The sequence below is a fragment of the Mchenga conophoros genome, linkage group LG19 (genome assembly GCF_057382185.1).
Source record: "Mchenga conophoros isolate Kocher_MC1m ecotype Shallow Benthic linkage group LG19, M_conophoros_male_GT1.1, whole genome shotgun sequence".
In the NCBI taxonomy this organism is placed as follows: domain Eukaryota; kingdom Metazoa; phylum Chordata; class Actinopteri; order Cichliformes; family Cichlidae; genus Mchenga; species Mchenga conophoros.
Genome location: NC_140544.1, coordinates 3,828,241 through 3,972,419, shown reverse-complemented (window position 1 = coordinate 3,972,419; position 144,179 = coordinate 3,828,241). Strand labels below are relative to the sequence as shown.

The 144,179-nt window shown below is 39.7% G+C and overlaps 2 protein-coding genes across 3 annotated transcripts; one reads left to right on the top strand and one right to left on the bottom strand.

The window, feature by feature from the left end:
• Window positions 1-24,680: 24,680 nt before the first annotated feature.
• On the bottom strand, window positions 24,681-29,617 carry LOC146551496 (uncharacterized). 2 transcript variants are annotated; one of them, XM_085257842.1, is made up of 5 exons: window positions 29,598-29,617; window positions 27,308-27,359; window positions 26,300-26,455; window positions 25,971-26,066; window positions 24,681-25,787 (listed from the first exon to the last, which is right to left on the bottom strand). In XM_085257842.1, exons 3-5 carry the CDS (start codon window positions 26,411-26,413, stop codon window positions 25,548-25,550), a joined length of 450 nt encoding a protein of 149 aa, XP_085113968.1. In that variant the 5' UTR covers window positions 26,414-26,455; window positions 27,308-27,359; window positions 29,598-29,617; the 3' UTR covers window positions 24,681-25,547. The 2 variants fall into 2 exon arrangements, with proteins under 2 accessions (XP_085113968.1, XP_085113967.1); XM_085257841.1 differs by lacking the exon at window positions 29,598-29,617 and adding an exon at window positions 28,201-28,263 and having other exon boundaries at window positions 26,300-27,359.
• Window positions 29,618-47,835: 18,218 nt separating this feature from the next.
• prkd1 (protein kinase D1) lies at window positions 47,836-117,968 on the top strand. The gene is made up of 21 exons (XM_085257047.1): window positions 47,836-48,461; window positions 64,370-64,508; window positions 79,467-79,598; window positions 79,687-79,856; window positions 79,940-79,963; window positions 80,264-80,471; window positions 83,192-83,269; window positions 85,381-85,582; window positions 85,668-85,791; window positions 86,721-86,798; window positions 87,144-87,311; window positions 92,646-92,757; window positions 93,656-93,708; window positions 96,906-96,978; window positions 98,051-98,157; window positions 100,579-100,740; window positions 101,932-102,030; window positions 108,310-108,470; window positions 108,716-108,822; window positions 114,910-114,995; window positions 117,193-117,968. The coding sequence occupies exons 1-21, from the start codon at window positions 48,222-48,224 to the stop codon at window positions 117,421-117,423; spliced, it is 2,754 nt and encodes a 917-aa protein (XP_085113173.1). The 5' UTR covers window positions 47,836-48,221; the 3' UTR covers window positions 117,424-117,968.
• The last annotated feature ends 26,211 nt before the right edge of the window (window positions 117,969-144,179 follow it).

Here is a 144,179-nt window from a genome sequence, read left to right as displayed (position 1 = left end):
TGGCCTTCAGCTGCCAGACAGAAAGATGAGCCATAAATCATCGGTTTGGCCAGAATTAAAACTGATTCAACTAGCAGAAAAAAAGAGAAAAAAATGCCTCATTTGTCCATCCATGGTTGACCCTGACAGAACAGTGGAGTGGCATAATGGTGCATCTTATAACCATGAGTGCTTGACCATGATTAGTCATTACTGTGCTGAATGATTTGGGTGTTTTAGGTGTCACTCTAAGAGACGTTACAGTAACTGGCACAAGAATTCTAAAATATGCAGTCATAATCAAAGATATTCATTGAGTTTGTTGTTGTCAATGACATAATCTAGAGTGGTAACAGCAATATGAATCTTGAATTAGACCATGACTGTATTTGTCAAGGAACAAATACATGACGGACAGAGCAAAATGGCTGAATCAAAACTGAGAAAAACATTTCATGGCATTAAAGGCTTGGTGAGTTGTGGAGTAATCTGCAGTATCTGTCAAGTAATCTTTAGAATACCTGAAAAACGAGGTTCTGTTGGTCCAAAAGAGTTTTGGAAAAGACAAGGATGTTGTCCATGTAGATGAAGATGTAGTGGTTGAAGAAATCCAAATGCATGTGATTAACTAACACCTGGAAGTGGGAAATCACAACAGGAATCGCATCTTGTATTGTAAGGTAGAGAGCTTACAATAATAGAGAAAAAGGATCCAAAAATCAAAGGACCACCACTTGGCAACATAGGGAATGAACAACTCCCTTTTAACAAGAAGAAACCTCCAGCAGAACAAAGCTCAGGGAGTGGCTACCAGTTGGGGTGATGGGAGGAAGACAGGGCAAACTATTTAAAACTTGGATATAGATGGACAGATGAATGATCAGGCAAATGATCTGCAACTCCAATCAGCCAGTTATTAAAATACCACCAAAGATTGTGCTCCATTTCTGCCCTTGAAAGACGTAGGTTTGTCCCAAAGCTGCTGAATTTGCTGCTACATCCTGATAAAAGGTGCTTCATTTAGCTGTGAGTGGCTACAACTATTTAATTTGAAAGTCTTGACATATTTGTTTGCAAGGTCACATGAAGAATCTTCTACAGTTAAATGCTGTTCCAAGCTAACTTACCTTAAGATGAAATGAGTCATAAAGGCCTATAAACTGAGCTTGCAAAGGTGCATGTCTAAGCACACAACATTAAGGAATTAGGATCCTTTTTACAATTATTATTACTGATATTATTATTGTTTTATATATTTGATGTTTTAAATGTTGATGACAAAGAACTAGAAAAAGTTCTCATTTATGCTACTGATAGTAGCATAAATGAGAGAAATTGATGAAAGGTTCCCCTGTGAGAAAGGTGAGGGCATCCCAAAACGTGCTGCTGTGTTTATACCTGAATCCTTAATTAAGACACCCTTCATCAGTCGCAAATGCAACTCCACAGAGGCATACTCATCATAGAGTAGGAGAGTGTATGGACTGGATAAGAACTGTACCTGATGAGAACGAATAAGGTGCAGGTGTGTTGGCTGTTGAATGTCTGGGGATGTGGAAAGGTGGGAAGACAGTAGGGACAACTGCTGGACAATGAAATGGCAAGTCTGAAAGGGAACCACAGGTTAGAACTGACAAGTGTGAATAACTGGAAGAAAAGTACAGAAATATATGGTGAAGGCATCGTGTTGCATGGTGGGTGAATTCATTCAATTAAGTTGATGGAAAGGCTTGTTTGAACAGCACCTCAGGTTTTCAGAGCTGCTGGGAGTACCATAAAAAACAGGTTACACTCTTACAACTATTACAGTTGGTTTCTTCATGCATAAACATTTTAGAGGTTAAATCAGCATCCTGCGTTATAATTAAAACAGGCCTCCAAAACCATCAGTTATTTACTTTCTACTTTTTCATAAACGTTATTATGTAATAAATTAAATTGTGTTTCCATTCAGCATCAGTATCACTGATATTAAACATGTTTGGCTTATACATTGTAGATAATGGACAGTCACCTTATTCACAGCTTCTAATTATCATTGTTGGATGCTCACACACACACACGCACGCACACACACACACACACACACACACACACACACACACACACACACACACACAGAGAGAGAGAGAGAGAGAGAGAGAGAGAGAGAGAGAGAGAGAGCCAATTAAAGTTGTTTGTCAGAGTGGGAAAAAAATTAAATATTTCTTGTTGCTCCTGTTGATGTCGCTGTGTGTTTACAGAACTGTGGCAGTGTGTGAGTAATTCTACCTTCTCTTCATTCATTTTTAAGCTCGGGGGACACACCTGGTCTTTAAAAATCACACATCTGATCTGTTACATGAATAAAACAATAATCCAAATCAGTAAATTTGGTTTATGCTTCTTAGAAGTAAAGATGACAATGAGCTTTCTGCTTTATTTATATTTCTTGTCAAATGCTTTGTGTGCTAGGCACTTCCAAGGTGGCATTGTTCTGTGACTTTACCTAACAAATGTACCAATAAACAAAAACTATTCATAATGTTTTCATAGAAGTGAAGTGACAATGTTGCTTCAGGAAAAGACAACTGCTTCTCATGTGAGCATGTTACCAACAATTTCTTTGATTGATTTATTAAAGTGCTCTCTGAGAATTCTTTCTAGCGAGACACATTCAAATTTGGGACACATTAAGGCAATGCTATAAAACCTTTAGGAAGATTTAATTATTCACAAGTTAAGGTGGTAACCAAAAATACAACAATCCCTCTAAAATAACTTTGTGGATATTACAGAGCCTGCTGGAAGAACAGCTTTATGACTAAAAAGCACCTCTACCTGGAGCAGAACTCCAAGCGCTGTTTCTGCTAAATGTCCTCCCAACAGTGAAGCATGGTGGTAGTATACTAACAATATAATGAAACAATTATCTTAATGTATGAATGCTGTAAAAGCTATAAATAAAAAGCCTACAACAGACTGGTGACCCATCCCCAGCTGAGGTAGCTGTTGCTATCCTCATGGGGACATTTCATTGACATAATGCTTTCCCTAGCTGCTTACCCTAACCATCAAAAACGAATGCCGAACCCTTACCCTAAACCTAACCATAACCCAATTGTAACTCTGACACTAAAACCACATTTTGAGTGTGAAAAATGCATTCAACCCCATGGGGACCTGGATTTTGTTCCCCACTAGGGCTGTTGGTTCCAACCAATATAGTAAATTTCAGATTTAGTCCCCACCAAGATAGGAAGAACCGGAATACTGTTGTATAATATGGATGTAATAGTTCACATCTCACAAAAGAAAAAAAAACGTAAAAACAATACTTAATAACTGTAGTTAAAAAACAGCATATGATGGGGACAAGTCTCTGAATGAGAAGTGCTTGAATGGTCTACCCCAGTGGTTCTCAAACTTTTCACAATGAGTACCACCTCATAAAATATTTGGCTCTTGAAGTACCACCCTTATGACGAACGGACATTTTACATGAGACAATTTTATTTCTTATATGAATGTTATTTATTTTAACTGTAATAAACAGGATGTGACAAGTGATAATAATAACAACTGTACTGCATTAAAACATTCACAACAGGTGGAATATCCAATCTTTAAGTGATGACCTGATGACACCTGCTTTTGGGTACAAAACAAAAATCGTCAGGCAAAAAGAGCCCCAGTCCAAAACATTTCAAAAACCCAGCTGCACTTCCAGCAGCGGGGCACACAATCCCAAAAAGAAAAAACCGACTCACCGCAAGTCCGACGGTGGTACAACAAAGTTCTGGCAGCCGGCCCGATAGATGGTGACAGCAGGAAAACAGCTGGGGCAGCCTGGCACGGGTCCGGCGGCAGCGGCATAGCAGCTCCGGCGGCCTGCCATGGGCCCAACGGCAGCATTGCAGTTCAGGTGGCCTGCCATGGGTCCGGCAGCAGCAGCAAAACAGTTCAGGCGGCCTTCCACGTGTGCGGCAGTGGCAGCGTTGTGGCTCCCGTGGCCTGCCAAGGGTCCAGTGGCAACGTCGTTGCGGGTCGGGTGGCCTGCCACGGGTACAGTGCCGGCAGCGTTGCGGCTCCTTAGTTGATGGCCAGTGTTTATGGGTCTTGGCTGATGGCTGGTGTTTGGTTGCTGGACATGAATGTGCAGGCCGTGCTGGATGTGATCGGTGTGCAGGCCGTGCTGGACGGGGTCGGCGTACAGGTCCCTCTGGCTCGCTAACCTCTTGCTCGGACAGCACGGGCCCCTCCAGCGTGCTGAGCTCCTCCCGGCTCGCTGACCTCCTGCTCGGGCAGCACGGGGCCCTCCGGCTCGCTGAGCTTCTCCGGCTCGCTGACCTCCTGCTCAGACAGCACGGGCCCCTCCAGCGCGCTGAGCTCCTCCGGCTCGCTGACTTCCTGCTCGGACAGCACGGGTAGCATGGGCCCCTCTGGCTCGCTGACCCCCGGCTTGGACAGCACGGGCTACAGCAGGGCGATATGACCAAAAATATTTATCACGATATACATTTGAAAATTTGGGATAACGATATAACTGACGATATAATTGACACTAGACAAAATATTTTACAACTCCACAACTTTATTAGTGCAAAAAAAACCCCATCAATGTATTTTCACTTAAACAAGCAGCTGTTTTTTATGTGCATTAAAGTTATATAAAAATGTAACAGTGCAAAAGCAAATTCCTTGCTGACAGTTTAACCAAAAGGCATTTCCAGTGGAAATTGGCCGACATATCCTCAGCATAACCATGTATAATATCAACAAAACTTAAGAGGTTATACACACACAATACGGTAATATTATGTTGAAGCACAGTACGTATCACTCCGCGAGGCTCCTGCCTACGATAGCCGTAATGCTCCGACAATCCATCAAGCGGTGCGGCTTCGTAACTTAGCGAAGTTGTACTAAAACATTTGACAGATTTTCGAGCGCCGTGTACACATAAAATCGTTTCGAGGTCAGTAAACACAACCAGAATTCCTACATAAGGCACACGGGATTATAAGGGGCACTGTCGATTTTCAGAAAAATCAAAGGATTGATTTCAAGTGTGCCGTATTTTCCAAAAAACATGGTAATAATGACAGCCCGCTAACATGCTCTACCAAAAATAGTGCTTTGTTGTGTATCTGACGGACGCAAGCTAAACCAGTTCCACACCACTGAAGCTGCAGCATTTTTACAAACCAATTCTGGTTCATCCGTTTCATTCAACGATCCGCTTTCGCCCTTCTCATTCTCCGTCGCCGCCATGCTTTTTCCGCCATGTGCTACGGCGGGCTGTGCTGATGATTCTGGGTCCTCTGGCCACAACTCACACACCCTAAACCAGAGCCCACAGTCTCAAAGTCAACCTTTTCAGAGATCAAAAATACCATTACAGGTTCTGCCGGTTTGGGGTTTACAGCTTCAAACCTAATAGTTACTGGGCTCACTGACTCTGGGTTCACCGTTCAGGCTCTGAGCCTACATAAAACACTACCCCTGAGCTGGCAGGCAGACAACACTTATTGGTCGGCAGTTCAGAAATACAATGTCCATCCACCCTTGTGGGTTTAGCCACACCTTTAACAGTAGTCTCAGATGCCGGTAGCGGCACAGGGCGTCAGCAACGTTGTCACAGTCTTCTCTTAGGAGCCAAAACAATAGAGCTGATTGCTCCCTCCTCACATTGTCCTTTAACATTAGCTGAAGCAGTGTCACTACTAGGCTCTGAGACAGAGTAATCAAAACTCTGTCTGCTTAACTGCTCCGGGTCTAAAGGCTCAATAAAACAATCCTTCGACCCCGGAGCCAAACCCCAGTTCTCTGTACTTCTCCGGCTGGCACAAAACATGACTCCTGTTCTGATTACCCGACCAGGCCCACTACACACCTTGTCGGTGGTCTTAGACCCCGAAACACACAACGAAACAGGCCTAGCCAACAACCCGCCTTTCTCAACACTGCCTTGTCCCTCCGCTAATGCGGGTCCAATTACCCTTGAAAACGACTTGGTATTGCCATACGCATAGAAAAAACAGTCTCCATTCCTTGCCTCACAGTGAGCGAATTTTCCGGAGTGACAGAGGCTGTTTTACTCACCGTGGCGAGTACTCCAAGCCGGCGATCCAAGTCAGTGGTCCGACAGCAGCTGCTCCTGTTGCAGCCGCTGAAGTGAGTTTAACTGTGGTGAAACGATGGTCTGAGCGTCGCTTTTCCCAAAAAGGAGGGTCGAATGAGCAAGTGACGGAGAAAACATCGTCCAACGATTTCGGAAATACCAGGAGGCGAGGGTTTCCTGGAGGATGGCGGCACTCACCTTGCCTGGGCTGCCAAAGCCGAACAGCTCAAAGCAAGAACTTGCTCTCAAGTCGGTGGTTATTTGACAGATTTCTCGAATGTCCAGAAATCTCTGGGAAAAAGGGCAGGAACTCATCCAAGAATACCGCATGCCAGTGCCTCTGGTTGCGATCCGTGGCCCAGATTATGCTCCGGCAGTGGTCCCAGAGCCGTGCGACAAACTCCTCCTCCGAGCCAGATCCTGAGTCCATGGTGGCGGGATGATTCTGTCACGGTTTGCAAGGGCAAGCCGTGGGGGGATGTGGAGGAAAATAGGACCCAAAGCACAGGACTCTTCACTGCAAACGGTGCATTTATTTACAGTGCGATAAATGATCATAAATCCCCGTGCTCTCCCTTACTCCCGTGTCGTCTCTTTTTCCCAGCTTCATCGTGCCCTCCCAGTGCTTGCTGCTCTCGGGCTTCCCACACTCCTCATGGAGTCTCACTCAATCATCCCGCGTCAGTGGAGGCTTCACCACACCATTAAAACAGTAGCATCCCCAGGCTTCTACCTTTCTACCTTTAAAACCCGGAGAGCAGCCAAATGGCTGGTAGGCTTTTAGCTAAGCTTTAGCTTCAGCCAAGTGGAAGCTAAATTGGCTAGTCATTCATATGTATATTAGGTTGTTACCTGGGAATTCTGGAGGGAGGGGAGTGGGGGTTTGAGTGGATTGAGGAATTTCCCTGCGAATCTTGTTGACTGTGCAGAGGATGGTGGTTTTCCGTCTAAGAAGTTTTTGCGCAAGTGAAAGTGATGTGAAAAAATTGTCCGTGGTAACATTTCTGCCCTTGTCTAGGAATGGTTCCATCAGCCTCATTGCTACATTTTCAGAAAGTCCTTGCCAAGATATGGGAAGACATTGCAAATGTACTTGGATTTTAGGTCGCAAGCCACCCAAAACTTGATCCCAAACTTGTCAGGTTTACTTGCAATATACTGCAGGAAACAGCACCGAGTCTTTGATGGGAAAAGCTGTTCATCAACAGTGATATGTAGACCAGGGTTGTAGCACGTGATGCAGTTGGTGACAAATGATCCCCACACACTGGAAATTGCAGCGAACTTATCAGTCTTTGCTCGATCACTGCGGGTGGACTTGTCATCAAAGCGTAGGTGTTGCATGATGTCTTGGAAGCGGTTTCATGCCATAGTTCCAATTATCTGTGGGTTTCCCAGGTTTGCTGACCAGCAGTCATTTAGAGATGGAACCCTGTTAACCCCCCGCAAGATGACAATTGCAATAAATGCCATTAGTTCAGGGAGGTCCATGAACCAATGAACATGCTCCATGAACCACTCAGCAGGCCATTTGTAAATATGTGTACAAATGGTTGGTTTTTTGTACTGTTTTTATCAATAAATGTCATGGTCCGCGGCCCGGCGTCCGAGGTGCTGATGGGATGCCCACTCCCGTGGGCGCGGCTGCTAACTCCACACCTGCATCCCATCCCAGGCGATCACCAGGTGGACTATTTAATCCTGCCCAGCCTGCTGCTCCACGCCAGTCCGTAGTCGTCCTTCAGCGGTAACGTACACCTGCGGGAAAGCCCTTATGCAAACCTATCCGTGTGAACTAACACTAACTCTGCCTTGTATACTCAGATCAGAGCTCGGCGTGTTTGAGCCACCAGCCTGTCCACCTGCCTGTCCGGAATTTGGATCACGATCAGCCCCAGCCGCCTCGACCTTTCTGAAGCTTCTCCCCACGGACCCTCACCCCTCCCTCCGGTTCCCTCGGCCCCGCTATCATCGTAAGACGCGTACTCTACTTCCCCTCGTATGCTGCTGTTTTCCCCGCACCCCAATAATCCTTTTTTCCTTTTTCTGTTTCAGCCTCCCACAGTCCCGCTCTCGGCGTTCCTGCGCGATTCACCTCCCGGTCCCTCGGTTTTTCTGGTTCCGTGCGTTTTTTTCCCTTCTACCCTCCCGGGACACCCTCAGTTATAATAAAGTTTATTTTTTGTTCTCTCGTACCGCTGTGTGTGTGTTCTGCTCCTCCGTCCAGCTTGTGCGTGGAACTTCGGTTCATGACAGTATGGACTGGCCAGTATGGACCCAGCAGATCCACTCCGCTCCGCCATTAATAAACAGGGCGCTATTCTTGGTCGCCACGATCAGCAGCTCCAATCGCTCCAGGACCGCTACCAAGAGCTCAGTGACACTCAGGAACAGCTGCGAACCAAGCCGCCCGACCCCGTGCTCTGCAGCGTTTCGCCTCCGCCTTTCGAGCCCTTCCACGGGGAGTTAGACCTGTGTGGGGGGTTCCTCTTTCAATGCTCCCTGTTCTTCAGCCGCACGCCACACGCCTTCCCCACGGATGCAGCTAAAATCTCCTATTTCGTGGGTTTGTTACGGGGACGTGCTTTAGCGTGGGCTGAGGTCTACTTAACTTCTCACTCCATTCGTGATTGCGATTACGATGATTTCCTGGAGGAGTTCTGGGCTACGTTCTCCCCTCCGGTCTCAGAAGATGACGCCACGCAGAAGTTGCTGGGGCTCCGTCAGGGGCGGCGCAGTATTGCGGAGTACCTAGTCGAGTTCCGTACCAGAGCGGTCGCCGTGGGTTGGCCTGATTCGGCCCTCCGTGGGGTTTTTTTACGGTCACTAACCGACCAGATGAAGGACCAACTAGCTTTCCACGAAGAAACTAAATCCTTCAAAGAATTGGCTTCCCTCGCCCGTAGGATCGATAGACGCCTGCGGGAGAGGGATGCCGAGTGGCGGCTTAAGCCTATGGGCTCCGTATTGCGCCCCAGGATCCGTGTTTCTCCGCCCCCGGCTGCGTGTGCGCGCTCTCCGTCACCTCCCCCGCCCGAACCCATGCAGATCGGACGCTCTCGGCTTTCTCCGGAGGAGAGGGAACGCTGATTTCGGGCTGGGGAATGCCTGTACTGTGGAAGGCCCGGTCACCGCATCGCTGTTTGCCCGGTCCGCCCAAACGACCCGGCCCACCGGTAAGTCCGGGGATACGGGTGGGCAGCACTTTAAGCACTACTAGACCCCGATTATTACTGTCCGTTACCCTCGTGACTAATAACCAGACCTTTACATGCTCCGCGCTGGTGGACTCCGGGGCGGAACAGAATCTTATGGATGAGAGACTGGCTAAGAAATTAGCGGTGTCTCTTACTCCACTCGAGCCGCCCATCCCTGCGTCCACATTGAATAATCAAGTGTTTGCTTATATCACCCACCAAACCGCACCAGTACAGTTAGTCGCATCAGGAAATCACCAGGAGCAGCTTTCCTTTTTCACTTTTCCCGCTCCTGACACCCCGCTTATCTTAGGTTACCCCTGGCTACAGAAACATAACCCTCACATTGACTGGGCCGGAAAGAGAATTGCGAGCTGGAGTGTGTTCTGTCTGGCGAACTGTTTGGGGTCTGCCGTTCCCTCCGCCTCAACGAAACGGAACTCAGCCCCGCCACCCGCACCAGACCTCTCTTCCGTGCCCCCCGAATATCATGATCTTCGGCAGGTGTTCAGTAAGGACGAGGCGCTCTCACTACCTCCTCACCGTCCATATGACTGTGCCATTGATTTACTCCCGGGAGCTTCGCTGCCCTCTAGCAGACTGTATAACCTGTCTCGCCCCGAAAGAGAAACCATGGAGAATTACATCCAGGAGTCGCTAGCGGCAGGACGTATCAGGCCGTCGTCCTCCCCCGTCGCTGCGGGTTTTTTCTTTGTGGGAAAAAAGGACGGGACGCTTCGCCCCTGCATCGATTACCGGGGTCTAAACGACATCACCGTCAAGAATAAATATCCCCTCCCGCTAATTAATTCTATTTTTGACTCACTCCAGGAAGCCACAGTCTTCACCAAGCTGGCTCTGCGGAACGCCTATCACCTGGTTCGGATACGCGAGGGTGACGAGTGGAAGACCGCCTTCAACACCCCACTGGGGCATTTCGAATATCTGGTGATGCCGTTTGGGCTAACTAACGCCCCGGCGGTTTTTCAAGCTCTAGTCAACGACGTGTTACGGGACTTCCTAAATGTGTTTGTTTTCGTATACCTAGATGATATTTTGGTCTTTTCCAAAACACCCGAGGAACATCATGTCCATGTGAGGAGCGTGCTACAACGGCTGCTCGAAAACAGGTTGTACGTCAAGGCGGAGAAATGTGAGTTCCACGTTTCATCTATCTCCTTCTTGGGCTACATCCTAGCAGGTGGGCAGGTGAAGACCGACCCGGTGAAAGTCAAGGCAGTGTTGGAATGGCCGGTTCCGGAGTCACGGAAGAAGCTTCAGAGCTTCCTGGGGTTTGCGAACTTTTACCACCGCTTCATTCGGAACTACAGCCAGGTGGCCGCGCCTCTCACCCAGCTCACCTCACCCAAAGTGCCCTTCACCTGGTCCCCTGAGGCCCACGCAGCCTTCGCTAAGTTAAAACGATTATTTACGTCCACACCCATCCTAACCCACCCAGACGCTTCTAAGCAATTTATTGTTGAAGTTGACGCGTCTGATGCAGGAGTGGGAGCGATTCTCTCCCAGCGGTCTGGGCCTCTAAATAAGCTCCGGCCGTGCGCCTTCTTCTCGCGCCGACTCACCCCCGCGGAGAAGAATTATGACATCGGCGACAGGGAACTGCTAGCTGTTAAACTTGCTTTAGAGGAATGGCGCCACTGGCTGGAGGGGGCCGAACAGCCCTTACTCATATGGACAGACCATAAAAACCTCCTGTACCTGAGAACCGCCAAGAGGTTGAATCCACGCCAAGCTCGCTGGTCTCTGTTCTTCGCCCGCTTCAACTTCACGCTCTCCTATCGTCCAGGGTCGCGGAACACCAAGCCCGATGCGCTCTCCCGTCAGTACTCCTCCGACAGTGGCGCGTCTTCCCCCGCCACCATCCTACCCGCCGCCTGCGTGGTGGGCACTCTCACCTGGGAGATTGAGGAGACCATTCGCCGAGCTCTCCCGGGGGACCCCGATCCAGGGACTGGACCACCCGGACGGCGCTTCGTTTCTGCTGCCGCCCGTGGAGCGGTCATCCACTGGATCCACACAGCACGATTCACGTGCCACCAAGGCGTGAGCAGAACGACGCACCTCCTCAAAAGACATTTTTGGTGGAAGACGCTAACAAGGGACGTGAGGGACTATGTGTCCACCTGTGCCGTCTGCGCCCGTAATAAGTCATCCACCAAGCGCCCCGCAGGTCAGCTCCACCCGCTCTCTACACCCCACCGGCCCTGGTCTCACATCTCCCTCGACTTTGTTACCGGTCTCCCTACCTCTTCCGGAAAGTGTGTCATCCTCACCGTTGTAGATCGATTTTCTAAGGCCGCTCACTTCATCCCGCTAGCCAAGCTGCCCTCGGCCGCGGAGACTGCCCAAACGTTGATTACTGATGTGTTCAGGCTCCACGGAATCCCCTTGGAAATTGTCTCTGATCGAGGTCCCCAGTTCACCTCACAGGTGTGGAAGACCTTCTGCTCCACTCTCGGCGCCAAGGTCAACCTAAGCTCCGGCTTCCACCCATAATCCAACGGACAGACTGAACGTCTCAATCAGGAGCTGGAGACTATGCTGAGGTGCGTGGCTAGTCAAAACCCCTCCTCTTGGGTTACCTACCTGCCCTGGGTGGAGTACGCCCATAACACTTTAACCTCGTCCATCACCGGTCTATCTCCTTTCGAAGCGTCCCTCGGATATCAGCCTCCACTCTTCCCTGAAGAGGACTTAACTCTCTCCGTCCCGTCAGCTCCACATCACCTTCGGCGCTGCCAACATGTATGGCGCAGCGTTCGCAGCGCCCTCCTGCGCGCGAAGGAACGACATGCGCACTACGCCGATCGGCGCCGTGCCCCAGCCCCTGACTACCAGCCGGGACAGAAGGTTTGGTTGGCTGCTGGGAATATCCCGCTCCGAGGCACGTCCTGCAAACTGGCTCCCCATTTCATCGGGCCGTACGAGGTGGACCGGGTCATCAACCCGGTGGCGGTCAGGCTCCGGCTTCCAGCCTCCTGGCGAGTGCACCCCACGTTCCATGTGTCTCAGCTTAAACCAGTCCGCCTCAGCCCCCTGTGCCCTCCTTCCGAGCCCCCTCCTCCCGCCCGGCTCATCGGCGGCCATCCGGCCTATGCAGTCCGGTGGATCCTGGATGCGCGCCGGCATGGGCGCGGCTAGCGGTATCTCGTGGATCGGGAGGGGTACGGCCCCGAGGACCGCCTCTGGGTCCCGCGCTCCTTCGTTCTGGACCCTCGTCTCATCTCTGCTTTCCATGCTTCTCTCCGCAGGCGGGGTCCCGGCCAGTCGCCTGGGGGCGATTCTTGAGGGGGGGGTACTGTCATGGTCCGCGGCCCGGCGTCCGAGGTGCTGATGGGATGCCCACTCCCGTGGGCGCGGCTGCTAACTCCACACCTGCATCCCATCCCAGGCGATCACCAGGTGGACTATTTAATCCTGCCCAGCCTGCTGCTCCACGCCAGTCCGTAGTCGTCCTTCAGCGGTAACGTACACCTGCGGGAAAGCCCTTATGCAAACCTATCCGTGTGAACTAACACTAACTCTGCCTTGTATACTCAGATCAGAGCTCGGCGTGTTTGAGCCACCAGCCTGTCCACCTGCCTGTCCGGAATTTGGATCACGATCAGCCCCAGCCGCCTCGACCTTTCTGAAGCTTCTCCCCACGGACCCTCACCCCTCCCTCTGGTTCCCTCGGCCCCGCTATCATCGTAAGACGCGTACTCTACTTCCCCTCGTATGCTGCCGTTTTCCCCGCACCCCAATAATCCTTTTTTCCTTTTTCTGTTTCAGCCTCCCACAGTCCCGCTCTCGGCGTTCCTGCGCGATTCACCTCCCGGTCCCTCGGTTTTTCTGGTTCCGTGCGTTTTTTTCCCTTCTACCCTCCCGGGACACCCTCACACACACTCTCGTGTGTGTGTTCTGCTCCTCCGTCCAGCTTGTGCGTGGAACTTCGGTTCATGACAATAAATCTCAGCAAGGACATACACCCATGTGTGTTGATTTCTCCCTAAGATGGCAAACTGAAACACTCCAAGTTGGTGACTTTTGGAGATTTATTTCCCTGGATGATTGAGAATGCATCAAGATGAAACACAAAAGGAAGTTCACAGCTTTTAGCAGCTCCCCCACCCCCTCAATCACACACCCCCACTCCCCTCCCTCCAGAATTCCCAGGTAACAACCTAATATACATATGAATGACTAGCCAATTTAGCTTCCACTTGGCTGAAGCTAAAGCTTAGCTAAAAGCCTACCAGCCATTTGGCTGCTCTCCGGGTTTTAAAAGTAGAAAAGCCAAATGGCTGCTCTCCGGGAGTTTAATTAAGTAGCTCCCTCCGCCGCCCTACTACTACTCTTTATAGGGGACTCACGCTCGGGGACACGTTTTCTGGTTGACTCCGGCTCCCAGAAGAGCCTCGGGAACTCTCGTGTCATCTTTGCATACCTCCACAATAGTATATTATTTAATCTTAAAAACAATGGAGATTTCCCACGTACCGCCAGAGAGAGCTCTAGACTGGTCTAGCCAAAGCTCAGACATAAACGCCAAAGAGCGTCCGTGAATGGGCCTAGAGATGATTTGGCTGATTAGTCAGGTGAGTGAGATAAACTGTTCAAACTTGGTGAGTAAACTCAAAAAAATAGCACTTTTAACCACTGCCAAAGAAGAAATTTCTGAGAAGCGTTTTGAATATAAATAAAAGAACATGTTTTTTTTGTATAATTACCAACAAAATAAAGTGAAGAATCAATCCACAGTAAGAGTAACAGTAACATTCAAATAAATTCATAAATCTTGCATTGATGAATTGTTTTGATGAATATCAACTGTTGTTTTTCTCCAGATGATTATTTCACATCATGTTTTCCTCGAATGTTTGTCTGTAAACAAGCAAAGTGTGTGTGCATAGTGGTATTGTTCATCTTGTGAGGACACAGATCTGTTTACGTAGTTAAACCGTCAAGTTTGAATTAGCTTGTGAGGTCGCATCCTCAGGGTTAAGGCATTGTTTAAGGTAAAGCAAAGGGGATGTAAGGTTAGGCTTAGGTCAAGTCTTCAGGAAATGAATGTAAGCCTAAGTAATGTCCTCTGGAGTGAGGGAAACACAACGGCGTGTGTGTTTCCAGTGGGAGGTCTGTTTCTTAAACACAACACAATCACTAACAGGCTGATTAAAGCCTCACCTCCACTCTGCCTGCCTTTTCTTCTTTATTGATGTAGCATTTAAATGTTAAATATTCATTATATAGACAAAAAGCTTAATTCAACTTTGCTCTAATCACAGCAGGAAGCATACATTCATCTCACCATATGTCAGATTCTTTTTTCCAGTGCATTATTTAATTTTACTCTGAATAAATGCTTCTTTTTGTTGGATGTTTGTGCCCTTTGGTTTGTGTATATCTGTGACATAAAATGTGTGTTGTCATTTGCAAATTGATAATTGATTCACAGCAGGATGGGTCACAGTCAGAAGCAGCCACAGCAGGATTTTCCACAGACTTGTGGTCGTCAAGTGAAATGCATAAGAAGCAAAGAGCATCTGCAGACCTTTCACAGAAGCCTTGCGGTTCATATGTCAGCACTTTCACAACAAGCTGCAGCGCTGTTGTGATAATATTGACATGTTTACATTGTACAAGTGAAAATTTATGAATTGACACCTGGCTTTCTCCTTACGTACTTTACTATTTTCAGAGTAAATGAGAAAAAGAGTAATGACATGAAATAAAATAAAAATGAATAACATTTTAGTTGCATCAAAGTCAAGAGAGCAGGCTGGATTTGTTATTTTGAGTTCCTTTATAGGTTTTTTGGATGGAATTACATTTAGTAATTATTATCAAATATTATGGATGGATTGTGGATTTAAAAATGTATTTTGGTTAAGTGTAGTATTAGTTATACACTTAACCAAAATAAAAACAGAGTGCTCATTGTGAAACACACATTTTAAAATTGACCTCACAGTTGGCGACAACAAAATTGAAAACATATTTTAAAAAACTGATTAGTATAAAAGTACAACAGCATCCAAATTTGCACCAGACCTGCACCCCCTCTCTTTCATCCACTGTTCACACTGCTCTGCCTCAGTTTGCAGCCCTCAGCTCCTCATGTATCTTGTTTAGGACTGAAACCCATTCGATTTGGCTGCTGTGCTCTAGATTTTACTCTTTATTTCCTAAGTTTAGTTCTACACACTTCTGCATAATTCAGCTATGGTTTCCTCATTGCTCTGCACACCCAGCATCTGAACCTGTTTTTCACCTATCAAAATAATCCCCTTGGCAGTTCTAGTGTACTGAAATCAAATGCCATCATGCCATGTTTTACTAGAATAGGTTCATTCACAATATAGTGGGTTATACTTACTTATAAACACCAAGGATGTAATTTTGACAACAGAAATGAATGAATAAAGGCAAAATGACAACGCCTGTGAACAAGTGAACAAAATTGAGCCACAATGCAGAAGTAGCATATGAAAAATACTACTGGTCAAAAGTTTTAGGACACCCCAATGTTTCTAGATTTTTTTTATTGGAAAAATATGCAGTGTCTCATTGCACTCTGAAATCAAAGCATAATACATATACGCAAATGGAGTTAACATTTTTTTTAAATAAATCATGGAATCAAATGTATTCTAAACCTTTGACTCATTAAAGTAGTCACCTTTGGCAGATATAACAGCTGAACACACCCATGGAATTGTTTTTACAATAGAAGTTATTCCTATATCTTTTGCAGAAGTTCCCATAAATGTGTGGTACTTGCTAGTTGCTTTGCTTTTTGTCATGGTCCTGGGTCATTTGACCCAGTGTTTTGTGTTCTTGTATTTTCACATCATCTTGTATTATGGTTAAGTTCATTTGGTTAGTCTTGAGTTCATTTCTATATAAACTGAGACTTGCGTACTGTGACCACTATGAAGCTTTGTCCCGCCAATCACGCAAGCTTTTAACTTGTCCTCTGATTCACTTGTGGCTTTAGGTCTGTCAGACCTCTTCCTGTCAGTGTTTTCCCCAATTTCTGAGTGCTGTTTGATTGTGCAAGGAAACTGTGTACTGTGCACCTTGACTCTTCTCTGTAGCAAAGACCTACATTTTTAAGTGTTATGATGGTCTGTCTCTTCCATTGTTAATTGCCTTTTTCTCACCATTAATTTTCAAGGCTTGATCAAACGCCACTGTGGCAGAACAGTTTTAAATTGTTAACCCATTTTGTGTTCCTTGAAAAAGGCCTTTTTTGTATAATCCTGAAATGTACATTATTTTCAGTTTGGGGGTAACCTTACCCTTTTTTTTAACCTCTGGCAGATCACCACTAACCTTTGTAGCCATTTCAAGGTATTTGGATTTGAACAACCTCCATCCATCCATCCATCCATCTTCATCCGCTTTGTCCGGGGCCGGGTCGCGGGGGCAGCAGCCTAAGCAAAGAGGCCCAGACCTCCCTCTCCCCAGCCGCCTCCTCCAGCTTATCCGGGGGAATACCAAGGCGTTCCCAGGCCAGCCGAGAGATATAATCTCTCCAGCGTGTCCTGGGTCTGCCCCGGGGCCTCCTCCCGGTGGGACATGCCTGGAACACCTCACCCAGGAGGCGCCCAGGGGGCATCCTTGTCAGATGCCCGAACCACCTCAGCTGGCTCCTTTCGATGTGGAGCAGCAGCTGCTCTACTCTGAGCCCCTCCCGGATGGCCGAACTTCTCACCCTATCTCTAAGGGAGAGGCCAGCCACCCTTCGGAGGAAGCTCATTTCTGCCGCTTGTATCCGCGATCTCGTTCTTTCGGTCACTACCCACAGCTCGTGGCCATAGGTGAGGGTAGGGACGTAGATCGACCGGTAAATTGAGAGCTTCGCTTTTACACTCAGCTCCCTCTTCACCACGACGGACCGGTGCAGCGTCCGCATTACTGCAGCTGCAGCCCCAATCCGTCTGTCGATCTCCGGCTCCCTTCTCCCATCACTCGCGAACAAGACCCCGAGATACTTGAACTCCTCCACTTGGGGCAGGAACTCATCCCCGACCCGGAGTGGGCACTCCACCCTTTTCCGGGTGAGAACCATGGCCTCAGATTTGGAGGTGCTGATCCTCATTCCCGCTGCTTCACACTCGGCTGCGAACCGTTCCAGTGCGAGCTGGAGGCCCTCACCCGATGAAGCCAACCTAAATTGAAATAAATAATTGGGGTGTTCTAAAACTTTTGACCGGTATATAAATAACCAAGAATTCCCCTCTCGCCCCTGCAGGAGGTCTATCCTTAAAGCTTTTGTCATCTACCAGAGGCCTGGGCACTTGAGGGTCCAGTATTTTAGCTGTTCCTAGGACTGTGCTCTTCTGGACAGAGATCTCCAATGTTGTTCCAGGCATCTTCTGGAGCTACTCACCTAGCTTGAGAGTCACCGCACCTAGTGCTCCAATTACCACTGGCGTTCCAGGTGTGCCCTACCTGCTAGCATCTTACACCCTGCTGTTATGTGCTGGGTTGTCTCAGGGGCATCTTTACACAGCCTGCACCTGGGGTCTTGTCTAGTGTGGTAGACCCCAGCCTCTATGGATCTTGTACTCAGAGCTTGTTCTGTGCTGACATGATTAGTGCCCCTGTGCTTTTTTTCAGGCCCGCTTTGTCCAGCCACTGGTAGGATTTCTGTATCCCAGCCACCTCCTCTATTTGCCGGTGGTACATACCGTGCAGGGGCTTGTTCTCCCATGATGGTTCCTCGTCTCCCTCCTCCTTGGGTTTCTGCTGCCTGAGGTATTCACTGAGCACTCGGTCAGTTGGGGCCATCTTCCCAATGTATTCTTGGATGTTCGTTGTCTCATCCTGGACTGTGGTGCTGACACTCACCAGTCCCCGGCCCCCTTCCTTCCGCTTAGCGTACAGCCTCAGGGTGCTGTGCTGGACATGGGGTGAAACCCTCCATGCATGGTAAGGAGCTTTCTTGTCTTTATGTCAGTGGCTTCTATCTCCTCCTTTCGCCAACTTATTATACCAGCTGGGTACCGGATCACGGGCAGGGTGTAGGTGTTGATAGCCCGGATCTTGTTCTTACCGTTCAGCTGACTCCTCAGGACTTGCCTGATCCTCTGCAGGTACTTGGTGGTTGCAGCTTTCCTAGCAGCCTCTTCGTGGTTCCCATTCGCCTGCGGGATCCCCAGGTACTTGTAACTGTCCTCTATGTCTCCAATGTTGCCTTCTGGTAGCTCGATCCCCTCAGTTCTGACTACCTTCCCTCTCTTTGTTATCATCCGACTACATTTCTCCAGCCCGAATGACATCCCGATGTCATTGCTGTATATCCTGATATTGTGGATCAGTGAATCAATGTATCGTTCACTCTTGGCATACAGCTTGATGTCATCCATGTACAGGAGGTGGCAGACAACTGGTCCGTTCCATAGTTGGTATCCGTAGCCAGTCTTGTTAATGATCTCACTGAGCGGGTTAAGGCCTATGCAGAACAGCATTGGGGACAGAGCATCTCCTTGGTAGATCCCGCACTTGATGGTGACTTGTGCTATGGGCTTGGCCTCTAGTGTTGTACGCCACATCCCCATTGAGTTCCTGATGAAGGCTCTTAGGGTCCTGTTGATCTTATATAGTTCAAGGCATTCCAGGATCCAGGTGTGGGGCATTGAATCATAGGCCTTCTTGTAATCAATCCAGGCAGTGCACAGGTTGGTCAGTCTGGTCTGATTCCCTTATCGATTCCAGTCGCCCCGAATGACGTCACCACGTTGCGGAGCGTCATTTACCTGGCAGGAAACATGGCGGCTCAAACGCTCAAAAGTTTGATTATACTTTACGAGAACGGATGACAACAGGGCAACTTGCAATACTTGCAAAGTAGATATTTCATTTAAGGGAGGAAACACTACGAATATGCAAAAGCATTTGCTCACAAAACACACGATGACCTTAAATGAATGTCATGTTTTTAATTCCGCTCCGGACTCGTGAATCTCAACCCAGCAGCAGCGGTAACGTTTGCACGTCCTAATGCGGCAGGTAAATAATCAACTAACAGTGCATATTATGTTAGCGCGATCTGCCTTATTACAAAACCTGCCATTACTGTGCATTTAGGTGACCATGATGAGAGAGACAGACAGAGTCTGGCTGGCTCAGATGCTGGCAGTTCTCGCTGCAGTCTGTCGGTAGTGTCTCCTTTCAGGCCAGGATAGACGAATGTCACCGAGCAGTGACTAAGTTTGTGGTAAAAGGCTTGCACCCATTTGCCACAGCAGATGCCCACGATTTTCGGTAAGTGAATGTGTTTAATTGTAGGCAGGGACATTACTGGATATTCTTGTGTAATTGCTACAGAATACCTTTTCATTACAGTTTTCCAAAGTATTCTGGACTCTTTCAGCTTTCCAAAAGTGTGTGCAGGTTGCTCTGAATTTCTTGGTAGAACATCTGCAATGCTGGAAGAAAGATGTGGATAGATGTCAACAATTAACATAACTGTTTAACATAACTCAAGTCGTGTTTGTGGAGAAAGCTAACTCCATTCTTAGAGGAATATCTTTGATGTATCAAAGAAATACAAAAGAATGTGATTGCCATTAGGAATGTTCGGTTTTACACACACACATGGTGTGATTGCCCCAACATGTATCAGTACATTATAAATGAACAATATAAATAAAATCATTGATCTAACAGGCCATCAATGTGCTTTGAGAAATTGTTTTCCCTATTGTTTCCTACAGTGTCAGGTACCTGCAAGTTGACTATTTTGTTAATGATGCTTGAACCTCAGAGCATATGACACTAGAGCCTCTGGCTTCTCTGAAGTTCACAAACTCCTTAAAGCAGGTAAACAGAAGATAGATAAATCTCATTTTGTATTTTTTCTCAGTAGTAGCACTTTCATAAGCTTTTTTACAACTAATCTTTAGTTATACTGCTATGCACAACCTATGTAGCTCATGGGTTTAGTCCACTGTGTTAAACTAACTAATTTAACCCACATACCATTCCAGCAACATAAGAGCAGTTCAACAATTTCACAATTTTGAAAATAAAGTTGGCCAAATTCACAATCAGTTGTAGCTGGACAATGCTTAAACACTGGGAACACAAGGAGAGGGACGGAACGGGAACTTTGCAGAGCAGTATTGATTAGTCCTCCATGGGGAGGGTGTCCATGGGAGTCCTGTAGGGAGAGAGCACAGTGAGAGGTAAAGGTACTGTTCCAGAGAGTCCAGAGGGGGTACAGGAGAGTCACAATGGGCAGGAGGGCAGGCAGGTAAGCAAGGTGAGTGTGGAACCCTTGGATTGTAGACTGGCTGTAGAAGCGGAAACAAATAGGACCAGCGCTGGAGAGCACAGCAGGGAGAGAATCTGATGGAACTGCAAACTGGAGTAGAGACACAGAAAGGCAACATGGAGGCCTAGTTACCACCAAAAATAGCAGGACGAACTGGCAGAGAGTGGAATGCAGCACTGGTTTTAAAACCCTCCTGCTGATCACTCTGGAATCAGGAGCAGGTGAGATGCAGGAAACTCCTCCCCAGAGGATGAACCCTGGAAGTCCTCCCGCACAAACAGCATAAACCCCAGACACACTATGTCATGGTCCACGGCTCGGTGTCTGAGGAGCGGTGGGGATGCCCACGCCTACGGGTGTGGCTGTCGTCTTCACACCTGCATCCCATTCCAGGTGATCATCAGGAGGACTAACCCCGCACGGCCGGCTGCTCCACGCCAGTCCGTCAGTCACCATTCAGTGGTAACTTGGCCGCTCACGAAGGTTGATGTGGAATTGCTGGTTTCTATGAACTGTGTTAATCCTGTTACCGCATGCTCAGGTTATTGTCCGGCGTGTTCGACCCTTCACCTGCCTGTCCTCCTGCCCGCCTGGAGTTCAGATAAACCACCTGTCATCATCCTCTCCGTCTCCCTGCAATCCTCTCCCGTGGACACTCACCCCTCCCTCCGGTCCCCACGGTCCGGTCCCGAACGTAAGATAAATAGCTCTACCCCTTTGTATGCTGTCATTTCCCTGCTCCCCAGTAACCCTCTCCCTTTTCTGTTGCAGCCTCCCACGGTCCTGATCACGGTGTTCCTGAATCGTTTATCTCCCGGTCTCTTCTGTTCTAACATTTCCCTTTGGTTATTCCAGGTCACCTAGTTAAGAAATAAAGTTTATTCTGTGTGCATTTCCTGCGTATTGTGTTTGCTTCTGGGTCCAGCTTGTGTGTTAGAACTACAGTTCTTGACACACTAGCATGGAGCATGACAAAATGGACATCAGTTTTTACTTTTTTGTGCCTATAAGGATAATTTACTTGTACATGTATATTTCAGGCAGGAATCCTAAAATTACAAACCTTGAAACAGGTTGCAAATGCTAAATTTTAACCTTGATATTTTGGGGTGTTTAAGTCTAACCAAGTAGTTAGACACCTAAAAATAGGTCTCTGACTGTCACGGCTGGCGGAGTGGTGGTGTGGAGGAAAAGGAGGACCCAAAATGCAGCAGTGACTGATGATACGAGTGATGTTTATTTACAAAGTGGTAGTGGCAAAAACAGGCAACGAAGCGTGAGTAATTACAAACGGAAACCTAAACTGGGAGAAACTAACTGACAAACCTGAGACCATACAAAAGGGGTGCGGGGCAGAGAGACGCAGAGACAGGAACACCATAGAACGCAGAGATAAATAGATGAACGCAGATGAACGCAGACGAGCCGACAACGAACATAGACCGACACCCACTAAATATACAAACACAAGGTAATAATAATAATGGATTGGATTTATATAGCGCTTTTCAAGGCACCCAAAGCGCTTTACAATTCCACTATTCATTCACTCTCACATTCACACACTGGTGGAGGCAAACTACAGTTGTAGCCACAGCTGCCCTGGGGCAGACTGACAGAAGCGAGGCTGCCATCGGCCCCTCTGGCCAACACCAGTAGGCAAGTAGGGTAAAGTGTCTTGCCCAAGGACACAACGACCAGGACAGAGAGCCCAGGGATAGAACTGGCGACCTTCCGGTTACAGATGCGATTCCCAACCCCCTGAGCCACGGTCGCCCTAAGGTAACCAGGTAATCACACACAGGAGGGAAGAACAGCTGAACCCAATACACATGAGGACCGGAGGAGACAAGCTGAACACAATGACAACAGACACAGACTTTCAGAACAAAACAGGAACTCTAGGACACGAGCCTTCAAAGTAAAGCAGGAAACACACAGACTGATTTACAACACAACACGGGGACATGAACAGAGCACCAAGGACAGACACAGGTAGAGCTGAATATACACCAAACTTCAGGTTCAACCCTAAACTAATACAAAATCAGAATAAACACAAGGCACAAAAATGAACTTCAAGGAAACACAAAACGCTGGGTCAACAACCCAGGACCATGACACTGACAGCACTGAGCAGCTCCTTCAGTGGCAGGCTGCTGCACCCACGATGTGGGACGGAGAGATTTCGCAGGTCTTTCCATCCAGCTGCTGTCAGACTCCACAACATGGTCACTGCAGATGACCACACACACATCCCATACCCAATGGTAACTTTTCGTCCTGTCTCCCTGATGTGTAATAGTACCAAGTGTGCCAAACCAGGGTTTTAATAGTTTTGCAATTTTCATTAGTTTTTATTTTTATTTAGTTTTGACTTCAGATTTTCAATTTTATATCAGTTTTAATTAGTTTTTACCAATTGTTTGCTAGTTTAGTTTAGTTTTTATTTTTTTTGAAAATCCTTAGTTTCAGTTTAGTTTTGATTAGTTTCCGTTATAGTTTTAGTTGTGTTTGCAATAATTAAGTGTAACAAAATCCCAGTTTCATCATATCAGTCATTCTCTTCTGCATAAGCAGGGTGCAGGGTATGGTAGCTGGAATAGCAACATACCCGGGTATGTTGCTATTCCAGCTACCATACCCTGCACCCTGGACAGGTCGCCTGTCTGTCGCAGGGCTAACACGCAGAGACAGACAACTCACATTCCCACCTATGGGTTCTTTAAATAAATAAATAAATATAGGCAGATGAACAACCATTGATACCAGGCAACTATAAAGTTATATCTTGGCCCCAATGAGACTTTTAACTCTTGCAGCACCGGGTGTTCGTAATTTTGTTTCAAGTGAATTGATAAACTTTTTGAAGGCAATTGACTCACACAGTTATGTAGATATCCCAGTCCTGTTGTCTCGGGATGCATCACGCTGCCTTGCCTGGGGTTAGCGTCTGTTTCTGGGGATGAGGGTTGAGTGTGCTCCCTTCTCAAGATAAGCTAGGTTAGCCTTCTTGTGTGAGCTTTTCAAGTGCACTTTAAGGTTTGTGGGATTTTTTTCCCTTTAGAAATGTCCCTCAGAATTTGTCTCTTTCCACTACAAGACACTTGCTTTAGCCAAAACACAGTCATATTCAAACTAATCCCAAATTGGACTCTGGCGCTTTCTCCCGACTTTTCCTGACATGATTCTGTGCGTGGACGGAGCAGCAACACAGACGACTCGACTAACGTACTGCCACCTGCTGGCATAATGAGACACAGCAAGAAAAAAATCTGGAAACTAAACTTCATTTTCACCCTTGACTATTGTATGACACACACACATCAATGAAAACTAAACACATTTTTGCTATAAATTCAGTTAATTTTAGTTAGTTATGTGAACACTCATTACAGTTTTAGTTAGTTTTCCTTTTTTTTTTATAAATTTTTATTTCCGTTAACGAAAATGTTTTTTCACTTCTAGTTTTCGTTATTTCGTTAGTTTTCGTTAACGATAATAACCTTGTGCCAAGCATTTTGTTCTATTTTGTATAGTATGTTATTCTTTTGTTTTCTTTTATCTTATTTTATTCTATTGGGACTAATAATGATCTAATAAATCTTATCTTAGCCTATGTGAGCTAGCCATATGAACTTCTGACTCTGGTTACTTTGTATTATTTTATGTAACGTAATTTAAAACTGTTACTTGAATGAATTTTGGGCCTTATTTACTTAAAGTCTATTTAACTACACTGAAAAAAATGTTTTGTTCAATTTACTCAATTTTTTTATGACAAGTGGTTGCACGAAATAAATTTGTTTGAATCCAGAAATATTTTTTAAGTACACTGAATTTAATTTAAGCGAGTAAAACCAACATATATTTTTAAGCTACTTTAACTTAACTGTTGTGGATACGTCTTAGTCAAATATTATTAGTAAGTCCAACTAAGGTCGTGTTAAATGTACCAGAATAATTTGTTTCCTTTACACTTATGTCCAAAACTTATATTCAAATCAATCAAATTGTTAATTTCTCTCTATTTCAATTAAGTTAAGTTTACTTAAAAAATATTGCTTACCCTGATTTGTAGTTTTTAAAAACGTCAATAATGAAAACTACAACATTCTTTCACATCATTTATTAATGCAAAATTTGTTGCAAACAGAATAAGAATCCACATCTCTAAGGGAAATTGCTGCAATTTGTATAATACAAATTACAAAACTTTTGCCTATGAACTAGTAGCTTTAAAAAGCTGTATTCAAACAAAACAGAAACAACAGACAAGAGAAATGTTAACCAATGTTTCTCTTCCTCTAAAAAAGAAAAAAAAACTCCTTACATAAAAGAATAAAACACTACCAGCAGTATAATGTATCACAATTAGAAACTGATGCATCCACAAACTAACCAGTTTCAGACTTGCTGTTCTGCGATCCATATTTAGAAATTGCATTTTAATAAGGTAATTAGACTTAAAATTAAACTTGTGTTTTCCTTACTGCTTATTGACCACTGTCTTTCCATTCTAGTTCTTCCTTGAAGATTCTGAATGTTTTACATATTTTCTGACCTAACATACTCGCTTCAAAACAATTAATAGTCTTTAAAGTGTTACCAGTGTGCTGCAGTGTGGTAATCATGAATGTTTTTTTTTTTTTTTTTATCCGGTTGAGTTAACACTGATTATACGCAGGGCAGCAGCTATAACTGAATAATTACAAAGTTGCTCTTCAAGCTACTCAAATGTACCACACGTGAAACATTCATTATTGAAAGTTAAAATGTTCAATCGAAACATAACACAGAACAAATGATGGTTGTACAAGAGTTTCACTCCTATTCACAAGAGCACCAGTCATTGGTAATTTACATAACAGCATTCTCTTGATGTGTTATTTTAGAAATCTTCCTATCCAGTAGCAATTTTGTTCTTCAGCCCAAAGACTTTGGGGGAGAGCTTTTCACCATCGAATCCCATCAACACTTTCTAAATGAATTCATAATAGTCCTTCAATTCCTTGGGGAAGGCTAGGTTTAGTGCATAGATTACTCCAAGCATCAATGCACAAGCTTGGGCCAGAGATCCAATGTTGTCCATGACTATCTCCCCTTCAACAAATATTCCAATGTCATCATAATGTCCATTTTGTCCATCCTCCCTGTTGATGACATAAATGCCCATGGTGTGCTTCTTCAGGTCTCTCTGGATATCATCTCCTTCAATGTCCTAAACATTTAATAAAAAGGTAAAAGAAAAAACAATTAACTCTACAATTAAATTCCAATCTAGTCGTTTGTGTGTGTGTGTGTGTGTGTGTGTGTGTGTGTAATACACACACACACACACACAGATATCTATCTAAAAAGTGTGTGTATAGATGACTTGCTTACAATGACTTAAATGACTTACAAAGAACTCCCGAATAAGGCTTCCGTCCTCTTCACCAAGGTAGAGGCAAAGTGCCCTGAGAACTGCTTCCCTTTTCACTTTAACATCACTTTCAGCCTGTTTAAAGAGAGTTGCTGATTAAACCAATTTGGAAAAAAGAACAATGTCTGACATTCACAATAAGTAAATTTTATCATATGTCAGTTCAAACATAGTAAATAAAATTTATATATGAAATTTCAAAATTTAGATTGCTTGGCTGGTCACCTAAAACGGCTTATTGGACTCACCAGTGACCTGCCACTTAAGACAAAAGAAATCCAAATAGAATTTGCAATATTCAGATTTACCTCTTGCATGATCTGCAAGTGGTGGGCAAGTTTCTGCCCAGAAACACCGCCCTTCTTCTGGAAAACTGTCATCAACTGAGGTGTAATTCTGTCTAACTGTGCCGCGAAGGTCATCTCCAGTTGAAGTGTTGTAATACACTGGAATTCAGCATTTACCTGTATCTCTCTCTCTCTCACACACACACACACACACACACACACACACACACACACACACACACAGAAAAAAAGAAGACTGGTGCTTAATCATTGGTATGATTATTTTGTTATTTCTTCATTAAATGCTACAATGCAATTGCCATCACTTCATAAAGCATGATTATCATATGGGTTAGTATACAGTGCATGAAGGATGTTACTACTGTTAATCAAAGAAGAAATGAATGGCATCAGTCCATTTAACGGGTTTAAAGGGTTTTAAAAAGCAGATATTTGTCTGTTTCAGGTGGTTGGCAACACATTTTCCTGTGCTCTTTGTCCACTGGTGGGAGTGTCTCACCTGTGAGGTCAGCGGGGCAGAACTCTGCCATCAGCAACAGAGAGCAGAGAAAATTTAGATGTGCAACTAAAAACATGCTTGCCATGTAAGCCCCAAACATCTCTGAAATTGCTCTGCAAACTTCAGAGTACTTATACTTCAGGAGTCCTGTGGGTACCGTAAAGACTCATGTATGCAAACAAACCACATTTTTTTTTGCAATCTGATCCTTTTTCTCTTGGCTGTTTCCTTCAGGGATCACCACAGTGAATGATCCACCTCCATCTAACCCTATGCTCTGCATCCTCTTAACTCACAAGAACTAAATTCCTGTTTTTCATTTCACTTTCGCAAGTTTTTTTTTCTTTTGTCCTGGATAAAAGAAATTTAATCATATATATTAATTGATATTAATTAATATCAATATTAATAATCACAAGAACCCTTAAGATGAGATAGATAAACTTGTCCCTGCAATACTGTGACAAATACTGTTGTGATAAATATGTAAGGAATTTGCATGTACTTACCAAAATAACACCATCTTCTTGAATAAACAGTAACACATAAGGGGAAGAAAATCTGCCAGAAAAGGAAGACAAATAAAAATAAAAAAAACTTTAGAAAGACAAACAATTACCGTTTCCAAGCCATTAGTGCATTACTTCATGATACTCCCTTGTAACAAAACAAATCTTACTTGTGCCTCTGTGCAAACTACAGATGGCACGATACCACTTTTTTATGTCCGATACCGATATCATAAATTTGATTATCTGCCGATGCCGATATGAATCCGATATAGTGTATTTTATAATAAATAAAACTGTTTTTATAAATATTTTGCTGCATTTTGTATAAGTTCATACTCAGTTTTAAAAACAAAACATTAAAGCTATTCTGTTATACCTGTATGCAAAAAATACACTGCACCCAAAATATTTTATACTTCAGCAATACTGATCAACCTAAAAAACTTACACCATCCTCCTTATTCAGGTATTCTAAACAGTACATAGAAATATTAAACTAACTAATAGGACTGCCAACTCCCAGCAAAAATATTAGGAAACCACCCCGCACCCTCCACCTGATAATGCTTAATTGACGTAATCTACTTTAATGCACAGAAATCAATTATTTTTCTATAATAATTTGATTCAACATTTTTCTTCAATACAGTTGCAGAGAGCGCAGACAGCGTACCTTCCCAAAGGAAAAAGTGCTATATGTACTACTATTACTAGGGCATATATTAGACTTAATATTTACTACATACAATAATGGATCTCTATACATTTAACCAGATCACCACTTTGGTAGTAAGATTTAGAATAATTATTTATTAAAAGCTAGACATTTTAAATGAGAATAAGAAAGAAAATTATGTCTTTGTGTCTCCCTTTCCCTGTTAATGCCCTACCTGGCCCCTGGCAAAACTTTGCTAGATCCGCCCCTGCACAGTTACCAGCTGTCAGCTACCTAAAAAAGGATCCTGGTGTTATTTGTCTCTCAGAAACAGTTCATAACTTCCCTTCAACTCATTCATGTGACCTAAAATGTAAACCTGTTTCTTCATTACCTGTTCAGCTCTAATGATTCAGTAAAAACTTCTCCTGGTTTCACCTTCATGTTTCCTTCTCACCACATATCCAAACTATCATGACCAGCAGCTATTACGGCTGTGGCTCCAGAAAACATAAGCGGATACTAGAAGTAATATTAAAAAAATTCTAGCAACAGCTTATCAAGCTTAAACGTGCTGCTGTTGTTTATCTGCCGTTTTCCTCTTTCTAGCGCAAACTGGGTGACTAACAAATGAGAGAGACTAGCGACAGAAAAGCCGATCACCTGATAATCGATCAGTTTCATGATTGAAGTAGCAACAGGAGAGGGAGGGGGGAGAATGAGGGAAGAAGTTTTAGCTGTTCAGCATGAAGACACCGAATAACTCCAGCTTTGTGTCTTTTTTCATTCTAGCTGAAGTATAAAACAAATCGCTTCCTTTCCCCCTCAATACAAAACTCCGACAGCCAGTCCAGCTGTGGCTCCATACATCGGTTGTTAAGCTCAACATGGAAATACTATGCAAACATAAAGAGATGAACTTACACACTTGCTTTACTTCTCTGTGTTAGTTTTCTCTGAGATTAAATGCAGCGGTTTGGAAGCACGTAGCGAGGCTTTAAATGCTAAACCAGACCGCTGACAGGTCTTGCACTCAACAGCTCTATCAAGTGAAGCAACTTCTTTTCTGAGTTAATTTCAGTTCTGACAAACATCACTCTCAGTGCCTTTTGATCTCACATTTTTGGCAACCACTGAGTTATTCTCCTCCACAGTTTACAACCATTATTTTTTTCTGCACAAAAGACGTTGTGCAACGCCAATCCTACTTATTTCCTACTGCACCCCTGACTGTGCAGGTGCGTTCAGAAGCCCCCTCCCCCGCCCGACTATTCCTTAATGCCAATGTTGTGGCGGGAGGGACGATTTCTCCACTTAAAACTGCAGGCGACTGTACAGTGAACTTTACAGCTAACTACAGAGAAATTGCCTCGTTCCATAATTTGTTAGTACAAAGTGTGCCACAAGAACTAAGCTAAAAACATATGACATTTTAACGCATCAATACAATTACTCTTTTAATAGAGCAGTAGCTAATAGAGCACATAGCTAGCTTAAGTCAAATTCATGACAAAGTTCAGAGGTGTACAACTACTTAGACTTCTTTCTCCATGTGCACACGTTTTAAAGAGTCAACATGCTTTGACTGAGGTAAAAAAATAAAACAAAAACGACCGTAAAAGGTTTACTTACCGAAGCTAGACCACCTTTATATGAAGTTGTGCGATTAACTTAAGCCCGCTTGCAGCACACAAAGAGTCCGCTTCTTCAGTCCGCGCGCAAAATGGTGGCCTGTCCTAACGCATGCGCAAAATGGCCCAGCAGGAGGCTATGAAAAACATACTTAAGCATTTTGAGCTACATTTAATTAACTAAAATTAATTGGATTAAAACGCAGGGAATGTATTCTGGAGTTACTCGAATTATATATGTAGACAGGAATTACTCATTTGAATTGAAAAGATATACCAAAATATAATATGCTATATTTAAAAGGAGACAATATCACTTTTTTCAGTGTACATCGCTGTAAGACCTGCAGTTTTCCCCCAATTTTCCACAGAATGAAGTATTCTAATGTTTTATTTTCTCTCTCTAATAGTCCCAAACCAAAAAATATTAATAGTGGTTTGTGGTCAAACATGGCTACCAGTTCTTTCTTCCCTTCATGCTAGAAGTATTGGGATTGTGATCTCTTCTAACATTGACATGTGACATCAGGTTGAGGACACTTGCAGGCTCTATAAAAGAGAAACAAGATGAAGAACAGAAATAATGAAAGGCACTTCACTTTCTGTTATCAACAATAACTGAAGATTAGATCAAATAAATTGCAGGCATTGTCACTTTTTGCAGTGCCACGTCTACCCAGTTGTTCATCAACATATGTCAAAGGAAATGAAACATGAAAGCTGACGGCTCCTGCACAGCAGTTCAGCTGCAGGCATAGGCACTCATCAGTATTTACATAAAACTCACAGGGGAAACAGCTAGCATCGAAGAGGGGGTGGCACTGTCACCTTGATATTCACAATGATGAGTGTCTGTGTGTGTTTGCATGCCCCTGTGTTAAGGTTGCAAATTGTGTTTGGTGAAACTTCAGGACTTGCTATTGTTGATGCCTTTAGGGGGAAAAATAATGAAGCTGTTCATGCAAACACGTGATCATGAAAAGGCCTCCGGAACACGATTAATTATCCTTTCATTTTCTGCATATGGATGGATAATTAAAATGACAGGGAATGAAATTAACAGAAGATCATTTCCACTTGCAGACAAAGTAAAGTATGATCATTTATACTATGTGGCTGATTGATTGATTGAAGTTGTGAAAATATAAAAAAATGACGCATTGCAGATATTGCTTGGTTCATTTATAGTGAAAATACTCACCATGGGAAAATGCTTAGCAATAATAAGAACACAAAATCATGAAATATAAAACAAAATTATGCAAGTCTGATCAAGATGTCAGAAGTCCAAATAAAGAAATCTGACTATGGTGAACCAAAAAAGTTATTTATGAGGCTTTTGAACACATTCAAAGGCCTCATAAATATGTTATATTCATGTAATTTATTCATGTATATGAATTTCTTCCTGGTCATTTGCAGTTTTTCATGGTTATTTCTTCTGGTTTTCTTATTCTCTTTGCAGCCATTTTATATGTATTTGTTTTGTGCGTTAAGCACAGCCTTTGGGGGCCTTTTGGGGCCCTTTGTAGTCATCTTGCTTTTCAGTGTGGTAATTTTCACTTTCACTTTAGTCATTTTGCATCTTTTGTTTGTCCTTTTTGTGTGTTTCTTCAGTTGTCACATATTTTATAATAGTTGTCAGATGTCAGTCGATTTGTTTACGTAGCACACTTTTCAGTTACATAAACACGTGCAAGTTTAATCTGTTCATCTTGGAAACTGTCTTCATCATTCTGTTAAACATTTCTTAATTAGACCAGATATTATTATCATTTACATTTTCATTGCCTTTTAAAGTTTGTGATATAATTGATGATTATAGTCATTCACAGAACACCTTGCAATCCTGCATCAGTCATTCCCAGGAAGCACTGTGGCTTACTATCCGATATACTTTTGCACACATGCATCTTTTGCAAAACGATGAGTTTCCCCACATCTCTCCTGGGCCCCTGAAATGTGACAGTTCTTGTCTTGCAACAAGAACTTATGTCTCGTTACATGTTGCCATATAGCTATTGTGTATCAGTCATTGTGATCCACTCCACATAAGTGAAGTCATTCAAAATAAGTATTATAATCTTCTATTACTCATTTCCAGCAAGCATTGCAATCTTCTGTCAGTCATTCACAGGATACCTTGTCTCTCGCATCATGCCCAATCGGTCATAGCAGATGGCCACCCCTTCCCGAGCCTGGTTCTGCCGGAGGTTTCTTCCTGTTAAAAGGGATTTTTTCCCTTCTATTGTCACCAGGTGTGTGCTCAAAGGGGCTTGTTTGATTGTTGGGGTTTTCTCTGTATTATTGTAAGGTTTCTACGTGATAATATAGCTGATATATCTGATATCATATCTCACAGTACAATAATATTGAATGGGTTGCATTGTTGTATTTTGTCATGTTTCTCAGGTCTTTGTCTGAATTTCTACGAACATTATTGCTAAGGATTGTCTTATTGCATTGGAGTCACACTGGGTTAAATATGTACACTTGGGTTTTAAGGGGTATTTATTATTTTCTTCTTTTTTTGGGGTTGTATGGAAGCCCCAAACGCAATTTCATTGTTCTTGACAATGACAATAAATAAATAAATAAATAATAAATAAATAAATATAATGAGCCTTGAGGTGACTGCTGTTGCAATTTGGTGCGACATAAATAAAACTGAAAATCTACTGAAAACACATGTGATCTACTGATAGGTTTGTAGCTTGAACCTATTCGCTGGAACGTTGAAGACAGTATAATTACACAGCAAGCAAGACACGAAGTAGGCAAAGTTCTTCATGTTTCTCGTGCACGGGAGAGAACCGGACAAATGCCGTTCCTTCGCTTGACCCCAGTTGCTCTCGTCCGCTCCCCCATAACACTGCTCTTCTATTGAGGTTACATGAATATACATAGGTTCATTAACATATGACGTCTACATACAAACAAAGAGTACCTTGCAACTAATTATAAAACACTAAGCATATATAAGTAGATATTTCTAAGCATAAATGACAATCAACAATACAAAACCTAACATCTACTGTCAGTCATTCACAGGATGTGTCTCCCAAGTGCTTTATAAGAACAAGTCTATTTGCCATTTACCATGTATTAACATAGTACACACTTGTTTTGATCTTATATTTGGCATTCCTACCATGGATTGCGATTTACTGTCAGTCCTTCACAGAAATGATCTAGAATATAAACAAGGAAGAAACACCTACTTCACAGCAAATATCTAATGTATAAATAAAGAATAATCACCTGTTGTGATCTGCTAAGAGTCATTAAAGTAAAATGTCCATAAACAGTCATAGAAATACACCCGTTGAGATCTACTATCAGTTATTCACTGCATACATTGTGATTTACTGTGAACCATTTACAGAAAGCTTCCAGCACCTACGTAGAGACTAGACAGTTCTAATCTACTGTTAGGCATTCAAAGCACACACAGACATCTTCTATCAGTCAACAAAATCTGATTTCATTGTAATACGTAGCTCATAATCTCATGCTCGTGTCATCATTCCTTTTTAAAACATTCTAAGGGCATTTAATGACACAGTTGCTAGGCAACAGTTGCATGGTAACAGTAAACATCTTTTTTCTCTGATGTGGTTCCTTGATTGCCCATCTGTAGCAGAAACCTGATTTGTTTTAAACATGCAAAAATGGGCCTACTTCCATCCCTGTAACCGTTTAAAATGAGTCTTTTTCTTGCTGCTGTTGAATGGACTTTGTAAGATGAATGTTATGTTCATATCAATATCAATTTTGCCATGAAATACATGTGACATGGTTTTGAATTTTTCTTCTTATAGGACCATTAATAGCTGATTTTTTTTCTATTGCGGTACACTTTGGTTTTTCTTTGTTTGTATGTGGATGCGTGTCTGGGTGGTTATGCTTTTAAATATAGAAATGTATAAAGGATACTTGACTCAAAGTATACGTTTATTGATTAATTATAATTAATAAATATAATACATATAATTAATTATACAAATAATTAATTTAATTATTTGTATAAGTTTATTGTCACTTTTACTGTACCTCTGAAATGACTGGTTGGCAATAGTTCCTGGAAGGTGTTGTTTGGTGAAAAAAACTGAAAACACTAGAAACTTAAAAAAGGTGCTCTTACCATTACTTCCATTCAAGCCTGCAGTAATATGGCAGTGGCCAAAGCAATCACAATATTTGGTTTGGAAATACACATTTTCCATAGCGACTAGTGGTTGCTGGGGGGTCACTGACCAGTATGTAGGTCTGTGGAACTGGGGATTTTGCAGTCATTTTCCCCAACCACTGGCAGGTTGTCAGGAATACTTATTTCTCCCAGATTACTAGCAGACACATGATTGTTCAGCAGTCTCTAGCTCTGTGTCACTGGGGCCTCCTTCAATTGTTACACATCCAAAATGGTGGACACGATAATGCTGCATGTTTATTGGTCAAGTGGAAAGGACCAGACAATCGCTTGCATTGAAATAAAGCATTTTGTGATTTAACAATGAAATATGCCGTAAAATACAAATTAGCGTCTCCATTTAGCATTTCCATGACTCTTTTGGTCCTTGTAGAAAAAAAAAAGCAATGCAAATTAGTTATAGACACAAAGGCTAGCAGCCTGGATTTTTTTGCTTTTTTTAAAATCTGAACTGAACGGAATCGCCATTTTAATATGTTGGGGAAAAAAATCTGTATTCCTAATTTAGTTTTTGAATTCATTTACTTATTTCTCTTTAAAATATGTTGAAAATCTATTTTTTTAAATCTGCATCTGAAAGTGGATTTTTTTTAGGTTTTTACTGAGAGTGTCTGTAAATCTTTTTTCATGTTTAATAGCTCATTAATTAATTAACAGTTGTTAGTTGATTAATAAGGTTAATTGTTATTTCAAAATATTTATTTATAATCCCTTTGTTTACATCTAAAAAATGAATTATTTTACTAATTTCTAAATAAATAAGCACAATTAAACATTAATTTGTAAATGAATCACTAATGCATTAAAAGGTACACTGATGCCACAGTATAATATCGTTGCCATTTGTATAGATTCAAAAAAAGGGAAATTGGAACAAAAATATTTGTTTTTGCAACAGGCTGCTAGTAACAAAGTGCCTCAACATGTATTTTCAAACCTCAGTTTTCTGCAGTGTTGGGGAGTAACGGAGTACATGCACCGTATTTAAAATACAAAATATGAGTAACAGTATTCCGTCACAGTTACAGTTTAAATAGATGATAATTAGAATACAGTTACTTTGTTGAAATAAATGGATTACACGGCGATCTTTTCCTGTGTCATATTTTAGGCTATCCCCTCTCTAACTCTCGTGATTCCACTCACTGAAACCCAAACAAAACACACAATAAGAGGCTCTAATGTAAGCGTCTTGTTAATATTGATGATGTCAGTTACACAATGGACCCGAAGCCAGCACAACAGAGCCAGCAGTGCATGGGCAGGAATGCATTTCTTACTTGGAAATTCCAACACCACTTCATAATCATAGAAGAAAGAGATGGGTGAAATCTCACCGTGCAATGCAACTTCTGTTTGCCAGAAACCAAGCTGCTCTCAGCATCAAAAGACTCCAACCTAAAGAAACATCTGGAAGTAAGTTCTTTTTTAAAAACTAATGTCAGCCTTCTGCAACTACCTTGTTTTAGTTGAGGTAGCTACCTGGGTTATGTGCCACTTCAGTATCTTTGAAGTACTATTGCTGTGGGATTTATTACTATTACTGAAGGCTATTCGCCACCGAGCTAACACTGTTAGCTGGTGTTAGTTGAGGTTAGTTCATAGACTTGATGGTTAGCATCAACAACCTGCTAGCTGCAAATAATCATGTGCAGTTCTGAAAGCAGACAAAAAGAAAACATATTACTGATACAGAAATATTTTTACGAGTCCACTGCAAAAAGTGTAGCCTTACCTAATGTCCACCTTACTGTTACTCATTTTATATTAAGATTTAAAAATCTAGTTGGTATTGGTATGGCGATTAGCAAGTAAAAGAATAAAGCAAAAAAAATAAAATAATTATATAATAAATAAGTAAAGCAACACAAATAAACACATTCCCCTCGTATTCCTCTCGAAAACAGCAGCCTAAGTGCATTTATTCAACATTAAGTGATATTATTGCTTTAGGATAGAAACTCTTTGCTAACGTCACCTCAGCCTTTAATTTCACATCATCAGCTTCTCTTTACATGTTGCTGCCTCTTGCTCACTGGCATGAAAGAAAGAAACTCAGCTTTAACTTGTCCTTTGACAGTCCTCAAGCTATAGATGTCATGGATGTTAGTTGCTATTCAGAGGATGATAGAAGATGAAAACACACAAAAAAACACCTGAGCCATAAATCACTGTTCAAACAGTTTTCTGGTTTTTTCAATGGTTTTCTTTTTTTTCTTTTTTGCAGGGAGGGGGGTGTTAGGTTTAGGTGCAGGGGTTAGGCTTAGAGGGTTAGCAGCCTCACTTATTGGAGCGTTCTTTTGATGAATCAACATTCAGTACGAGTTTGGAATTGACACTAGTTTAATCATTTTTCTACTCACAGATCATCTACACTTTTCTACACATTTTTGCAAATGTGGCTTTGCACTTAGCAAATTTGATTCCTAATGTTTAATATTTAGGTTAATTTAGTAATTAGCATTCAGCAGGTTACTGGATGGAAATATAAGCATCACATAAATATGACTCCCCTCTCCCAGCAACATATATCAGAATTTCAAAATCATAGAGGTCATGTCCAAAATAAAAAGGAATAATGTTGCAAAAATAAACAATTATACTACCAAAAGGAAACAAAAGAAAACAAGAAAATGGGTGATGTTCCCTTACAAAAGGGATAAGTAAGCATTTTAAGGTAATAACCACCCCATTCCTAACTTTAAACAGGTCAGCAGTTATGGCAGATATTAAATGTTAACTGTGGTATAGGACTGAGGTATATAAAATCTAATATTGAAGGATGCATGCACAAAAACATTTGGGACATTGTGGCTTAAGTTTTGCACAATGCTGAAGAAAGAATGCGAGTACTTTGGGAGGAACAGAATATTACTGGGTGTAAGAAAACACACACGCACACACAAACAGGGTGTCTTATGTTTGTGTCTTTGTTTTGAATGTTTTGTGAAAGTGAAGTATGATTTCAGAAAATGTGAAAATAATTAAGACAAACTGTAACATTCAGGAGGCGTGCCCTGTGACCTGCACACTGACACGTGTGGACTTCCTGCGGAGTACTCCAATCCCCTCCTACTGCTGCCCTTTGACTACTGTTGTGCCTCGCCATGCGTCGGCATCAGCAAACTTCCTCTCAAAACATTTGCACAACAACATACAACAACGGCACCAAGTTTACTGGGAAAAGACGACAGCTTTTTAGCACTTTTTCCGCATCTCACACACCCCATGGTGACGGGAATAGCACCCATGGAGGGAGGAGGGGGCTGCAAAAATGTAACGACGGGTGGTGGGTGTCAAATCTGCCGAAGTGGAGTGTGTTCATTCTGACACAAGTGTATATGTGTGTACGCGTGTGAATAAGCGGTTTGTGTTCATTTTGCCACAATGGTGTGTGAATAACTGAGAGTAACCAAGTGTTGCGTGAGTGTGTTTTGAGGTGTTGCAGGAAGTCCAATCATCCTGAGGTTGCTCAGTGGAGCGAGGCAGACATCTACAACTTTGAAGGAGAGAGAGGGACAGGAAGGAGTCCCTGTCATGTAAAAGCAAAGACATTTACATTTCATTTTATTTGTTCAACAACTTGTGCACCCTGTTACCTTTTGTTTTTGACAATTTCTTTTTGTCGGCACCTCCTGCTGAGTATTTGTTTGGGGTTTCACACATTGATGTACATCCTTAGTCTTTTGTTTTTCCAGGATGATTGCTTGTAGAGTCAGAGGGACTTAAAAAACAAGCAACTGCTGTTTGTGATGATGCAACACGGTTGTCTTATTCGTTTTGTCCATATTCTGTACATTTTTACACATCAGACTCAACTTAGTTTTGTTTGTTTCAGCCTCTTGGTCAGTTCATGGACTTCTGAACCATACTGCGGACTCACTTTAAGCCAACTACTCAGTGGTTGCCCCCTCTCGAAAAGAAAAGAAAAAAATATATATAACAAATAGGAGAGGTTTCACTGCTCACAGCCAGAGGTACATAACTGAGAATAATGTTTTCACTGACATTATAAAAATTACTTTCATGTATGCTGACCTCATAACGTAAAACTTTGTCCACGTTTAATATGAGCTTCCATTATTTTAGCAGTGAAATAAGAAAGTGCACAGTTGCAATAGTATGACAACTTTTGCCAAGTAATTGTTTGTTTTCATCTGTGCATCCCTTCCATGATAGAAAGGGTACCTTATTTTCAACTATAACTATATGCAATTTTGTGTGTTATATAATGGGATATAATTAGCTTAGCACGAGCCTTACTTGAAGAAAAAAGGTGAGTGTGAGCAATGGTGTTTACATCAGGCAGTGCCCCTGAAATAAAATCCCTAGTGTAGTTAGCAAATGTCCAATCCAAGTCAAGTTCCATGTTTATTTTTCTAAATTATAACAAACATTCAAAATGGTTCATTTAAAAATCACATCACTTTTTTGGGATGTAACTGAATGCAAAGCTAGTTCCAAAGAAAGTGCACCAACTAAACCAGAATTCTCCCATAACAGGCTTTATTTGGTTCTCTGTGCGGAATCAGGGAAATTCCCACCCCCTGCTGCTCTTCTTGTCCTCTTTCCAGCCTTTTGTTCAGTTTGTTTGATGCACTATAAAAACACCTTCAGAAACACATTTCGCTCAAACATGCACATCTCTCTGGTTTTTCATTCAATAAGGTAAGACCCCCTTGTGTCACATTCAGCTCCACACTAAATGAAACTTGCAGTGGGATTCTTGTATCACTCCATGTGGTCCAGTTTCACCCTGGTGGCTCTAAGTTGTGACTCTCAGCCGACATGTTTTCACACCGTGGGCCTCAGCTGCTGATTTCAGGTCCTGTCAACTTTTTGGGCCCCCAGATGGACCGAGAGAACTCAAACAAACATATCTGCTCCGAGTTGTTAATGTCACAGTGTGCTTCACACATTATATGATAGTGACCATGGAGGAGACAGTTCAGTGTCCAGAGCTGCTACAGTGTTGATCTCACTTTACTATGGAAACAGTGGACAAATCTGAGATACTAGTGTAACTGATTTGTTGGTTGATTGGTTTTAATTGACTGACTGAGTTTTTCTTTAGCAGTTTTGTATATGAAACTGATTTATAAGCTGTTGAGGAAATGGCAAACAAATTATTAGCATATAAAGGTAACTGGAAGTAGATAGCTTTGCTGATGGGGAAGACACATTCTGTTGTGGGCATGCATGTATTAAGCTATTTTTATAACGCACGCAAAAAGTGAGTGGGTCACTGAAGGCAAGTATTCAGGAAGAGCTGTCAGGCTTGGAGTGGGAGGATTTCCTAAAAGCAGACTGTCGAGCTGCTGACTCACCTCGTATTATGATTCAGTTAGAAAGATTCTTTCATTTGTCTCTAACTCAGAAAACAAATGTGTTGTCGAGTTCAGGGAATAAATCTATGGCTTTACAGTTAAAGACAGTTGGTAGGGCTTAGGAGATGGAAATTATGGAACAAATTTGGATCATATGGTTTATTTTCTGTGAATATCTAATTTCGAGTTGACCCTTGGTAAAATGCAAAATGTATATTTGTGCTGCTGGACATAAATGAACTGTCTCAAGAGAGAGCTGGATGGTCCAAGACAGAACCTCACATTATTAATGAACCGATTTCACATCATTCATGGACAGAGGTTACCCGCTCTGTCCATGAGTCTTCTCCTCATTACCCTTTGAGGAGTTGGTAGATCAGTACCATAAAACATTAAGAAATAACTTTATATTAACAGAAAATCACCATAGAAATGTTCAGAGAGGCCATAAAGAAACAATGTTTCTAACTTTTATATAAGTAATCTACATTTTTGAATGCACAACTTGTAATTAGCTATTTTCATATTGTAATCAGCTTATTGCATATACCTTTTATTTATATACTGACCAAAATATAGAAAATGATCCAATCGTTGTCTGAAATACTGAATATTACCTTTAAAGGTAAAACTCTGGGAGTGGGGGCAGACAGAAAGGCAAGCACAAAGCACACAGAGAGGAATTTTAATGAAACGAACACAGAGAAGGGAAGCTACAGTTACACCATTTCTACCACCTTATAACAAATGTGAGAGACAAGTAATTTCAGCAGCCAACTTAAATAGAACATGGAAAATAGGAAATCCAGAGGTCAAACAAAAAATTATATTAATATTTTTAAACTAATCACAGTTTATTTGGGGGAGATTTTAAACCAAAATGAATTCTTAAAAGTGAGTCAATGCTTTTTCTTATATTCTGTCAAATATAAACACATTGGTTAACGCTCATAATTAATAAGGCTGAAGTTTAAAATAATGAAATCAATGTGGATATAAGTACACCCTGAAGCCACACTGCTTCACAAACAAGGGTAACCACTGCAAACAAAGTATGCATATTTCACTGATAAAAGCTACTTTAGGCTTTCCCCTATTTATAAAGTATCACCTGATATGTAAAGAGGAAAATTGCTCCAGGATGTTTAAAAGTCTGGGATTTTTTGGCATCAGAATTATTGTCTAAAGGCAAAGAAAGATGCCCAACGGATTTACTTTACCAAATCGACCAACCCAGCCTTGCAGTATTCGTCTATTTGATTCACCTTTTATTGTTTATTTTATTTTAACCTGCTAAATACGGGACAGACTTGACTGGGGAAAAGAAAGGGGAGAAAGAAATGGGGAAAGAAAACCAGCGGGGAAGAGGAATGGTGATAAAGAACAAAAACCAACAAAATAAGCAGACAAAAAATACATATATCAATCACCTGGATCACCTATTGAGAAAGAAAAAAGAGAAAAAAAAACAAATGATCTCAGTTCCTTTGATCTCAGCTGTCAGGCAAGTCAGCGTCAAGTCAGTTTAAATTCTAATTATGTAAGTTAGGCATAGTCTCTTCCTCTAGCACAGTGAAAACTCAGAGCAGCTCCTCGGGTAACGAGGTGACCAGGCTCCTGGGGTGGTTAGCCACCTGCTTCGTCATTGAGAATCGCAAAGCAATGCCACGACAAAGGAAGACGCCTTTAAATCTGGTCACCTCCTTACTGTGAGGAGCTGCTCTGAGTTTTCATTGTGCTGGACAAGGAGACCATCCCTGCTTTGTTCATTTCAGCTGAGTTTAATCCAGGAGCACTTTGGAACTAAACCAGACTGAACACTGACTTGTTTGACTAAAGCCAGCTATAATAAGTCGTTATAAAACCTCCACTAACACACTCACAAAAAAATAGGTATAAATGTGCATCTAAAGACATTGTTGAACCATTAACAGCTCATAAATAAAGTTTTTTGCAATTTATATAATATTTTATTAAGAAATTGCTAAAGTATAAAAATACTGACATTAAAATGTAATATAAAAAGCAACACCAAACTATGTTTATATCCATTTATATCCATGTTTTTAACTGACATACTGAGAAGGAGTCATGCTTTATAAATGATGAAGTATTACTAATACCTTATTAATGATTGTAGTTATCATAAAATGTTACCAACTTCTCCCATCGTGAAGTTTTCTGCCAAAGCATCATCTGCTACGAGTCATCAACATTGTCCTGCTTTAGCAAATGTTTCTAAAAATACAGATTCTTGCAAACTGTGCATTTTCAGCCTGGATGGATCCACGGGGAGATGAACTCTGGCACAGTGAATCGCTTGCAAGTAAACGCAGAGTGGAAAACAACATGCCAGAGCTGAGTATGATTTTAGAGATTTGTATTTATGACTGTTAAAGATGAAATGTTGTTGGATGTCACAAGCATTCTTAGCAGAACTTGTGATGTAGTCATAGCTGGACAGCACGTCCTCTCTGCCAGACTGAAAATGTAATCTAATCATTCCCTCTTAGTTCATTTGTCCTTCATAAGGGACACAGTGTACCTGGATCCATTTACTTTTAAAAATGATTTATAACAAATACCCAATTCTGAAACAAACTGTTTGCTTCTGTGAATTTGAATATGCTGTGTGAGTGTCATTGTTCTTTACTGTGCAGAGCAAAGTTTGGCTGAAATTCCAAAACTGTCTGGGAAGTTGCTCCTGTATGGGCACGTTTCTCAGTGAGCCTGAGCCCTTGTCATGCCAGCTCACCAAAACATTGACCTGCTCGGGGATGTTCTTGGAAACTCAGAGTGTGTTGGAGTTTCCCACAAACTCCAACACCCCCTTGCTCTAAGAACTTACTTAATACTTTCCTGTTTTTATAGGCTCCGACACTAGTTTTTAGTGCTACGGGATGCAACATGATACCTATTTTTTTAAATTGTGGTCCTTTTTAGGACAAACAATGATTGTAAAATTTACTTTGTGATTGAGAAAAAATCAGTAACTGTGCTGTGACTTTCAGTTTAGATCCAAGCTTGTCTTTTTACATCATTTAAAAACCTTTAAATGGTTTTCATGGCAGAGATGAAAACGCTCAGTTTAAGGATCACAATGGAACATTTCAGCAGGTTACATCACTGAGTCTTTCTCCATCTTTTGGTATTGCTTACAGTGAGTGTATTTTTTCTCTTAACCCCTTACATACATTTAGACTTCTGGTTGTAGCTGTCATACACAACTGCTGCCAATTATCAATTCAGGCCTACTGAATTCATAAATGACACTTGCCTCAGTTTTGTTTGACTTATTTTGTCTCCTATTGTTGTTTTCCTTGTGTTGTCATGTTCCTAGTGGTTGCTGTTTTCTTTCTGCCTGCCTCTAAGCCTGAATTTAGCATAGCATGACTTTTCCTGCCTCCCGGCTGTGCATACATTAGACCATACTTTCAGCTCTCAAAACATGACAGTTTTTAGCTTGATTTTATAATTGGGTTATAAAACACTGTTAGAGACTGCAAACATGCTCAGTAAAAATATTGGGTGTGTAACAGACTCTTATTACTGCACACGTTCTGACACGTCAGAGCAGAAAAAGGATAATCAACAAAATGAAACTAAAATTATGCAATTTAAGACTGCTGGCTACTTGTGGTTCCAAAGGCATTTAAAAATAGAATGGGAGGCAGGGCCTTCAGGCTAAAGGTTTTTCAGCAAGAAACACACCCTTCCTGATTTTGTTTGTTTTTTGCATATTTGTCACATTTAAATCACCAGAAATTGCATATCAGACAAAGATAATCTGAATAAATACAAAATAAAGGGAATAATTTACAAAGGGAAAGGCTGTACAAACCATCCTGGCTCTATCTGAAAAAGTAATGGTAATGGACTGATTCTTAAATAGCGCTTTTCTACTCTCCCGGAGTACTCAACGCGCTCTATAGAACATGCCAAATTCACCCAGTCTAACTTTCTTAGTGCTTCCTAACTACCATTCATACTTCGATGAATGCATCGGAGAGCAATTTGGGGTTAGTATCTTCCCCAAGGATACTTGGCATGCAGAGGAGCCAGGGATTGAACCACTAACCTTCTAATCCGTAGATGACCTGCTCTACCTTCTAAACTACAGCCACCTCAATTGCCCACTCTTTCTAACTAATGAATTAACTCTGATTAACCTCTGTTTTTTTTTAAAAGTTGAGTTAATTTTAATTGCCACAGCAAGGCCTCATTACTCCCAGAACTGTTGAAGACATCGCTTAAATAAAGCGTGTCTGGAAAAATTCTGGAAAGGGTTAATCAAAGTATTTCAAAGGCTAAAACCTGGAACAGAAGTGAACCTTTCCAGGAACCTACCAAATTAGTTCAGACCAGGAGGTCACAAAAAACCCTTGTAGATGACGCTAAAGAGCTGCAGGCCTCACGTTCCACAGTCAAGCTCAGAGTTTATGATTCAAGAATAAGAAAGTGACTGTGCAAACATGCGATCCATAGGAATCTATGGATGCCTGGATATAAAGTTCCAAACACTTCTAACCAAAAAGAACACAAAGGCTCTTGACATCTTGATGATCCCCAAGGAAGGTTTTCACAAAGGCCAAGATAGAATTGAAAAGCTTTTTTCCCCTTTAATAAATGAAATGATAATTTAAAGAACTACATTTTGCATTTACATGAATATCTTGTCTAATATGAACATTTGCTTGATGATCTGAAAACATGTAAATGTGACAAATATCCAAATAAATAAATCAGGAAGGGGGCAAATACTTTTCAAAATCACTTTGACTGCATTGGCACAGGGTCATAAAACTAACACCAATCCAAATTTTACAATCAGTTTTAGGAAATCCTTCTGACATCTCTTGTCTGATTATATTATTACAATTAAAATGATATTTTATAATAATAAGCTAATGTTCAGTGCTACTGCACAGACCCTAATGGCTCTACAGGCTCACTACATAAAGAGGGAATTTTCATTTACCTTTATTTCTTACAGAAAGGCTTACGGTGTGTAATTATGTGCTTCCTGATAATTTAGAGGATGTTATCCATAACCAAACCAAAAGTAAAGGAAACATATGTCAGCAAAACCTGGAAAAAAATACACAAAAAATACAGGGAAGTCCTGACGTTTTTGCAAGAGTAACAGTAATCCAATCATATGCGTTCACACATCTACAGTATGGATTCATTACATGTAACATTCATTACATTGAAGTTGCTAAAAATAAAATGTTGTACTTTTAACAACAATATGACATCAGAAGGGCTCAAATATAGGGCTCAGGAAAAACAGCAGTACCTGCCTAAAGATACACGAACAGCATGTTAACATGGATTTATTGTCTTTCCAGTTTCATATATATATATATATATATATATATATATATATATATATATATATATATATATATATATATATATATATATATATATATGTTTTGTATATGTTTTTGTTAAAATGTCTGCATCTAACACATAAATGTACTGAATTTCACACTTTGCTGATAAAGTGCATGGAAAGAGAGGTAGAACCTTCACAGATGAAGATGAATAGGTAGATTTATTATTGTTGCTCAGGGGATTCAGAATCATTGAGCAGGGTTGGTAAACTTGAAATCACACCACATAATCCCCTATAGCCAAATTTCTTGCATGAATGTGGTCTCGCTATTTTATTTAATTACATTTCTGTATCCACTGAATCTTTTACAAGTTAATATTAATTATATTTAGTTGCTTTGACCCTGTTGGTTGTTTGCTACGACTCTTCCTCTCTCTGGAGTCACACATTTGCACTTCCCTTTTTGGCACAATGCCTCTTATGCAAAGCTCAACTTTAAAACTCTAGCCTTAACCTACACCTGATCCTTAGACTCAATTTGAACTCTCACCCAGCTTTTTGAACCTCTGTCCGCAAGCGAGGACCGGGATGTTCTCGTTTTCCAAAAATATCCTCCGCCTCATGCTCAGAAACTCAAATCGGTCCTCACAAAGATGGACACACAAGTACACACATACCATATGCCACAATTCTGGCATCATCCTTGGTAATAAACGGGACTAAATGGAGGCAAGGTTGAAGCGTAGGAGGGCTGGCTGAAGTGTGTCTTTGTGTATATATATGTGCATGTCTCCTAGCAACCAGTACCCTTCACTCTCAGTCTGCAGTGAGCCGACAGAACATTATCAAGCTGCAGATGCAACAGGTGCACTGTAAAACATGCTGCTGGAATGAGGTAGAGAAGACTTTATTTATTGTCATGATTAATTTCAAGTTAAAACAAATAGAATCCTTTAGTTTTAAAATTAAAATGAGCATATCTGCCTATTTTCTTTGAACCAGTCAGTCTCTGTCATCTATTTTCAAAATGTCACAAAAGAATTCCTACTGGATCAATTACTGAATGTCATTCGGTAATTGAGCTGTTAAGAGCATCATTACCTGGATTTGCTACAAATTCAAGTAAAATTCCCGACGATATCTGGCAGCGTTAAGGTGTCATGCTGCATCACATCCTCTGCCCACCAGTCCAACACAGTGCTTTACTGTAAAGTGACCCCAGTCCAACAAGCTCACCTGTTTGTTCTGCACTAATATGTTGAGAGCTTGAATAACACAAAGTTAGTATACTTAACTTTGTTTTGCAGTGAGCAGTACTGAGCTGAACATTATGCTCACTTCTCTTCTGTAATGCTAGCTAGATGCTGAAGCACCGCAACCACAGCCTATGGACATCTTCACCAAAAATACTGTTCCAGCTCATTCCAGCCCAGTTAAACCCCCGAGCATAGAGCTATGAATGATGTATAAATTATATGGTTTTGCCTCTTTCATCACTTTACATGTGATAAGCCACCATGATGGATATGCCATCCCACCATTTAGGCTCAGTTTGATGTTCAAAGACATGCAGCGCTCTGAAATCGTCCTTCAAATGTATTAAACCTGAAATAAAGAGCCTGTTTGGGAAATGTAAGGAGTTGAAAGTACTGATATTTAAAAATAAAGATAAATACTGGAGTAAAGTGCAGATATCTGAAAATATTATTTCAGTACAGTACTAAAGTATTTCTACTTCCTTAATTCCCACCTCTGTATTCCAGCATGTGCATATTTAGTAGACCAGCTACTACTCACCACCTGATCCTGTTGTAATTTACCTCGAACTGTAATGTTTGTTTAACCCCGAACAAGTGATTTTGATGCCTAAGTAAGACTCACACACTACTCTACAACTCCGACCTCTCTGTAACTCCACAGTAGGACATTTACAATATTATTCATAGTCTAACAAGCATAGACACTACTGTGGTTCTGTCCCCAGTCTGTTCTCAGATCTATAGTTTATTCAACTACTGGAAGTCCTACTTTCTATAGTTCATAAAATAAAAACAGGGGGAAAAGGTGACTAAAATGATCAAATTCATTTTTCACCTCATTTTCTTAGGTTCTGTTAACATTTTTCAAATTCCTATTAAATACCATGTTTTTATGTTAATATTTTAGGTTTTTAAGCAGGAGGGTATCTCGCATTTTTATTAAATAGAGAAGTAAGAGTCTGTCAAAATTCAATAAAAAAAATATTATTTAGTCAGTCCATCCATCCATTATCCCATTCTCTTCCACTTATCCTATTTTTTTTTTTTTGGGGGGGGGGGGTTTGTCTTAAGGCGAGAGAAGGGTACACCCTGGACAGGTCGCCAGTCCGTCACAGGGCTTTTAGTCATTTAAATTCAGTCTTATTTATATAGCATGAAATCACACTAACCATCACACTTTATATTGTAAGGTAAAGACCCCACGATAATACAAAGAAAATGAATGCATCCTTACTTTGTTCTTCACCAAGTCTATTTTTCTATTTATTCCCTTCTGTCTGCGGAGACTGCAATCCATTAGATTTAGGTGGACAAAATTAAATTGTTTCCAGTGGCAATAATCTCTGTCTTGATTAAAGAAAATCACAGACAAAATTATGTTACATGAAAACAGATTAACTTTATTACAAATTCCATTTCTGGTACAGTCTATGCTTTTCTGCACTGCAAACCAAAAAAGAGGCTGCATACAAGAAGAAAGCAAAATTACCTTTAAAAAAAGATTAAACATCCTACATAATTAATCTAATCGTAAAAAGCCATCTCAACATTACTGGGAATTAATGGGTCTATGGCAAAATGGCAAGCCCAGACAGTAACCTGACTGCCCGACACTTACCCGAATCAAACCAGTGAGGAGAGTTTCAACCTGTGTTTTGCCTCCTCTGCACTTTACTAAAGTCACCCTAACCCCCCACCCCCCACCCCATACATCCATATTAGGGTAACAAATGCCTTGTCAGCAAAAGACAAACTCAAGAGGTAATATTTCACTAGTTTTAGATTAGTATATCCAAAAATCAATTTCTCAACCATAACTGCATATATTGTTAAGAAATTAGTAGTTGAATACAGTAATAATTACTGGGACAGTAGATGAAGAGAGGATAGACGGAGTAGAGACAGAATTTGGGATTTTGAAAATCTGCAAATATCTGGATTTACATAAGTGAACAGAACGCACAGTCTCATCAGCTTCTGAATTCTAAACCTCTCCATTCATCCATCATTCATCCACCATCCCTCAGTCCAGGACATTTCCCTCTCTCCTCTCCTTTCCTTTACTCCCCTCCTCCTCCTCTCCAGCCACTGTTGACGTCCATGGCTCTGTCACCCGCATCACCGGTTTCCACGCTGCTCTCTGGTCCAGTCATGTAGTCATTATGGCTCTTCTAATTGCCTCTGTGTTCACACCCGCGCTGTTTGTCTTCTCGCGGCTCCCTTTCTTTTTTCAGTTAGTTTTATTTTAGTTAATCAGTCGTCTTTTTTGTCGGAAACTCTTTTTATCCTCTTGCACTTTTCTGACGCTTTGGGGAGTTCCGTGCGTCCGAGCCTCTCGCACCTCTCCACGGTGTAAATCCCTGCTCTGGCTGCTCCACCTGGACGTGTCGCTAATTTCCCTATTCATTCACCCGTGCGGTCGTTTCACGTCGTCGTGACTCCTAATTGTTTCTTGGCAGAGTTAGAAACCGGTGGTGAAAAGGCTCATATGAGTGCGCCTCCGCTGATCCGTGCGCCCAGCCCTCTCCCGTTCTCAGGGGGCACAAACAACACCAACACCGGCGCCGGGGGAGGGGGTGGTGGTGGTGTAGGAGGAGGAGGAGGAGGTGGTGGTGTGATCTCCTTCCACATCCAGATCGGTCTGAGCCGGGAGCCCGTGCTGCTGGATGCCGCGGAGTTCAGCCTCAGTCAGGTCCGGGAGGTGGCGTGCTCCATCGTGGACCAAAAGGTAACTAAAGAGTTTAAACCAAGTTCTAAAATCAAGTTCTAAAATCCTCTAAGTCCTGACAGAGTAATCATAATGTAAAGAAGTTACATTGGTGACATAAATCTTTCACGGGTTTAAAATTCATTAAATATAGACCATAAACACAGATAATTTCATTTCACGCTTTTCGTCTCTCTGATCTACTTTAAACTTGCCAAGTGTTTTGTTGAGGACCAAAGGAAGTGCAATAAGGAGTTTGGATTTTTCAGTGGGTTTCTTATTTGGGGGTTTCGTGACCTCACAGATGATGTCACAGTCCTCTCTGACCCAGTATATATTTTAGTTTTTTTTTAAAAAAAAGGGAAGTGGACACTGCACTACAGTATTTAAAACGAATATGATCTACAGATCATAATTTTTTTCTTGAATTTTTAAACAATTTCTGGTTTGGTTTTCTTCCTTCAATAAAACAAACAAACAAAAACATTTGAAGGTTAATGTTGTAGGTTATTGTTTGTTTTAGTTTATTTTTTAATTGGGGGTGTCAGACATATATTAATCAAATTGACCCGCAACTGGGTACAAACCAGCCACTGGATTACTTTGCAAATTAGGAAGTCATCAATAATGAGTAGTCAGCCATCAATAGTGGGAAGACATCCATTTCTTAAATAAAATGCATTGCTATTCTTGGCACAGTGGTGCCAGCTTTCAGAACTACAGGTCAGACTCCAAAGAGAGATTTATCTCACATGTGTCAGATTTAAAAGGATTATTGAACAAGTTGTTGGATAGTTCTGGGAACTGGAGAGTAGTTCAGAAAGGGATACTGGTTATCAGAAAACAAGTGGATAATCTGTACAAGAGGAAAGAGAGTGTTATTTCTGGCCAATCTTAATATCGGAAGAATCTTGTGAAGCAATGGAATTGCCTTACTTGTGGATTATCCGGACATGAATCATAGAGGAGGTTATACGTTACAGGCAAGTATCCAGCAAGAAGAGACAAGTGGTGGTGGAGAGTGGGAAGGCAGGTCAGTGGGGTTGGAGGCTTGAGTGGAACTCACTGGGAATACAGGTAAGTCAGAAATCACATCCACAGAGTGAGACTGTGGGTGGTGTAACAATCTGTTGTCCTTCCTGGATGATAAGGAAATTCAGAACAGGTGTAGAAGGCAGAGAGAGTCATGCCCAAGGGTAGACCAAGGGAAACATTTACTCATCAATCCTGTATCAAGAAAAAGGATTAAAAAGTGAGTGAGATGAGCAGGGAAGGGCATTAATAAGAATTTACCAATTCCGATTCCGTTACGGATATCACTTATTGATTTAATTCTTTTACTGATTCTCATTAGGTTCTCTTTGGCTTTTAGACTCACCACCATCGCTAAGCAGCATCTCAAAGGCATTACAGTCATGCAGATTAATTGCGTGCTGTGTAGTCAAATGTTTGTGCATGTTGGAGGTATTTCTCATCTTTGTTGTGATCAGTGTTGGGCTCATCATTCAACAAAGTAATGTGTTGCACATTACACAGACAGAGCATTCACATTCCCAACGCGTAACATACCGACGATTTGTCGCGGTCCAAGCCGTGTCATAGTAACGCGAAAGCTACCCCTCCGTGTCCTTATTAAACGCTCCAGATTCCTAATTGAAGTGAATAGAAAGCTGCTTCGTGGCTTTCTATTTGCTTCCTTTTTATTCTCTTGCCAGCTTTCTATTGCAACCCTAACCATAATCTTAAATTTATAGATTTATTCCAACCTGCTCTCATGCCTCAGAACGCGCAACATGCTGATGATTTGTCACATAGTGTCTGCATGTTACGTGTTGGGATGAAAACATGTTGACACAGAACAGTTTTCTTAAAAAGTAATTCAAAATATTAATTAATTCCAGGAGAAAGTTTTTACACTACTGGTTACATTGAAATTAACTAAAACACATTGTCTCATAATTACAATTAAACACAGTCTACAGTACCACATATCAGCACAAATCTCTATCCTAACAAGGACACACATACATGATTTTTCTCTTAGTATTTAGGTATGAAAACAAAACCAACAGAACAAAGCAAACATGAAAACCAGCACAAAGATACTTTAAAACAATCGCCATGGTGATTCTATATTAGAAACAAGAACAGGTAGAAATGGAGGCAGCAGTCTGACTGCTCATCACTTCTTGTTCTTTCTTTTTTTCCTGTAGAAGTTCAGGGTCTGGCTGCTGAGTTGGCTTTTACTCAGCTTCAACATAGCTCTTGGCTAGTTTAACAATACAGTAGCACGTTGTTTATGCTTGCAAAGAGCCAAAGTTATGTTAGCAGCATAATGCAATTGTTTCCGTCCTGGATGTTAAAATAAAAGTAATGTTCATATGCAGGTGTTTCACCTCACTGTTTTTGCACTTTTTGTAAAATAACTTTTTGAAACTGAGAACTCAGTTTTACCCTTTGAGAATACCTTCAAAACTTATAGATGATGGTGCAACTGTGAAGGGCTTGAGAGAGTCAGAAAAAAATACTATGTCATCATAAAAAAACTTACTCTGGACCAGTTATTCAGCAGCATAGACCAGAACCTTAAATCTGAGCCACAACCCTTACCTAATGAGACTGAATCAAGCAAATACCAAAAGACTGAATATTGAAAAGGCAATCTCTAAATGATGAAATGGGGATTTTAATTTGAGAATAGAAGCTGGAATTCTTGAACTGAGGATCAATGAGAAGAAATCATCCAAGAGGTGACACACAGCTGGAAGCTTAACTTTATTCAACACAATCCATCAGAGAGTTTCAAAGACTAGGTTGAAAATGACGTCTTTTACACCTGAACATTAAAATAACAGCAAAGTAACATTTTGAATTCCAGAAGGATGCCACTGAGCCCAAGGAGCAAAACTGGCTGAGTGGAAGAGATCAAAGGTGAGTGTACGCAGTTTGGGTTCTCCATCACTTGAAGGTGAAAGTCGACGGCATTTAGAAAAGGCATAACTGCGTCACATCCATGTTGCTGGTAGATGGCCAAGGATCCGAGCTTCACGGAATTTTATGCTTTTCCTGTGGAAGGGGAGGTGATGCAGCAGACTTCCTGGTTCTATTTTCCTTGCACGTAATTGTTTTAGAAGGAGCAGAAACAGCAGGAATGGGGGTTTGTTGAGGAGGTGGACTGACTTGCAGTCCAGACTGAGTCATGTCTAATGCAACAGCAAGCTCTCATATTTTCTCATGCACTATGATCGGGCAAGAAGATGCAGAGAAGAGTACTTCTGATGGGACACAATACAGGAGCTCCCTCTACTAGAATTTCACACAGATGAGGATTCAAATGGCTCTGGCTGATCTTGATCAGGAATAGGTTCGAGGATGTCACTAAGAGGGGGACACATGATTAAAAATGTGATAGCATGACAAAAGAAACATCATAAACACCACTGCATGTATGAAAGGCAGAATGACAGAAGTGGTTTGTGATTTAAACCACACAGAAGTGAGTCTGATTGGCTCAGTTGAGGAAGAAGATGATTGGACTGGAACAACGATGCCAGTGTTGAGTTTGACAGTGTGGGAGAGCGGTAGTGATGTAAAGAAGCTGAACACCTAGGGAAGTGGGCAGATGATTGCAGAGCTTAATACTGAACTAACACATAGGCTTAGAATAGTAGAAAGGGGAATACTGTTGCTATGTCACTTTCCACACCTTTACAAATCAGTTTTTATACACTATACAGGTTTGTTTCCAGTACAGCAACTTTACCTCAGGAATGCTGACTAGTTGTGACAAAGCTTATATTAAGCTTTGTTATATACGTCAACAATAATAAGGATGGTGGTTTCCATTCGATTCTTTCACCAGCAGATGAAACAAAATTTGGCACAAAAGAATTTAGTATATCACCGAGGGTAATTTGTTTAAGTTAATTGCTGTTAAAAAAGATTTATTGTTGACAAACAGTTTCATGAATTGTTTGTTTTAAAATAACTGTATTGACAATGTATCAGATGCTCAAATAAGGCATTCGAATGTATCCATCCTCGCAAACATGGCTGCATTTTTAGACTTTTGATACAGTGTTTTTTATTTGTTACATGCAGCAGGAGATTTGAGGTGCAGCAGCAAGCCTTTGCTGCTGAACAGACTAACACATGAACACACAACATTTCTCTGATGGCATGCAGTGTGTTTAGCAGTTTTTCGCTCTATGTGTAAAGCCTACAGTATGTGAGTCTGGAAAGGAGTGTTAGTCAGTTGGTGACTCACTCTGAGGCTTGTTTCTCATTGGAAACATGATTAATTCTGCCTTTGTTCACTCGCTCTGCAGGGGTTTTTCTGTTTTTCTGGCTTTTGCTTTATGAACTGAATTGAACTGCAAAGCTGTTACCGAGCACTCATAATTAAACCACGCTGACACACACACAGACAGTGTCGATGTCCTTATGAATGTGATAGATGTCCTATTTCTCACATAGGCAAGCAGAGAGAAATCTCAGAGGAGTTTATGAATGCAGGCGTGTTTTTATTCTCTTATTTCCACAAATAACAATAATGTTGTTGCAAATTACTTTTTCTCTTTCTCCAACACCTAATCAAACCAACGTCCACTCCAAAAGCTACAATGTAAAACATCAAGCCCTTCAGTATCAATATAATTGCAATTAATGTCTATTATTTTATCTTAATTTTAATTTTATAAATGGGACTGGGTAATATATACCAGTGGCCCCTTAGCTGTTGTGCGTGTAGTGCATTCCAAAGTGTCGTGTATTGTAATCACATCACATTTTTTCAGTAATGCAGCACGAAGTTAAGTAATTACATTACAGTTAATTGTAACTGTTGACAAAAAAATTGTAACTGTTGACAGAAAGTTACAAAGTTTTTTCTTCCTGTGCACTGGGTTGTATGAGCTGAGCTACAGTTTTTGGGGAGTAGAGATACAGACAGTACTTTTATTTTTATTGCACAAAAGAACAAGAATGCAATGGTAAAGTGCAAACTGCCTCTAGGACAAAAACAATTGCATTGTGTTCCTAACACAATTCTTTGCAAACATCTGCGCAGATAGCATGCTAACAAAAAGCTAGTGAAAAACCTACAGGGATGTTATAGCTAAATGTATGCTGGCCCCAGCAGCCAGGAACTAAGGCAAATTCGAGTAATAAACACAGTGATGAGCAGTCAGGCTTGCAGCATTGTAGCCTCCATTTCTACCAGTAGAATCCCTGTGGGATGATTTTTAACTGTGCATTTTGTTGTCAGTTTTGTGTTCATAGATAACAAAAACTAAAAGAAAGATCATAAATATGTCCTCATTATTAATTATGTGACAATGGGTTGCAGGTCATTTTATGGAGTACTGTGGAAGTAATGTAACAGTAATAGACTTACTTTCACCAGTGAGACCCCAACACTCTGATCATTAGTAATAAACGTCCATAATATGAGAGTAATATGCCATGCACAATGACATTCTGTTGTGATAAAAATATGACTTGTGATAGAGGAACCAGTTGAATTTTGTGTTTTATTTCTATAGTGCATTTCATCATTTCAGCAGCAGAGTCACTTTATCAATTCAGTATTTACCAGGAATAATGTTAAAGTGGGAATACAATAATGGTCTTTTTATGTCTTAGGTTGATGTTAGAGTAAATAATATTTGTGGTGACTCAGGTCAAACGATTGCTTTTCTCTATTTTTAAGCTTGTTGAATGCGTGTTTTTAAGCACTCAGTTTATTTCAACTGACTAACAAAATGTTTAAGATGCTTAAGATGTGTAAGAAAAGTTAGGTTGCATTTTGCCATAGTTTTGGAGTGTAGTAGATGTTACCTTCCAGGTATCTTAGAATGTACTTATGCCTTACAATTACATTACATTATATGTTCTGGCTATGTTAAATAGTACAAATTCCGTAATAATTGACAGTGAAGATCTGATTTGTCTGCAAGCGCTTATTCAGATGAGTTCAGAAAGGGAAAGAGAATGTTGCTAGAACTAGGATCGGGTTAGAAGACCCAAATGCCATGTTGCAATACTATACAGCTATGGTAGCCAACGTTTCAAATGCAGATTTGACAGGTTTGTGAGTGTACACTTTATCCAAAACCTAGTGACGGTTTACCCATCTCTGCCAGTGGGTGGCTGTAACTCAGGAGGTAGAGCAGGTCACCTACTGATCAGAAGGTTAGTGGTTTGATCCCTGGCTCCTCCAGTCTGCATGTGTATGAATGTAGTTAGGAAGCACTCAGTTTAGAGAGATTGGGTGAATGTGGCATGTTGTATAGAGCACGTTGAGTAATCCAAGAGAGCAGAAAAGCGCTATAAAAGAATCAGTCCATTCACTGTCTGAACAGTGTTTTGTCATGTTACTTTTGCACTGTTATGTTCCGGTACATTGTTATTACATGGCTTGATTAAGGTACACATTAGGCTGACATCTGGGCCAGCACAGGGCCAGCAGTGTGTCTGCAACTGGCCTGTGGCTGCACACAACTTACACATGGCCCACATACCGCAAAGAATGACGGCCCTTTGGTGGCCCAAATCAGGGTCTGCCAGAGGTAGTCCACACATGGGCCGGCACAGGACCACCAGTGTGTCTGCAACTGGCCTTGTGCTGGCCCATGTGTAGGCCACCTCTGGTAAACCAGATCTGGGCCACCAAAGGGCCCTCATTATTTGCGGTATGTGTATCAGCTATACTGTATAGTCTCAACTATACAAAATCTGTGTAGTTTGTGGCTTTTTGTTTCTGGCAAATTTCTTCACTGTCCAAAGCACTGGTAGCAAAAGGCGGATTAACCAGTAGTTGACTTCCACTAGATAAAAGCCAGATTTAAAGACAATCTGTCCCCTGCAAAAATGTGGCATATCATCCCAATATATTGGAAGGTACCAAATGAAATGTGACACCTGAGTGTGACGGCTAAGATGAAACATTCCTAAATTGGAAAGTCTGTTGATGACATAACCCACATAGCAAAATTGGTATGGTCCGGATCTGGCACACAATGTGCTTACACATGGCCCACATACCACAAAGAATGAGGGCCCTTTGGGGGCCCAGATCTGGTTTGCGAAAGGTGGCCCACACAAGGCCAGTTGCAGACACACTGCTGGCCCTGTGCTGGCCCAGAGCAGTTTCAGCTCTGGCCCTAAATGTCAGCCTAATGTGTACCTTAATTAAGCCATGTAATAACAACGTGCGTAATAGTGCAAAAGTAACACGACGAAACTCTGTTCAGACAGTGAATGGACTGATTCTTATATAGCATTTTTCGAGTCTCCCAGATTACTCAAAGTGCTCTATACAACATGCCACATTCACCCAACCACACACTTTCTCTTAACTGAGTGCCTCCTAACTACATTCACACTCACGACATGCAGACTGGAGAAGCCAGGGATCAAACCACTAACCTTCCGATCAGTAGGTGACCTGCTCTACCTCCTGAGTTACAGCCACCCACTGGCAAAGATGAGTAAACCGTCACTAGGTTTTGGATAAAGTGTACACTCACAAACCTGTCAAATCTGCATTTGAAACGTAGGCTACCATAGCAGTATAGTATTGCAACATGGCATTTGGGTCTTCTAACTAAAATAGGAACATAAATAGTGCATCATTGCCAGACCTGGCCCACATCTGGGCATACACCCTGCCATGACACTAGTCAGTCAGAGGTGACAGCTTGATGCCGGATCCCAGCCAGAGCTGTTTTCTATGGGCCTGGGCCACATAAACCAAACCATAATCGGGCCAGATATGGCATGCCATCGCATAAACAGTGGCATCATTGCCAGACCTGGCCCACATCTGGCTGACATACACTCTGCCATGACACCAGTCAGTCAGAAGTGCCAGCTTGATGCCAGAGGCCTGTTTTCTATGAGACTGGGCCACATAACCCAAACCACAATCGAGCCAGATGTGGCATGCCATCACATAGACAGTGCCATCTATGCCAGGCCTGGCCCATATCTGGATGACATACGTCTTATCATGCCAGAAGTCAGCCAGCAGTGCCAGCTTGATACCAGATTCGGGCCAGACCTACTTGCTATGTGGGAAGTTGTTATATTAGCATCAGCATAGCACCACAGTCTGCACAGTTTAAAAGTGATGTTGGTATGAACGTTTTTTTCAGTCTTGTTCAAAAACATACCATGCACTGTGGTCAATGGTAATGTAATGAACAGCTCTATGAACATTATGATATAGCATGCCAGAAAAGACTTTGGGTTTCACCAAGGATTGGTTTTCTTACCATATACCACAGACACACACACATGCACACACACACACACAATGGACGCACACACACGCGCCTCTGCCACTCTGTAACAATAATAATGAAGCCGAGTGTGCTGTGTTTCTGTCGGTAGTGGTTTCTCCTTGTTGCCTGGCAACTGATGATGATTGCAGCTGTGAAGTGTCCTTCTGAGGGCCATTATGAGACACACACACTTTGAATGAGACAGAAGATGAACAGATGTATGTGTGTTTTCTGTCCATGTCATTGTCCTCGCTCTTGCTCTCTTTCATCTCCTTACTTTTTATTTATCCATTCATGCCTCTTTATTCTTCCGTCTTCTCTTCATCTCATTTTGTCTTCCATTATTTTAAAAAATTTATTATTTTTTCACATTTGTAACCGATCATTCTTGTGTTTTGTAAAATTTAATTTTCACTATCAAGTAGAAAATTTTTAAAAAGCTGTTGGACAAAGTTTAACCTGATAATGTGCATATGCACACTGCCATGGGTCTGGTCTGATGCCCTTTTATAAAAAATAAATATTTTGTTTTTTGTTTTGTTTTGTTTTTTAAATGAAAATCATGCAGTGGTGCATAATCTGATTAACATATATTATTCATATTATTTATAGGCACGTAAGCAACCAAATTACACGTTAGACTATTTAGATGTCTCATACTTATTTGCTATTAAGTTTTAACTTTAAATTGTTTACAAAATTTACAAATAGTAATGCATTTAGACTGAGACTTTAAATCATTTTTGATAGCAGTCTTGTTGTGTTGTTAAGGAGCTAATTGTAGATTTTACTCACCTTTGCAGGAACATAAATTTTTATAAATACCACACATGTAGTTTTCTGCATTGGGTTGACTTTGAAGTCGAGTTCCACATATGGATTCAAGTTCCTACAAGTAAAACAAGTGCATGCACATTTGAAGATTATTTCATGTTCTGTTTTTATAGTGACAGCCTACTCTTGTCCTCATTATGTTATAAGGATGGATTGCTGTGTTTATGTTCAAATGTAACAGCATCCATGGGCTCTTTTAACACCCCCGTGTTCCTTAGCAGCACCATCACAAATAAAATAACTAAATAATATCAGTGATGGCTCAGTGACAGCAGGTCCTTAGAATTAGCTAACCTAACAGGATTCAGTTGATATTAATGTCACTGATCATTCTTGTGCTTTTTTCTTGTGCTGAGATAAAAATAGATACGTATTTCTATATTTAATTAAGTACATGCTGGACTAAAGGGTTTGCCCCTTTCTGGTACGGCTTTTTAAGCCCATCTGCCTAATCATAAAATCTTTACAGCACAGAGGCACGGTGGTTAGCACTGTTGCCTCACAGCAAGTAAGTTCTGAGTTTGACTTCACCGTGTGACTGGGATCTTTCTCTGTGGAGTGTGCATGTTCTTCCCATACTCTGACGTCCTCCCAAGTGGGGATAGGTAATTGTTGATTCTACATTGTCCATAGGTGTGATTGTGAGTGTGAATGGTTGTCTGTGTTATCCCTGGGTCACACTGGCTACCTGTTTATGATATACCCTGCCTCTTGTCTTATGGGCTTATGTCAATAACCCTGATGAGGATAACCTGAAGAGAATGGATGGGTTAACTGACCTCAGTTAAAATATATAACTGTTATTTTTAAGTAGACATTATATATTGATATATTGATTAGACAAGATGGACACAGTTTCCATTAAAAAAAAGATCTATCCATGAGTCCATGGATCGGATCCATGAGTTATTGTTTTTTAACCACTTATCCAATTTAGTCATGAGGGTCCTGGGCCCTTTTTCTGCTGTCATAGGGAAAAAGGTGGGGTACATCCTGGATAGGTAACCAGCTTATTATGGGGCATAGCTGAACCTAACTTACTAAAGTACTACATTCAGTATTTGTGACAAATTTTGGCCTATTGATTGATAAAACTTTTTGGTTTGGTTTTATTTTTGCTTTTTTGTTTAAACAGTTGAACCTACAACGGCTGTGAAAAACATGTCAGTTGCTGAAAAAGAACAGGTAGCACACTGCAGTGTTTGTTCCTCAAACACATCCAGCCTTTGTTTATAAAGTTATGAATGCAGTTGGGTTATTCAGGGTTACTGCTGCCAATGTGGACCAAGCTATGGGGTTGTATAGGGACTGAATGGATTGTAACAACAACCAAGACATCTGATTGTCCTGAAGTATCTCTCACAGGATCCCCTGAGAGATGCAGTCATATGTCCGCAAAACACATGCGGATTGGTTGGGCAAACGCCCACAAACACTCGAGAGGACACTGAGCTGGATCAGCATTTGACAGCCAGGATAAAAGTTGTATTGCTCTTCCTGAGTTCAAGGTTCAGCTAAGAGATGGACTCTCCTTTCCAGTACTATGACATACACCTTGAGGCTGAGTAGTGTGGTTTGGCAGAGCACACCCTCCAGTCCCTCTTCTTAAAAATGGGAACTATGACCTCAGTCTGCCAATACAGAGGCACTGCCCCAGATCTCCATGTGATATCACAAAGGGGTATCAACCAGGAAAACCCTAAAACATCCAGGACCTTTATGAACTCTTTAGAGTGAGCCTTATCCACCCAAGGGGTTCTGCTACCAAGGAGCAGTGTTGGTCAAGTTACTTGAAAAAAGTAATCAGTAACTAATTACCGATTACTCCCCCCAAAAAGTAATCCCGTTACTTTACTGATTACTTATTTTAAAAAGTAATTAATTACTTAGTTACTTAGTTACTTTTTAAAAACACGATTTACAACCTGAATAGGTGATAAAGCGATAGATCTTTCAGCCCAATTCTACTTTTTCTACATAATCCATCATACAAAATGTAATCAAATGGAAAAGTCCCTTTTTAAAACTTGTTTTATTAGTTTTAACTCGATATATATGATCCACTGTTGATCTGCACACAGCTGTTGTCACGAACGTCGCACTCGCTTACGTCACTGTCATGAGACATTCTTGCAAAAAAATCATGGTTTTAGTAACGCAGTAACGCAGCGTTTCTACGGGAAAGTAACGGTAATCTAATTACTGTTTTTGCAATAGTAATCCCTTACTTTACTCGTTACCTGAAAAAGGTAATCAGATTACAGTAACGCATTACAAGTAACGCGTTACTGCCCATCTCTGCCAAGGAGTTAACGATTTCAGTGACCTCACCTCCAGTGATGGGCAAATCACCCACCTCATCTCCAGACTCCGCCTCTGCTACAGAAGAACTGAGGAGATCCTCAAAGTATCCCTTTGACCTTCCTGAGTTGAAGTTAACAGCACCCTGCACACATTATATACTGTGTGATTAGAGAACTGTATTCCCCTTCGGAATAACCTGATAATTTCCCTGAATTGCTTGGAGACCAGGGGAACACGCTGCTGTGGTGGTTAGCACTGTTGCCTCACACAAAGAAGGCCCTAGTTTTGAATCTATCATCTTGCTGGGCTTTTCTGTTTCCTCTTGGTACTCTGATTTCATCATATGGGCGTAGGTTAATTGGTGATTCTAAATACCCCATAGGTGTGAATGTGAGTGAAAATGGTTGTCTGTCTCTCTGCGTTAGCCCTGTGACAGACTAGCGACCTGTCCAGGGTGTACCCTGCCTTTCACCCTATGGCATCTGCGATAGGCTCCAGCCCCCACCAACTCTGAATTTGATAAGTAAAAGAGAATGGATGGATGGAAGCTTCAAGATTGACCGAAAGTCTTGTTCCATGGCCTCACTGAACCCCTACTATTTTGATTCGGCATGTGATTCGGCTACTGTAAGAGCTGCACACTGCTTGGTTGAATATCTTTTTGTTGAGTACCACACCAAAGACTCATTTAGCTTGACGGCTACCTTCACTTCTGTTGTCTGCCTACTGGTTTGACAATTACTACACGGGCGCCAGCAAGAATGTCAAGAATTTTCACTGATGGAAAATTCAGACTAGAAGAAAGTCCAGCCCCTCCTCTAGGAGACTGGTTCTAAAACCCATGCTGTGTGTTGAGGTAAATCCAACTCTTAACCTCACACACTACCTAAGACTCCTTCCTTCTCTGCTGGGGATCGTATTGCCAAAGTTTGACCCTCAATGGCTGCAACCAAACACTGCACCCAACCCTTATGATTCCTCCTGCAGGTGGTGAGCCCATATCATGTAAAACCAAAATACTGAATCAGTTTTTCATTCATAAATATATTTTTTTTCTGCTAAGTTTAATTCACTGTCAAATTAGCATTTTTCAGTATATACAAACATTAACTTCTACTTCAGAATCTGATAGTGAGGAGTACTTTAACTCCAATACATCAGTAGTCCTAAAAATTGGAACAATGATTCAGGGCATGGTCTGGAGTAAAGAGATTAGAAAAATGAGAATACATGCCTTAAAAATTTGGGGAAATAAAATAAGCTCATGGCGAAAATTATAGAGGAAGTGACATCAGGACCTTTATCACATGTTCTTAATTTAAGAAATTTTATTTTGCTTTAGAGATATTTGTTGGACAACAAGATGTTAAGAGAACAGTCAGTCAGGCTCCAGCATCCACGATGCTGTAGTTCAACATATTCAGCACAGGAAGTCTTGAACTGAGCTGAATTGGATAAAGAGAGCTGGAGGAGATGGAAAGGAATCGGCCCTGAATTCCTGTTGCCATGACAACAACGGCGACACCGCTGCTATGGTGACACCACACACACATAATGATGCAAGCGTGCTGATCGAAAGGAAGGTTCAGGGCAGTATGATAAAGCGTCTCCACTTTTTTGTTCTATTATGTTCTTGCTCTTATGTACCTCATTTTCAACTTCTTTCCTCTCTGTTTCCTCTCCTCACCCTTCTCTCTCCTACTGCTGTCCTTGAAATTCATCATTTAGGGTGACAGAAACTGCTAATTCTTGCATGTCAGCTTCAAGGAGTGATGCTAATGTGGGCAAAATATCTTGTTGATGGCAGAAGTCAAACAATAATGACTAGAATGTTAACAGTAATTCAGGTACAAGGGACACTAAAGATGGACTGCTGTAGAAGAAGAACACACTCGGCCAAGAAGAAGATACTGAGGGCAGTGGCTCATCAAAACTGGATAATTTGGTGTAAATGATATGAATGCAGGGAATCCTCCCCACCTTTATTCATTCTGACCGCTGCTGCTGCTGTAATGGTGCGCCGATATTGTTTTGACACACTCTGAGTCACTCTATAGACTGAGGCTCATGTTAACAGCAGCGCCTGAGCGCATGACCATGTCCATATCAGAGTGTTTTTCTGGGAATGACAGTAACTTCTCTGTACTCCCATAGCCTCCACCATAGGTGGAAATTTCAGAGTAAAATCAGGGGGACACAACATTCCAGTATTTTTAGAGCTTATTTAGAAAAAATAAAAACTAACATTACTTACCAAGGTAGTAGTGCCGCTGTGTGACTTTATTTTCACTCCCAAAACTTAAATATGGATAAGGAGTTCATACCATTGCCAAATCCTTACTCACTGCTACTCAAAATCTAGTGCACAAAAAACACACAAATATACAGTGTCTGTCCTTCTCTGATATTTGCTCACACAGACAAGTTTCTGATCATGAAGGAGCCAGAAAGAAAAGGCAGAAAAATAGCTGTAGCTGCAGTGACACACTAACTGTAGGTTACTCCAATAAAACTTCCACGTCGTACATCAAATATTCAGTTTTCTGACTACCAGACAGATCCAAGAGTAGAAGAAAATGAATACTACAAGGTGTATGGCACTCGTGGGTAATTCTTATACATATGCTGAATTCATAATTTTATAATTTATAAGGAGAAAGAAAGAAAACAATGACTTCCTAACCACATAACTGGAAAAAATGGATGCTTTCAATCACATTTCAGTGCTGTGGTATCTTAAAAAAATTTGATTTGGTCTGACCACATATATGTAGCAATGGAAGTGACGTATGTAAAAAAAAAATAGAAGTTTGATATAAATCTTTGTTTTCATGTATGCTATTGTATGCTATGGTGTGTGTGTCTTCTTCTACCGTGGAAGAGTGTTTGTGTGTTTTTGTGGTCGATAACAATCTCAGTGGTGTTCTACACTTGGTCAATGTGTTGCTCCTTTCAGCAGTGCCTCATCGATCTTTAACATAACAGCGAACTGCACCTTTAACTTCCTGTGGTTACACTCGGCTGCGTTTGTGCGTTTGCTCACATACACCTGTCTTTGTGGGGACTAGTTTGAGCAATTAATCTTCTGTTTGTGTTTTTAAAGTGACAACTCCATGTAGAGTCGAGGCTTGAAGTCTTACTGATTTTAACACCTTTTAGCACTTTGGCAACTCCAACACTTTTAGCGATTTAAGTGAAACATCTGAAACTTCTCCTGCAGTGTTATCGTCTTCTGTATCCAGTGATTATGAGACAGATAGTCCCTGGGCACAGACCTGTGAATTGCCCCCCACCCACCAGAGAGGAACCAAAGACTGAAATAGAAAGAACAGCTACAGATTCTAGAGTTGGGTTTCATATCTATTCCACTTTGTTGTGTGTTTCTCTGTGGTTACTTTGCATCTCTTACTCATACATTTGTGCCCCTAGTCTCTCGTTGCTTTGGTCCTTTTTATTTATTTTATTATTAATTATTATTATTATTAATTTTTTCAATTTCATGGCCTGCATGGTTTCCAGCAGAACTGGTAGCAGTACAGTTAGTGGGAATAGCACTTTAAGGCAGTTGGAGTTTGATCTGACAATGGAAACAGCCGAATGCCATCCATCACTACCACAACGTCACATGATATGTAAAAGAGACGATAGTTAGCAGAAACTAAACTTTCAAAATAAAAGTAACATTGTTTTCCAGTAATAGATGATGTTGATATAATATAATATATGCAGCTTTAATACAGATTTTGTATTCCTGAAATGGAAGCCTGTAAAAAATGTAGCAGTTTGAATTAAAAGTAGTAGATTTGAATCAAATTTACTGTCAAATAGTAGGAGGACTATCAGGCTGCTGTTTGTTATTATATCATCATAACACAATTAGGAACATGAATATCTTTGATAGAGTTCTGTCTCTGCAAATTTACAACATCATTGTATTTGTGTTAATTTATTTGGTGAGATCGGTCTGTCCATCTCCTTCTGATGATAATCTCAGTCTATTATTAATCTGTTGATAGAGATCAAAGCTCTTCTCTTTCTCTGCGTCACTACTCTTCATTTTTTTTGTCTCTTTTCATCAGCTCTCTCAAATTTGAATTTACTTTGACGTGATCGCAGTAGAAAGACAGGCTCATGCTATTTTAAAAGTCTGTGTGTAAAATGTTTTTATTTTCAGAGCAGTCAACTGATGACATTGTCCTGATTCACAGCTTTGTGCAGGAACCAATTGTGCACAGATAAAAAGCTCGTACAGAGACACAAAATATCCACATGAAATGACCATAAGGAGAAAATAACAGAAAACTGTTATAAAGAGAAAAAGTGGACATACTAGACCAAATGCAGATATGCAATGAGTACAAAGTTACTCAAAACTATGATAAAGAATGGTTATACGATCAACAAATCCCCATATTAGCAATTATGAAAAAGACGTAGTTACAACTAACATAACTTTTTTTGAAATACAGATTTTGCTGAGATAATATGCCTTTCTGTCTCTATTAGTTACCAGAGTGCGGCTTCTATGGGATGTACGAGAAGATCCTCCTATTCCGTCATGATCCTACATCAGACAACGTGCTGCAGCTACTGCGCTCTGCTTCTCAGATCCAGGAGGGTGACTTGGTGGAAGCCATACTGTCAGGTAAAAGCAAGGAGGGGTACCCATGTCAGACCACTGATGTACAAAAAATAAACTGAATCCGTGCTCTGTACTTGTTTCCTTCGTAGCTTTAGTTTTTCTCCAGCCTTAAAGTCTTCTGTTATTGTTCCAGAAAACATGTTTTTTATCATTATAAAATTATAAGTGTGAAGGAGCTTAAGAGTCATGTGAGCACAGTAACAATGAGCTTAGGACAGACAGATAAATGACTGTACCCCTGGGAATTTTGTCCCATGTAACAGTCACTCTGTATTATATGATGGCAATATTTACATCATGAGGTAAGGAACAAGATCACTGGCTGTTTTCTAAGCACATCCAACTAGAAGCTCATGGCCCAAACATTGAAGGGTTACCACAAATAAACACAAATTTTAATCAGCTTTATGCTATAATGAAATGTTCCTAGAATTTATGTAACACAGTGCTTCTACCATCACACCAGAGTTGGAGAATCAAATCGAATGCAGCCAAGTCCACACTAGCCCGGATAAATTTGAAAACAGCGTTTTCGTCTGAAAATGCTCCGCGTCCACATTATCGTTTTAGTCAATTTCACAGAGTTGTGCGTCCACATTGAAACAGCCGAAAACGTTTACATTCCAGTACTGCGCATGCGTGAAGCGCAAGACGATTCGACCTGCCTCATTTCTGTCTGCTGTTTATTTACTTTCTGGCTCTTTGAAACATTGCTGCAAAACTTTGAGGAAAAGCACAGAGTGTTTTAAATGGACTAAGAACGAAGTGGAGTTGTTGCTGCGAGTAACACAAAAGTACAAAGTTGCAAAAGCGAGTGAGAATTAAAGAACTTGAAGAAAAGCTATCTGGAGCATGTACAGACTGATATTAATCTTTAATAGGGCTGCCAAAATTGAGAGCAAACAAACCAACTGCTGTATAATGCCCTCCGCTATCTTAGTTTAATAGGTCTCATGACTGCATCACATGACTAAAATGCATCATCGTTTTCGAAAAGGCTCCGGGGTTGCTGTCCACACTGCGACACGAAAACGGCGTTTTCAAGTGTATCCACTTTGGAGAGCGTTTTCAATGCGCTGCATTTTCCTTGACCAAAAACGCCGTCTGTGTGGACGGAAGGCCAAGACGTAGAGAAAAAGATGCGATTTCAAACAAAAACATATTAGTGTGGACATGCCCTCTTTATTTATATACTACAGAAGAAACTCCAACAATCAGACAACCAATTCTGAGCAAGCACTTGGTGACAGTGGGAAGGAAAAACTCCCCTTTTACAAGAAGAAACCTCTGACAGAACCAGGGAGGGGCAGACATCTACCGGCATGGTGGGGGTGAGGGGAGGAAGATGGGACAAAAGACACACTGTGGAAAAGAGCCAGAGATTAACAATAACTCATGTCATATTAAAGCTGCCTTGGCATCAATCATTCTCTTCTAACCTAGATGTCACCATGCTGTAACTGTAATCTTAACTGAAAGCTATTCTAACCTGCCGATAAGCTAGAGCTACATGTGTTCTTAAGTTTTTCCAACTTCTCTTACTCAGACTGTGTAACTTAGTCTCTCTTTGGGGAAATGTTTGTGTGCCCCACAGGGAAACTGACATCCCATAGTGTACCTGTGGAAACATATGTATTGTACTATGTCTCCAAAATAATCTATCACACACACACACACACACACACACACACACACACACACACACACACACACACACACACACACACACACACACACACACATTTGCCTTATTAAAAAGAACAACAGCAAAAAAAGCAAGCTCCATGTTCAACAACAACAGCATGTACTGTTAATGTAATCTGGTTGCCTGAAATGAATTAAAAAATGTCCAGATGTGTGTAATGATTATCTCATTTTGGAGAATTCTTTATTAGGCTTGTCTTTCTGGCTGTCATCCAGCTCAGGACTCAGGTGTTCACACGATGCTATGCTAATGGCCCGACAGCTGCTTCTCCCTAATTTCCTGCCTTTCTTTCACCATCAACTGTAGTATGTGTGAACATTTGCATATCGTTTGTCTACATTTGTGTGTGTTTGCTTTAATTAATATGTTTACATTTTTCTCTTTGTCTACAATTTTAGCTTCTCTTTAACAATAAATTTTAATGGTGATAACAAATTATATATTGTGTACTATAACACTGTACTTAGCATACTATATGTGCACAAACTTTTGAAGATAAAAAAACCCCCAAAAAGCCAAAGAAGTGCAAAACAGGTGTTAGCAACATTGTAATAGAGGAAATGTATGCACTGAAAAAATGGCATCCAAAGTTAAACAAGACAAACATAGAGAAAGTAACAGAGAAAGAAAAGGAATGAAAAAAAAAATCAAATCTACACTGTAAAAAATGAATGCAAATCCATGACTGGCACCACAATCTGTTAACAGTTGGGAGCAGGTTCAAATAGTTTTTGGTTATCAAGGAAAGATTGGCAACCAGCTCCCTACTGGAAGTGTTTTCCCCCTTTCCCATTTTTCATCCATGGTTGTGATTTATCTTGAAGGAACATCTATAAAAAAAATGTAATAAGTAATTAAATATGCTCTCCACTGTCACATAGGGGGTTTTTTTTTCTTATGTTATCAATCAAAGTCGGAAACTGCTGGTTTTTAGGTGGGAGTCTGCATGTTATTCCTCCAGGGTACATTCTCGTTGAGGGTTTAGGTATCCTACCGGAAGGAAACCCTGAGGTAGACCCAGGATTCACTAGAGAGATTAGATCTCTTAGCTGGGATGGGAATGTGTCACCATTTCCCCAGATAACCTGGAGATGTGTAGGAGGAAGGAAGTCTCAGCTTCTATGATTAGCCTGCTGTTGTCATGACTGGTAAGTGGGGGAAAAAAAGAAATGGATGGGATGGATGGGAATTTTAAAAAAAAAGTTATTCTGTGGAAAAGTATTCCCCATCAGTCTTAGCATCAGTATTCTGAGTATTTTAAGATTAGGTTTTAAGTTTCCTTTTTGATAAAGATACATTACTAAGTTATGTTGCAATAGGTGTAGGCTGCGGAGGCTTCCCAAGAGTGTTTCTCTCTTACCTTTTTCACTCAATATGTGTTTTTACACCACTCTACATTTAATCATTAATTATTATTCATCTCAAGCTCTCTTCCGCACTGTCTTTGTTCTGTCTTCCTCCCATGATCCCCAACTTTTGGCAGTAGATTGCCCCAAATGGCCTGGTTCTGCCGGAGCTTCTTCCTGTTCCCCTGGAGTTTTTCCTTCCTACAGTCACCAAAGCTTGCTTATAGGGTGTCATATGATTGTTGACTGTTTTTGTCTGTATTATTGTAGGGCCTTTACCTTACAGCATAAATCACCTGCAGGCAACAGTTGTGTCATTTAGGGTCAGTCTTTTTAAAGGGGCATGGACAAGAAGGAAATCAAACATGCTTCCAAGGATAATATCCTACCCTGGCAGCAATATGGAAGCAGTTTAAAGGATGGATGCAAAGTGAGAAAATATATTTGTCTGAGAAGCGATCTCTTTATAGTTAGTGGCCAGCTGATTGTGCCACTGGGATCTGTGGTCGGTCTGGTGAACTACAAAAGCATCTGACTTAAACAGGCTCTTCTCCACACAGTACTTGTGGCTAACAGGTAGATTGTGCCATTTCAATGCTGCTAGCCAACAATGAAGAATCACTTACTGTTTAAGGGACAGAGTGAGGGTGGACAGTATGGCATTGTTTTTTAATATAAAACTCATTGCAGCACGGGACTAACGCGTTATTAAGTAATGCGTTACAGTAACTACGTTATTATTGTGGTAACGAGCACGGTAACTAGTTATTATGCCAAAATCAGGAACGTGTTAATCGTTATTGGGATTTAGATATGGTCGTTATTCGTTACTTCGGGTGGTGGCTATCGCGGAGCTTCCACAGATTCAGTAACATTAGCAAGTGGTGGAGGCCAGCAGGTGGATGAGAGACCCGAGGCGGCCATCGGTCCGAGTGTGAACTGAACTTCAGGTAAGAAGTTATGACCTGCAGTCTATCTGGGTCAGATATAAACCAAGTTTAGGTGGAGTTTATTTTCGTTGTGCTGACTTTTTCCGTACTGCGTACTAGCTAGCATGATGGAGTTTCTATACAGCTGGGTGGGTGCTATGAAGTTAATGATGAACCGTTGAACTTTATTTTGTTCATAAGGTTAATTATTAGAGTTGCCAACCGTCCCGTAAAAAACAGAATCGTCTCGTATTCAGAGAAAATATTACGCGTTTCGTATTGAGGTGAAAAGGAACACAGTTTGTCCGGTACTTCAGCTACAATGAAAAAGACACAAAGGTGGAGCTGCACAGCTGCCTCTTCTTCTCTCATTCTCTCCCCTCCCTCTCCTGTTTCTACTTCAATCATGAAAACTGATCAATGATCAGCTGATCGGCTTTTCTCTCTTGTTTGTTTATCGCCCGCTTTGCGCCAGAAAGAGGAAACCAGCCGATGTCGCGTTAAACAACAGCAGCACGTTTAAGCTTGATTAGCTGTTGTTAGAGTTTATTTAATATTAATTTCTATTATCAGCTGATGTTTGCTGGAGCCACAGCTGTAAACCTGCTGGTCATGATGTCGGTTTGGATATTTGGTGAGAGGGAAACATGAAGATGATCTCTGTTTCTGAGAAACAAATACACCAGGATCCTTTTTTATGTAGCTGACAGCTGGTAACTGTGCAGGGCCGGATCTAGCAAAGTTTTGCCAGGGGGGCAATTAGGGCATTAACAGGGAGAGAGGGGCACAAAGAAATACTTTTCTTTCTTATTCTCATTTAAAATGTCTAGCTTTTAAAAAATAATTATCTGAATCTTACAACAAACGATTGATAGATTGATACATATATACCATCAAAACAGTGTAGATCACTGTCACAACAGCGTTTGTTTTCATTCAAAGGCTTTATGATTTTTCCTATAATGGCTAGTCAAAAAGCCCGGGCCAATTTTTTGTCCCAAACCAGCCCTGTATGCAGCCCATCTTCAGTCTGGTGTTACCTACATCTTCCTATTCAGAAGGCAGAATTTCCGAGTTCTGAGTACAATCGAAAGCACCACGACTGCAGTTTTTGTGTTGGATGTAAAAAGCGCACATCATGCTGTGACGTAGGCTAGAATCATGGCAGCGGTCAATGATGGTCCAGGTGTGGGATTTCTCTCGTAGAAATATGCACATTATTTTTTCCTTTCTATTGGTAGGTGGCACAGGGCACTTGTGGCAAGTAAGCAAGCTAGAAGACTGGTAAAGTTATGGAAGCAACACATTAACAAGAGAATTCTGAGTAAAACCAAATTTACTTTCCCTAGTAACTAGTTACTTTGAAAGTAACGAGTAACTTGAAGTAACGGAGTTACTTTTGATAGAAGTAACTAGTAATGTAACTAAGTTACTTATTTAAAGTAACTTACCCAACACTGAGTACCAGTGACCCCCTTAGACTGCTTTTTAGTTTTATTTTCCTTGTTTTGCATTGAATTATCACTTCTGTCACTAGTTAGCTAGCATAAAAGAAAGTAAGTCTATTAGCAGCAACCAGCCAACCAACCAGGGAAATCACACTTTGTACTCACACAACATGCCGCTAGACATGGGCTGAAAAACGGAAACTTTAAACATTTACCTTTTAAATCCAGCTTCACAGACAGTGTTAACTCTGTGACAGTTTTTCAGAGTAGGGCTTGTGTAAATTAGCTTTAATACTTGTAGTGTAGTGTAATATCCATTTCAATGGTAAATTATTGTGTTATAATTGTACCAGATTTAAAGGACTGACACAAAGGAACTGCTTGCTGAAACAGAAGCAATGAAAGAACTTTAGGTGCTGAAAGTGTCAGTTACAACAAAAGCTCTAAAGCTTGGTGACATGCAGTTCAGCTGAAAATAATAAATTGGAACTGGAAAAGGTCCTAAAGTGTAACAAATACATACACGCAACAGATGACATTCAAGCATTTAAAGACACGGAAGCACCGAAAGTTGCCAGCTGAATTAAGCACTAATGATGTGAAATAATCATTTTCTTTTTGTATCTTTTAGCATTCACGCCTGGTATTTTCCATCTTGTTTACAACACCCTACATGTTTGACTAATCCTTCGTACCTTCCCCTTCTCTGACTCAGTCCTCTTTAACTTGTCTCTCTCTCTCTCCTCCTCCGTCAGGATGCTGCCACTCAGTTAAAAACACATTTGTTAACAGCTCCGTGCCAGTCTCAGCAACAGCTGAAAATGTGGTGGAAACAAACAGGAAATTAACACAAAACAGAGATGCAAACTCCAACAGAATGCATGTTCTGTCATATAGTAAGCAGGGGTGGACTAAAACAATAATAAAGGCTCGGGTGGTACACGAAGCGAAGCAAAAAACCTTTAATGACCTCACATCTAACCCAAAATTAGCCCCCAGTCGTGCCATAGTTCAAGCCTAAGGAACTGTGTTTCATACCAGGTCACAGAACAGGGAGTAACTGTTCTTTTAATATAATGGTACCATTATGTTTGTCCATTATATTAATCTACAGTAAACAAAAGCACTAAAGCTTAGTGAGCAAGATCTCCATAGTTGTCCACCCAGACACTTAAGCTTATTGTCCAGCATTTAGCTGCATTTGTGGTAAAGCTGTTTTACATTTTTTTTTATTATTTTCTTAACTTGCCAAGTCATGGTACATTCAAGGACCTATAATACTGTAATTCAATTCAATTCAATTCAATTTTATTTATATAGCGCCAAATCACAACAAAAGTCGCCTCAAGGCGCTTCATAGATACAGAGAAAAACCCAACAATCATATGACCCCCTATGAGCAAGCACTTTGGCGACAGTGGGAAGGAAAAACTCCCTTTTAACAGGAAGAAACCTCCGGCAGAACCAGGCTCAGGGAGGGGCGGCCATCTGCTGCGACCGGTTGGGGTGAGAGAAGGAAGACAGGATAAAGACATGCTGTGGAAGAGAGACAGAGGTTAATAACAGATATGATTCAATGCAGAGAGGTCTATTAATACATAGTGAGTGAGAAAGGTGACTGGAAAGGAAAAACTCAATGCATCATGGGAATCCCCCGGCAGCCTACATCTATTGCAGCATAACTAAGGGAGGATTCAGGGTCACCTGGTCCAGCCCTAACTATATGTAAGTCATTACATTTTTTTCTGATTTCAATCTGGCTCATCTTTCATTCCACATCAGCTTCTCATGGACATCTGGACCATTTTCAGTATAGTTGCTATTAATAGATCACTTCATGGAAATCATGTTATGTCCCCTTGTAATTGCGCATCTGTAATATGTGCTGGATTTTTTCCAGTGTGTGAAAACTGTAATCTTTCCACTTGATTAATTTTTGTTGTTTACAAAGTTGCATGGAGCCAAGTGTGGAAAGAAAATGAATGAAAATGCTCACTGTGCTATCACATGCTGGCACGTACAACAGCTCAGACATTTCTGCTGACCTTTAGGAGCCGGCATTTTCAGTCTCTAATCCTTGAACAGTTGCAACAATCATGAGCCCGGTTTTCTGCCTTACCTGGAGCCTGCCGGCCTTTCAGGTTTTGAAACTGTGAAAAGCAGCTCTTATTGCTACAGATAAGAGCAGTTTTTTAGCTGCTTGCTAATTAATATCTTGTCATGTTGACTCTTAGCAGGCAAAACATCCCTGGGTCAATTTCATGACATATTTCTTCTGTGAGCAGTAACAGCGTCAAAAGTAGAACACAGCACCAGCAAAAGTTATTGAATGAAATGTCTCCACATCTTTTTTTTTTTTATTTATTTGTTTTATTTGCAGGGTGCTGAAATGTTTATTTTACTGTACATACAGCCTATTTTGACATATGAAAGCAAACACATGAAAGTAAACTTAACACACCGCACCTGCTTATGCCACCGCCGCTGGTCTACACTTTCTTCCCCTGCAGTGTTTGTTTTCTAGTTGTAGGATAACAAGTTAGCAACGAGCACTCCTAATTCTACCACACAGCCATAAACACAGGCATTTATATCCAAACAAGGGCTACCTAGGAAACCTCACTCAAACACACAAATACATGCACACACATGCACATAAGTCATTTTCTGAAGCATATAATAACAGTTTGGGAGCTTGTTCACACATCCAGACGTATGTTGGCCCTCCAAACAAAAGCCATAAACAATAATTTGAATAAATGGAGGTAATTTCCTACAGCAGAATGTCTAATCAGAGCTGTATTCTACTGGAGGACCGCGACACAGGCCGAGTGTGTGTGTGTGTGTGTGTGTGTGTGTGTGTGTGTGTGTGTGTGTGTGTGTGCGGGGTTGTGTGTGTGGGTGTGTTAATGTGTGTGTATGTAAACGAAAACGAAAAGGCGATAGAGAATCGGAAATACATGCAGAGAGAGAGAAAAAGAAAGAAAATGACCGAAAACTGTGTACCATAAACTACCCATCCTGCCTTGCCAAGCCTGCTGGCCAACTTAAAAGACATTCAGTCCATCTGTGCCCACTAAGAGCCTCTCCTACCTCCAAAACATTTACAAAATACCCACTAACAACCCATTCATTAGTCTTTGTCTCTGTTGTTCTGTTTATCTCCCTCCCTTCTTCTCTCTTCCTCTATCTCCGGCTAGTTGAATATATTCTGTAGTTTTCCTTTTTTTCCAACAAATCCCATGTGGCGCTCCAAGTATCTACTAACAAATGTGTGTGTGTGTGTATCAGAACCTGATACTGACTATTCCTTTTAGCTCCACTGTTATCCCGAAAAATCTCAGGGAGCCACACAGTTCCTTTAACTAACTCCTACTAGCAAAAGTTTGCATTACAGCAGTTATGATTTTCGTCAAGGTGAAATAATTTGGGAGAAAAGAGTAAGCTCTGACATCCAAGTATTTTTGGCAATTACGCCAAGGAGAAGCAACATTATGGAGACACCATAGTAAGTGGGCCCCCTCCCCCGACACTAAACGTTGGTGGCAGTGTAGCAGAGTAAGCAGATGGTTCATGGAGAGTTTGGATGAGATGTTCTAGACAACATGGATGAGGAGGAGCTGGTGTAAAGGAGCGACAGATCACAATGAATTAGAAACAGCATGGAGTGGAAACCAACTGGCTCTGGGAACCCAGGAAGGTTGATTATTGGACAATTGTAGTGATGCTGAAATGTTGAACGATGTAAATTTAACAGCATGGGGAAAAGGAAGTGATCAGAGAACAGATCTTTGGTGAAATTGTTAATTGACAACTCACTTCTTGATCAGACTGCAGGCAAAGGTGGCTTAACTCAAAATGTGTTAGAAAACCGTGTGAAAACCATGAGTCACCTTTTCCATTTAGATTTGGTTCACTTCCATCCGTAGTCTTAGGTCTGACAGATCTGACTGTCCTGCAGTACAAACAGGTTGAACACTCACATCGGTAATAATGCTACTCCACCTATATCTGTATAATCAGCACCTGTTGCCAGCCATTACAAGCCAGTTCAGTTCCTACACACTTTCTCTGGGAGATGGATCACCTTGGCAGACTGTCTTTACAGGAAAGTCCTTTGAAGAGGTGCTGACAGATGTATGTGGTTAAGTGTCCTGTCATATTTTGGAATTTTGAACAAAATCTGCTTTAGTCAGGCCATTCAAGTCAGGATCCCAACACCCGTGTCTCCAACTCTACATCCACCCACACCCCTATACAGGAGAAGCATCCAATGCTCTACAAAATGTGCCTTCTTCCTCTATGTATTCGTCATCATGTAATCAATTAGGTGTGTTTGATGCACTTCATCTTTACAAGCATCCTCCATGTTTACTCCTTTCTCAAATTCACAACATTTTTAGAAAGAATTCAGGCAGAAAAAAAGCAAATCAATTAATAAACAATAAGTAAGGTTATTACATATAACATATATGTGGCACATTTCAACAATAAATTTCTTACAGAATTACATCTGACTGAATCAGTCTCAGCAGACAGAATACATGATATATCCAAACCCATGCACTGGCAGTATTGAAAATTTATATGCAGTGTGTTAATAATGTAGAAAAAAAAGATAATTTCATAATTGATTCTGATTTGCTGCCAATTTACACTGATAGTATTAAAACTAATAGACAACAGATTAGAAAATAGATTATTGGAGTTTACTATGATAACACCATAATACCTATTATCTCATCAACTTAAAGTAGGAATTTGTTGAATTTGGTTTGTACAAACATTGAGAAAGTCAAGCAAGAAGACACAATTAAGTTGGCTAGGTTTTTTTATCTTTTACCACAGCCCCCTATATATTTACTTATGGCTCCTGTTATATCATGTTTTGCTACACTATCAGGGGTGCATGTTAAACCCAGCGTTTTACATGGATTTCTATCAGGGTCGCATTGACTGCCTCAGTGTTTCTAGGTTTAAATGTATTCTTTTTTTTTCCCAGTCAGTGTGGCAAATGCAACGCTATTATTATCATATTAATTTGACACATCTAGAATAAATAAATATCTATTTTATCAACTACGTTATTTACAGGAAATTTTTATTTTCTTAGTTGGGAATCTGACTTGTATAACAAGTTTCAAAAATATGTGTTAACTTTTTGTAAAATACAATCTAATACGAAAATGTCAAAGTTCCTATACTCTTTGAGCCAACAGGCGTTAACAATCTAAATAACGATAAACATTTTTCCACCCTAACAGGTGTAATGGGAAATGTTAATCAAGCACAGGCTTTACACACCCACTCAATCCTTAAAAAAAGGTTTAATGTGAAGATATGTGAATAAGGTCTAGCATGAAACAAGCTTTAGAAATGTGGCTTGTCTTTTTCTCAAATGTATAAGAACACTAAAAGTAAAACTTTGTACATGCTCCAAAATCAAAAAATATCAGATGTCAAAAGAAATCAAAGAAACAAGAAATTTAATGGAGTCTAAACTATAAGTAACTATTAATCCCAGTTCATGGGTAATCTCAGTTACCCATGAAGCTTTGACAGAAGTACAAAAGTAAAATAAAATAAAATCTGAGTGGTAAATGTTTCTGGTTTATCTGGTTTATCTTTTTTCAGTATTTCTTTTTTCTTTATTTCTGAGACTTTCTTTTCACATTTCTCACCCACATATTTAATCCAATAAATAGGCAAAAACAAGTTGTAAATATTACAATTACATTTTTCTAGTTTTTATGTTGAGCTGATTGGCCAAAGTTGGCTGTTTGTAGACTCAGCAGCTACTGACTAAAGTTTGCATTCCTTAAATTGCGCTCTGTTTTAATTTCTTTTTTTGAATTACTACCAAACTCCTTTGGAGCTACACATGCCAGTTCTAAGTCTGAATCAGTAGTTTGGTGCCAATGACTGTAGTACAAAGTGAGCTTTAATGCTTTCTATTTAAAAACTTTAAATGTAAAGCTGCAGAGTCAGTAGCTGTTTCTACCAGAAATCCCATTCACTTTGCCCCTGTTTTCATTGTCTTTTTTTTTTGTTTGTTTTTGTGATATTATAAAAACAGCAAAAACTGATTCTTTGTTTGACATTACGAGTGTCACAGCAGGGGTTATCGGCACTGCCTGTACACCCAACTGGGTTTTTGTCAAAACAGCTGGAGGATATTTGGGCTCAGATGGCTGGTGTGGCCAAGAGCCCAGTCACCCCAGATAAGCAGCTGCTCATCTCTGAAATAAAATTAAAAGCATGGAGAAACACTGGAAAATGTGGAGGAAAATATGGTGCCACAGATTGGTTTGTCAGCAGTGATTAAAAGTCTAACATTCAGGATTGCTATTATGTTGGAATGTTCTTATTTTTCACTTTCAGTTTTCCTTGATTTGAATATTGTTATCCTTTAAGTGGGAAAATTGCTCATAACTTTATGGAGTGTTCTCAAGTCGGAAAAACTAATGTTTTGGTGACAGTTCAGATGCACTGCAACACCATCAAATAGAAATGCTGTAGAAGGACATTAAAGGAAATGGAAGTTGAATAAAATCATTGGAAATAAGAAAAAAAACACTATGGAAGCTGAATAAAAGAAAAAAAACACCACATAGTTTAAAAAAAAACCTTAAAAAAACACAACAGAAGTGTTTTAGGTGAGACAATAACATGACGAAACAGTTGTGGAAATGACAAGCTAATACTAAACAGCTTCTTACAACACTGATGAAGCTTCTGCTTTTCTTAACCATGTATCAGTGTAATCCTTTCGTCACTTTCTTTAAGTTGTGTTTTGTGAGATTTTGCTGAAAGTTACTTTTATTGATCCAACTTTTTGATTTAACTTTTGTTGTGATTTGTGTGCTTTTGCAGCATTTTTCTATTTGCTGGTGTTTTCCTAAGTTGCAGTGCATTTGAACTCTCAAGTACACCATAGAGCAACGTGTATAAAAAGGGTTTCATCTGTTTATTGAAATGTGGAATGACTCATATGTATAATGTCAGAAATGGAGTTTCAAAATGTACTGTAACTGCTCCCAGTCCTTACACTAAACCACTGAACATAATTTTACTACGTATCATGAGTATTGATAGTTACGGTACAATACAGTAGTAAGTTCATCGCTAAAATTCATCACTAAATACTGCAACGTGTTTGTTAAAGAACAGTACACTTTTTCATTTCATGCAACACTTCAGCTGCTTTCACTGCTGATATGTCTAATGACACTTTGGCAGACAACATCACATTTAGTGTGTGTATAATGTATAATGTCCACTTACACTGACTCAGGTACATCTCAGGTCGTTATCGTAGAAATCCCTTTAAAAAATTATGCTTATCCTTCATTTGAAGTGACACTTTCTCTTCAACTGCAAACTTCATAGCTGACATGTGAAAATGGATTTCAGGTGATGTAACAGCGTACAGTCCAGCTCACATTTCAGCTTCTTATGATTAAACCCCATTAATTTCAGTGCATTCACACACCATTTGTCTTCACTTTTCCACTTCTCCGAGTTTTACATTTTATGTTGTGTTATATGTTTTCAAGTGACTCTTAACCCATGTTTTAATGAATCTCCAGGTTTATCTGCAGTTCTTTTTTTAACTGCCACTTTTACTTCCTTAGTTAATACGCAAAGAAGTAAACAATGTTTAAGAAAGAATATATTTATTCTTTCTTTTAACCTTTATTTTTAACTGAAACAGTTCAACACAAATATGAAAGTACAGTGTGTACTGACATTTCAGTTTCTTAAGCACTTACATTTCACGTAATGTTTTTGTTTTGCAAATATTTGAAAAACTTTTGTAATATGATTTCTGATGCATATGTACAGCCATTCATTAGTGTGTAATGTGTTACCCTCACAAGTGCAATTTGAGGTTCTACTTGCCTGAGGACAATTTGATGTGTGCACTGTAAGTGTCAGGGACTAAAACCACCGATCTTCTGAATAGTGAACAACTTTTGCCACCTCCTGAGCACCAGCTGCCCTAAAGTTTTTGTCATGTTTACACTTTACTGGTGATGGGGAACGAAACGGCTCTTAGAGCCGACACTTTGACATGGACAACACGAGCCGACTCCTTTTTGGGAGCCATGGGTTTTTTTTTCCTTTCTCTCACCCTCTCTCTCACACACACTTTTTTCCCGCTTCACTCCATACACGAGCCTTGTGCTTTGCGCTGGGCAGAGGGGGGAGGGGCGGTAGTTACACTCGCAGTAGCACAGGAACAGAGCGGGAGGGAGAGAGAGAGAAAGAGCCAGGGACAACAACGTCACATTAGAAAGGTATAGTAATCATCCGCAACTATTTTCAGTTGCAGATGATAAAGGATTCAGAAAGTTTATTCATGCAGGCCCATATGACAGAGAATGTGCATGTTCTTTTTGTTTTCATATTTTTTCATATTTATATTTAATTGTGTTGTGGTTTGCAGTGTTTTGTGTTGTTTCACTTTAAACTTGTTTAAAAGGAAAAAGCTGAAAATTTAAATAGTTAAAGTTGAAATGTAAATAGTTGGTTTTTGTATTATACGATTTATTTATTAAATTTTATGTGGAGTGAATAAATAAAAGTATATTTACGGTGGCCCCTCGAGACAAAGCACAAAACTTCAAAACATGTAAAAACTCCAAATCACGTAAAAACTCCAAAACACAACAGAAGTGCTCCAGGATGCTAGGGGCAGTGTTGAGCTTTGTTACCTAGTGGCCACACAAGCCAGGAAGTATCAACGACCGGATTTGGTGTGTGGTAGTAACAAAAATTAACATTTTTTTTAAATTATTTGAATACATATGAGTGCTTGTGTATAAATACACAAACAATACACATATGCTTTCAATTGTGTAATTTAAGTGATCTAGGTAGCTCTGTTTTGGAAGTTCAGTTAACGCTAGAAATGTGTTTTGGAGTTTGTACGTGTTTTGTCTCTGGGGGCCACCGTATATATTTATATATAAACATATATAAATAAAACCACTTTTTTTTACATTAGTAATTCCTTTTGTGAATAATTTTATATTGTTGTCAATAATTAATTAATTAAAGCAACAAAACAACCTGAAGAGCCAGTTGGGAGCCGAAAGAGCCAGCTCTTTTTAGTGAGCCGAGCCGAAAGAGCCGGTTCTCTAAAAAGATCCGGAAATCCCATCACTACACTTTACCTGAAATTTAAGCTCAAGTCATTGCTTTTATTTCAGATTTACATTTCAGCTGACCCTTCTATACTTCTATTTTATTACTTACACTTAAACTTTTTTCAGTTTTCAATAAGTGCAACTACAACTCTTTTAAGTGCATCAACCCCCTAGGCAAGGCAAGGCAAGGCAAGTTTATTTGTATAGCACAATTCAACAACAAGGTGATTCAAAGTGCTTTACAGAGACATTAGAAACAAGAACAAATAAAAAGCATGATTTAAAATTGATTAAAACAAGCAAGTAGTACACATATAACCTTACTTGACAGACACAAAAACTTGTAGTTGGAATTCATTTATATCTTATAATTTTCTACAGCTTCAGCCACAGTAGAGGACTTCCAGATTCGTCCACACTGCCTGTTTGTCCATTCGTACCGAGCTCCAGCCTTCTGCGACCACTGTGGGGAAATGCTGTGGGGACTTGTACGCCAAGGACTTAAATGTGAAGGTAAAATATCCTACTCCCATAAGATGAAATCATGAGAACATTATGGCTGAGGTAAAATTTTAAAAAGAGACACTATCCTTTTCTCCAGGTTGTGGTCTGAATTACCACAAGCGCTGTGCCTTTAAGATCCCCAACAACTGCAGCGGGGTGAGGAGGCGTCGTCCCTCCAATGTCTCATTGACAGGCGGGATAATCAACATCGGGCGTCCGCTCTCTGCTGAGCCTTCACCTCCCCACTACAGTGATGATGCTTTATTGGTCAGTACAAAAGCACAGACCTGTGGAACACAGTTTTTCAGAAATGTTGAAGTAACTTTTTTTGTTCTTTTTTTGTTGTCCAGTCTCCAGTCAGTCCTAGCATGGAGGTAAGTCCTCCCATCTTTTTACATAGAAATACTTCTCTAGGGTCATTTTTACTTATTGCATAATAGTGAACAGGCAGCCAAGTTAAATTATACTGTGCAATTCATTCTCCCATCTGTTAGTCTATTTATCATATAGTTCTTGCAGGCAACGGTAACCCCAGAGCTGAGAAACCAAACTCTAAATCTGCTGCCATAAAAAATCATTTTAAGTGTGACTTATCATGGAAAACAGGTCCACTGGCAAAAACTAGAAACGTATGAAAAACTTTGAAATGCTTTGCTTGTTTCTCCCAACAGCAGAAGAACCAGTTAGATTACTTTCCTGGTAGAGAGCGGCGATCCAGCTCACAATCATATGTTGGCCGTCCCATTGAGCTTGACAAGATCTTACTGTCAAAAGTCAAAGTTCCCCACACATTCCTGATTCACTCTTACACCCGGCCTACTGTCTGCCAGCACTGCAAGAAGCTGCTCAAAGGCCTCTTCAGGCAGGGCCTGCAGTGCAAAGGTGAGCTGTTGTTCTGAAAACCTGCTGTAGATGTTTTTCAAAGCTCTAGATGTCAAACTTAAAACTGTCTCTGCTTGTAGCACAGCTTGTCCAGTGTCCAAAACATTTTGCATTAAGATGCTTAAAGAAACCTTGTCCTTTCAGAATCATTGAGACATTTCTTTGGCTCAACCATGTAAAAACTACCAGTAGGTTTACTGTTTACTTGTTAATGTAACCATTAGATACTGTAATACAGTATAATACAGAATAATGATTTGCCATGGTGCTACATGTAATGTTGCTGTAAAAGGACTAGTAGAGAGACTGAATACTGAATGTGTAAAAACATTACCTGGATAAATAAAGACTGCTGATTGTACTATTAAAATATAGAGTTTAGATAATGTAGGTAGATTATTTTAAGTACCTGGGATAAATTCCAGGCAACAGAAGCAGTGTTGAGGAGAGGTGAAGAAGAGTGTGCAAATGGGGGGAGCTGTTAGAGACAAATGTCAGGGCTGATTTGTTACAGAAGGATAGTGAATGGGAAGTTTATGAGATGTTCGCGAGACTTGCTATGTATGGTTAAGACACAGTGACAAACAGATAGGAGGCCAAGCTGGTAGTGGTAGAGTAATGAAGATGTTAAGATTTTCATTGGGACTGAAAGTTAGTAAATTCTAGGGACAGCTCAGGTTGAGTGGTTTGTAGACAAAGTGACATAGTGCAAAGGAGGAATAGCAGATATATTCCACAATCAGTGATGGGAAGGTTACTTTTACAATGTATTCCACTACTGATTACAGAATACATGCCCCAAAATGTATTTTGTAACCTATTCCGTTACGTTACTCAATTAGAGTAACTTATTCTGAATAATTTGGATTACTTAATATATTATCAGGCAATTATGTAGGCAACTAAATGAATGTACTATTGCTCTGTGATCTTTTACTATTACTGAAGAATACTCGCCATACCAATACCAACTAGATTTTTAAATCTTAATATAAATGAGTAACAGTAGGGTGGACATTAGGTAAGGCTGCACTTTTTGCAGCGATCTCATATAGAAAACTATTGCGCGCATATATTTTCAGGTCCGCGGCTCCGAACTGTAGTAAAGGGACCTCTGGCTAATACGTCGGGTTCCGTGTCGGGCTCGTAACCGAAAACTAGCTTTACTTTGTTGTCTGGGTCAACTTTGCTAGCGAGAGACAGAGAGAGGCGTTGAAAGGCTGCTCCAACGGAGCTTATTGTTTCGGAGGAAAACATGAACACAGTGTACAGTCGAGTCTTAACAGCATACTTACAACTGGGCTACACTGCCCATGAGGCTACATTCTCCAGGGCTATGCCTGTAACACTCTGCTCATATTGCCTTCATAATAAATAATTTGTTGAAAAGTAATTTTTAAAAATATTTCTTCACATCATTATGCGGGCGCAAGTACAGGTAACATGGGCCGCGAGATTGACACACATGCATTAGAGCCTCTTATTGTGTGTTTTGTTTGAGTTTCCACCGGCGTGGAATTACCAGAAATAGAGAGGGCATAGCCTAACAAATGAAACAGGAAAAGACCGCTGTGTAATCCCTTTAATTCAACAAACTATTCTGAATACCACCTTTTTAAACGGTAACTGTAACGGAATACAGTTACTCTTATTTTGTATTTTAAATACGTAACGTCGGCACATGTATTCCGTTACTCCCCAACACTGTCCACTTTGTGATGTTGACTGGCTCTTGCTGGGAGGTTACTTAGCATTGGTGTTGTGTGACACATCTTTTTCAGCTCTGGGTAGGTCTGCTCCTGTGCTATTTTTCTCTTGTAGCTTAGAGCAGCGGTCCCCAACCTTTTTTGCGCCACGGACCGGTTTATGCCCGACAATATTTTCAGGGACCGGCCTTTAAGGTGTCGCGGATAAATACAACAAAATAAAACTAGTACCGGTAATGAAAAAAAGAAGATTTATTCATAGCACATGTGAAAAGACCCAGGAAAACCGAGTTAACGATAAAAACGATAACAAAATAACGCTGAAAACCGATAAAAACCCTGAAAACCATACATTTCACACCTGAGCCTCAACTCTCGCGGCCCGTTACCAAACGATTCACAGACCGGTACCGGTCCGAAGCCCGGGGTTGGGGACCGCTGGCTTAGAGTACACCCTGGATGGATCTTTGGAGAAAATCCATCCTAGTCACCAGAGCTTTGTTTAACAGTTTCTAGAACCTTGGTTATAGACATCATGTTGTACGCCCTTTCATTTAAGACGTCTGATGATGCAGTTCTATATCTCCCTGTTCCAACATAAGTGCAATTATGTTGGAACAGGGAGATATAGAACTGCATCATCAGACGTCGTAAATGAAAGGGCGTACAACTGGTGTGCAAACCAGTGCACAAATCAAGTAACATAAAGACATGGACAGTCTTGACCTCAACATGATAGAACACCTTCAGTATAAATGAGTGGGGACTGTGAGCCAAGGTGTAAGGTTGCAAAGGTTGGGCCAACATCAAACCCTATGGATTAAGAATAGGATATCCCTCAACTTCATAAAGGCATACGAGGAAATGCTTTTAGCAATATAGTGTAATCTGGCCGTTTTGGAGTTTTAACTGCATCATGTCTTCATCTGTATTAAGATTTTGAACAGTTACTGTGGAGCTGATGTCAAAGCCTCTTCCTAAGCCTTGTGTTCCTCTTTCTTGTTTCTCTCTCAGACTGTAAATTTAATTGTCATAAACGATGTGCGCAAAAAGTGCCAAACAACTGCCTGGGAGAAGTATCAAAAAATGGAGGTACCTACCGACACACAAACACATTTCTTTGTTTTTGTATTATATGAACACAGAGCGTTACTTTAGCCACCGCTACAACATCCATAAACCCCATCATAACTTAAAATTTTATTTTAAAATCAGGCTTGAGACTGAATAAAAGTGATGCTTTAATTTCTTTTTCACACACACACACACACACACACACACACACACACACACACACACACACACACATATATATATATATATACATTCATGTATCTTTTCTGTGCTTATCCTATTTCCCTCCTGCCTCCATGTTCAACACCCTTTGCGCAATGTAGTCACCATCCCACCACTGCACACGTCTAACATGTCTAAACCTTGCCTCTCTAGCTTTGTCTCCAAACAACTCAACCTAAGCTATCACTCCGTTGCATTATTAATTCTCATTCCTAATTTTGTCCATTCAACCCTGACACTCATCTCCACCAACACCTTTGTGCACTGACCAATGCTTTGGATGATTGATCCCTGGTAATGGACCAGTCATGTACTTTAACTCCCTTTGCCCCGGTTTCACTGTTACTCCTACCTGTCTCTCATTCACACATGTATTCAGTGTAAAGGGGCCAGAGCAAGAAGGGGCTGTAGACAAATACTTTCTTGGCAGTTTCCCTAACCACGTCAGCTGTACTTTTCCCAGTCATCTGGCAGTTCTTCCCTACAACCCTTAACTCCTTCCTAAATGCTGCATAACATTCTTCCTTCAGCTTCCATAACTTAGTCCTTTTCTCATTCCCTTACTCTTCTTGAGTTCCAAAGTCATCCTGCAGACTACCACCTAATGCTGCCTAGCTAGATTTCTGATACTACCTTGCAGTCTCCAATCTTTGTCATGGTCCTTCATGGTCTGTTTGCTGTTTTGGGTTTATGCTGGGTTGGGCAGATCTTGGTATGACCAGATCCAGGGTTCACTCTCCACCAGATTTTATGCCTCCTTTAACTGGTAATCTGGCTCCTCCGTGTCTCCTGTGGTGACACAAGCTTTCAAGTGTAACACCTTCATTGCCATGTGTCCCATTTGTCCCCTGCCTTAAGAGCAGCTCCACCTCCAGTGTCCCCTAACTGTCTCTGTCAAACTGGTCTTCTCCTCCTGAAATCCTTGATCAAGAAACTCTCAATTTCAACTCACCTGCCTCTTCACCTTCCTACGACTCTGTCCCCCTGCAAGTATCTCTTCCAGACCAACCAAGTAGGCAGTCAAATTCACTCTAAACAACACTCTCTGGAGCTATTCTGTGGATTATCCAAGGCTAACTCTCTCAGTGACTCAGTGACAGGTCCTCCTACCTGCTTTGTTTTGTCAGGAATCCGTGTGTTTACCTCCCCTTTCAACTTCTCACTTACTTTAACTCAATAAACCTGTTGAACTTTAGACTTGTCAGTGTTGGGTCCTGTTTTGCAGCCTTGTTAGCTGTATTGCCAATTTAGCATATGACGCCTTCTACAAAAATCAACCTCTGTGCACCTTTCTCCACTCTTATACGTCACCTTTTGTTTTGTTTTTTCTTAAAGCATGTGATCACCACTACTACCTGCTCTTCTGCAATTCCTTACATCATACTTTCCCAACACCTCATCAGCTCCCTACTCTTCACATACATTTCTACTGAGGTCTAATCACTACTGTCTCATCTCTGGGATACTCTCTACAGGTTGTTGAATATATTCTAAAATTTCAATGATAACATTCAACGTCACTCCTTCGATCTAGTTTCAAACTCATGATAGTGTCTGACACTCTTGACCTCCACAACACCACTTGTGGGCTGACAAGACAGCTGAACTTTTTGAAAAGTTTGTGTCCCGTTACTTCTGGCATGAGAGTAAAACAGGAAGCCATAAAAAGACCAACAGTCAAACGTGGTGGTAGTAGAGTGAGGATCTGAATGACTTTCTGTAATTGATGGAATCTTGAATTCTGCTCTCAACCTAAAACTCTGAAGGAGAATTTCCTGTCCTGAAGCTTAGCACACTCGGATTATGTATCAATACAAGGGTTTGAAACACATTAGCATAACACATAAGTCCACCTCTGAATGGTTTAGAAACACAAAATGAAGGTCCTGAATTCTATTGTTGCATAGAACTTCTGAGCCCAGGTGCAGAATCGGATGCCCTCATGGTGGAGGGTTGCCTTGATGACCATGATATTGACAGAGGGGGTAGCCTCTTGGATGACATGGATGAAGCGCTGGCCTCAGAGAGTGGCTTGCTGCTAGAGGCAGGACCCAGCGATCTCTGTGACATGCACGACCCTGACCTAGATGAGTCCAACCGAGCCATCAGGTACTCACAGAACAATTACACACAAAGAAAAATATATAGTACTGAGATGTTTCTGAGGCTGTGTTTTTTTTCGTGCCCCTTAAAGCCCCTCCACCAGCAACAACATTCCTTTGATGCGAGTCGTCCAGTCTGTCAAACACACAAAGAGGAAGAGCAGCAATGTGATGAAAGAGGGCTGGATGGTCCACTACACCAGCAAGGACACTCTGGTACATCTTTCTTTTTATGTTTAACAGTCTATTTACCTCACCAAATTTGTGTTGTGGATGTTGTCTTACATGAAGCAAACAGCTAGCGCCCTCAGGGTTTTTTGTTTGTTTGTTTTGTTTTCGTTCTGTTCACTGGTTCGGATGTTATCAGGCTTTGCCTCAGTCTTAGCTTTGTCATCTACTCCTTTAATTTCACCGATTCCTCTGTCTTTGTGACATGAAACAGTGGCTTCTCAGTCTAATGATTAGTCAATCAGCACCCTGGGGAGAATTCGTGTAATTGTTAAATTTTTCCCAATTACTTAAAGATGGTACACTTTAGAATTATAATTTAATTCATAATTAAATTATAAAAAAAAGACCTGAACCATGTGGAAAAACACAGTTTATTCTCATTACATTTCAAGAACAAGCAAAGAATCCAGTTGTGATGCTGTTTCTGAAGTCTTTGAGTGAAGGATAAGAGGACTCAGAAACAGGACAGATCGCGTTGCAGATATTTCACTATTTGTAATCAAAGTGCTGCTTCCAACTTTGTTTGACACATTATTATAAATATACACTTTGAATCGTACAAAGATTGTCTTAAGTGTTTGTGCTTCTTCCTATTTAAATAACGGAGATGGTAGGAAATATCGAAGAAACAAATAGTGAGAAATAATAAATGTTAAACTCATTCCTAATAGAAGCAAGAGTTATTTCTGAGAAAACTGCCACTTGTGGTTTGAGGATGTGTTGCTGTTCTGAAATTCTTCAGCTGCGTGAGTGTTAAAAACAAGTTGAGAGGCATTTACAGGTTGTCATTGTTTGTCTGCTTCATACTTATTTGCTCTCTTTTCTTTCCTCAGTTGTTTTGCTCTTTAATGTCACTCTTTTTTCTTTGTGGTATTCCCTTATTTTTCTTCCTCTTCTCTCTTCCAATGTTTCAGAGGAAAAGACATTACTGGAGGCTAGACAGTAAATGCATTACGCTGTTTCAGAACGACACAGGAAGTAAATATTACAAGGTAAGACCACTACCTTCCAGCAGTTTATTTGTTGCTGCAAAGTCATCACTGCAGGTGTGCCTGTCTTTTAAAGACTAACTGCTAAGTTTACAGTAGTAGTCTTTTTTGAACTTGAGTCTGCTGAGAGAGGCCTGATATACCTATTCTACTTTCTAAACTCAGCAGTCTGAGAGCAATGTGATCTACTGGTATGAGATATATGTTAATTCATATTTGAATGTAAATTACTTGCAACACAGCACACCCCTCAACTACAGATTCAGGAGGTACATCATGTATGGTGTACTGGTGCTGATACTGTAAACTGTATTCCACCCAGACCCCTTTACTTCATCCTCTCTGCAGGAAATCCCTCTGTCTGAAATCTTGTCTCTGGAGCCTGCTCAGAATTTTTCTCTACTTCCTGATGGAGCCAATCCTCATTGCTTTGAGATCGCCACGGCATCACTGGTTTATTATGTTGGAGAGAACCTGCAGAGACCTGAATCATCTGTGACAGGCAGCAGCATTCTGGTGAGATGCAGATTTAATCTGATATGATGCAAGATAGGTTCTCTAAGATCATAATTAGATTTGATATTATTGATAGATTTGATATCATCCTTAATGTGCTTGCATGATATCATGCAAACACTTTAAGGAGAAATGTTTTTCAACAAAGTCTTAAATCGGATACGTCAGAGCTGGCAAAATCAAGACATTTGTCACATTTGTTTTTCAAAATTTTGAAAAACTCACATTTACATGAAAGATTTAAATTCACAGTTGATCAAATGTCACTGAGTACTCCTTACTAGAGATGGACCGATCCGATATTACGTATCGGTATCGGTCCGATACTGACCTAAATTACTGGATCGGATATCGGAGAAAAATAAAAAATGTAATCCGATCCATTAAATATCACGAAAGCACCTCACAAAACTTGCAACACGCCATAACTCGCCTCAGAACGTCGGAGCATCACGTGATAGAGCAGCTGTGGCATGCCGGACCTGTCGGTGGTCTGGATAGCATGTGGAGCTTCGCTAGCAACCTGGCATTTCATCTCCGACAAAGTTATCCCCGAGAGAAGTAAAGCAAGTGTGTAAGTCCATCTCTGAATGTTTGTAAAGCATTCCCACGTTAAGCTTAACGAGCGACTGCCTCTCGCTCTCCGGCTGCTACTTCAATCGTGAAACTGCTTAATGATCAGCTGATCGGCTTTTCTGTCGCGAGTCTGTCTCTCGTTTGTTTTTGGTCCACTTTGCACCAGAAAGAGCAAACCAGCGGCTGAACAACAGCAGCACGTTTAAGCTTGATCAGCTGTTGTTAGAATTTATTTAATATTACTTTCTACTCGAGGATCTTTTTCTACGTAGCTGACAGCTGGTAACTGTGCAGGGGCGGATCTAGCAAAGTTTAGCCAGGGGGGCCGATAGGGCATTGACTGGGAAAAGGGGGCACAAAGACATACTTTTCTTTCTTATTCTCATTTAAAATGTCTAGCTTTTAATAAATAATTATCTGACACCCAAAGTTTTAATTTGATGTAAAATGAATAGAAGTCAATTACTGTATATAGTAACTATTAAGTCTAATATATATACCCTAGTAAGCTATAGTACATTTTCCTTTGGGAAGGTACCATCTGTGCAGTCTGCAATTTTGCTGAAGAAAGATGTTGAATCTATTTAATATTTCTTGAAAAATAATTGATTTCTGTGCATTTTTTTTCACACTGCATCAAATTAAGGTTGATTACGTTGATTAAGCATCATGAGGTGGAGCGTGAGGGGTGGTTCCCTATTTTTTATTTATTTATTTTTGTTGTTGCTGGGAGTTGGAACCCTATTAGTTAGGTTGCTTAATATTTATGCTAAGTACTCTTTAAAATACCAGAATAGGGAGGATGGTGTAGGTCTAAGTTTATTAGATTGATCAGTATTGCTGAACTATGAAATATTTTTTTTGTATACAGGTATAACAGAATAGCTTTAGTGTAGTTGTTGTTTTAAACTTGAGTATGAACTTGCAGACTTGCAAAATGCAGCAAGATATTTTAAAAAACAGTTTTGTTGATTAAAAAACACTATATCGGATTCATATCGGTATCGGCAGATATCCAAATTTATGATATCGGTATCGGTATCGGACATAAAAAAGTGGTATCGTGCCATCTCTACTCCTTACTAAAATCTCTTTTTCTCCAACTCTGTTCTTTCTTACATCTTTCTTCATTCAGTTCAGTTCAGTTCAAATGTGATGATTATTTGCAGCTAACAGGTTGTAGCCATCAGTAATAGTAATAAATCACACAGCAATAGTACATCGAAGATACTGAAGTGGGACATAACTACCATAGCTATGGTAGCTACCATAACTCGAACAAGGTAGTTGCAGTAGGCTAATGTTAGTTTTTAAATAAAGAACTTACTTCCAGATGTTTCTTTAGGTTGGAGTCTTTTGATGCTGAGAGCAGCTTGGTTGCTGGCAAACAAAGTTTGCATTGCAAGGTCAGATTTTGCCCATCCCATTCTTCTCATGAAGTGGTGTCAGAATTTCCAAGTAAGAAATGCCTTCCTGCCCGTTCACTGCTGGCTCTGTTGTGCTGGCTCTGGGTTCATTGTGTAACTGACACCACCAACATTAACTGGACGCTCACATTAGAGCCTCTTATTGTGTGCTTTGTTTGGGTTTCCGGCAATGTGTGGAATTACCAAAATTAGAGAGGGGATAGCATAACATATGAAACAGGAAAAGATTGCCGTGTAATCCGTTTATTTCAACAAAGTAACTGTATTCTAATTATCACCTATTTAAGCAGTAACTGTAACAGAATACAGTTGCTCATATTTTGTATTTTAAATACGTAACGCCGGTACATGTATTCTGTTACTCCCCAACACTGGTGACATGAAATAATAACACCCCTCAAATGCAATCATGTTAAGAAAGATATTTGAGAGATATTGGTGTAAAAATTAAGGGGGTGAAAGTTTAAAAAATGTCAGCTATAAAAATATTAAACTAAAAGACAGAAATCGAAAAAGTGACGTTTCCCCTCTGTGGTACATGGATTACAGTCTTCTTCTACCATTCATACTTAGTTATTTCTGCAATGAGAAATACTTTCAAGTTAAAATTTTACATAACTTACTTTAAAAAAAATCAGAAACTACTAATATTTTTAAAGTTTGTTTAAAGTGATGAAGTGCGATTTTAAAAATCTTTTCAGATAAAGTTAGATCAAAGTACAGTACTAATAATTCCTATATGTCTCATTCAGGATTCAGACTGCTCTAAAGACTTGTTTTTTAAACTCTTTGCATTTGTGAATTTATGTTTTTCTGATAGGAACTAAATAACTAAATATTTAAAATAAATATATAAAAACAAAAGACAAAATAAAAGCATGAATTCTCCATTCAATTAGCCATGAGGGCTCCCCCTGTCTTCCTCTGTGGCCGAGTACAAGCCCCTTAACCCCAGAAATGGGCCCACTGAAGGTTGCCAGGGATTGGCAGATGCAAGTGGACTTGGATCCCACAGAGATCGTAGCACCTACTCTGCGACCAGACCTCGTCCTTTGGTCTAACTCCCAAAAACTTGCGTATGTCATTGAGCTGACGGTACCATGGGAGGAAGCAATTGAGGAAACATTTGTGCGTAAGAAGCTGTGGTATGCCAACTTGGCAGCTGAGGCAGAGGACAGAGGCTGGAAGATCAAGGTGCGCCCGGTGGAAGTGGGATGCAGGGGCTTTGTTGCCAGTCCAACAGCAAAACTGCTTAGAGAGATTGGGATCAGAGGACAGGCGCAATGGCAGGCTATAAGAGAATTGGCTAACACTGCTGAGAGGACCAGTCACTGGCTATGGCTAAAAAGTAGGGGTGGGTTTTAATAATCGATTCATCGATTAAAATCGATTCTGGCTTGGATAACGTGATATCGATTCATTAAAATCCTGAATCGATTTTTTAATATAAATGTATTTTGCCCGAAATTCCAGAATCTCAGGTGAAACGTCACAAAATTTTGACAACCACCAAACAGCTAAAACAGTAAATGAGAGCAGGTACACGGCTTCTGCACAAAGACGTAAACACAAAGCGTGGACCCGCGGATCAGAATCAGTGAGATGTGACTTTCTCATCCGACGGCACGGACACGGTCGGGGCTGAAAGCCAACAGCTCGCTGATTCTGATGTTTCGGCTGGTCCGCGCTTTGTTTTCGCGCCCTTTTTGCGCTGATTCTAAAGCTGTTAGTTTTATCTCTCTCCAAACAATATTGACCAAACCAGCAGCAAAAGAAGATCCAAACTACGCTTCACATAAACATCGTCATGAATTCACTCTTACTTTTGCTGTTTTGCTTCCACCACAATAAAATCACACTTCATGCACAGCTCTCTCTCTCTCTCAGTGTACTTCAAGAACAGTTTCCCGTCTATCCCCGAAATCTGTTTTCTGCATTATTCGCTTGCTTGTTACGCACAAGACTACCGTTATTTACAGCGCTGTCGGCTGATGTTTTTTTTCCCTTTTACTTACTTCCGAAAAGAAAACCTAATTTCTGCCGTTCAATAGGCTTCTGAACTTTTTAAAATTATGCAAAATGCAAAACGCTCAGCTGTGTCTGTAATAAAACCGCTGTAACTTCAGAGGTAATGTTCATGTGCTGGTTAATGGTTTTCTTTGGTTTTTGATGTACTGTGGAATATTTTTATAAAATCCCAGGCCAGGAAAATCACCTTCATGTTTTTCTGTGTTTTATCTTCAGCTACTTTGACACAAAGGAATCTGCTGTCATGCTCACACCTTTGATAAAGTCTCGAAAGTGTCAGCTTCCTTTTTATAGATACAAAAATATGTAAATGTACTGATCTGAATTATAATATTTCTGACTGTCTGAGGCAAAATTTCCCAGATTCAAATCCAATTGAATCGAATCGTGGATCGAATCGATTCAGGACCTTGTGAATCGGAATCGAATCGATTCTAGAAATCAGTGACGATACCCAGCCCTACTAAAAAGGGCTGCCTTGGGTAGCTAAGGCAGTCAGCTAACCACGAGACACAAGCCCAGGATTTATCAACCCGTGGTGTGCCTACCTCAACAGGGGGCGTCAAAAGGGTAAAATATAACATTAGAAATTTTGCTGGTTGACTGATACAGCTGTCTCAGGGCCTCCTGGGGACTGTGCAGTTAACCTCATGGTAGTGAAACCAAAAGGAGGAATGAAAGAAAAGAAAAATATTCTGCTCTTCTCCCCTCTGCTCTTCCTCCCAGTGGGGAGGTAAAGCGTACAGCCCGATCTGGCAGGGAGGTGTGGGAAGCCAGATTGGGCGCCCCCCTTCCGGCTATCCTCTCTGCTCTCTCCTATCTTGTCCCTTTTTGTCTTACTTCTCTCTATCACCTTTTCTATCCCTTTGAAGAAGTGAGGCTCCATAAATGTTAAAGAGGTAAGTATTATTTCTCAGTTTCAGTGATGAGATAGAAGAAAATAAACTGTAGAAAACTAAACAGAAGAAAGAAGAAGAAAAATAACAAAAACCAGTGACACACTGGCAGGGCCTTCTTAGATGAGGGTGCCTAGTGATAAGGGCCGAAACACCCGATGAATCTAAGGTCCACTATAAGATCCCTAATCCCTAAACCTAACCAAGGAAGAAAAAAATGGCAGATTAGCCTGGGTAAAAGACTGAAAGCTCAGGCACACAACGCTGTATGCCGCTGATAAAGTTTCTGAGCTGCCTTTCCTCATAACAGCCAAGATTTTCTCCATTTGAAGCAATGTATTATCAGGGATTGTAACATCTAGTCCTTTTACTGAATCAAATTGTGAGTACCAGAATTGTGATTTCAGGTCAGCGGTGTTGGGCAGGATGTGGCTCGAATGTGGGAAATGGCCATCCAGCATGCTCTGATGCCAGCGGTTTCTACAGGAATTTGCCACAGTTCCCACCGCAGTGGACACAGTACGTTGTTGTAATATTATTGGCCTGTTAATATTACATGTATAAGTTAGCATTTTTTGAAGATTTTTTCTTTCTATCTTTTTAACAAAAAGCTTAAAGGGAGTTCAAATAAAAATGTGCTGTTACAACCACTTGATTTCAACAAATTAAGTGATGAACTAGTAGCAGACAATCTCAGCCACTCATTGAAAAAATGAGTTGAAGTCTCAAAGCTGTATACATGTACAGGGTCACACCTATCTCAACCACATTAAAGTATTTCCAGCACAGTTTTCACTTTGTCTCCAGCCAGAGACTATTTGGAACAGATAAATCACAAATTCAATGTATGATTTCTTTCAACTCAAGTATTTGTATCCATGTTGCTACTGAATTCTCCCAGAGAGTCTCAGATCCATTCAGGGCCAACAACACCCACACAAAACCCATCAGAGATATTTCAGGCATTTCACTGACGTCAAACCATCATGACTAACACTTCTGTGTGGTCGTAGTACCTTTTATGATTAAAGAAATGTGTCTCAACTAGCAGATTGCTAACTGGTTCACATTTATCACATATTTATTTCTAATGCACACCAGAAGTGTGGCTTAGAGTAAACAAGTTAATATCCTTTTACAGATGCCCTGTTTTTATTGTTTTTGCTTCACAGAGAGATGTGCATCCGCTGAAATCTGTCCTTCTGATGTTGATGAAAAAAAATCTCATTTCAACTGAAAGACTGTGTTTCACAATGTATATTATCTCAGATGCTTTTTTAATCATACAAAATCACAACAACAGTCAACTTCACATTGATAGGTAAAGACCTCAGAATAACAGGAGGATGCTAATTCACTGTTTTTTGTTATCCTGTTTTTTTTTTATTCTAATCTTACTTGTGTCTCTCATTAACAGAGGAGATTTCAATCAGTATTTCAGTTTCCAACTGCCAGATCCAGGAGAATGTGGTAAGAGAAAAAATACAAATACACACACACACACACATTTTTGGATTGCTTTTGCATAAAGTCTGTGGCTCCATAATGTAGTGGATAACATATTTGCTTGTTAAGCCAAAGCTTTGTGGTTTGAGTCCAGCTGGAAAGCCAGATCAGGAAGTAAGGCCATCCATTGCAGTGATGACCCCTTGTAACAAGGGTGTAGCTTAAGGAAGCTTCTTCTTCGTGCACCATATTACAAGGTTTAATTCTCTTGTAAAGTGTTTTCTGGCATTTGAGGACAAAATGAAATTGCTATGCGAATAAAAACTGTTCAGTGGAATTTCTTAAAATTTGGTTCACACATTCATGCACCCATGACATCGACGACATCAGAATACCAAGAGCCTCTAAAACTACTGACATGGCCGTCTATCTCCATGTCACCCGCTGGTTAGTAAAGTCCTTATGTTATATCATGAAGCCTTGTGCTGAGCATTTTCACCTTTGCTGTCTTGGTGTTTTGAGACTTGAGGGTAATGACTTTTCTCTGACAATTTCTTAACCAATGAGGATTCCTTAACTAATCTCAAACTAGCCTATAAAACCATCAGGAAAGTGATGTCACAAAGTAAGGGAGCCAACCAATTTTTATTTGAGATCAAAGTAATAAAGCTGAGAAACACTGAATTGCAGAATGTCACTGGCAAATAAACTTCCTTGCAGATACCTGCTCTGTAAATAAGAGTTAAAGAAAGTGACAGTGTTCTTTCAAGATCTACAAGTTCACAGGGCAAACAAAGCATGTCACAATCTTCATCAGGCAAGAGTGCATATTGTGTTTTTCTCTCATTTTAAATGAGACACTGACTTGCTTTGACTGAACCTTTGAGACATTTTTGCACCGAGGTTTCACCCGACCTTCCACTAACGGTCAGTCAGTTAAGTCATGTGGTAGGATGTGTCCCCCTAGGCATGATGATATTGGACAGCTAATGTTTTACATGGATGACCCAAACCTGAATTAGATGTTACATCAGCACCATGCTTTCATTCATGCTTTATTTCCTGGCACTCCAACTGACACTGCACTCAAACCAGCATCAGGACATGTTGTTTGTATACCCACACTTATAAACAGAGTCCCCATCTTCAACCTCTGACAGACAACACAACATCCTGTTCATACTCAAATCACCTCCATCCAGTTCTTTTTTTTCCTGCTTTCTGTCACTTTCTTCTTAATTTGCATTTGAAGACTTCTGGGTCATGTTGCAGAGATTCCCAGAGCGTGTCACTATGCTTGAAACACTACATTTACATCAAAAAGATTTACATCAGGCTCCAATATCTGCAAATTCTATTCATTTTTCTATTCATTGCATTGCATATAAATGCAACTGCAGAGAACATCAAGTCCCATTTCTATGCAGACGTGCACCTCGCCGTCTCCAAGGTGAGCACGTCTTCAAACACCTCAAATGGAGATTACTGTGATTACTCACTCAGCCAAACGGTTTCCATGGTGACGATGGTAATTACGCAGTGAGCTCGGGGAAGGGGGAGGAAGTTTATAATATTGTATTTCTGTTCTCTTTGCTTGAGGTGTGATATTAGGCTGTCAGCTAACAGGGGAGAAAAAGGAGACGTAATTACAGACAAATGAAGGAGAAAATATTTTGCAGCTTTGGTGTCAAAGCTGTGGAGGATCACTGACGTTGTGTAGTTACACTGAGAGAGGTGCACAGTAGGCTTTCTCTACCAAAAAATTAATTCCGGAAATCTTCTCTGCCAGGTGATGAATTGATGCATTCACTTTTTTTTTGTTGAACCCACTTTCTGTGAGCCTCCCTTGCTTTCCTTCATTGCAGTTTTCCATTCAAGGAACTTAACCATGACCTGAAACTTTAATTACAGAAACTTGCAGTTTCAGGCTATTTTAAACCCGAGAAAGGTATGTTTTATGGCCCAGAGTGCATAAGAATGTTTTACAACTTGTTGTCATAGACTTTATATAAAAAAGGACCTACGGTGTCTCCTGTGTGTGAAAATGTAAGTCAAGTCAAGTTAATGTTTATTTCTGTAGCACACGTAAAACAAAAAACTTAATAGAGAAAAGTACTATACAAGCTATACAAATGATGACTAAATTAGCAACAAATATGTGCTAAAATACACAGTCTCAGTAAGACATAATCAAAACAACAAACAGGGTTTACACAGTAAAAGCTATGATATACAGCTTAGCTAGAGCTGAAAGCCAAAGAGAATACGTAGGTTTTTAACCACATTTTACAAATCACAGGGTGACTGGGTTAGCTCTTACGTGCAATGGTAGGTGGTTCCAAAGATTAGAGGCTGACACCAAAAACGCTCTGTCACCTCTATTTAAGCCTGGCTCAGAGAACATCCAACTTAGTTGGTCTGTAGACCTAAGTGCTGTGGTCGGAGTGTAGGGCTATAAATGTTTAGTTAAGTTGGGTGGGACCAGTTCATTGAGACTGAGACATTGTTTCTTTCCCAGTAGGTGGGGGGGAAACTTCTCAATTTTAAAATGAGTTGTATTGGCACTTAATTTGATCTATGACCTCAGGAAACAACGAGGAGAATGAGGTTATGGTCTCAATCAGTAGTTTCAAGATTTTTATTTTTTATCATCTTTTTATTATTAGTCTTTTGTAGGTTGTGGTCCCCGTTATAGTCAAACAGAATCCCAAAGAAGGTCATGCTTCAGGATGGACCTATTCTGTATTCCAATTGGTAAAAGTCACTTGTGATGTTAACACCAGAGCACCTCAGTAAAAGCACCAATGGGTGACGTCATAGCGGACGGTGTTTGCTCTGCTAACTTGACTAAAGGATTTTTTTTTAGTTTCCATCTTCTCATTTTGGATCTGCATATGTTATGCTTGGTTTCAAAACATCTGCCATCGCCCAACAAGCATTTCCTAATGCGTCCATTTGTAAAAAGACTGAGGACAAAACATTAAACTTCAGTTCCATCCTCAGGGTGGCATGCCCCTGCAACCAGCTCTTTTATCTCCATGGGCTCATAGATTTAGACACCCTGAACTTCAGCCTCTCCCTGCATCCATTATCCTTTGGCAGGGGGTTTAGGCTTCGCTACACTGGTCTCAGTCATTTATTTCACTTTCATTTGACCCTTTTCTTGGACCCCATCTGATGATTTATGAATTGCTACTCAGACTGTGTTTTGTGTTTTCCAGGACATCAACTCAGTGTATCAAATCTTCCCAGACGAGGTTCTTGGCTCAGGACAGTTTGGCATTGTGTATGGAGGTAAAACCTGAATTTGAGACACGCTGTCATTGCACCAAATGCATAATGTTTTCTTTTTCAGCACAAAAAAATTAATCTTCTATTTCCAATACATGTAAATGTATTTTTTAAAATTCTGTGACTTTATTCTCCTGTGGAACGCATTCTTCACCTATGAGACTCTGCACAGCTAAAAACACAGGAAATATTACTTGGTTTTAACTTAGAAAGAGAGACAAAAAATCAGTTGGGCAACATGAAACTTAATCACAATTCGTTTTTGTTGTTTCAGAAAAAGGTTTTGTAAAACGTGCCACAAAGAGCCCGATTCATTAAGATGAAATGTAACCTCTGTGAAACACAGTGCAGGGAAAAAGTTCAGTGATTTTGTTTGTCGACATAAAACTGCAAAAAAATTGGAAATTTCATCTGTGGTGCCCGATGTTTAAAAAGTTCAATAATCCTGAGAAATATCTTTAAGCATGGGATAAGATCAGGGAGTAATTGTGACCGCCAGGTCCACATGCAACAAAAAGACACGATTCTGTAGTAGAAATCACTGCAGCTTTATCTCAGGGCACCAGCTTCACTTACTACAGTTATTTAATTCTGCTCTCTTCTTCCAATCCAGTATCACAGAAAAATTATACGCACACACACAAGCACACAAGCTCAAAACTCCTTAGCTGAGGCTTGGCTGTCGTTGTGTTTGCCAACACCATACCCATATCACAGATATGTGGTTAGATTTTGAGGATACTAAAAGTAAGACCATAAGGATGTAGAACTTTCTGTATTCACAGTGGTGCTTAAACACATATGTTAATAATGATTATGTTGGTAAAGAAAAGCTCCCATTAAAAGGGGATCCTGGAGGACACAAGGTAAGATAATCTTTGGAAACATTCTTCAGATGTCAAAGTTTACCTAACCAACGCTCCAGAAATCGAGAATATTGAAGAATATTACATTTACAGTGTTTAAACCCATGAAAACCAATTCTCACATTCAGGTTCTTCAACTTGTTGCTTTGATTACATTCTGGAACAGCTGAGTGTGTTTGTGACTCAGATTGGGGTTTTATTCCACGCAGGTAAGCACAGGAAGTCCGGCCGAGACGTTGCCATCAAAATCATCGACAAACTCCGCTTCCCCACCAAACAGGAGAGTCAGCTGCGCAATGAGGTGGCCATCCTGCAGGTAAACACACACACACACACATCCATGCTGCTCAGGATACTGTTGGCAGGGAGTAAAAGTTCCTGTTGTGAACCGTGGCAACACTGTAGGGGTGTGACATCTGAAAATATTCCTGCTCTGCCGCCGCTGCTGCTACACACACCTGCACATAAAACACACTTGAGTTCACCTCAGCTGATATCTGTTCTGCTTGGCTGCTCAGCAGACTGGAGCTGTTTGGGAAATGGCTTCCTGCTACCTTTGGGGTCCATATCAGCTTTTTTGGCATTTTATTTGAATGATTGTTGTAGCCGTTAGGGAAATGGGTGAGGATGCTTTCGGATCTTTGAATCTTTAATCATTAATATCGTTTCTATAAGAGGCAAAGTACAGTGGATACAATTTTACGTTCTTCATATTAGAGAGAGAGTTGTGGACAGTGTACACTGGCACATTTACTTAAGCTTATTGTATAAAGTCATATCATGTTCACCCAAAACAGATTTATCCTCGCTGAAGTGACATAAAGTAATGTCTATGAGCTTGGAACAACCAGAGCTCTTCACAGATTGGTTGGATGGGATCGTTGAACCAAACAAGCACGCTCATTTATACAACTGCAGCGTCTACATAAACCACCCACACATATTACAGTATGACAGTGTTTTTTTCAAAATATAAGCCGTGGCATTCCTTTATATAAACACTCTCAGAACTGCGTGTTTCATGCCTTTCACTTAGCCAAGTCATGCCAGCACTGCTTAAGTTCAACATCCTTGCGCTATACCCATCCTGCTCTCTCTTCTTCATCTTATGAGCATCATGTTTTTGCTTTGGTTTGCTAAATATAAATTATAATGTGAGCCAGGACAGGAAGTACAAGTAAAGAAGTAATATATTTGCCACCGTACCTCCCAGGGAGAGAAGCAGGCACACTTGTTCTTGATCAAATACATCTATGATAACACGATATTATGCTCTCTGTTTCCCAAAAATGACAACATAAAAGCCATAATAATTTAAATATTAGTTTATTGAAAGTGAAAATAGCAAAAACAGCGCTATCCATCCTCCGAGGCCATTAAAAATACTCACAAGTGCCATCGTGATTGTTAATATTCCATATCAGTGGCTTATTGCAAACCAGTCAGTGCATTCAAAGCAATGGTGGGAAACCTTGCATCTGTGGGATTAGGGACTTCGACATGTATTTCCCACGTTTGAAGCACGCTGTCCCTGTTTCGCAGTCATCTATTGCAGAGCAGAAGTTGCATCTCTTTCCCTTCTGTCTCCTTGTGTTGGCTTCTTGTGTGACGTGTTGATCAGGGCCAGGCTCAGATTGCTGTGCTGCCATTGCCACTGCTGCTAAAGCTCCCACGCAGGGAAGATGGTGTCATTTTTGCATGCAAAGAGTCATGAGGGCCTTTGACATAAATGTTTCCTTTGCTGCCTCAGAGCTATCTTCATCGTTCATCTTGGAAGATTAGGTGAAGCGTTTTTTGAACAGAAAATCTTGATGTTATAACTTTCCCACTCTTAAATTCACAGCTCAGATGAATTTATTTTATACTAATATTTACTTATATGTAAAACCCCTCATTAGATCTCTGTTTTAATCTCAGATTAGGATAAAAGACTGTAACGTGTTAGATTATTTTGTTACATATTGTGTTTGTGTCATGGCAGTCTCTGACGTCTGACTTCTGTTCCTCATGTGCATCATATGTGATCAGTCCTGTGCTGTTTTACTATTTCACTGTTTTGAGACTCACCCATAACACTTCAAAGACCTTTAGGTGCCTGTCATTGGAACCTAGACACATGCAGTGAGAACACAGACAGTTCTTGTGACAGTGTCAGGGTAACTCTTGAAGTCTGTTATCACTGTCCCTTAAAAATGTTACAAAGACATGGCATGTACAGTTTTCAGAGTTTCAAGAATCCTCAAACTCGTTGATTTTCGTTCAGTCAAACTGAAACAGCCTCAGTGTACAAATATTTTTACCACCTTTAAAACTGTATAAAATGTTTCATTAATATCATATTTGAACTTTAAACCATCAAATTTCAGAATAAAAGAAGTACACCTAGTTCTTCTGGTGTCAAAAAACAAAACAGGTCCAATTTGTCCCAAAAAGCATGCAAGGGTTAAAATGAAGAAGAAGGTGCTTGTGTTGTTAAATTTAGATGTGGACATAACTCTATTCACAATTCATCTTAATCTGTATTCCAGTTTAATTAAACCATCACTGCATACAAATAACATAAATGCTAAAAAGTATGCAATTCATAGTAAATACTTAGGATTAAAGCATTTTTATTACCAAATATGGTAGGTTCACCTGAAGAAATCCAATTTTAAAAATCTTTAACTGAATCTCCCACCCAGGAGATTGTAAACTGTTCTTAAACTGTCTAAACTGATCTCTCTTGTCCTTTCAGAGCCTGCATCATCCAGGGGTGGTCAACCTGGACTGTATGTTTGAGACACCAGAGCGAGTGTTTGTGGTCATGGAGAAGCTTCATGGAGACATGTTGGAGATGATCCTGTCCAGTGAGAAAGGCCGACTTCCTGAGAGGATCACAAAGTTCCTGGTGACACAGGTGATACTTTGCCTCAATTATAACATCACCCTGTCTGACCCTAACTGCAAAAACAAAGTCACAAAGGTTTGGGTCCATAAATTTAGCCTTTGTTAAGAAAAATCCAGTGACAACATCCAGGACAAATGGTAAATGGATTGATTCTTATATAGCGCCTTTCTACTCTCCTGGAGTACTCAAAGCACTCTGTACAACGCCTTCGATGCTTGTTCCCTCCTGGGAACACGGTGGGTCTGAGCCCGCGCTGGAATGGTAGCGCTGGGCAGGATGGCTACTGTGTTTGCTGTGGATTACTCCTCACCCCCCACCCAACCCTGTGGCTTGTCACATGTTCCATAATGTTGTGCTGTGGACATTTATGTAATGCTAACGATCTCCGACCTGTATCCCCATGTGATGTCTGTGTTGTGTGTGTAAGGTCGGGGGGGGGGGAATCCTATTTCACTGCACGTGGCGAATAAAGCCTTGATTGATTGATTGATTGATTGACCCAATCACACCCATTCTCACCAGCACTTTCTCTGAACTTAGTGCTTTCTCAGTACATTTACACACATTCATACTCCGATAGATGCATCGGAGAGCAACTTTAGGTTAGTATCTTGCACAAGGATACTTGATATGCAGATTGGAGGAGCCAAGGATCGGACCACCAACCTTCCGATCAGTAGGTGACCTGCTCTACCTCCTGAGCTTAGAGTGTTTAATAATCATGTTACTGCTGATAGGAATTACTGGAAAAATTCTGATTGTATAGGTCTATAATCTCTGCTCACATTCAGCCAAATGATGCAACACTGATCAGACACTTCACTGTGCACATGAACAATGGGTAAGAAAATGAATAGAACATAACTGAAGGCAGAGACTCGCAAACCAGCAGTAACTAAAGATGGATTCAGTAAAGGCCTGGCAGAGCATCTCAAAGGGAGGTTGTAAAGTTCAGACAGTAAGTGAGTCTCATTTGTGTTATGTTGCATTGTGCTTTTGTCAGTTATGTTTGTACTTTTGACTGGGGACTAAAATTGAAATTAAAACTGAATTGAATTGAATTACGGCCTGATCATAGTATTTTAGTGTTCCCCTTGCATAGATTTACTGCCTGACCGGTGCCATTAGCATTGAGTGTTTGACAAGAGGTCCAACATTATTATAGCAAATGCAATCTGTGTTTTTCTGTCTCACTGTCAGATCTTGGTGGCGTTGCGTCATCTCCACTTCAAGAACATTGTCCACTGTGATCTGAAACCTGAAAACGTCCTGCTGGCTTCTGCAGACTCTTTCCCCCAGGTAGTATGTTTATGTGCTTGGACAGTACCTGTTTTTCAAATGGAGATGTATATCCACCCTAAGTTTAAGTATCTCGGGGTCTTGTTCACGAGTGAGGGAAATGGGAGATCAGCAGACAGATTGGGGCTGTGGCTGCGGTGATGTGGGTGTTGTACCAGTGCATCGTGGTGAAGGGAGAGCTGAGAGTATAAGCTCTGGATTTACCCGTTGATCTACGTTCTCACCCTCAACTATGCACACGAACTCTGGGTAATGACCAGAACAACAAGATCATGGATACAAGCTGCCTCTCCCTTAAAGAGCTTCGCAATCAGCGATGGGGTTAGAGTAGACTCGCTACTCCTCTACATCGAAAGGAGCCAGTTGATTAAAGTGTTTGTGACGAAGTTTTCGGTGGAAAAATGCAAGCGCTTCCAAAAGAAGTCAGTTGATTGGATGGGTTATTTGTCAGTTATCCTAGGTAAACCTCAAACAATCAGATCAACAGAGCAAGCATGTTCTGAACCTGAACTTGCTGAAGCCAGTTGGGAAAGCAAGGCACAAAGCGTATCTTTCAGGCATTGTATGGTGGACTGAAATGGAGTATTACTATCTTAATGTTTTAAACATTAAACCCAATATCCTCATCAGCACTCACTGTTTTTCTCAATTCAGCTGCTGGCGTGTTGCTGCAGGTGCTCTATCATGATTCAGCCTTGGTTCTGCATATTATTCATGACAATATGTAATAGTAATAGAACTGCTCTGTCAAGTAGATGTTTTTGCTAAGGCTGAAGATGATATTTGTGAGACTGTTAAATAGATGTTGTGTTTCCACCCAGGTCCTGCACCGTTTAGATAATATTGACTACCTTTATTCAGGCTTATGCAAATAATCTGTTAAAGGTTTCAAATTCTCAGTTATTAATATCTTGTAACTTTTAGTATAGCTGTTTAAAAGTTGTGTCAGAATTCTTCTAATTTCTAATTTTATCTGAATTATCTACAGAAAAATTTGCATGTCTTGACAACACTGGCAAACAACAGTAGTAAAAAAAATGATGTGTGTTGAGTTCCGAGCTGCAGAAAGAGTGAAGTTATGCAGTGATAGAAACAGAAAATACAAAACACGCACACGTATTAGTATTTGTGGATGCAAGCAATAAAAGTTGGACATAGACACTCCATTAGCTGTCAGTGTAACTATTAGCAGCTTCCTTCAGTGTTCGGTCTTTAGAAATAGCTGTTAGTGTCAGACAGACTAACTGTTAACTCTAGTGATGCATCATTTAGCTGTTTGGCTCATAATTCCTCACATGATACTTAGTGTGTATCATCTGCACAGCCTGTTCCTCTGAAATATCATGAAACAAACAAAATGCAAATATCTGGCTCTGGTTGGAAGAGATGTGTTAACGTTCGCGTGTCAGCCGGTTGCCATAAACAAGTGAAATCAATAATTTTAAAGAATAATATGACTTTTATCAAAATCCTCTTTTTTATCTTTCTCAGAATCAGTTGAGGTAATTGGCATCAGATTTATGTCTGTGTTAGTAAAGAGAAAGTATGTAAACTAGTTTAATACGACTGGGAGAAAGAGAGATGTTGTTGGCATAGCTGAATAAAACTGTCAGTTACAGTTCTGTTTAGTCTATATAACTAATGTACACAGTTAGTTTGTGCTACAGGTAGCTAGAAAGCTAACAATATATTTAGCATATGTTAAGAAAGGAATATTAAGTAGGTCAAAAAGTTTGAACTCAAGTTTGATATTTTGAATTATATAGAGAGAAAACACATTCCTAGCCTGACAATGGAAAAATACTCACTCAGCTTTATTGTTATGACACAACATTTATGTGACAAATGAATACTATAGTAACTTCTCTGGTTCTACACTATAAAAGTGCAAGTCAGCAAATGTCAAAATGAAAGATTTACGTGTCTATGTAGCGCTTACCTTTATTTGAACGCTGAACAATTTCTTGTTCCACATGGCGGCATAATTTACCTATCCAGAAAAATGCACAAAGAATATTTAAAAATACATGTAATTGTCTGTACTTTGAAATAAAGTCGCTTGGGGGGGGGGTATGGATCACAAGTCTGTAAAATTCATAGTTTCTCTGTATATTATTGTTTTTCCTCCACGGATAGATGATCCAAGACCTCCCAAAACATTTTTGTCCAGTTTTGTCTGTCATAATGGAGTAAATTTTTGTCAGCTAGAGAATAATAGTCAATTCAGTCAATAATGTGACTGAAAACTATGAACATATGATATTTCTTTTTTGGTGGGAAGTACTATAAGGTCATAAAACACGGTAAAATCACATTATTTATAGTTTGAAAAGCTCTAAAAATGAGGTAAACTACTACTAGAAGATCTGCTAGATCACTGTGGCTCTGTGACTACTGAGCTCTACTATGCTAAAAGTTATAAGTTAAGTTTTTATGTGTTATATTTAATATAGAAATAAATTAAAAACACAAGTATGACTTAGTTGATGCATCTGATGTATGCCTAAAAATAATTTGCATCACTTGAGATGGTTTCAGGTGACTAGAGCATCTCAAATTTCCAGGCATCAAATGTAATTTTTAGAAACCAAAACCAAGCAATGCATATGTAAACATTTAGTATAACTATTCATTCATATAATGTGCCAGTTTCATCAGCCTACCATTTTTAGTTATGACCACAGGTGTGGGAATAGGTTAGGGTGAAAAACTGAATTTCCTGAATTCTGGAAGAACACTAAAGTTTGAAAATGCTCTGCCCAGATGCTGATTGATGAGATGCAACAATGTCACTATATCACATAACCCAGGGGTCACCAACACGGTGCCCGCGGGCACCAGGTCGCCCGCAAGGACCACATGAGTCGCCCGCGGGCCTGTTCTAAAAATAGCTCACCATAACAACTTACCAGTAAGCTGCATCTATTTTTATTTTTTCTTGCTATTTTTTTTTAATCACAATTGCATTGGCGTTAATTTGTTAGAGATAATATATAAAAAAAATGTTTATTATTAAATATTAGATCATGATCTAATATTTAGTGCTAGCTGGTCTCCACGGAAACAGTTGCCGTGAAGACCAGCAAAGGCAAAGGTGAGGAGATGAGGAAAACATGGCGGAAAAAAGGAAGAAAACATATAATTTTCACAGTGAATGGGAGGAAGAGTTCTTTTTTACCTCTGTGAAAGATTCATGCGTGTGTCTCATTTGCGGGGCAACTGTGGCAACGGCAAAGCGGCACAACGTGGAGAGACATTTCCGAACGTGTCACACAAGCTACCATGCTAACTATCCAAAGGGCAGCACACTGCGAGCGGAAAAGGCCCGCGAATTAAAGGCAGGTTTGAGCAAACAGCAGTCTTTTTTCACGAGACCGGTGAAAAACTCTCAAAAAGCAACCGAAGCCTCATTTAGAGCTACACATTTCATGATTAAGAAAAAGAAGGCATTTTTAGACGGGGAGTATTTCAAAGAAGCAATGATGATAATTGCAAAAACTGTGCTTAAAGACGAGAAATATGGAAACGATGTAATCTCCACTCTCTCTGATGTCCAGCTGGGGGCAACTACAATTGTTAGAAGAGTGTCGGCTATGTCTGGGAACTTGGCCGATCAGTTGGATCAGGATCTGGCAAAGTGCAGTTGGTTTAGCATCCAGTGTGACGAGTCCGTCGACAGCAGCAGTACAGCACAGCTGGTGGTCTTTATCCGGATGGTATTTGATGGTTTCTCCACAAAAGAAGAACTTCTGACACTACTGCCGCTAAAGACAACAACGAAGGGAGTTGACATCTATAACGCGGTGAAGGAGTTTTTCGCGAAGAAAAAGGTACCGTTGGAAAAGCTGGTATCAGTGACTACCGACGGGGCTCCTGCTATGATCGGCCGACATACGGGATTCATCGCTCACTGTAAAGGTGACACAGAGTTCCCAAACTTCATGCATTACCACTGCATCATTCACCAGCAGGCGTTATGCGCAAAGGTGATCGGCTTCGAGCACGTCATGACTCCCGTCGTGAAGATCATAAACAGCATCCGCTCCAGAGCTAAACAGCACAGAACATTCAAGGTGCTATTGGAGGAGCTGTCAGCTGAATATGGTGACCTGCTACTACATACGGAAATCCGATGGCTCAGCAGGGGACGGATTTTGCTTCGTATTTTGTCACTTTTGGGTGAAATCAAGGAGTTCATGCAATCCAAAGGGGAAGACACATCTCTGCTGGAGGACACTGAGTGGACACTTGACCTTGCGTTTTTAACAGACATTACTGGGAAACTGAACCATTTGAACTGTGAGCTGCAAGGCAAAGGTAAGACTGTTGCTGACATGATTAGTGCTTTAAATGGATTTAAAGCCCAGATGAACATTTTCTCTGTGCATTTACAGAGAAAAAAGGTGCTGCACTTTCCCTCTGTGCAGATGGTGCTGAAAGACAATGCTTCTGCATCTGAGACTTTTGACAAAGTTGCAGAAAAGTACACTCAAGTCATAAACCGACTTGGTCAAGAGTTTGAGAACAGGTTTTGTGACCTTGATCAGCTTGAGCCATGTGTCTCATTTGTTTCCAATCCTTTCATGAATGTGGACACAACATGCATTGCTGAGCAACTAAGTTCAATGTTCAGCTTGGATGCTGGACAGGTGGAAATCGAAATTGTAACATTGCAAAATGACGTCCACCTCAAAGCCTATCTGGGTGCACCAAACTTTTGGTGCCTTGTTGACACAGAAAAGTACAGTGGTGTGTGCACAGCAGCTATGAAGGTTGCCAGCCTGTTTGGTTCAACCTATCTTTGTGAATCAGCCTTTTCTGACATGAACTTCATCAAGAACAAACACAGAACACGCCTCTCCGATGCACATCTGCAAGACTCACTCAGAGTTGCAGTGTCAAGTTATACCCCAGATTACAACACACTGGTGAAGAGCATGCAATGCCAGGTTTCCCACTAACAGACAAAGAAAGCCATATTAGATGTTCTCAGTGGCAACATTACAGTGTCATGTCAAAGTTGAATTTAATTATTGAAAAACAAATGTGTTTGTTAAGTGTAACATGTGACAATTTGCTTTAAAATGCTGCCAATTTGGTGAAAAGTTCTGTAAAATTTGAAAGTTGATTTTTTGTATGTTACATGCATACAAAAATAATGTATGTAACAGTGCATGATTTGTTAAAATTTGTTAGTGGTAAGTGAAAATGTTGTAGAAGTGATCACTTCAAAATGTAAATACTTGCAGAGATATATAGAAATAAAGCGTTGCATATTGATATTTATGTTTCCTACCTTGTTTCCTAATTGCATTCTTTATAATTATGGTGAAAAATAATTAACATAATTAGTGTCCGTACATAGATGAATATCATTAATTATTAATGATAACACATAATTAAGTTAAACTGAGGAAATTTGTTATTTGAGAAGTGTGTGTCAAACTGGTAGCCCTTCACATTAATCGGTACCCAAGAAGTAGCTCTCACTTTCAAAAAGGTTGGTGACCCCTGACATAACCTGATAAATCCATGTGGTTCTACAACCTTACAGAGAGACAATTTTGATATCCACTGAAACCACCTTGTGTGGTTATTGCTCGATAAATAGTTATTGATTTTTCCTACATTAAGACTCCAAAACTAAGTCTCAGTATTTGAGTATCAGGATGTATCAGGATGGAGAGACAGCCCATGAAACAACTCGAAATACATTTAGACAACGATGTGAGATTGCATGTTTAGGTCTGCAAAAGAGAAATGATTCATCACAACCTTGAAAAGAGCCAACATATCCATAATAATTTCCATCTTCCTCCTGAGTGTGAGTGAATCATCCAGCAAGCTAACAGCCAACAGTTTTTTTTTAACTTTTAGTAGCTTCGTTACACTTAGAATCAATCCACATGTCCATTTAAATACTAACACCAGGTTCTGGCTACATGATATTTCTTTCTGGCTAGATGGTTACTATGTTAGATCAGGTGGTTAAAGAGTAATAAATTCCTGTCCAAGACACTGATAAGCCTCACATTATAAAGACAAATGAATGTCAAATGTGTCACACTACACAGAAAAATTGACTGTTTTAGACATTTTTTGTGACAAACCCCATGTTTTTACTACATATCACTGCTATAGTCTAGTATTACCAGTCTGACAGTTGTGTAGGTTAAGACCATAGATATAATGCTGTGAAATGACCAGCCAGCTTTTACATTGTTTTACTTTTACCTCCACTACTAACAGCTTTAGTAATTTATATTGCTCCTGCTGCAGGTGAAGCTGTGTGATTTTGGGTTTGCTCGAATCATTGGTGAGAAGTCATTCAGGCGTTCAGTGGTCGGAACACCAGCATATCTTGCTCCTGAAGTTCTGAGAAATAAAGGCTACAACCGCTCTCTGGACATGTGGTCAGTTGGAGTCATCATCTATGTCAGGTAGGATGATACCTTTACTGATAAACATAATAGTCTGAGTAGATTTTGGTTTAAAATTGTATTCTTCTTTCTGCTTGTCTATTTCTGAGTTTTTCCTTTATCTCATCCTTCTCCTTTTTTAGTTGTGTTACTGTAAACACAATGTAACATCTATAGGATACTATCTATACTTTAATGAATTTCTATTATTATGAAAAGATTAGTGATAAATGTGCAAAAAACTAAAAGTATTTATGTTTTTGCAGTCTCAGTGGGACGTTCCCTTTCAATGAAGATGAAGATATTAATGATCAGATCCAGAATGCAGCCTTCATGTACCCCCCTCACCCCTGGAAAAAAATCTCCCAAGAAGGTGTGGCATGTTGCTGAGCCTCTCAACCAGAAGTCTACAAGACCTAAAGCTAACCCACAGAAAACCTACTTCATTCAAAAAAGATCTGACATGATGAGTAACATCTATTTGTGACATAATTGTCATATATATCTCTCCACAAAAATGTCCAAACTATCCTGGACGAGCCCCCATTTATGTTTTACGGCCTGGCTCAAGCCCTGTGTTTTCTTCTGCTTGTTACTGGTCCACCTGTGTTACCTCTGCGTGTCTTCCCTATGTTGCCTCAGCGTTATCTCTGTCAGCTTTCCCTGTTTCCCAGTTCCTCATCCCCCGGTTCTGCTCCACCCTCAGGTTACATGTTGTGCTTAGTTTTCCCAAGTTTAGGTGTTGTTAGTTTTCTCTGTTCCACCAGTTTGCAGTATTGTTCAGCCGAAGCCTCGCTGTCCGTTCAAAACATTCTCCTGCATCCGTGTCTGCATTTGGGTCCTCATTCTTCTATCATTCCACATGTCTGTTGCCGCAGCCATGACAAATATGGAGACTAATACCAGAATTTAAATGAGAAGAGGTTTTATTATTATATATAGCACCTTTTATTATTTATGTAACACATTAGCTAAAATAGCTGGTAATACTAAAACAGAGACTACTGTGCCTCCATGAAAGCCTGCCTCATATATGCCTTTATCCACACCTGACTAGGTGTGGTCAATTAGCAACAGCTGAACACTCCTTCACTACCACTTCAAAGAGATTAGGGGCTGCAGAGGGGCGCAACAAGCTAGGTTAATGCATGCATCACTAATAAAGAAGCCTATTCTTTCAGCCAGCAGAGGATAGCTTCCCTGGTTTCAAAGATGAGCTGAACATTGCTGGTGTCAGTTTCTTCTAAAGCATTTTTACTGGAATTATCTGAGAAAAATAGTTGCAAGGTTCAGACTGTCAAAGAAATCAGTGCTCTAGTTTTGGTATTTTATTAGCCTGTCATTAGCTTGTATGTTATGGACACTAGTTGCTAACAGAGCTTGCTAGCCTTAGCTTATGACATGGCACTCTGGAATCTTATCCAAATATAGGTCGTGTCCAAATTCATGGGCTGAGGACCCAGCCTTCGCGGTCTACGTGGGCCGGGTCGTCAGAAGGTCGGGTAGGCCGGAAGTAAACGGCTGGGGAAATTGGATGGTCTAGCCTTCTGATTAGTGTCACCGCTGTCTCGGTGGAGTTTAATAAACTCAGCTGTCTGCTCCTTGCTATCTAAAATATAACAGGACACTGGCGTAAATTCTCGACCGTCTCATACTTCTGTTTAATCAGTTTTCTATTTGACGTTTAGTCAGCTGTGTAAAAACCAAGGAGGGACCCACCCGGGGGATTAATAAAGTTTTATTTTATCTAATCTAATAACTTTAATCTCAGCCAAACCGATTTACTCACGAACAAACAAAACACTGAAAAAAGCCCAACAATAACATTTTTAGGTTTTCTAAGTGACTTAACCCGAGTAGCGAAAGTCCGCGGTGATCTGAAAATGATGTGCCGGGAGTTGTGCCGTTCTCGGCCGCATCAGTGACCCTCGAGCTCCCGGTTAGCTATCGAGCTGGTGGGTAGCAGACGTCTCCGAAAACGTCGAAGCACTTTTGCAAATATGCGATATCTTGATAAACCGAGCAGATATTTGATGTTTACACAGCTACTTTCTCGCCTAAAAAAATGTTAAAAGTTTATTTTGTGACCCAGAAAGATTAGTATGAGTAATTTTAAAACTTAGTAGCGGCCGCCATTGTTGGAAACTGGAGTTTGGCTGGGCCGCGCTATGAATTCTGGGATATGGTGGGCCACGAAGGACACACCCGACCCATCCTTCAAATTTGGGGAAAAGGAGGACGCATTTGTCGGCTGCATTCGGAGGAGTCTACGAATTTGGACAGCCTTCGGCGCGTCGCTGTGACGTAATCGGTCTACAAATGCGGCCTCAGGAGGATGCAGCCCATGAATTTGGACACGACCATAGTCACTTTTGACCAGTGTTGGGGAGTAACGGAATACATGTACCGCCGTTACGTATTTAAAATACAAAATATGAGTAACTGTATTCCGTTACAGTTACCGTTTAAAAAGGTGGTATTCAGAATACAGTTACTTTGTTGAAATAAATGGATTACACTGCGGTACTTTCCTGTTTCATATTGTGGTGGGTCAGGACTGTTTCGGTTTTGTTTGACAGCTACGTTCTGTAGTTCCAGGCGGCAGCGTTGCGGTTGCCATGGTTACAGGGTGACGCTTTCGCTCTGCGTGTTTCCTGGGTGAGAGAGCGCCTTTTTGTTGTTGTTGTTGTGCTAAGCTAATAGGCAGAATGCAGAATGTAGCATCATAGGCAGTGTAGTCCGTGCTGCAGGGAGAATGGACTGCCATACTCGTTATGTGTCTGTGAGCGCGAGGTGGGAGAAAAAGGAGAGTCGAAAGGTACGAGTTGTCATTGAGCAAAAACGGGAGCTAGAAGCATGTAAATATAATAATAACCACTGCAGCCCAGTTGTAAGTAAGCTATTAAGACTCGACTGTACGCTTTGTTCGTGTTTTCCTCCGAAACAATAAGTTCCGTTGGAGCAGCCTTTCAACACCTCTCTCTGTCTCTCGCAAGCAGAGTTGACCCAGACAACAAAGTAAAGCTATTTTTCGGCTACGAGCCCGACACGGAACCCATATTAGTCAGAGGTCCCTTTACTACGGTTCGGAGCCGCGGACCTTCAGTAATAGTAATAAATCACAGCAATAGTACATTCACATAGTTGTAAAATGTAAGATAGTATGTTAAGTAATCCAAAGTATTCAGAATATGTTACTCTCATTGAGTAACGTAACGGAATACGTTACAGAATACATTTTAGGGCATGTATTCTGTATTCTGTAATGGAATACCTTTTAAAAGTAACCTTCCCAACACTGCTTCTGACACTAAAACTAACAAAACAGCAGCCAAAGCATTAATACCAAAGCTTCAAAATTTAGAGACCAATACCTGTTTATTTCTATGTCTGGATTTTTAAATTAGAATATATTAAACAGGCAGATTCATGTCTGCGAGACTGACTGAAATGTTGAATGTGTGATCAAAGATGAATTGCTTGTTTCATCTTTCTGTATGACACCATGTATGACAGCATACAAGCAGAGGTAATTATGTTTTATGTTGCAGTATAATAACTCCAACATTTCCTTGAAATCAGTTCAAGCCATTCTCTGCTGCTGTATGACTCATGTTGTTGCCGTCATTGTCTCTAAATGTGTCTGCCGTGTGTGTTGGCTGGAATTGTCCTGTTGACTATGAGACAGATTTAAAATCGCCTGACTCACTCACTCCTAAACCGGATCCCCGAAGTGCTCTTAACCTTCCCTCCACCTCCTCATGCTGCCAGAATGACTTGAGCTGTGCTTCAAAATAAATACAAGCCATTTCTGTTGGCCACAGGAGGATTAAATGTCAGGGAATAAACTCTAAGTGCGCCAAGAAATGTGCGTTTGCAAAGATCAGTTTTAAATAAGACCCTTTTGCCTACAAGCATACACAATTCAAGTTTTTAAATGGAGATGAAATAAAGTTTTGAAAGTCTACCACATTTATGGTCATGCAGAGGTAGTCTTCCTCCCCCAGGAAAAAAGTATTTTGTTTTACCTTTAAAGGTATAATGGCACATCACTGTGCCATTATATACCAGCATTACCTTAGTGGTACCCTCTAAGGTATTGCCATTGAGCCCTTTATGGGGCAAAAACTTTGTATGCTTCTTTTTTGTAGCTGGTGGTGCAGTCATGAAACTCTGACTACAATTCTGCACCTTAATGAAGGGGACACTTGTTACCCATTCATTGATGAAGGTGCTACTCTTTAACTGCCATTACCTGAGACTCAATAAGATTGCATTAGCCAACCTTCTTGCACATCCCAAATAATACAAGTTGTTTTTAAAGCATGCTGGGGCTTCAGATGATATTATACTAGTACATTTATAAAATATAATTGATATAAAGAAGCAGCCAAAATTAACAGAAGTATACACTAATAACTTTTTTAATATCTGCAGCTTTTAATGATGATGCAATCCTCATTTCTAAATCGTAAATTGCAAAGAGAAAAGACCGAGCTCTCTAGTAGCAGGTCTATTTGTGATAAACGGAAAAGAAAGACCAAAGACAGAGCACTGTGTTCACACATTAGTGCAAGGATATTTTGTACACTGCTCAAAAAAGTTAAGGGAACACTTGAGAATTACAATATAGCACAAAGTCTGGTAAACTTCAGGTATATGTATCTACCCAGTTAGAAGGCATAATCTATTGTGAACCTAGTTCACTTCCTTTGATCCAAATAAAAGCGATAAAGGATTCCTTGGAGAGGCAACAATAGGGAAAATATTAATTAAAGTTGATTTAATTATTGACAATTATTTAAATTGTTTGCATTTTACAATTCATTCATTTGTTTTAAAAAAATGTTTAATTCCTACATATGCATATCACACTACATGAGAGATATATGTTGTATAATTTATCATTTACAGTTATATACAGTTCATATCCTCTCTTTCACTGGGATTGCACTACTTCATATTTAGGTTTATTTAGGACCATAAATATTTGACACAGATTTTGTTATTCTCTGCACATCACCATAGAGTGCAGCTTTTAAATATTTAATTTAAGGCATTTAACAAAATGTTGCAGATATTATTTCAGGGATTATAGTTATTTTCATTTTAGCTATTTTATAGGGCTCAAAATGACAATCTAAGATAGCTTTAAACATGAGAATTGTTTTTAATACTGTGATGAAAAGCCTTTGCAGTCAGTGACTGATTGAAGTCTAGAGTCCATAGATATCAACAAATGTTGTTGCTCTTTTGAAATGCTCTACCAGGTCTGTCAGCAGAGTATCGGCCTTAACACTTCAGAAGTCATTCTGCTACTTTTATCAGGATTAACAAATACTAATGACCTAGTTCCAATGGCAGTTATACATGACCATGACATAGCATTGGCTCCACCATGTTTGACAGATGATCTGCTTGACGGCATGAGAAGTTCCTTTTCTTTTCCATACCTTTCTCTTTATATAATTCTGGTTAATCTTAGTTTCAAAACTTTTGATCTCTTTAATAGGATTTGTTTTTGTTTTGCTTTGTTTGTTTTGGGGCCCTTCTGACTTCTTTAAGTTTTGTGGAAAAAAGTCCAGTTGCTTTCTTTCCAACCTCCTTAGATATAACCATAACCTGGATGACTGAGAACTTTATAGATGTTTTTCCAAATGTCACCAAGAAATTCACACATCCATGCCCTTCTCTTCCCCACTGCCCTCTCCACTCTTCTCTGAACCCCTTGTCAACACAGGAATCAAATATTCTATATCTACATGACAGAATTTTCTGAAATCTATACTTTAGGTGGATTTGGCTTAAAAGTAAGGAAACAACTACATTTCAAAATAGGGTATGGATAGGGTATAAAAGGTGTCCCTGGGATGTCGATCTGGTCAAGTAATAACAATAAACTATTTCTCATTATTTATTCACAGTTGTATGTCTTTAAATCAGGTTTCTTGTGAGACTAAACACTGCAGTTCAATAACTGTTTAGAATGACTGTAAACTAACATTGTTATTCTTTGGCCTTTGGTTTGGATTATCCAAATTATGAGGTCATGAGACAGGTCTGGGAAACAGGAGAGAGCCAGTGCTGCTGAGGAGTTAAGGAGAGGTGAATGTATGTGGTAAAGAAACTTGAAGAACTAGGAGAGTCCATCAGTTTGTGGAATGAGGATCTTAGGTTTGTAGGGGGGGTGGGTTCATATGGTAGTCCATTCATGTGCATAATACCAAGTGATGGAGGCCTCTGTAGACCTGAGGGGCCTTGGGGTCCCAGAGCTGTTCAGACCACTGACCCCTAAAGAGAGGTTAACATCATGTTAGCTTTGCTCATTAGCCCTGACTGGCCCATGACCATGGGTGGGCCTCAACCCCAAATTCTCCTCCTACTAATACTCTGCACTTCCATTCTCCCCCTGTGTTCCCTATGTTCTTTCTTTCTTACATTCTTGTATTCCTCCATGCAGCGATTGACCTGATCAACAACTTGCTGCAAGTGAAGATGAGAAAGAGATATAGTGTTGACAAGACACTAAGCCACCCCTGGTTGCAGGTAGGAAATCAGTCATTTGAATAACTCCATTAAAATCAATTTGGGAGCATTTTTCAAGTTCAATACAAATCTGTAACATAACAATCAAGAATCAGTCAATAATACATTTCAGATTAATATAGCATCATCCAAATCATATAAAGGGTTCACTTTATATGATTACTGTTTCAGTTAAGATTTAGAGCTTTCATTAACCCCATATGTGTAGCATGTAAAAACATTTTGGAGTTTTGGGAATTTTTTTCTTTTTGTTTACTTAACATCAGCAACCTTAATCCATCTTGTTTAACTAAACTTTATTGTCTGCAGGCAAAGTAAGTGGGGCCACATTAAGGTCACAGCTTCTGCAGTAATCAGGAAATGCTGTATTGTGAAAAGGATTTCATTCTGGTATAGCAACCCGACTAGACTTCTGACACACATGAAGTTCCAAACTGAATTAACTGAATGAGTTGAGAACATGTAATCTCACATTCTTTGAATGATATGTAGTGAATAAGAATTAAACATCTAGTTGTTGAATCACAATGCATTTCACTTTGGTATGGGATAAAAACCAGAGGCACAATTCCACAATAATGCTAATGCTGCATTTTATTTGCTATCTGTTAGATTTATATCTTATGTTGATGATAATCAGAAAATATAGTGTAGGTAAAAAAAACAAACAAACAATTTTTGTGTTTACAGCCAGTTTTGCTTCCCCCACTGAGCCAGAAAATCTGTTCATGTAGTTATGGACCAGTTTAGGCGTGAAGTTGTAGTGCCTAAACTGTTCGAAAGTTTAGGTGCTACAACCTCAGAAGCGTGGTCACCTCTGGTTTAGAGTGTGGAACAGTTAGGAGATCCTGATCTGATGATTGGAGAAGATTGGAGAAGTATGATAAAAACTATTTTAAAACAGAGTGACAGGTTCCAGGCTTGAACTTTGATCTGATTCCACTGATTTTTGCCAGGAAAACAATTAAGAAATTTCCACAATCATCAGATGATGTTGTAGGAAAACTGCACAGAGCAGGCGTAAAAAGTCTGTTGATAGTGCTAAAGAGGAAGCTTGCATTGCACTTATTATTGTTAGTCAAGCCAAACAAGTAGGATGTTATGCATATTTTACAAGTTGAGTGAATGTGGTTAGTAGGTCCTTTATGTGCTGCGAGTGCACATAGAAGGTTGTATTTGGTTCAGCTTTTCTGCAGTCTGTTCTGTGATGATGAATATAACCACTCATCCAAGGGGAGGAAATTACAGCATGAGCTAATTTGGATTTTTACATTATCAAGGGCTAATGTACACAGATTATTAAATCAATTCAGAGTTGAAAATCTAGCTGCCCAAATCTAATTAAAGATAATTTGCATCTACCTCTGTGAAGACAAACTGGTTGTAGAACAGACATGAAGAGCGAGTTTAAGGATAGGACAGGAGCAAAAACAAGGTCCAGGATGTGTCCAACATCATGAGTTGGACCATTAACCATGATGGACCTAATAAAACAATTTTGCAGTATTAACATATCTGGTGGCATGCAAAGAGATTTGAATACTCTGTAAGGAATTCAGTAGGGGATTTAGGAGGTCACTAGATAACAATATATCCATCCCTTCATTCTCTTTCAACTATCACAGGATCACAGGACCCTGAACAGGTCGCCAGGCTGTTGCAGGGCTAACACAGAGAAACAGACAACTTTTCACATGCAAATCCAAATACAGGCATTTTGGAACAAACAGTTAACCTTACTAACTGCCTATGGCCTGTTTGAGGAAACTGAAGTACCTGGAGCAAACCTGGGCAACCATTAGGAGAACATGGAAGCTCTATAAAGGAAGTCCCTGGTTAGATGGTGGATGTGAACCCAAAACCTTGCTGCAAGGCAAAAGTGCTAACCACTGTCCCAACTGAAAGTACACTTGCTTTGTACACTTATAAATGATAGTATTTTGAATGACACTAATCAGAAGTAAATGGAACACAATTATCTATATATTATGTATTTGTCACCACAACCAAAGTTTGTGGTTTTCAGACTTTCACCACAAAGTTTTCAGACAAACGCAGACAACGAGAAAATACAACCAGCCACCCATTATCTGATTTCAAAAGTGTTTGCTATTTGTGTTTTTTGTAAAAGAGAAAAGACAAGATAATGGTGTTATTAAATTATTTAGGCTATGGGTGTGTTCATTTTCTCCGCCAGGACTACCAGATGTGGCTGGATCTAAGAAACCTTGAGTCTCGGATAAACGAGCGCTATATCACCCATGAGAGTGATGACCTGCGATGGCATCATCACGCCCAGCTCAGCGGCCTAGACTACCCCATGCACCTAACCAACAGCCCCTGTGGTGAAGTTGGACAGGGGATGAAGCGTTACAAGGAAAAGGAGGAAGAGCTGGAGACCCTCAGTGAGAGGGTGAGTGAACTATGAGGAAGTAAGAAGACTTATTTTCCAAACAACATGAGAAACAATGACTATCACAAAATGAAAAAAGCACAAAATGAAAACTTACAAAAAATTAGATCCTTACTTTACTTCCATAAATCATAACGAATCTTATTCTAATTAATCTAATTAACAAGTAGTTGTTTCGTATTTGCAAGATAAGGCTCTTAGAATTACATCTGTAATGCTAGAGTCACTGCATAATTAGGAGTTAACAATTTTGTATTTAATTAGAAGGTCCTTGTGTTATTTATCCCATAGTTTTTTTTTCAATAGGGTTGTGAAGCTCAAACTATTTATTACCTTTACAAGGCACAGAACTTTCAAATATATTTGAGATTATTGTTATATGTAAGGATCTTGTAATTATTTTTATGTAATTACAAGTCTTTTGTTTCCTGATTTCAAAGAATTATTCTCGCAATTTACAAATGCAACATTTGCTCCTTTTAAATCTCGTAGATGAATAAGCACCTTGATAAACTCACCCTATCCCAGAATACCAAAACAAAAATCCTATGTTAAGGCAATATTGATTTTTGATTAAGAGGTGCGAATTTTTCAAATGACTTCTTAATTTTGACTTTAAAAAAGTTAACGTCATGCAAGATAGTATAATTACGAAATATACAGTGGAGACACATATGATCCACTGTTGTAATTACTGGATCATTATTTCATGCAATTTTTTTCCCTTTGTAATCTTTATCCTTATTAAATGTAGTAAAATAAATTTAAAACAACATAATCGTTCCATCCTTAATTTGTTGCTATGAAACAAAAATGTCATTTCTCCATGAAGAGCTACAAATTACAGTACTGGGCAGAAATCTTGAGACATCTCTCAATTCTTTATGTTTTGCTTGGGAAATGGCAGATCCGTGCAGTGATTTATAGAACAGAATTCTGTTGAATGGGAACAGAATGTAAGGTGAAAACACCTGTGCGCACACTGCTTCAGTAATGTTGAGGTCTGGGTTGTGGCTAGGCCAATTCATGGCAGGTGGGGCTTTTTCTACCAAAGTATGCTTTACTATACTGACTATGTGTTTAGGATCATTGTCGTCCTGGATGATGACGCCACTGGCAAGTATAATAGTGCATCAAAATCTGATGCAACCATATTTTCATAAATTTTGGTAAGATCCCAAAAACCATCATCTGACTGACTGATCTTTTCCTATTTCTTAATGACATGATTTCATATACTGATGATCTGCTGTAGATAGTTTTGAGGTCTGCCACTTCTTCTTTTGTACTCCACATGTCCTGTTTCCTCCGATTTCTTAACCTTCCTGCCTTCTTGGGACCTTTTTGTGCCACTGCTATGTGTTAAATGGCTGCCATTTCCACTGTGTTCAGTGGAATATAACCAAACTTGCCACAGGATAGTTTTTACCTGTCAATGTTAATATTCCAGTGTGAATTCCTTAAATCAGCCTAAAATGGCTGAGCAGCAGAAATCCCCACACCCATCACCCTGGGGACCATTTTCTGCCCATTGACTTCCATTACAAACGCTATTTTTCAACCCCAAATTATCATCATATGATTTTATTTTTTCTTCTTTTCTTGGATGTCAATGAAGACTCAGGGCCTTGAAGTTTTAATTTTTAAATTGCAAAAAAAATGCAAAAAAAATAATGGCAGGTCAAAATGTATGTTGGTGCCAATCTTTGGTCCATCTAAAGGCCTACTTATAATGACAATCACATATTACTTCAACTGGTTTTTTGTGGAAATATTTAGTTTCGTTTTTTGGTTTTTGGGGCTTATAACACAGGGCGCTCATGTAATAACACTGGGATTTGAAGGGTTAAAACAACGAAAATATAATTAAAACTTTACATGAATATTTCAGGGAGAAGTAGTTTTACAAGGTTGGCTAATTTAAAGTGGAATAAAATATGGATATATGGTCTTTTTATGGCCTGGCTGAGAATGGTCCATAGGGTGATGGGTGTGAGTTTTTTAAAGGATGGCAGGAGGGTTAAGGGAACACTGAACACTGTATGCCAAGATTTGCCAAGTTTTCTGTGAATTTTTCTTTCCGAATCGCCTCGTTGGTGCACAAGTACTGTTTTATGCCTGCAAGCCTGTGCGATCTTTGCCATTTTCATAGAACAAACTAATGACGTAGGGAAAATGACAACAAAGTGCTAAGGATAAAGTGTAAAATTGGTTCTGTACTAAGTTGTCTTTAATGTGAAGATACAACACCGGTTCATGTGTTACGGTCTATGCCTTTTCTGTGATTCGTGGGTCATTGTTAAATGGCTCATCAAACAAAAGAATATTCTCCTGAAAATGATCTGGACTGGACTGAAAATGAGTGAACAAGCAGCCATTGTCCAAAGAAAAAGGCCTTCAGAAATCCTGGAGAAATACAAAAGACCAATTACAATCAAGTTTGGGTCCTTGGAAGCAATATATAAAGAAATGAGGGGTGGCTCAGGAAATTTGCACAGTAGCGTATATGAGTTATACTTAGAAAATAAAAAGATGAATGTGAATTGTTAGGAACCACTACATTTTTTTCACCATAAATCATAGTAAATCACTGAAAATGACACATCAGAAAGTGTGTCAGAAGGCGATCATAAACTAATATTTAATTTATACTGTACAAACATGAAACTTGCTATTTAGGGCTTGTCACATATTCACGAGTTTCCTGCAGCTTGCACAAGATTTTGCAGATGTGGAAATAAGCCATGGCTTCCTTCACAACAAATCCAAAACAAAACACAGAGCTCATTCACCATCAAAACTTACCAAGTGTTTACACTCATATCGTCAGATTAAAGTAAAGAGTATTCACTCTGGATGTTGTGTAGATTAAATCCTTACAATTCTTTAAAAATGTATATACATTATTCATTATAAAAAAAAGTTCTAAACTTGATTTTAAAAAAAGGAAACAGCATTTTTCTTCAACCTTGACAAAAGTCGTTTCTTTTGCTCGTCATGTAAAATTATTTAAGGTAACGTTTGTCTTCTGTCTGATAAACACAAAGTAGAAGGACAGTTGATCTTCACAACTGAAACATAATTCCTAATTTTCCTTTGTAGCAATGAAAAGTCACGAGTTCGGGTTTCATTCCAAAAAGAGATATCCAAGGTACTGTCATTAAGTCATTTACAGATAAAGTGACTGCTCAGTGAAAAGTAATTTACTATGATTTGAGACGTTTTTACATTCCCCATGTTTTCCAAAAATGGATATGTAGCATTTTGGAATGAAAATCCTCAGTTGCTAAAAACACACTGCCAGTGACATACCAAAAACAACAAGATAAATGTTTTAATGTGTCAGTATTTTTTTTTAACAGTGGAGCCACAAATGTCTAATCCAAATGGGAATATATGATTACTTTGATACATTTGCATTGCTGTGGTTTTCTTTCTTTTCCTATGAGATGAGATAAAAGGTGATGTGTCTGGTTTCGTTTGACAGGAAGTTCACTTGAATGCTATGTTTTGCCTTCTGTAAACAGTATAAATGTTAGTGTCTCAGCACAATCTAGGACCCAAATACATGCTCTTTTGATTTTGTAAGGGACAACATCAAGGCCATGTTTTCACCTAAGCTTTTCAGGAAATGCTCCATCTTTAGCTCAACATTTAGTTAACCTTCTGAATCTTTTTGAAACATTCATAGAAAATAACACACAAACTAGTTTTCATCTCCCTGTTTATGGTCTTGACTGTCCACCTCTGCCTTGCTTACTAGTAAACATATGAAAATATTTAATATTTAAAATTTTGGAATTTGAATAAAGCTTTAATCAGCAGGTTTCATGTCTTCTTTCTATACAGTTGAGAGACTGGAGCTGATGCATTCCTGGTAATATGCTGTATGTTAATACTTAGCAAATACCAATTTATCCAAAAATACTTCTATGTAGAAACTTTTTTAAGACTGAGGATTAAAGGCTTATACCATCTTTTGGACAAAAGACAAGCCAGTCCCTGTGTCAAGATTCCATTTCCTATCTCTGTTTGTTAACTAAATTACTAGCAGAGGATAAGACGTGTGGAGCATACTTTGAATCAGGTGCGAAAGATATTGTGTAGGACAAGATTTTGTTGACAATGTGTCAGAGATCCTGTTCATACGACGACCTTTTTGAAGTACCAGTGTGTTTTACTTCTCATTCAAAATTTCTCTCAATGGACCCCCCACAGTCATTAAAGCAGTTTTGTCACCAGTTTGCTTAACTCAGGCACCCAGTTCAACCTCAATCCTCGTATCTCCTCTCCTAGCCACCTCCACTTCCCATTTCAGTTCTTCCTAGTAGAAAGTCAAGCCAAAGGAATCAAAAAGCTACCTTTGTGCACTAGCATAATTGTTTCCTTCTACTTTTTGAAGCACTTCCTCAGATCCATGAAGATCCTTATCATCTTCATCAGTGCAGGTCGCTCTGGGTCATCTGGCAATAACTTATTTAGCTGAAACAGCAGAATGTCATCCAGCCAAAACATCTGGATATTTGTTAGTTAAAAATGCTGCTGTTCTCTTGATCCCATACTAAATAAATACTCCATAAAATTAGGACAAGTTTGCATTTATCCAGCTTATTAATATTCACACCAGCAAGTAAAGAAAATTACCTTAACTTGATGTTTTTACATCAACCACTCTTCCTGGGTTTAAATACTCAATCTTGCCATTCAGTCACTTCGGAAAGGCATTTCCGTACTCACATATTCGATGAGGGACCAGTCGCTTGTGATCAGCTCAGTCTGTAAGGATGGATATGTTGGACATCTTTCAGCTTTCAGAATTCAGGAGAGAGCAACTGTGGTACATGGGTACTATCGCTACTACCAACTGTTTACAGAACAAGCCCTTTGTGCGCAAGGTGGTTTGTGCCACTGTACTGAAATAACTATCTACTGTTATTGTAGTGTAGAGGTTAGTAGCAACCAGCGTTATCGCTGTACCTCAGAATTTGTCCCTGAAAAAGAATTTACTTTTTTGAGACACCACCTTCAAATGAACATACACTGATAAAACAACTAACCTCTTCTCAATTGATTAACCATTAATTTGGGGACTTGAATGAGTAAAACAATCAAATCAAGAAAAGTTATTAATATATCAGACCCACAAAATATACTAAATGAGTTATTTGAAACTGGTTAATAATTAAATTTAAAATTACATTTAAAGTTATATCTGAATCAGTAACGATGAGGGATTTGAGAATTGTGTCTACCAGCCGTTGTCAACATCCTCCTATACAACATTAATTACACCAGGATATGTATTAATGAGAATTTATTTACAAAAGTAATGACTGCAAACATGCAAAGATCTAACTAAGGACTAAGACTAAGAGAACAAAGTATATGTGTGTTTGGGGGACACAGACAGAGTGTTTGTTGACTATGTCCCTGCAGTTCTGTAAGGTGGTTGAACATGTGGTCAAAGCCAAATAAAAGGTGTGATCCTGCTTACATGTGTTGCTGTTGTTGCCCGTGGTAAAATTAGCTGCTGTGTCTAACCAGCTAACCTTCTGTAGGACATGCATCGCTGCAGTCAGAAGACTGTTTGCAGAGCATATGATAGAGAGGTTGAGGGAGTGAAGCAAAGCTCTCAGGTCCACACATACACCCATGGCAATCTTTTCCATAATCGATAATTATTGATGACAATTCCTTTTTTTAAGCTTGGTTTTGTTTTGCTTTGCTTTGCTTTGTTTTGTCGTTTTCTTTGTTTTTCTCCCCCGCAGAAAAAATGGTGGCCAGCAATTACTGCAAGTTGATTTTAGAAGGTTATAGTTTATCGGCCTGAGTTCTGCCCAGACAATAAATAATAGTTTAGGAGAGGGCTCCTACCAGGCTCTGCAAGATACTTGTTTACTGATAAGCAAGGCAAAGTTGAACACCGGTTATTTTAACCTGTCCCACACAGAAACAAAGGAGAACAGTATGCATTGTTTTTTTTTTTTATATCATGATACTGCCATTAGTCTTAAACATAAGGGCTGTTTCTCTCAAGACTCTATGGCATCATCTTCTTTGTGCCTCTTTCATACAGATCAAACTTCTGTACACTCCAAAATTGGCATTCCAGCTTTAACTGGAATTGAAATGTTAAGTGTCTTGTCTCTGTAAAGGGTTGACTTATAAAGCATTCAATTAAGTATTTTGTTTATAACATGCTTAAACCATTGTACATGTTTTATTGTGAAGAATCTGTAGATGACTGCAAGCAGAAGTAGAGCTCTAGGTTATGTACACTTTTTAACTAAGCGAAAGTTTGATACAGAAAGCAAAGACTGTTAAACCTGATAATTTTCTTACAGGTATTAAGCCTTTCTCAGAAATTAGGTATTAGATATTTGTACTTGTGTCTCTGGGAATTTCAGAAGTTTAACTTGGTTTAAAAAAATAAAACTGTTAGTTTTCATGTTACAGAATCCAAAAATCTTTTATTGCTATTTATTTCAGTGCTTGAACAAATTAAAGAAACACTTAAATCAGTGATCACATGGATCTTAATTACTCATTCTTACTATCAGTAAGTAATTCTTACAGATATACAATGTAATTTGTTGAGAACAACGGGAAAATCATAGGAAACCAAAATCATCAACGCATTTAGGGCTGGATTTAAAATGACACCAAAAATCCAAGTTTAAAATTGAAATCATTTACTGATCTGACTTGCCTTGTAATATGGCTCAATAGTGTTCATGGCCCCTGTGGCCCTTTCCAGCTCTTTTTGTGGAATGGCAAATCTAGTGTTGCAGTAGATGTGCCATTTCACAAACTTAAGACTGTGCTGGGAGACACAGAGGTACCTGTATGGGCTGCAGGTACTGTCTCATGGTACCGGCAGTGACAAGGACACTAGAAAAAAGCAAAACAGGAGAAAAATCAGTCAGGAGGGATAAGAAGATGTGAATGGTGTGCGGCCGCCATCTGCAAAACAATTCCCCTTTTGGGAGTTGTCTTGTTGTTGGCTCTCCAGAGCACCTGTTAACACTTTCATTTGCACCAGATCAGGTGAAACCAGTTTATGCTTCCTAATTGGACAGACTGATATATCTGTAGTTAATATTACCACATATAATGCTTGAAAAAAAAGACAAATTCATGTTTTTACACTGTAGTATTTTTGTGGATTTAAAAAAAATGTATATGATGTGAGAATTCATTGTTTTGTTTTTTCAACCATTCCACAAAGATATGCTAGCTGTTTGCTCCTGCGTTCTGCTAAGCTAAGTTAGTCATTGCTGTGCTTCAGCTTTGTATTACAGACTGAAATAAGATCCCTATCCATTATTATCTAACTCAGTGAGAACAAACACGAGTATATACTTTACCTGACTTTACATAAACTGTCTACTTTTAGTACAATCTACTTAACTAGCTTATTTTCATTTTATGAACAATCACTGAAGATTTTGATATTCACCAGCAGTGGATATTGGATGAAGTGTAGTTATATTAAAATATAATGAAGAACTATTGCCTGGCCTGTTGGTCAGAAAACATGAAATGTATTAGTAGAAGAAGGTCTAAAGGTTTTCTCTGAATGTGTTTCGCTTTGAGCTGTTGAAGTGTCTGTCAATGTGCAGAACGTCCAGCTGTTTCCTGATGCTGTATGGCTTCATCCCTTTGCTGTCTGCGCTCTGAACAGCCTGCCTGAAGTGCTCACAAAGCATTTGCTATCTACAGAAACTTTAAAGATGTATTTTTTCGGACCATGTTCAAATAAAGATATTTTAAAGTCTTCTTGGTAGTGTGTTGAGTTTTTTTTTCATTAACTCAAATCCAAATATATTCTGCTTCAAATAGCCAACTAACATTTCTACAAGTCAATCATTGGATGAGATTTTTATGACCAGTACGTAAGGATGGCAAATGCCATAATGTATGAGTTTGTACAAATGAAAATTTAAGGTTAAATACAAAGGCAATTGGATTTTATGTGTATATTAGGTTCCATTTAGTTTCTAGGATTACCTAAATCTCACATTTCATCATCATTAGTGGTTTCTACTACGTTATGCAATGAACCCAAGGTCCGGCACATGGTAGCCGGATCTCAGTTGCAAGCTGTAAAAGCATAAACTGAGAGTTACAACCAAGTGGTTAGGATCCTGTATGAGAACATCTTTGCCACATATGAGTTAGAAGTCCCCAGTTCTTGATGGGAGATACAGCCAAATATGGCTGGAACAACAGGGCTATGGCCCTGAGGGATTCACCAACCAACCAGACATATTGGTTGTCATCAAGCAGAAACCCACAGTGATGTTGCCAGAAGACTTGCGTAGCTCAGGAGGTGGAGCAGGTCATCTACTGATCAGCAGATTAGAGGTTTGATCCCTGGCTCCCCCAGTCTGCATGCCAAATATCCCAAGTTGTTCTTTGATGCATCCATGGGAGTAGGAATGGTAAGCAGTTAAAAGCATAGAAGTTCAATTCAATATAATTTTATTTATATAGCGCCAAATCACAACAAAAGTCGCCTCAAGGCAAGTTAATGCTTGTGTGAATGTTGCATGTTGTATAGAGCGCTGCTACTAGGTTTAAGGAAGTGATTCATCTACTGTTTAATCACAGTGGAGGGCAGCTACCTAAACTCTTCTCACACAGAGGCAGATGTTGTTAAAAATGTTACATCCTCCTGGATACTGTGGCTCCTCTGAAAGTATTTGATAAAACACATTGATAAGAATCTAAATTCTAATTTCCAGACTGACTGGAAAACAATCAGTCATAGTTGTGTAGCAACAAACTTGTAGAGTTGCAGAAATAATTTCCAAAGCTAGGAGCTTCCTCCTACTTCCAGCTGTTCTGCTAAGCATATAGATGCTAAGTACTAACTACTCTTTATATAACTTTTCACAACATTGTTTTTAGTTTTGATTATGATTAGACAATGCTCAAATATTCCTTATTTTGCCTTTTCCACACTTATGCTGGACGAAGCATAAGAGGCTGCCGAACTAGAGCGCCCTGTCAGCAGACTTTTTGAAGCCGCCTGGTTTTTTTCCTCTGTTTTCTGAGTTTGATGGTAATGGCTGGTGGCAGAAATGAGGCCTCGGGGAGGCATAAGGGGTACGAGGAGGAAACAGCTTTTTAGAGAGACAAGTTGAGAGGGTCAACAACACTGACACCAAGTAATCCCTCTGTCTGACACAGAGAGGTGAAACCAGAAGTCAAGACTACTGACATGATTGCGGCATGAAAATCCATTTTAATTTGTAACGTACATTTTCAAATAGAAATAAAAAACATTAAATCTATTTTATTCTGCCTGAAGTAGAAACACAGTGGAAATGTAGAATAGAGCAGCAGCAAGAGTAGCCCTGCTGCTGTTAGGAACTGTTTTACTTGCTGATGGTGCCAAACCAGTCAAATGATGCTATTGCTAAATATGCCAGAGACAAATAATAATATAACAAGGTAACCCAGTACCTACAGTAGTACTGTTGTAGAGTACTTTAAAAGTGATTTGAAAAGGTCCTGTTAATATTGTCCCATTACAGCTATTGTAACTACCATGGTGTAAATACACTGTACTGTACATGCTGTTGACACCCTTACTGCAACATCTATTAGTAGTAACAGGCACTAATAAAATACTCTAAATGCTAGTATTAGTACTATATGTACTTCTACAAATGCCAGTAATTTATGACATTAAAACACAGTATTACTTATTTTTGTGGATGCTATTGCTGAATGCAGTGAGACAATCATCTGATGTGAAGGTCAAGGGGCAGAAGATCTCATTTGGTGCCCAGACAATGAAGCACCCATTTGATTTGTGGTTGGACCTGACTTTGTGAAGCCTTTTTTCTTCTGATGCTCTATGTCTTTGTGTAAGTTCTCAGACAGATACATAAGAAATAAACACATTCCTTAGATGAATTCACACGCTTCACAATTAAAGCTGATTTTGATATAACAATTTGAGTGCCTCAAATGCATGTATGTTGCTGCAAAGAACCAAGAAAATATGCTTAGACATACTTTAAAGATGCTTAGACACAACAGTCCAGCAGCACAGAAGCACACAATAGTTTCATAGTGGGAACATATTCAGTGTCTGAGCATATAAGAAGGATATTCACAGAGATGTGAAAGTGATACAAAATGTGAAGTGCGTGCTCTTTATGATACAAAATGTGTGATCTTTGAACTTTTGGAAATAATAGGTCATTATGATTTAATCCTATTACACATTTGCATGGCTTTTTGTCACAATTTATACATGAATTATTGAGTTATCTGCAATGAAATTACTGTCCCTTGTGAACACCAAATTCTGATTGGTTTATCCACAAGTCCATGGGAGCATTTTTGCTGTTTGGAGAAAAATTGCTAATGGTGCTACTGAGTTAGTGTCTTCAGAGGAATGGGACAATGAAAAACCCACAAACATAAAGCCTTATCTCACAGAAGGAGCAGCTTAAAGATGTGAACATAGATACATGTTAAACACTGGTTTAACACTGATTAATGGATATATTTCTATTTGTAACTGACTTTCAATCCTTTGTCTACCAGCTGAATGTATATATATGAGAAGTAGTGTGTCTATCTTTATGTACACAAAGTTTGTACATGTTTTACAGTAAAAAATGTGAAAAATATGTTATTTTACATATCACTGTTACAAATGAAACTTTAATCTTACTCAGTTTAAACCTGTCTTACAAACAGACAAAGCACACAACTCCCCGTCTTACCTTAGCTATGCTGCAATACTCTGAAAAAAGCAATACATAAATGCAAAAACACATAACAAAACTAACTAGTAACACATGTCATAAATAATGATATTTTTCTGAGACTGTTTACAGCAGTAATATCATGAATTAATTTAGTTTGCAGCTTCAAAAATATGAAATTGTCTTTTTCTTTGTCAAATATCTGCATAAAGTGTTTAATTTGAGGATTTTTAAATGTTGAATGTTTTTCAAACAAAAATGAAAACAATTCTCATATATAAAGATTTATCCAATGGTGTGTTGTATTTAATAATCTTTATGTGTTACAAAATGTATCAGAATCCTTCTAACGATTAAAGTTTGAATTTCTTCTCCTTTTTGTATTTTCAAAGTGGCATATTTGCACAAAAAGCACAAAAAAGCCTTTCTACAAGTGTCTGTTGGTTCTTCTATCGCCACAAGATGGCGCCCCATGAGAGGCAACAGAAGTGTGTGCGTTTGTGTGTGTGTGTGTGTGTGTGCGTGTCACTGTCTCCGTTTACTGTTTATGTGTTTTTCAGTGTTTCTGTGAGGATGTGCACATTTGTGTGTGTGTGTGTGTCTGTGTGTTTTATGCTTTCGTGTGTTTTAACAGGTTTTTGTGTCTGAGCGGTGTGTGTCTGTCTATGTCTGTGTGTTTGTTATGTATTTTGCTGTGTGTATTCCTGCGTGTGTTTTCTGTGTTGTTTTGTTGTTGCCGCCGAAAGCGCCTCCCAACACCTACCGCGGTGCTTGTTGGGACACTGGGGGCCACATGAACACGAACACACACATTTAAGAAACAGCAGACAACAAAAACAAACAAGCCTCCCTATATGCCAATTAAAAAACACAGGGACAGAGAGAGAGAGTGGGAGAGAGGGAGGCGTGTTTAAGACAAAAAACTGAATTATTTTTGAGAGTCTGTGAGCAATTAAAGAAAAACGACAGTCATCAGGCTGAAATCCGCCAACTCTGAAAGTTTACTTGAAAATGACCAACAAGCAAACCTTGAGACTTGTGGATTTTAGCTTGAGAGTGAAGTCCAAACAGCCCACATGTGGTTCAGTTTGGTTTCTGTTTTTTAGGGTTTTGTGACTTTGTTTTTTATTTTTAATGCAGCAAAACACCCGTTGATAGCTAGGCTTCATGTTTCTACTCTCTCGCTCTCTCTCCCTGTACGCACACACACACACACACACACACACACACACACACACACACACACACACACATTGAAAGCTGTCACATGTGTGTCAATGAGGCGAGTAAAAGCAGCTGCAGGAAAACAGAACTGAATTCCTTACTTGATGTCTGAATCCTCTTTGTCTTCAGACAGAGTGTGTGTGTGCGCACGTGTGTGTCTGTGTTTGGATTTCATTCTCAAAATCTCAAAGTAAAGTCCAGTAGTAGTTGGTATTAATTTCCAACACTGAACCATATTAAATCACATCTTGTGTAACAAACATAGATTTTCTAAGCCAAACAAGTCAATCAGGTTGAACTTCAGTTCACTTTGTTTATAAAAATATATATGTGTGTGTGTGTGTGTGTGGGTGTGTGTGTGTGTGTGTGTAAACTTTTTTTATTGATTGTGTGGTTTGAGATGATTCAAACTGCCTTGCATTAGTGAATTTACTTAAAACTCTTTTTTTCTGATGTCATGTTGTCTGCTTCTAGGTTTATATCTATTAAGTGTTTTTTATTTAAAAGATTCATATTATATATATTTATAAACTACTAAATTTATATAAATATATCTCACTATATATGTAAACTGTTTAACAACGAAAATGTTTTTTATTCTAAAAGAAATGTCAAAAAAATAAGTGTGATCGCATAATGATGTTAAAAGAAGTGGTTTGTATCATTTCTATTTTTACATGTTTATTTTTTAGGGACTAATTTGAGTTTTTTTTTAAAGCTTTAAAGCTTTAGTTTGTTTATTTCATTTAAATAAAAAAAGAAATCAAGGTATCAGAATCTATATCCACCATAGTCACACAGTGTTGTAGGCTTGGTTGTTCTTAAATCTCAAAGTAAATAAATAAAAACTGGATGATGAAAAACATCAGACAGTTGAAAAAATAATTACACCCAACCCGCTAATATTGTGATCAGCAAGACCAATTATATTAGGAAATCAAATGGACCTGTATGATCACACGGTGTATTATAAGTGTTACTAAATTCACTGAAATAGTCTTTACACTGAGCTGAATTTCTCTGTCCTTCTCTTGCTCGTTCAGTCCCTTCTGCTTCCGTTTTCTGTCTGCCGATTTGTTTCTTGCAGCAGAAAGAACCTTCAGTCCGTTCTCCACATTCTTTGTGCTGTGGCTCTCTGTGTTAAGTATTTGCCTGCTGAGATGGCAACCAAATCAGAAAGAAAGCTACATGTAGCTCGTCATCGATGATTCTATATGTACAGTCAGGGAATTCAAAAACTCAGGAAGGTTTAAACAAGGAATAAAATTCTGTTAATCAAAAGAAAAATGCATGTTTATTATTTATTATTGTTTTATTATGAAAGAAAGGTTTAAATTATTTACAATGGTGAAATAGAAAATATATTTTAGGACTAATTATGACTTGTGTAAAAGTTTATTTGTGTGTGTGTGTGTGTTTTCTTAAATCTTATTTTATTAATATTGTATTTAATTCAGCAGAGGCTGGTACACACCACATTTATAATTAATTTGCAAAATATATATGTATATAAATATCTAAAAATAGTAAAATATGTGCTTCTTTTTAATAAATCGTATAGATAAACACCATATATCTGTATTTATTTGCAACATATCAAAATGTTTTAATAGATAATAATTTCTTAGATTATTATTTAACAGATTATGCTTTTTTAGGTTATTTTTCTTTTTGTCTTTATTTTAAGATTTTGTTACAAAGCTGCTTACAAGGGTAAACTTTACATTTGGGAAGAAATGCAGCACATTATTTAATGATGATAATAATAATAAATATTTAATAAATTATTACTTTAAGTATTTAAAGTGATAATATTGTAAACCACTGAATTGAACTGAACCGTATTTATTTGATTTCTCTACAGTTTGAGCTATTAAAATGTCCTGTAAATTCTTTTTTTTTCCTGTAAATTATTCAAAGTTTATATTTCAGAGTACATTTCTGAGTAAAAATAACCTTGCTTTCTGTACAAGTGTTTTTTACATTTTTATTTTATTCTAGCCTTTATTTATAATTGAATCTAATTCGTATGTTTTCTTTTATTTTCCTTTCCTTCTTCATTTAACTGACATTACATTCTGCACACACAGCCTTGCACGTACATTTGCTTTCTGCTCTTTCATCTCCATTTGCTGCTGCTGCTGCTGCTGCTTTTAGTTTGGCGCTCCTGCCTCGTTCTATTGTCTCTACCTTTTCTTTCTATTTTTACATGTTGTGTTCTCATGTTATTCGGAGCGGTGAGGCGAGCTGTCAGCTCAACGCCGCCAGGCAGAAAAGTCTGCAAACCACAAGCCACCATATGTCTCTTCCTCGCTCTCTGTCGTTTTCTCGCTTCATTACTCTCTTTTCGTTCCCTTCAATCGTTCATGCTCTTACCTCTTTATTATATATTTTTTTAGATCTCTCTTCATAGAAAACAGAACAAGACACTTTTGCTGTACATTTAAATGCACTAATAATAAAACAATACATGGATATTGATTATTCTGCTGTGGTTTAATTTTTTTTGTCAGCTAATCAGAGATATAAACCCGACTGACTGTCAGCATGACGGTATCTGCTGTTTCTGCATACACCTCACTAAGACAACAACTGTGGATCGGTCCGCTGCTCAAAATAGTCCCCTTAAATCTAGTACTATTCAGTCATTACTTTATGATAATTCGCACTCCACATATTTATCAAGTAAAATATAAACTAAACTAATAAAGCTCTTCAAATCTGATTCTGATGCAAGATCACTAGGTGAACTAATAATGCAGGACCCCCCTTGTTAATATAATACTTAAGAGCTGCAAATTCCCCAGTAAGTTTGCAATTAATCAAATTACCAAAACTAACTGACAAGCAGTGAACCCAGAGCTTCTAGGACCCCAGGGAGTCTCACACAGTTGCCCACTTTGTTTAATATCAGGCTCTGTATACACAACCATGCTGTGGTGTGACTTTAAATTAAAAAAAAAAATTAAATAAATAAATAAACGACAACCTCCTATTAAACATCTTGAGTTGAGCACTTTGATGTTGTAAACACATTTAATGTGATGAAAAAGTGCACACACAACATGAGACAATTTGTCCACATTTTCATTTTTTAAAACATAAGGTGACTGTTGACTGCAGATTATTTGTGGTTAAATGTTAGCCATATTGTGGATAATTTACAGTCCTGTTTCATGATATAATAGCTCTATTTTGTTTTAAAAAAGAAACATTTGAATATTTAATGGGAAGAAAAAGATGCACACTTCCCAAATCTCAACAATGCCTAGTGCACACTTACAAGTCTCAAGCACAGAGGAACAGCTAGGTGGCTAAAGAGTGGTCACCTGTACAGTATACTTTTAATTTATGTGTATGTTTGACAACCACACACTCACGTCCTGAGACTTACTACACCAGTTGTCTGAGCAAATTCCAGCTCACACCAACCCCCCCCCCCCCCCCCCCCCAAAAAAAAAAAAATGCAACGTGTCCAAACAGAAACTGTGCAAGGGTGCATAATGTTTTCAATCACTTACACATATACAGAAAATCACTCCTACTAAAGTAATTCCCACAAATAACAAACTGTAGAAAAATGCATTTACATTTACAATTCTGCATTATTGATGATTCCCTTTTTTAGATTTACAGATTTCAAGTTGTGAATTGTGCTTCCAAATACTTCAGATGCTTCAGGGTGGCCTCATATACTATAGCTAAATACTGAAATAGTTTTGATGTTTCATTTGTTTCAGTTAGATCTGCAATAGTAAACTCAAGGCTTGAATGTTTATTGTCAGAGTTTACCTGGCTGGTCACCCTGACTCGAACCTTTGTGGAGGTCACTAAATTATGCTACTTAGATCCAAGACATCTTATTTTTTTAAAATTAGAATGATAAAATCTCAGTATCTTCAATAGATCTGTGTGTTTTTGTAAAGCATGAATAATCCATGAATAAAAACACTTTTTAAATGTAGCTGCAATAGCACTTTTATTGTTTTCTTGCCTCTTTTTTCCTTGCGAAATATGTAACAAACATTCGCAATACAAAGGGAGAAACAGGAGAGAACTGTTCTCTCTCTGGCTCTTTATCTCAGTTTTCAGCACCTTTCAGCCTCTTCATTTCTCTGTTTTTTATTCCGCTACTGTCTCGCACAATTTTTCTCTTCCACTGTCTCTTTGTCTTCATCTTTCACTCTTTTATTCACTCCCTCCTCTTCATCTGATCACCGTCTTTCACTTTTCTTTCTCTCTCTCTCTGACTCTCCAGCTCCTTGCACTTGTCTATTCTCTCTCTGTCTCTCTCTCTCTCTCGATCTGGCAGACAGAGGGATGATGGGTTTGTTGCCGTAGTAACTCCTTCATTCAGCCTCTCTCTGTTGGCACCAGCAGCATCACCCAGTGACGACATACAAATACAACAGTTTTCCCACGTCAAATTGATTTAGTTGTGTCTGTTAGGAAACAAAATGAGACTAGACAACATGAACACCCCTCCCTCACTCTATCCATCCCTCCATCTTTCCCTCATCCATCCATCTGTCCGCTATACTCGCTCACATGTTGATTACACACAGCACAAGCAAAGACAACAGAAGAATAAAAACAAATGAACTGAGCCTCACAATTATCACCCCACCATCGACTCATTTTTCCTCTCAGAGTGCCTGCTTCTCCTCTCAGATGTTTATTGTTTCATCGAGATGAGATGAGACATTATTGACTGATACGCAGAGACAAAGAAAATTACCTGATGCACATACAGAAAATAAACAGGAACAAGGCGTGATACGACACGCTGAAAGGCAAACTCTTCCCCCAACACATAATAAAGTGAGACAGTGCTGATTTTTTTTTCCATATATGTTTTCATTTCTGGTTAATGTTTCCAGACAATCTTCAGCACAAGTACACAACAGATAATATTTTGAGATGACAGATGCATGATAATCTTTGCTATTTATTTCATCTATGTATCCATCCAGCCGTTTTCTTCATGCATTTTAACAGCATTCAAATTTCAAACAATAAAAAAAAATAAAAAATACAGAAACATGAGAAATCCAACACCCTGTTAAGGCAGTGGCAACATGTCACAATTTTGACCTTAGTTTATGATATTTTCCTGACACTATCGAGATTATATGCCCCATTTTATAAACATTAATATATGTGATATATTAAAGATTTCTTCACAAACGTCTTGGATCCAGATGTGGCAACAGAAAGACTCCCACCAACATCCCACCATTTTCTTCTACATTTGAAACTTAGGGTGCGTGTAGGATGCAAACTCAGGACCTTCTTGCTATAAGGCAACAATGCATCACCACCATGTTATCCATCCATGCATCCATTCTTTTCTGCTTATCCTTGTCAGGGGCGTGGCGGAGCTGGAGCCTATCCCAGCTGCCATAGGGTGAGAGGTGGGGTACACTCTAAACAGATCACCATCTTGACGCAGGACTAACACACACAGACAACCATTCGCACTCACATTCACACCTATGGGCAATTTAGATTCACCAGTTAAACTAACCCAGCCAGCTGTCTGTCTTTGGACTGTAGGAGGAACCTATGGAATCTCCTTGGTTTAGATTCCTTGGGGTTAAGCATACTGGGACAGTTCTAGAAGAAGGCAAGCCGGGACTGAAGAGACGATTACACTGACTGTCCAGTGCACTGCCATTAGCTTCTCAGTTCAACTGTCTAATGTGGATTAATTAAATTAAGTCTATCTTACACAGTCTTTTCATTTCTAGATAGTTTAGTTATGGATCTCGTCACTACCAAAGATCCTCCAACTGTTGGTCAAAGCATTTACATAAATGTCCATAGAAAAGCCTAAGATTTCAAGCTTAGTTTCCAGATCTCCTTGACACCAACTATGTGAAATAAAAAAAAAAAACAATTAAGATATTAGAAAAACACAATATATGCACTAAAAACAAAATGTGTCAAAAAATACCTACTGAAGACAAAAAACGGAGAATAGACACCCCTATTACGTCAGTTTAATCAAACTACAGGATACACAAACATGATTTCAATCTAGTGTAATGTCAGGAACATCCTGATCATGCCTAGAATATCTTCCACCAAATAAATACCCCGAGATAGATGTTATGGAAGGAGATGTCCTCCACTGAAAACAGGAATCATGAGTCAGTGAAAAAACACCATGCATGAGGAGCATAGATTTCCAGTCCTGATTACACAAAGTCTTTTTAGAAGCATGAGGAAACTTTTGATATAAATTACAGAGCAGTTATGCATTTCACTACCTTGAAGAAATACACAAAAGAAATATAAAAATACTTCTGTGACTGAGCCAAGAACCTCTGAATAACACACCCCAGGGAAACACGGGATCTGCAAAATAACTTGTTGGAATGAAGTTAATAATAAATACTTCAAATATATTTCTAAATCGTAACAAAAACTAAAAAGCAACCACCTAAAGCATCTTTATGGTTTTTTTTTTCTCATTCCATGACCAAATAATGGGCCCCACTCTACAATTAGCTACATGCAGCATTAAATATAGGAGCAACACTAGACCAAGACCAGTATGCACTGCAGCTGCTTGTTTATGACTGTGGCTAAAAATGAAGCCTAAAGTGGCCTTAACTTCCTCTCTGTGTGATCCAGTGGATGTTAGAACACTTCCTTTTCGCTTCACGTTTTTTCTTCAGTCCAAGCTATCCCTCTACAAAAAATTCCTGAGTCAGACTGACATGTGGCCTCTCACTCTCAGCCAGACTCTTTCATGTTCTGTCAGCCGGATCGATTTTGTGTCAGTGCTGTTGTTATGCTCCCAGGGGAGGTTTAGAAAGGAGTTTGCTAGTTTTGAATACACACCAGCTGACCGTTTACAGTGTTTGCTGGCCACAACAACTGAAAACCTAAAGATCTGTGTTTGTAAGAATATGTGTGTGTGTGAGAGAGAGAGAGGGGGAAGACAGCGAAACACAACAAAGATGGCAAAACAACAGCCTGATAAAGTAATAAAATGAGCAAAATCGTTAGTGGTTAAGGATGAATGTGGCTCAACTCAATCACAACAACCTCGAGTGTTTCTGGATAAAAAATTACAGCGACATCACAGAATGCGTTGTTTGTTTGGCATCATCAGTATTAAACTAGTTAAATGAAGATGCCTAAATATAATCAAACAATGGATAAAAATGAAATGATAGACACAAACTCATGACCACCTTAAAGACCAAACCAAACAAATACTTTTAGGAGTTATATTGAACTGTGCCTCACAAACCTTGTTAACCTTGTAAATTAATGTTTTAAATATGCAGCATTTTGTGTAATGTTTTCATGCTTAGCTAACCTTAGCTAGCAACAGTTGACTTGTTTACTTCAGTGTTAGCATTCACATTTTCCAATTATTTTTATGACACAGCTGACATACAGCCACTCATTTTTTTTAGTAAAGTGTATAAGACCTATGCTAGTTAGCATGGATATCAGCTGTTTATTTTTTTCCACTTACAACTCATCACAGAAGGGGTCAGCTCCAAAATAACAGACTGTATATCAACGATGTACTACCTTTTGTTATCTATTTATAATTCCTGATTAAGGGGCTAGCAGGTAAATTTTGCGCTACACATTTAGTTTACCCATAACCAATGAATACCTTGAAAGGTAAGTACAAATTTCAGTCATCCAAAATTATCTCAGATGAAAAAGGATAAAACACATATTGAACTCAACAAATTTTCCATAGAGATCACAAAAAGTATCATTATTATTGAGTGTATAAAGTACACATTTGATGCAGAATTGGCTGATATATTAATGCAGCAACATCTCTATCTGTCTATTATGTGTTGTTGAAAGGTAACTCCACATACTTGTTCACTGAACACTTTAAACTTCCTTTAGACCTTACAATATAAAGCATTTTGAGGGGGCTGTTGTTATGATTTGGTCTTGTATAAATAAATATTGAATTGAACTGAACCAGAAATAGTCATTTATAAAAACCAATGGGAACTGCATCTGAGACTGATTTGGGGAGATGACCAGCAGGAAAAGCAGAATGCAAAATTGTGCTTTATGAATTAAAATGTCACTTTTGTTTATTCTTAAGGAAGTATCCATATAGGGAGAAATCAAATAGAAAAAGTCTTGTTCAGTGGTAGAATAATGTTTCCGATCTTGGCCTTTTCTCTCCTCTCTCGCTCAGTTTAAAACAAAGCATTGGCTGCTGTCAATCACATGGTAATAGCCAGCGAGGAGAGGCAGCAAGGTCGTTATGACTTCATGAGGCGTCTGCTCACGAGCTGATTGGATGAATTAGTGACCGTAATCGTTAGCGGCCATGCTTCAGACAGACTCTTAATGTCTTTGTATTAGCACTAATGGAATGCAATTTCAGTTCTCCCTCTGCTCTCTATCACCCTGCCCGGCCATGATCCCAGGAGCACTGCTGGACTGTCGTCTAGGTAACTGTAATCACCGTGCCGACGCCCGGTCCCCATTCCTCCTCCTCCTCCTCCTCCTCACATGAACCCCTCAGTGAGACAGAGAGAAAATTAGAGATGGCTCTTAATAAGGATCCTGGTGCTAAAAGAAAATGACCAATACTCTTCGTCAGGCAGGGAAATGATTTGAGCTGCAGCCAGTTTTGTGAAAGAGCAGCAGGGGAGATTAGCTCGATTAAGGCCAAATCAGACCTGCTTCCAATTTGATGAGAGAAGGGAAGATAATAGCTCTCAGATTGGTTTCTCATGCAGCTCCGGCGTTCACTAAGGGAATTAAACCAGTCTTTGTCTCTCTGGCTCTCAGGGTGACTCCGCTCCCCCTACCAATCAGATGTGAATTAGAAGGCTAATGTAACCTTTTCTCCCGAGAATTACCTTCATATGCAACTAGTTTTCATTAGCTAAATAATTTTTGTGGATTATTTTTTTCAACTTGTACTTATGGCTGCAGAAAATAGTTATTTCCGACTTTGGCTGACAGGCTTCTGTTATCTTCAGAACTCCTGAAGTACAGTTCTGTTTAATTTACATCACTCTAGAGGAGTAATATATACAGTGTCACCCTGCAGGTACATAATACAACAGTACTAATGCTTCACTTTCTGTTATCCCTGCCACACATAGATTGTAGGTTTGTATATGCTGACTTTGTATTCTGTCACTTTGGTTGAAAAATAATTTCCACTGTTGTGCCTATAGGGTTACTGTTGCTGTCTGCTCACCTTAAATGGCAGGTGGATATCCTTCATGGACTTTCTAGCAAGGTAATGTTTGTGTACAGCTCTCATCCTCATATCAATTAGAAATGAAACTGAAGGATAAAAAACTTGCTGTGACAGAGACACAAACTGATGACCACTTGGTCTGCAGATACTGACTTCTACTGAGTTAACAGATCAACAGTGTGATCACTGATAATACTCATAATTAATAACTGTCATGAATGTTTGTGTTTTTTAAAGCATATGGTGATGGTAGTTTTATATATTATGTGGCTGATAACTTATATCATTTGCTAATGAAAAATCAAATTATGTCTCATTTGCTTACTTGATTTTAAGGTCCATTCACTGACTGGACCACTGTGGTACGTGGAAAGAGTGTCACCAGTTTTTGCCATTGTACTGCAACCAGATTTCACTGGCATTAAAATGTTACTTTTTCAACTTTGTTGGCTGGGACATGTTCATGTTGAAAAAAATCACGCATTGATTCAACTATTTATTTATTTCCAACTATTTATTTATGAGTGACTTATGTATGTATGTATGTATATATATGTATATATTGTACTATTCTTAGTTAGTGTATTGTCTGTCTTGTCTTAATATTGGTTTAAAATGGAGCACTGTAACAAAAAATAATTTCCCCCAGGGATCAATAAAGTATTCTGATTCTGATTCTGATTCTGATTCTCTCAGTTCTATATCGTAAAAGTACTTGAAGGTGATATGAAATCATCTATCAAAAAGCAAAACTGAAAATCAACCTTTCAACACCACAATACTCCTTAACATAATAACAAATGAAAAATGCACTAGGAAATGAGGGACTATTAAAACACAGTCAAACACCATATACAGTGGCAAAGTATTTGGTCCCCTTGAACTTTTCCACATTTTGTCACATTACAGCCACAAACATGAATCAATTTTATTGGAATTCCAGGTGAAAGACCAACACAAAGTGGTGTACATGTGAGAAGTGGAACGAAAATCATACATGATTCCAAACATTTTTTACAAATAAATAACTGCAAAGTGGGGTGTGCGTAATTATTCAGCCCCCTGAGTCAATACTTTGTAGAACCACCTTTTACTGCAATTCCAGCTGCCAGTCTTTTAGGGTTTGTCTCTACCAGCTTTGCACATCTAGAGACTGAAACTCTTGCCCATTCTTCTTTGCAAAGCAGCTCCAGCTCAGTCAGATTAGATGGACAGCATTTGTGAACAGCAGTTTTCAGATCTTGCCACAGATTCTCGATTGGATTTAGATCTGGACTTTGACTGGGCCATTCTAACACATGGATATGTTTTGTTTTAAACCACTCCATTGTTGCCCTGGCTTTATGTTTAGGGTCGTTGTCCAGCTGGAAGGTGAACCTCCGCCCCAGTCTCAAGTCTTTTGCAGACTCCAAGAGGTTTTCTTCCAAGATCGCCCCGTATTTGGCTCCATCCGTCTTCCCATCAACTCTGAGCAGCTTCCCTGTCCCTGCTGAAGAGAAGCACCCCCAGAGCATGATGCTTCCACCCTCATATTTGACAGTGGGGATGGTGTGTTCAGAGTGATGAGCAGTGTTAGTTTTCCGCCACACATAGCATTTTGCATTTTGGCCAAAAAGTTCCATTTTGGTCTCATCTGACCAGAGCACCTTCTTCCACATGTTTGCTGTGTCCCCCACATGGCTTGTGGCAAACTGCAAACGGGACTTCTTATGGTTTTCTGTTAACAATGGCTTTCTTCTTGCCACTCTTCCATAAAGGCCAACTTTGTGCAGTGCACGACTAAGACAGCAGCTGTAGATTCCCCCACCTGAGCTGTAGATCTCTGCAGCTTGTCCAGAGTCACCATAGGCCTCTTGGCTGCATTTCTGATCAGCGCTCTCCTTGTTCGGCCTGTGAGTTTAGGTGGACGGCCTTGTCTTGATAGGTTTACAGTTGTGCCATACTCCTTCCATTTCTGAATGATCGCTTGAACAGTGCTCCGTGGGATGTTCAAGGCTTGGGAAATCTTTTTGTAGCCTAAGCCTGCTTTAAATTTCTTTAACTTTATCCCTGACCTGTCTGGTGTGTTCTTTGGACTTCATGGTGTTGTTGCTCCCAATATTCTCTTAGACAACCTCTGAGGCCTACACAGAGCAGCTGTATTTGTACTGACACAGGGGCGATCGTGGCTCAAGAGTTGGGAGTTCGCCTTGTAATCGGAAGGTTGCCGGTTCGAGCCCTGGCTTGGACAGTCTCGGTCGTTGTGTCCTTGGGCAAGACACTTCACCCGTTGCCTACTGGTGGTGGTCAGAGGGCCCGGTGGCGCCAGTGTCCGGCAGCCTCGCCTCTGTCAGTGCGCCCCAGGCTGGCTGTGGCTACAATGTAGCTTGCCATCACCAGTGTGTGAATGTGTGGATGACTGGATATGTAAAGCGCTTTGGGGTCCTTAGGGACGAGTAAAGCGCTATATAAATACAGGCCATTTACATTAGATTGCACACAGGTGCACTCTATTAAGTCATTAGCACTCATCAGTCAATGTCTATGGGCAACTGACTGCACTCAGACCAAAGGGGGCTGAATAATTACGCACACCCCACTTTGCAGTTTTTTATTTGTAAAAAATGTTTGGAATCATGTATGATTTTCGTTCCACTTCTCACGTGTGCACCACTTTGTGTTGGTCTTTCACGTGGAATTCCAATAAAATTGATTCATGTTTGTGGCTGTAATGTGACAAAATGTGGAAAAGTTCAAGGGGGCCGAATACTTTTGCAAGCCACTATATGAATCCATGACATGTGATTAGAGGCTTTGAAAGAAAACCTTCAAGCATCTTCCTGCTGAAGAAAATTGACATTGAACAGTGGTCAAGAATCTCAGCTAAGACGATGATGAGGAAAAGTCAACACGTTCTCCATAGAGCAATATCACCTTTGTGTTGATTTTTGTTTCACTTGTGCAAAATTGTATGTATAGATTTATTCATTATACAGATGGAATGTATTTATTATTTGGATAGAAAAGGAGTAAAATATGGACATTGTTTAAGGCACGCATGTACTTCTTAGGGAGCTTGTGTAAAAAAATAATAATAATTTAGGAGAGGGTGAAACTTCTAGATGTGACCTTTGCAGAGATAATCAGAAAATGGAGATGAGGATGTGATCTGAGAGAACTGCCAACCGAGTGGAGGAGAATAAGCAAGATCATCTGCCTACAGCCACGACGCACTTGGCTGCTCTTTTGTATACATCATAGTGTGTGTGTTGAAAATGACTGCAGAGTATTTGATCCCAGCTGTTTATAGAGCAGTGATTTTTTTTGCCAGTAAGATATCATGCAGGTTCAGCTCATATCTTTGTTTCTATAGCTATCTGGGATGTATGTAATCTGTGGAGGGAAAGAATCTTAGAAACCATCTTAACACTAAATGTTGACATTTAAATACCACTATGTTTGTGACATTGAAATATTAATATTCATATAAATAGTTTCTGAAGAATGCACTTTAGATCCTCATCTTCTGACTCAACTCATGGAGAGATTGTGGGACGATAAAGACCTGAACTTTCTGGTGACTTTTCTGAGATGAGTTAGTACGATCTCCTACCTCAATACATACACATCAATATCCTGTAAGACTATATGCCCTTGATATGCTATATATAGCAATGATGAGAAAAGGGACCACAAATAAGTGTGTGGTACGTATCCCGTGTCTTATATTGGACACTTTGTTTTTTGTTTGTTTGTTTTTGTTTTTTGAGCTACCACGCAAATTAATTGTATTATTAACGATCAAGCTACTGAGCAATATATACGGTGGAGGAAATAATTATTTGATCCTTTACAAAGAAATGAACAGTCTCTATTTTTATGGTAAATTCATTTTAATGGAGACTATCAACAAAAAAAATTACATAAAAGTTTTAAATTGATTTGCATGTCATAAAGTGACATAAGTATTTGTTCCATAAGCAAAGCACGACTTAGTCATCGTGGAGAAACCCAGTTTGGCAAGCACAGCGGTAAGATGCTTTTTGTAGTTAGTCACCAGGTTTCCACACGTCTCAGGAGTGATTTTACCCTCTTCTCTTTACAGAAACTCTAAATCCTTTATGTTTCTTGCTGCTGCTTGTCAACTAATAGCTTCATCTCACTCCACATATTTTCTATATGCTTTAGGTCTGCAAACTGGCTTGGCCACTCCATAACCGTAATGTATTTTTCTTTAGCCACTCCTTAGTTGTCTTGGCAGTATGTTTTGGGTTATTGTCATCCAAGAATCCTGTTCTTCAACAACTTCTTTGGCACCCAGTAAAAAAGTGCATTAATTACAGGGTCCTGCTTCTTCCTTGTTATACTTCTTAATTCAAGTCTCTCCGTAGTCTCAGACTTCCGTATCCCTTTAATCTTCCCATACCCAGAGATTCTCCTTCTCTGTCTCATAGGTTTTAGAGCTTGCAGCCTAAAACCTGAGCTGAACACTTAACTTTGGGACTCTCCCTATCTTTAAAGCTGTTCATAAAGCACATGTTTTTAATTGTACAATTTTTCAAACTGTTATTTATTTTAGGAATACAGCAGTTTTGGTATTTAATGACTTGTAAATGTCCTTGAGTGTCCTAAAAGACGCATTGGAAATTAAATGTATTTTTATTGGTTTTTTTTTTGTCAACTTCATTAAAACTACAATAAAAATTTGCAAAATTTTCATTTCATTTCATCATTTCTTTGTAATTTAGAAAACTTAGAATCTCAGCAGGGGATCAAATTATTATTTTCCCAACAGAAATACAATGCCGATACTTCACTCAGGAATGCATATATATATATATATATATATATATATATATATATATATATATATATATATATATATATATAATATAAAGGTAAAACATATATATATATATATATATATATATATATATATATATATATGTTTTACCTTTATATTATATATATATATATATATATATATATATATATACATATATATATATAATATAAAGGTAAAACATAAACTAGGCGAAAAGCATCAGATGTGTTGCATCAAAAGCCCAGGAAGAAAGGTGGCAAAAAAAAAGATAATCATTTTATTAACATCACTGCTCCATCACTGAAGTGTGAGTAGATCTGATATAAATGTAAGTTCATAGTCCTCAAAATTAAAACCACATTACGATGTGCTTTACACATGGCAACAACTTCCTGGCAAGAATAGGCATAATGTTTTGAATTTGATGAATGTTTATAACATGTTTTTCTTTGTTTGTTGTTTTTTTAATCAATTTATGGCATAAGATGGACCACTTTTATATTCTTTTAAATATTATATATAATGGTTTAGTGTATCCTTTACTGCAGGAGATAAAAAAGGACACACAAAAGCCCATTGTCTTAGTTCTTAGAGAATGTGACCAGCTTCTTGTGCCTTCCATGCCGATACTTCACTCAGGAAACTGCACATTGTGTATGCTATATTGTGGTACTTTGTTTTTGTTTTCACATTACAAATAACAGTAAACTTTACAGCCATGTGACAGCAGGGTAAAATCTGAACAAATTCTAAAGTCTGAACAAAGCAAACAGATGCAGAACAAACAAAGTAAGGG

Coding starts and splice junctions, on each gene's coding strand:
- LOC146551496 (XM_085257842.1), bottom strand. CDS start 26,413: ATGACCTTCGCGGCACAGTTAGACAGAATTACACCTCAGTTGATGACA. Junction 26,067..26,299: donor ACTTGCAGATCATGCAAGAG/GTAAATCTGAAT, acceptor CTCTTTAAACAG/GCTGAAAGTGATGTTAAAGT. Junction 25,788..25,970: donor GCCTTATTCGGGAGTTCTTT/GTAAGTCATTTA, acceptor TTAAATGTTTAG/GACATTGAAGGAGATGATAT.
- prkd1 (XM_085257047.1), top strand. CDS start 48,222: ATGAGTGCGCCTCCGCTGATCCGTGCGCCCAGCCCTCTCCCGTTCTCA. Junction 79,964..80,263: donor CAGTCAGTCCTAGCATGGAG/GTAAGTCCTCCC, acceptor TCCCAACAGCAG/AAGAACCAGTTAGATTACTT. Junction 87,312..92,645: donor TGACAGGCAGCAGCATTCTG/GTGAGATGCAGA, acceptor TTGTGATTTCAG/GTCAGCGGTGTTGGGCAGGA.